Below are 142,317 nucleotides of genomic sequence, written 5' to 3'. Positions count from 1 at the left end.
AAATGTGCATTTATATCAAGAAAAATATCTGAGGAAGTAAAATCAATGAAACATAGTGCTGAGACTTGCCAATACTGTAAAGTACTTAATGTTGTAAGGCCCTAAACTTTTCTTTCAGATGGATTAGATAATAAACTAGATCTTGGTTTGCTATGGTCAGAAAAAGATAAATCATTGATGGCTGAAGCAGCAGCCAAATGAGAGTAAGAGCTGCCATGATGCAAGTACTTGTATCTCCCTTTCCTGGGGTTAGTTTAGTTGGTACAGTCTTAATGTTTCCTGTGGTGCCCTGTGGACCTGGCCGTGAAATGCAGCTATTTCCCATTGATTCCCTTATTTCTGCCCCAGGGGGTGGTACCCCCCAGCACAGCCAGCAGGCACAGACTGTTTCCTGAACATCCTGTTGTCACGTTTAGCATCTCAGTGCTCAACTTTAATTGCCTTGACAACTGAACACGCTCAAACTCAGGGCACTGCTGGATGTCACACTTTACCTGCCTGCCCAGCACTTGCTGGAGCTGAAATGGCTCAGGGCAACAGCAGAACTGAAGCTGATCAACTTTGCAGCTGCCCTGAAGGGATGTGCAGTTAAGGCAACTCTTCTGTGGGGGATGCTGAGGTGGTAAATGCACCATCTGAACTGGTGCAGTTCAGATTCCCCCGGAGGTCCACATTCTGCCCAGCAAGAGACAAATTGGATCCCAGCAGATTTCTTCATTTTATACTTTAGCTAAAGAAAAACAGCTTTTTATGTGGCACAGCATTAGCAGCTTTTCTGAGTGCTGTGGGCGTGGGAGGGAGAGGGGTAGGAGCAGCAAATAAAAGCACATGATAAATGTGGGCTCCTGGCTTATTTTGCAAAGCAAATTGGTATTTGTCCTTATAGATACCAAGTCAGATAAGCAGGACGGTGGGAAGGTAGCATAACTGGGAGAAGCAAACAGAATTATGGAAAAAGTGACTATAGGAATGACAGAAGGTTTTCCAAGTGAAGACAGGTAAGACTTGTATGGCTTGGAGTTATCACCCAATATGGAATCTTAGGTTGGTAGAATAATTGGCTGAAAACCCAAAGACAAGGCGTGAAAACAGCAACAGGGCACATTAGAAATAGTGAAATCCTATTAGGAGTGAGCAATGTCAGTAGAGTTTGTGAAGGTTTCAAACATCTGTGGTCTGAAAAGTCAGACTGGAACATTCAGGGAAACAAATTTTCAGACAAATGTAATAACTTGATTTTTTTTTCCTTTGGAAATACTGTAATCAGCCTCTCACTGCAAACAGTTTTCTGCTTGTGGGAAAAAGAAGGGACTCCAGAAGGGCAGCATACTGAGTGTGAAAGGACTGGAGCTTCACCACTTAAAAGGTAAGGCACCTTGAGGTGGTAAGAACAAAGTCTATTGAGAGATGACACTGAGGACTATGATTACATGGAGAGAGAAAAAAGGAAAGGAGGAAAAATATTGCTAAATATTGCTAAATACTGCTCCAGAGGAAACATTTCAGATGGTGGATGCCTATGTTGTTCTTTTGCAAGCATCAACTGACTTCTGTTATGATTAGTGTTAGCTGAATCAATCCCTAAACAGATTAAAACTGCAGCTATCCCAAGTTCAAGTGTGCGCATAAGAATTTCAGAGTGCTGTCCTGCACAAGGGCATGCCTTTTGAAATTATAATTAAAATAGATGGTCTTCCTTTCAAAATGAGCCAGAAATCCAAAAACTATTGTAGCAGCTTGTTGGCTCCTCAGCAGATGCTGAAGCCTCTTCACATGGGCAGGCAGTGTGGCTCTGCCAGCACAGAGCTCAATGCAGGTAAATCTGTTTGGCCATATTATTGCAGCAGTCAATCTGCTTCTGGTTACCAGGCTGAAGGCAGCTCAGAGACCTTTATACCTGGACACAGACTGCAATAGTGCTGTTGGTTTCCAAGAACTCTTTATGAACCCATTATAGTTAGTGGAGCTGTGACGCTGGCCTGGGAGCTATTTCCTCAGATACGCCATCAGCCGAATTCTGCACTTTGTTGTTTTGTAAGTCTGTGTGAAAGTTCAGAAGGAAGGAAAAAAATCAAGTGTTTTCATTCTTTAGCTTCACTTTTACAGTCTCTTGGAAAAAATATCATGTCATTAAACCAGAGCATCTAAAGTGAAGGTGCTTGGATCAAGTTGTTTGAGAATCAAACTGCATTTGTGGTGTGAGATGTGGCATGTCACTTGAAAATTTCATTCTAATGATAAGTGGGTCAACTGATCCAAAAAAGACATTGTAGGGTGTTTGACTGTGAGGAGCAACGATTTGTATTGAGCTTTGCTTGAGTTTCTTTCAAGATGTTGGAGACTCAGAGCGGTACAAAGGACCCTTTGGTGTTGAGACAGCAGGAAGAATGAGTTCAGTGGTGGCACATGGCTGGCAATGGGGTCAGACTGGCTACTGCTTCCAGCATGTGCTTGGGTTTGTCACTGTTTCCCTAATTAAGGGAGCCTCTGCAGCTCTGGTCCCAGCCCCAGGAAAGCAAATGCCATTTTGCTGGGGACTTGCCAAGTCTGCTGTGTCTCCAGATGGAGGGAAACCAAAATCTGTATGATTAATAAATGTGGGCTATGCAAATGAGAGATGCCTGAATGAAACTCTAAGTGATCAGTGCTCTGTATGCCCAAAGGAGCAAGAGAAATCCCTCCAATGTAATCCAGCCCGGAAAATATAAAAAGCAGCCATAAAGCTGAGCTGCAACTTCTGGGGGTTCCTGACTTGTCAGCCATCAAAAACGTTGGCTTCTCTATTGACTCAAAGTTTTTTACCCTGGAGTTGTGCAGTCTTGTTTCTTATCATGACATATGGTTTAGGGGGATAAATATGTGGCAGGACAAGTTATTAGGAGAGAAGTCACAGCAGGCAAATGTGCTGGCAGCTATGAAAAAGTGGATCCTGTTTTAGACCTTTTAGTTGTTATTAGCAGTCTGTCAATGACTGCACAGCTCATTGAATGAAATGAAAGTAAGCCAGGATTACAGAACTGGTTTTCCAAACAATTTGCTTTGTTTTTGCTTGTTTTGGCTCTATCCCAAGGAAGTTTGCCTGTTGCAGTGGCTGTGAAAGTTGATTTGTGGACAGCAGAGAAAAAAATATATTTTGTTACTTTGTTAAACGAATATCAGGTATTTAGTAGCCAAAACCTATTTGTGTATTTTAATGATTTGAAACAGCTTCTGAATATTTGGAGACTTGTCTTGATATGAAGTAAAGGCATTTGAATAACAGTTAGCTTTATTTGTAAGATTGTATTTGGTTTGTGAAAAGGTGCCAATACAAGGTGAGATTTTACTAAATGTTCCTTTCAAGCAGAAACTGCCTGTGACTGGCTGATCCCTGTGACTCAGCCTCTACAGCATTCACTGACATTGACTCAATTGTACAGACCAGCAGCCAAATCGTATTAAGAGGAAAAAAAATATCCAAGGCATGGTGGTTTAATTTAGTTGCTTTTCTTCACCTGTTTGCACTTCAATTTTAGGGGCAAAAGGTCTTCTGAACTGAAGCTGTTAGTCTATGAGAGAAAAGGAAGGAAAGCCAGCAGTACATAGCAAGCTGGAGGTTTTAATTCCTTTCCTTCATCTCTACTGGGTTTTTCTGGGTATAAAGTTAGTACACAAATTTTTACAGTCGGGGGGTCTTCTTCCTGGTTACACCATGTCCCAGTCAGCCCAAAATCTGTGCTTCACAGTCATTTCCTCCACCTGTTCTGGGCATTTTCAGGGATCTTTCTCCTTGTGTCTCATGTGACTGGCACTGCACTACTCTGTAAGTTTGAGTGGGATCTAGGTAAATAAAAGGCCTCTGACCTCCAGGGTTTTTTTCCAGTCTCCATATATTTACAGATATCTATTTATCTGTATCTCTCTTACTTTAAATGACCATATCTCTCCCCTTTGAGAAAAAAGATATTGCTGCTGTGTTTAATGTTAGCTCTCTTTTATTGTGTTTAAGATGACCATTACAAACCCCTTCATTGGGTGACAGCCCCCTTAGTAGCCTTTGCAAAGTTCACTTTGATGTTGAGAGCTTTGTTTAACACAGAGTATAGCCAGCATTAGGATACAGTTCTCAGGGCACCTAACAGACTTGAGACTCTAAATGTGACTCATCTTTATTTGGGCTTCACAGTTTCTCAGACATCTTGCAGTGAGATCAGAGCTTTGGTACTTGGCTTTCAGATCTTTTCTCTCCTTAATGTTAGAGCTTGTTAAGGTATGTTGGGCATCTGTCATGGACATATTTTATGAAAAATCCTTTTGCTAGGATTTTTCTCCTGAGAGGCTGAGAGGCCTCAGAAAAGAAATGCAAATGACAATTATCTGCTGCTGTGGAATGCAACAAGTGCACCTTTGATGGGTCTCATGTGGTTGTTTTTAATTAATGGCCAATCACAGTCCAGCTGTCTCAGACTCTCTGGTCAGTCAAAAGATTTTATTATCATTCCTTTCCTTGCTAGCCTTCTGATGAAATCCTTTCTTCTATTCTTTTAGCATAGTTTTAATATATAATTTTCTTTTAATATAATATATATCATAAAATTATAAATCAGCCTTCTGAAACATGGAGTCAAGACTCTCATCTCTTCCTTCATCCTGGGACCCCTGTGAACATCACCACAGGCATCTGTGATAGAAATGTGATTTTTCCCACTGTGATTTTTCCATGCATCCCAACTTTTTCTCTCCCAATGGAATCTCTTTAACTATACAGACTTGCTTTGGTTTTCCTCCTGAGAAGCTTGTGCAGTGGGCTCCCTTCTTGCACAGCTGACAGCTGGGCCCATGCCTCACTTGGCCCTTCACTAGGGCTGCCTGGGGTGTCTCTCCAGCAGCAGCTCGTTGGCCTGATTTGTGATTCCCTGTTCAGCCACAAAGGGCTGGCAGCAGCCTTCTGTCTGGTTGGCTGATGTGTGTGCTAGAGCTGCCTTCTTGTTCCCAGTCAGATGGGAAATTGTGCTGCCTGTCCACTGCTGGACAGTGCTGCCAAATGGTGCTTTAGACAGCTGCTGCTCCTCACCACAGAAGCAGAGGGGCGAGGGATAAAATGTGGATGTATCTGATCTGATTTGGAACTTGCTGGTAGGGCTTTTATCATTGCCTTGGTGATACCAATGCCCTAGAAGGTTGGAAGTGGTGCTCTGAGACCCCACCTTTTGTGGGTGGGCTTCCCAGGTGGTGTGGGGCTCACACAGCCATGTCAGCCCTTTTCCCCAGGGCCACTGGCAGGAGAGCAGCCAGGCTGTCACATCCAGGAAATGCTCTCCTCTGTCTCAAGCTCCTGAGAGAAGCCTGCTGTTCCTTCACTTAATTTGCAGGATTCTCAAGGCTGGATAAAACTCAGTCCTTCTGAGTACTGCGAGGCTTAAATTATTCTGGGCCATGCCTGCCCCTGCTTCTGGCTGTGCACAGAGATTATGACAGCTAACTGCTGCTTAAAAATCACCTCAAGGAGCAAAAGGTTTCTCTACTTTGTTCCTGTTACTTTCAATTAATTTCTGAACATCTGTGATATAACCTTGAGGGAGTCTTAGAGGAATATAAAGATTCTTGACAAACAGTGCTTAGGTGAAATAAAAAAGTAAGTTTGCTTGGAGATGAGAAGCATTTTCATGAGATGTTTTTCTTACTCTTAAACAATGGCCTTCACTGTCAGTGAGAAACTAGTTTCTCAAAATAAATGTGTTTATCTTTCAACAATTATTACTGTAGCTGCCTTGTATCAGTGATGCATTTTTTAAAGTAGGGAATTACACAATAAGTAGCTCAGTAAATGAAATAAAAAAGAGTACAAAAGCTGAAACTATAAAATGTTAGAGAAATGTTGTTTTGGTTTTGGAGGAGGTAAAATCTCACTACTGTTGAGTAATAATGTACATGCCAAATTGCCTCTCTGATTATGCATGGGGGGGTTGAATCTGTATGTTCCTGGTATCACACATCTGACTTTTATTAAGGATTGGGACAAGGAACTGGAGATTGAATTGTTCAAATCCTCTGAGCACACTATGTGGAGTAGGTGCCACAAGCATGTGGGAGAATAAAGAGCTCAGCGTATGTTTGGAATGGTCTTTTCAAACATGTGGTGTAGTCTGAAAAGAAGAAAAATTCATCAACAGGTACAAATTCCCAGCACAGTTCTTAGGAATAGCAATGGCATGGGGAAAGCTGGCTGTGGAGTGTTTGTATAGAAATGGAGGGCAGTTTCCAGGGAGTACTGTAAAAAGAAAAATGCTGTTGAGGGATGTGCATGAGATTTTTAGCCTGGGTGGGAGATGAGTGAGTTGTTCTGCTCAATTAGGGCTTGTGCTAGGAGATCATGTACCAAATCCTAGAGCATTTGGTTACCAAAATCCAAGCAAGCTGTGCAACAATTGAAGACTGTGTAGATAGAGGAAAAGAGCATTGTTGACGGTGTGAAAACATGACCTGTGACAAAGATGAATCAAATGGATGTTCTTCAGCTTGAAGAAGAGAGGATTTAGAGGATCCATCCTTTGCATCTAATTGCAGACTGTTGCAGTGTGGAAGGGACTGGCTTGTTCTGCCTAGCTGCTCTTGGTAAAGCAAGGATGAACAGGCTTAAATTGAGGGGAGTTAGAGGGGACTTCCTCGGACTCTTCAAAGGTAAAGATACGGAAATGTTAGCAAGGAAGATCACATTTGAAAGACTGAAGGACATTTGAAAGACTGAAATCCATCAGGGTCTGAAGCATTTAAGAACAGGGTGCAGAAATACATGTCAGGAATAATATGTACAGCTGATCATAGCCCTGGGCACAGAAAATGAATCCTTCCCAAGCTCACAGTTTGGCCATGAATTCTGGGGATCTTACTGCCTATGCAGCTTCCATGTGTTGGGCAACAGTGGTGAACAGGAACGTGAGCAGCAGACTGGCTGATGCTGCATGCATGTGGTAGAATTTATCAGCTCTTGAGAGACAATAACTTGGCTGCAGTCACTTATACACAACCTTGGCCCCCTCCCCAAAATCTGCTGCTTTCTCTACCTCCTTGCATTTGGCAGTTTTATGTCCTTACAAATGCAGAATCTACGATTGCTGAGTTGCTTGTGATGGCAACAACCACGCAACTCAAATGGCCTTTCTCATTCATCTCATAGACCGAAAGGAGATGGAGGTAGTGAGTTATTGAAAACTTATTTGTGAAGTAAAACCTAACCAGGCTGTGGTGGATTTTGCATCCCGTCTGCTCTGTGCTAGCGTGAGATTGCAAGTCTGCTTCAGGCATGAAGGCTGTGTGCTCCGAGAGAGCTGAAGCTTAAATCAAGTGTAGAGGCTACTGCTGGTTTTCAATTTTTATGCCTTCCAAAAATGCTAATTCCTTAATACCTACCTACCTATTAGGTAAGCTGGATTTGCTCTTTTGTGGGGTGAGTACCTTTTGAAAGGTTCTTTCAGGCAGTAAGATAAACTCAACGGGAGTATTTCCTGGAATAAATAAATGTTAGGCTGTTTTTTCCATTTAATGGATAAGGTGTCCAGTTCTTCAGGCTTTTAGTATTAAGAGATTTTCTGTTGTTATCTTTTTATGTGAACTGAATGGTACTTCTAATTTTTCAGTGAAGACTGAGCTTTTTAAGGTCTCTTTAAGGTAAGATTGACTTGTCAATCAGATTTTATACTGAAAACTTATTATGAAATGATTAGGTGCCTAAGAAATGCATAAAATCATGGTTGGATGAGCTATTCACTGAAATACTTGAGTGAGTTGATAATGTTTCACTCTTTTGATCTATTTTATGTGGTAAAGAAGACAATATTTTTCATATTTTAATAACTGCATTCTAAATTCATAAAAGGACAAAGAAACAGGATTTTGAAAGCAGAGACACAGCAATGTGGGCTTCAAGGCTCAGTGGGAGGGATATGGGAAATTCAGGCTGCAGCTGGCCCAAAGATAAGGAGTAGTTCTGTAATTGCTAGTGTGGAGTACACTACTTCACATTAACTTGTTTTTTCATGCTATGTTAGTTTGGAGCAGGAATCCTCTATAGTTAAATAAAAATGGTTTGGAGTAGGTGACGAGGTCAGCTACACAGGGATAGGAGTAAGCTGAAGATGAAGATTGACTTTGTCTTTCCTCTGCAGGTCAGTGATAAAATTGCTCCAAGTTCTTGACTTGCCCAAACCACCCTCAATTGCCCTGAAATAAAGCCTTAATCTTTAAATACCTGATGAAATGGCAGCAGAAGGTGAGTTGAATCTCCATGTGTGAGGACACCTTCCTTGTTCGCTCTGATGCTTTGCCTTACCTTGTCTATCTGCGTTTCCTCAGATTTGTGTGAAGTTCATTCTCCTGGCAATGCCATGGCTCTAAGTAGTGCACAGGATGTCCTTCTGTCCCTGTGCTCTGCAGAATGCCTTCATGTTTTCTTTCATGGTTCCACATAGAGAATGACTAACATCCCCTTTTTTGTACTCATTTAAAATCTGTTTCATCATAGAAAGATGTTGCTTTTACAAAGGAAATTGTTTCAGGCTATTTTTCAGGAATAGTTCAGGAAGAGTGTGAGACTCTAGCTTGAGAAACAAACTAGCTGACTTTAAAAATTAGTCTTTCCAGGCACAACTTAAAGTTTTTTACTAATTTTTAGAATGAAATTCAGTTGAAATTTCTTCCGAAGTTCTAAAACCTGCAGGAAATTGCTTTCTCTGTCTCTCCATCTGCTGTTATCAGAGCTGGACAAAGAGTATGGAATGCAGTATCATGAAAGACTCTTGGTCCAGATACTCTTGGATCAGAAGTGAAATGCTCTGAAATCCTGAATATGAAGCTGTCAAGAAGCCTCTAATCAAACATTACAAACTGAGGCAAGTGAGGGATTTCAAATAAGCACCTGTGCTTGTCAGCAGTCATTTTTCTGCATACTTTTTTTTTTCTGAGATGGGACATTGAACTGATTTCTGATGTTCCCCAGAAGATTTCGAGCAGGTTTTGTTATATCTTTTTAAAAATGTTAGGGTTTTAAACATTCAAAAAATTCAAATGACCTTTTACCTCTTGCCCTGGTTGGAGTTACAAATTTCTTGACTTGGCACATTTTTTTCTGGAAAATATTTTGATCTTCTCAGTGGGTTTTTACTGCCACTTATGCTTTCAGGCTGATCACTGTGTCTTCTCCAACAATTTTCCATTTGATGTTGAAATTCAGTATTATGCAAGCAAATCTGAGGAAGAAAGAAGTACTAGTAAGATGATTTTCTATGCTGAAACACAGTTTTCTGTGTTGTTGAACTATAGGTTTAGCCCATGCACATTTTTCTAGCCACAGTAATAATATAGAAATACCTATGGCTCAATAGCAGTACAAATGTACTGACAGTGCTGAACAAATTAGGATAAATATAGCAATTTTTGAACTGTGCTGGAATGTCCTATTTCATAATCAACAAGAGCTAAAATAAGGCATTTCTGTAGCTTCCATCATCATGGTGAACACACTGACTCTTCTAATTGTTATTTTAATCTGTACTCTTATTCCTTACTCATTGTTTTGTTGATTCGTTATTTAAAAAAACAGCCAAACCAATTGCAGCCATCCCATAAAATAGACTGCTGAAGCACCAGTGGTATTTACAGGATGTACTCAGTGTCTTGTTTCTCCATTTCTCTCTTTGCCAAATGGATCTTTTGGTTTTTTTTTTTTCATTCTGAGTGTATTGAGAATCACGACTAAGTTGTGACGTAGTATGGATAAAGTTCCCCACCCCTGATTTTTTTGTAAACCTTAGATTTTGGTTGAATGAGTGTGATTGAATCAGTCAAAAACTAGAGGAAGATGAGTGGTCAGTGGGCAAATAGTTGGAGATTTGCCTTTCTTCCCTGCTAGACTGAAAAAGTGTCTAAACCTGTTATGGGCATTTCTTCACATGACCTTGGAGAAGGCAGCAACAGGAGGCTCTTTGGAGGGTTTTTCTTGTTCCTCTTGGCAAAGCAGTCAGCGATGGGCTAGAAGGGGAGTATCACTGGCTGGTTTAAAATACATAAAAGCCATTCAGGACTCTGAAGAAGCTAAAGTTTAAGCAAAAACATCTTTAAAGTCAGCAAAAGGAACTGTTACATGTTTTTATTCCTCTCTTGTCTGCTACATTCATATTCCCCTGAACTAGCAAAAGCTTGGAAATCTAACCAAATAACTCCCTGAGCATAACTTTGTGATCAGGTAATATGATTGGCAAAGCTGGAGATGCACAGCTGTTAATAAATGAGCTAATTGTTCATTTAAGACTCCTTCAACCTACACAGAGGAGGTGAAGCACAGGATGAATAACAGTGAGTGTTTACACCTTCATAGTATTTTTTTTAGTGGTCACAGCTGTGCTTTGCATCACAATTTTGGAGTCAAGCTCTGAAAACTCCAGCACTTGTTTTGTTTGTTTCAAGACTACTGGTGGGGTTACTGAGAAACACTACCCCGTGTTTAGAAGGGCAATTCCTGTTGTGTGTATTCATGTGTTTACTGAAAGAAAAAGGTGTCCCTTGTAGAGTAGCAAACCCATTTTAAATTGCTTTTTGAAGCATTTTGGCTTCCTTTCAGTTCCTTGTCAGGCTTTTTGAATGGAATTATTTATTATTCTTGACAGTTGTATCTCTGGGACTACATAGATGTTACTGAGAACATGGCTGAGGAAAATGAATGAAGCTGTCCTGTTGAGATAAAGCTTGACAAATCAATTAGGTTTTCCTTGTCAGTAGTGCTGGAGAGGGAAAGCCCCATTTGAGCACTTGGCAACTCTGAGAGCTGTTACCTGGAAATGATGTGATGATGATTGCTGATTTGCACAGTGGTACTGCCTGAAGAACTAAATAGCAAGGGGCTGGAGGGAAGAGGGGGCTGAAGGCTGTGCCTTGTCTCCTTGAAAGCATTCATGTCACAAATTGTTATGAACAGGTCCCTGCTAGTGTGTTTTTTATTTAGATTTAGTATTAAGCAAAACACCTGTGCAGAAGCCCCTGGAGCTCCTTTGGCCACAATTAGATTTGCAATTGCTGCCCAGCAGCGCCAAGACAAATGTACTAATATATAAATTCTGCCAGCCAGCACCAGTGAAAACACTAATTTAGCCCAGCAGATGAAAATAGGAGAATTTCACCCAAGCCTTTAATTTCCCCAGCTGCCCAGAAACAGGCATTGAGCCTTTCTGGAGGACTCTGGCCAGAGGATGGTGTGATGTGCATTGCTGTCCCCTTTGCTGAAGCCAAGCAGCCCATGGGCATCATGGGTTGTTATGGTCCTTATCCATCAACCTGTGGAAAGGGATGCTGCTTTCAGGGCCTGGGAGCTGATTGTTCTCTACCAACAGGATGTTCTTTTACACAGAGTGGAGGCCGAGTTTCGTTATGTAGGTTCCAAAGGCAAAGAAGTTTCAGAAATTGTAGATGTGTGAGTATTTGCTTTCTTGCTATAAAGATTTTTAGCAGCAAAAAAACATCATTTATGTTCTTAAAATTAATGGTATGAGGAAATTCATCCCAGCGAAAATCAGAAATACTCACTTTCAAGTTAAATATAATTTAATTTTGTACTGTTTTTTTTTCCTGTTAGTTTCTCTGAGAATTCAGTGGAATCCCTAGTTTATATGCAAGTGGGATATGCATGGGTTGTTGGCATGAGCTGGAGTATGGATGGAGGTTTGTTTTAAAGTTTGGGAAGCTTAAAAATTTATAAACCAGTTTTTAGAATGCAAGACATAATTGAGGTATTTTCTTAGAACTAGAGGCCTTGTACTCAGGATGTAAATTGAGGGAGCAGAGGGGGTGTGTTACTCACGGCATTTGTTCATGGCTAAAGCTGAGGTAACCAAATTAGCTCCCAGTAGAGGAAGAGGAGATGATATGGGTGACCTTGTTGCAGCTGAAGGCTGGGAGTGAGTGTACACCAAGTCTGTGCTCATTTAGAAGCAAGAGCAAGGAAGGAAATGTGAAGAAGAGGTTGCCAGGAAATCGTGTAAGCAGCCTCCTGTACAGAGCAAGCCTGTGCTGGCCCAGGAAAAGGCAGTGGTTCTGTGTGTGACAAAGAAAATAGAAAATGATACTCTGAGGGACTTGTGTGTGCTTGTGATGCTCCTGAGGAACTCTGCAGCAATCATAATCTAGTGCTGGTTAAATTTATAAATATCATATTCTATGTTACTATGATTTCAATAGGAATTGGCATGTAACCTACACTTTGGAAACAAAGTATCGTCTGATCAGGCAGTAAATGAGTAGTGAGTTCCACAGCCGCTATTTTAACATGTGTACATTGAAAGCTGTCCTTCTGTTTTGAGAACAGCAGCACTGGTTTCAATAGAGTGTCTATGCTCCTGTTTTACTTGCAAATTCTAATGGTTTCTGAGAAAATTGGAAAAAACAAATTGCTAAAAAATGCAGAGGCAAACTGAAACTGGAATTCATTATTTGACTCAAGCTCTAATGTTCAGCAATTTAAAATTGCAATTACATGAGGTAATTGGAGATGCTTCCCCTGCTTTCCCTTTAGTCACTGTGGGACTGTTTTAAGACAAGTCCTTATGGTGGCTCTCCTGTCATGGCCAGGAACACTTTATTCCTCAGCTGTGAGTAGTACAGAATCTGCTTTCCTGCTTTCCTCTGGCACACTGGGGCTGAACTTAGCTGGAGATGAGGCACAAGACTCCAATGGGACAGAGACACAAAGGATTCTTTGAGATGTCACAAAGAATTCTTTTTCTGGTCTTTGCCCGACATTTGTGCTTCCACGTGTATGCTCAGCTTTGAGCATCTTGTTTGAGATGAGCTGGAAATCAATTTGCCCCACAGGGATCTGTCAGATTTCCACCATTCTCTGAAGCCTGGGGAGCGGATCTTTGACTGGAAGCATTAGGGCTTATGTCACTCAATCACTTCTCTGCTACTACTGCCACCTGAGGAATAATTGTCTTGTCTCTGTCTGGGAAACAGGAACCTCCTGATAGCTGCAGCAGTTTAGGTGAAGTTCTCTGGGCTTTGTGTAGGTGAGTTGGAGGGAAACTAGAGGGGAGGTGATTTTCTTCCATTGGTTTTTCTGAGAGGATACAATGAAATGGACACACCATCATTTTCCAAAGGTGACGTGCGCCCTCATTCTGAACAAAGGCAACCTATGCCATTACCTTTCTCCAGGGACACTTTTTCATGGTCTGGAGCCCACCTAGGGAGCCTCCATCCCCCTGTGGTCTCTGCAGAGGGTGGTTGGTGCTGCTGAACTGCCTGGGAGCTGTCCCCACCCCAGTGTGGTGGCTGAGCACTGAATGCCAATTGCCTTGCCTAATAAGCCCTGTGAAGGGAGTAATCCACACCTCAGCTGGAGCTGCCTCAGCTTTGGCGCTCTGCTCATTCAGTGGCACCCCATGAGGTGATAGAAATGCCACTGGCTAATGAATGCGAGCTGTACAATGCAGGCAGCCGTGAATGGAGGAAAGCAATGAAGAATCAGTAAGATTTTTCTGAAGCTGCATTTGATGTTGGATCTAATTATTTCTAGCAGATGATAATTCATTTGTACAGGTCGATAATTCTGTACCTCTCCTTTACGGTAATATTGAATAGCTGCAGTTGAGTTTTGAGAACAAACAAGGCAGTACGTGGGCTGTATTGAGCACCCATCAGTAAAATGTAATTCCTAGCTGTGAGTAATGGCCTCCAAGAGCAGAGCTAACATTCCCTCTTAAAAAACTTTTAAATTAAGTTAAATTCTTATCTTTCAATTTAAGGAACAAATGATTTTTCCTCCTTTAATTTAATGGGCACTTGGATTTTTTGTGTGACAGAGATGAATGACTCAGAGTAACTATTTCTTTCCCCTTTCCTTTTCTTTTGGTTCTTTGCTCCTCATCCAATGGAGAGCTGGAGATGGTGATGACTGAAGAGCAGTTGAGGAAACTGGGGGTGTTTAACCTGGAGTAGAAGAGGCTTGGGGGAGACCTTATTGCTCTCCACAATTGCCTAAAAGGAACCTGTTGCCAGGTGGAGGTCAGCCCCTTCTTCCAGGTAACGAGTGACACAGGACAAGGGGAAGTGGCCTCAGGTTGTGTCAGGGGAAGTTGAGGTTGGATATTAGAAAAGACTTCTTCACCCAAAGGGCTGTCCAGGGGAGAGGTGAAGTCACCATCCCTGGAGGTGTTTAAAAGATGTGTAGATGCAGCATGTAGGGACATGGTTTAGTGCTGACCCTGGCAGTGCTGGCTTAGTGGTTGGACTCAATTTTAAGGGTCTTTTCTGGGAATGAAAATGCCATTCGTGACCTTGAAACTAACTGAAAAGCACTATCTGAGCAGCAGGCAATCTCCAACTGTCTCCAGTATTTTTTCTCTGTGGTTGCTGTCAAGAGACAAAGCAGGGGCATTGTTATGATCTGCAGCATGTGTGGAAGCAGTGTCCTTCTGTGTTTTTTGGGAACTTGTATTTGGAACTAAAAGTATCGGTGCACCCCTGCCTTACTAATGAGACAAGATGGTCTCTAAGTCAAATCTGTTAAACACCCCTGTGGTGCTTAATGAAAAACATCCAAGAAAAGGTAAAATGTGGGTATTGCAGGTTCTCTGAGCTGGAAAGGGAGTGTTCTCCCCAGCTATCTGTACCCTGGTGCTGCTGTCAAGTCCCTAAACCAAGGAAGTGCTCAGTTGTACCAAACAGGGTGCAGCAAAAGTGTTGATGCATTTCCAAAACCTGAAAGAGTAGAATGCTTTCACAGGTTATTGCCATTCAGCTTTTCTCAGTCCTTCCTGGAAGAAAATAACACCTGCCGTTGCAGATGAAGTTGTTGAAGGCCAAGATAATATCCTAGTGTGCCTGTTGGGAAGGGCTCACTCCTTTTTATAGGTTGGTTTTAGTTGTGGCTAACAGCACTAAGTTATCATCAAAGCTGTTGCTGCCACAGGGTTGTTGCCATACAGACTTTTGTAGAAGTGCTCGGTAACAAGAAAATTTGCAAAAAACAAATTAGTGTTTCCAGCAATTTAAAGTATTTCCTAATGCTTTATTGATTATCAACTTCAACTATGCAGAGGTGGCTATAAATGTAAAGCACAATAACCTTATTACTGTTGGGTTTTTTGGTTTGGGTTGGGTTTTTGGGATTTTTCTGGGTTTTTTTGGTTGCTTTTTTTTTATTTTAAGAAAAAGAGATGCTAGGTTGTGATGGGAATATATGCTTTTAACAAACCAGAAATGATTATGCCTTTCTGTGACTGAAATTTCAAGAAGTATCTGATGAAGAGGTTGTCAGCAGCTACAAATCGCAGGCAGAAATAAAAGCAGTGATTCTTCAACTCAGCAGTGGGGAGGATGGCGCTTAGTTTAAAATTAATGGAGCCCAGTGTTAAAATAAAAGCATCTTTCAGGGAAAAGGAGTCTTTGCTGAAAGCAGTGAGCTTATGAAAGGAAGTGAGCATCGATGCAGGAGTCAGCAGCTCCCCAGTTTGTCACAGGTCTGTGACAGCAAACAGTGTTTGCTCTGCCGTCCTTCACTGGGCCGTGTTTACTGGGCCAGAGCATTTGAACAGGAGCAGCGCCCTCTTCATGGACAGGACTGGGATCAGAAATAAATCTTGTCACAAGTGTAGATGGTCACATTTCCATCTGGGAACAGTTCTCACTCCCTGGTGTGCTGGAGGGCAGGTGTCTGAGCTCAGCAACATTTCTCTACCATCACAGCCTCGGGTGACTTGGATCACTGTGATCTCACCAACAGCTTTAAGAGGGCTTTGTAACCTGCCACTGCGCAGACTTTAAGGAGGAAAGGAAATCACTTTGTAGCCATTCAAGAGAAACACTTCTGAGAAGTGGGCCTGGTTTTAAAGTCCTGTGACATATTAGGTCTAGGAAAAACTCTGTTTGTCAATGCAAGTGTTAGTGCATTACAAGAGAGGTGTTTCTCTGGGGGATAAGTATGAAAGATCAACAGTTTAAGTCCAGCCTAATAGTTCAGAACTTGTTTTACTCATTAAACTAGGAGAAAACTGGCAACTCTGATTATAGTTATGCAAACATAATGCTGTAAGGGTTATTCTTGCTTCTCTACGACTGATTGTGTTGCCAGGTGAAAACATGTGGAGTTAATGCTTTCAAAATGGATGGTAATGGTAGGCATGGTACTGTTCTCTTTCCCTGCTGTGTTCTCAGACTTCATCTCTCTTGGTGGTGCTAACTTCTTTCACTTTCTCAAAAACTTTGAGGATATCTTATTTCTCATGTTCTTTTCTGTCTGCCTGACAATCTGTGTTTATACTATTTCTTTTTGTGCAGACTTCTCAGGTGCCACTTAGATGGTAGCATGGGAGGACACTGCTCTCAGAGGGAATGAGGCAGAGTTAGTTAAGTAGCCCAAAACCAGCCCTTGACTGGGCTGAGAGTTGAAAGATTTAATCATGGTCAGTCATTTCTTCCTGTATCTTTTCTGTTGCCAAATATATCCAATTTTAAGGGGAACAAGTTTAGATAAGGTACACCTGTAAAAATGTAAGGGCACTGTGGAAAAGAAATCTTCCAGTGAAGAGCAGGGTAGTAATTAGAAGTGGTTCCAGCAGCCAGTTGCCATTCAAACCATACAAGTGCTCTCTTCTGGGGTAATAATTTCAGCTGAAAACAGACCTAGGAATGCCTGCAGAAATCGCTGTTATTGATTTTGTTGTTGTTAGCCGGTTTTGAAAGTTTGAAAAGTTAGAGAAGGAAGGAATATTGCCTCAAGGAGTTGATTCTTACTGTGGCTCTTGGGATTGGTGACATCTCCTGGGCCAGGCCTATATCAAGCCTTTAAGGCATTGCCAAACACCTGCTTTTTTCATTAAGTTGCTGCTGCTGGCAAAGTGAGAGTGATTATCTCTTGAAATGAATCCTCTGTAGATATCTTCTCTGTAATTTATTCTGAGCTGCCATTTCTTAGAAAAAATAATAATTTGAAGTTTGGAAGGAAAGTAATCATAGGAATAAAAACATTTCAGGACCAAAACCAAGTTTTACCAAATTCCTGGCAGAAGTGGCATTTGTATGTATACAAATATGGAGGTGAGAAGAAGTTGTCAAATTCTTGGGCTTTTTTCTCATTTCCAAGTGTGCCGAAGCATTGCTGATTGTAATTGGAAGAATCCTGGAATTCCTCTTGAATTTATTGCTAGCCACAGGTGATCAAAAAGCCTGATCCTTCTGCTTTGTTGAAGTCCTCATTGTTTGGACCTAGCAGTGGTCATCCATATACTGGTTGCCTCCAGTTGTGTTATTGGATGCCTTCAGGAAAATGGCACCTGTGGTCCATAGGAAGCAAATAGAATGGTCTGACTCTTTGAAAACTCATTTTCCAAGAATATATTGCTGCTATGTTCATAGTCCTGCAGGATGTCCTGGCCAACTTGCCAGGATCAAGTTTAGGATCCTGGTCCTAAACTTAAAAAAATTATTTCATAATTTGACAAGGTAATGGCATCAACCATGAAGGTATATTCCTGTAATAATTTAAATCCTAATTGAATTCTCTGTGCTTTGGCTTGCTGTCTCAGTGGTAGGGTTGAAATCCATGAATCCACAACACAAGTGTGCAGAAGGGCACGGGAGACAAAATCAAGAGCTTTTTAGGCCAGCTTTGCCACCAAAGCAAATGATTCTTGAATTGCATCTGAAATTTGAAAAGACAGTTGCTTCGAATTGCATGTCAAAACACTTGTTGCCAAATCTTTCTGAGACAAAATGAAAATGCTCTGAGTTTTTTTTAAACTTGAGTGCCTGTGAAGCCTCATCTCTCCAAATGCCCAATTAAAGGATAGTAGCTTAGAGTTTTGAGAAGCATTGGAAACTTGAGTATCCATTTGTTCCTGGTGTTTTTTGCTGGAAAAGGTCTTGAAAGAAAAGACAATAGTTACATGGCACTTGAAAGTAGGGTGCTTGGAGCACACTCTCTTGAGTTATATCTTACATTTGCACTGCAAATTCTATTCCATTCAAGTGGTGGGTTTTGGTTTTTTTTTTTTAATTAAAAAAACTCACCATAAAACTCTAAAAGAAATTGGATGACATTTCCAGCTCTGGTTGGGAAGTATTGTTGAAATTCATTAGTCCTATCACTATGTGTTACCTAGAACTGTGTGTAAGAACCTGAAGAGAGAATGCAATCAGTCCTGTATTAGAAATTAGTGATGAACTGTAAGAGGAAGAGAGCATGTACTGAAGCTTTCAGTCTTGGGAAGGATATTTCTTGTTAGCTGCAGCTGTCAAACTATTTACTTAAAATATACCAGCCATAAGTACAGGTGTGTGTACAGTAGGCAATGGTACCAGATCCTAATCATTATTCTGGTATAACAAACACAATGACTGAAATACTTCACTAATTTAGTGCAGAACTGCTACCACACATCCTTGAAACAAACCATATTTTTGAGCTGCAGTTTTTGACACCTAGAAATCAGTGAAAAGACCCAGTTATGTAATCTAGGTTGACCAAATGAAATCCCATTTTGGCCCACAGTTACATGGGTTTGCTAAAAGGAAACTAGAGAATTATTTTCCAAGGGCAGGCGTTGCGTATATGGTTAACATGCACACACAAAAAAGCTGATTTGGTTCTCCTCCCATTTTCTTTTTTTAAATCAGAGTAATGCATAAACTTGAGTCAAAATTAGTAAATATACATTTGATTGGTATAATGAAAATTCTATTGCCCCAGAACTCAGTTTCCTTAGTAAATGGTGGCATTTGTGTTTACCACATGATGGATTTTGAAACATAAAGATATTTACTGTAGTCCTGATGTCCCAATCGAAGTAGTTTAATAAGGGCTAGCAGATGAATGGTGGGAAGGAATTTCCTTTACCTAGCTATACAACATCGGCCTATTTTCAAAGATATACTACCTTGTTTCACAACAGAGAGAAGGATCCAGTGGCTCTGAGTACAACTTTGAATTTAGGCTCAGACAAAAGAAGCATTCATTGAATGCTTTTTGCGTTGAATGCATTGAATGTTTTAAATGTAATTTTTTTTAAGGCTTTAATAAGCTCAACACTTGGAAAAGGTATGTGTGAAATGGATCTACCTAAAGGGAAAGCGTAAAGTAATTCCCACATGCCACGTTTTTGGCACTTCTACACTCAGCATTTGACAGCATGAGGGAACCTTTGTTCAGAGGTGTTTGCCTTGTCTATCATCACAATATTATAGTTTTAATTAGCCTACAGTGTTTTTCAGGAGCTCATTCACATTTCAGGTATCCTTTCTTGTGTGCCACTGTGCCAACCATCACTTGGGGCAGCCCCTGTGGCAGAGAAGGCTCAGCCTGGCTGCTGTGGGCTACCTGTGAGAGGTCTGAGGAGAATGGAATAAGACTAACAGCTACTTATTTGTGCCAGATCCCAGAGGACTGTGGTTCTGGAAAATGGTTGGGGCTTTCTCATTCCCAGAAGATTAAGAGCTGCACTGTGGTCAGAAGAAAGCAAAACTTTGGGGATTTAAGTGACAGGAACAGAGGACAAAAAGGGATACCAGGCCAACCTAGCACTTGTTGTCTGACATGCTGTTTATTTATGCTGTATACCTCAGCTCAATGAGTCATGCCTTTAAATAAGAACAAAACAGAACTGACAAATGACACATGTGAGGTTCCCTCCAGAGTTCTTTTTTCCAGTAAATAGCCAACAGAACAGTGTCTGAGGGAGAAGCTGACAGCTCTTTCTGAGCACACTAAGAACACTTGAGAGGATGAGCAGCTACTTGAAGCTGGGAAAAACTAATGTGGCTCAGGAGCTGGTGAAAGAGGGACCACTTTCTCCTGAAACATTTCTTAGGTATCTGTTTGCCTGTGGTGTTTCAGGCTTTCAGCTTGTGTCTGTAAGAATATTTTCAGTGAAACATATTAAAATGGAAAAGAATTCCAGTCTAGGGCTCTGTGAGACCTTGAGAGATGGCAAGAAAAAAACGTGTTATAAATTTTCTGCAGTGCTCTTCTGTAGAAGCTTCAAGTGATGAGGCAGGGTAATCTCTGGAGTTAGCAGAGTTTTATAAAGCTAGGAAAATAGGGATATGCCCTTCTCAAATGACATCTTGATATCTAGCAGATGGTTCTCTGAAGGTTCCTATTTTTATTAAATATTAAATGCCAAGTGCCTGATTGCCATGGACTTATTTTGCCTCTGAATTTAAAAAAAATCCATAATAACATCTTTGGTAAAACACCTCTTTGTTTTCACATGGAAATTATAAGAAAAGAACCTCAGTGATAGTTTTCTGCAAAGGCAAATAATAAGAATAAATAATGAGGACTGATATAAAGCAATGTGATTTAAAGCAACAGGAGGCAATCATGTTTTCATACCCAAATCTCCTTTCCTTTAGAGTTCTTACTTAATTGGTTTGGAAAAAGCAGCTGAGCTGCACTGAATGATAACTTTTGTGGTGAGCTGATTTGCAGGGAAGCCAAGTCTTCGGTACTGATTCATAACAGTTCACTTGGACAGCCATCAAAAAACTCCATTTCCAATTCCTCAGGCAGTGATTTTCCTCATCCAGTGGTTTTCATTGTTTATAATGTTGGTGCTTAATAACCAATTCTATAAAATTTTAGGTCATGTTTAAAGAATGTAATTATTTCAAATTATTTTAGGTAGACAATGTATTTAGGCAAAACTCTTTAAGCTGCGGACTTCTTATTCAAAAGAAATAACTTCAAAAGTCTTTGGTGCACTGCGATAGCTTGACTGTCATAAACTTGAGGATGTGGAAGACAGAGAAATTAGAAAAAACCAGTTTTTTCCTGAACACGGGTAGAGGTTAACTGTGTCATTTAAAATCAGTAGGAAGTGAAAATGCCATTTCCATGTCCAGTAACCACTTCCTGCTCCCTCTCTGCCATGTTTCTTCATCTGTGTCCCACCAGCACAAGGTCAAGGAGGGTCCTGACACTTGTCAATGTAACTCATTAACTGGCCCTTGGGCAGAGGACTTGGGTTTCCAGACAGGAAGTCAGCTGGAGCCTGCACTAGGGAAAAGATTCCTGCAGCCATCCTGCTTTTCCTGCAGTCTTCCTCAGGCCTCAGTCCATCTGGTTACTGTGTCTTCCTGATCTGTTTTTCCTGAGCAGATCAGAAAGATCTGATTCACTGCACTGGCCCCAGCTCAGCTGTCACCCATCACGCAGCTCTGGCTCCATTTCTCATGCCAGGGCTCAGGCTGAAGCAGCAGTTGATGTCAGGTAGGCTGGGCAGTGACACAGAACAGCTGGACTTAACCGTGTCTTAAAAGTTTTTCTTTTTCACATTTAATGACTCTTGTAGGTTTGGGAAGATTTTTACTTTTCTCCGGATAAAAGGCAAGGAAGGCAAATTTCCAAAGCTTGTCAAGTGTCATCAACCTAGAACCTGAAGTCAGCAATGGATAAAAACCCAAGTCATGGAGATTTGGCACTTGCTGGAGCTGGCAATGACAAGGTATGATATTTATTAATGACCATATCTAGATTTTGGTCTGGGTCAAATAATTATTTTTTTCTTTCACGGCATTTAATTTTTCAACATAACGGACTTAACAAGGAGCTGGAAAACTAAACACTTTTTGGCTTCTCAGAATTGTAGGTTTAATGTTTTATGCTTATAGTCCACTTGAGAAGAGAAAACAACCAGGGAAATTAATTTAGTTTTGGGTTTTTTTGTTTGTTTGTATTAAGAAATATACATGCTTGCATCACCAGCTTCTGCCACTCAGTGTTATTCTGAGGCTCCTATTCCTTCCCCCCTTTAGTCGTGCATTTCCAAGCTGAAGAGTTCTGGACACAGGAAAACTTGGTCCCATTAACCATCATTCTCCACGCTTTTTCCAGCTTGGCTTGATGGTCTTTAAACTGAGAGAAATCAGAACTGCATTTCACATTCAACATATTGGTATTTCAAAGGCTGATGCATTGCTAAGGTTTTGCAAAAGAATTTGCGAAAATGTTGACTTTTCCTGACTCCTAAATGAAAATGATTGCACACATGCTTCTCCCAGATGAGCTTTCCAGCTTCCCAGGATGGGATATGGGGCGTGATGTTAGGAAAAGGAGCTCTTTAGATGAGAAGCCTCTTCCCCCATGCCAAGGTGGACAGGCTAGTGGCACACACTTTACCTTAGGCAAGAGTTGACAGAAAGAAGAGCAAACCTATGCAATGAATTTCTCATGGTGGGGGAGTTGTTGTCTAGTTAGAAAAGCATTGGTCTAATGCCCAGGTGCCAAGCCTGGTTTTGTTTATGGAATAACCTTTAGGAAATTATCTCTCTTGGTACCTCAGTTTCCCCTTAAGAGCATTTACTGCTCTCGAGTGTCAAGCATTTGAATGCCAATCGATGACAGAGTTTGTGGGCCTGCCAGGTTGCATTCCAGAGGCATCGCAAGCACTTGCCAGGAACTCTTGTCATCATTCTGTCCTTTCTAACTGTAAGGAAGAGTTCCTTGCTAAAACCTGTCTTTGTTCACCAGTGTTACACCTGGGACTGCAACTGAGAGTTTGTTCTGGATATGAAAAAGGAAAGCTCACAGCTTAGGAAAACTTTTCTAGGAGCTGACTGAAGGGGAGTTTTGCACTTAGCTCATCTGTGGCCCTCTCAAACACAAAAGCTTGTCCAAGGCTTATTTGTCCAAACCAATCTGCTGTTTTGGAAAACTCCCTGCACTACTAGGGAAACATAGATGAGGTTCTTAATACACAAATGTATTAAGAAATCTATTAAGAAATGTATCCACTTTTGAGGATTTGGGAAACCTCTTACTTGTGTGCTGGCGTAAGACTTTCTGATTTACTGGATTTTTTTGCTAAATGTCTTTGCCTATTTCAACTAAGTAATTCATTTACCCAGTAGATGACTGGAACCATTTGTGAAATCATGGTCAAAATATTTCTTGAAAAAATGCAGAGTTTCTGCCATTGATTCCTTAATACGCAGAATATTTTCTGAACTTCTTTCCATATAAAATGATCTAGAAGTTCATGCTGAGCAGTGTACAATATAACAATAGCTATGAAATATTAAATGGCAAAGATTTGATTCACAGCTCTATTTTTCTTGTCTCTGTTACATTCAGGAGAAAACTCCTCAGATTTATTTCCTGGTGTTCACTTAGTAAACCACTCACATTTGTACAAAACAGAGACCACAGTGGCCCCGAATACATTTCTGTAATGTGAAAAGTAATCTGTGCTAAAAATGCTTATTGATACTGATACCATTAAAGATTAGATTGTTCCATTGCACTGCAGTTAATTTAAGATTCTTTGGATTTTTTACACAATTTAATCCTTAATGCTTTTTCTTACTTTCTTGACTTTTTTTATCCTTGGAATACTCTGAACAGGTTGCTTCCTTTGCAAATAACTCTTTTATGGGCAGTTTAGGTACCTATAAAAGCTCCCTGTTGTTTAATACCACCCCAGTGCATTAAATTGTCCAAAATTCTGATCCTTGGTGGTTGCATTTACCTCAGAGAGCTTTTGGTTGTTTGAGCCTTAGACGGAAATTCTGTGGCAAACAATGGAAATCTTACATGTCTTTTTGTAGTTGATGATGACATCTGCTTATTCAATACTTGAATGTTTTTCATTCTTCTGTAACTAGATTCGCTTCTAACCTGTTATTGAAAAGCAAGGTGTAACCCAGTGCTGCTTGAAGGGGGAAATAAACCCTTGCTTTGCCCACAGGGACTGTGGCAGTGAGATCCCATCTCTTCCCACTCCTGTTCTTTCCCCTCAGTCTCCTGCTTGCCAGTGCCTTTGCCAGCCCCAGTGGCTACCTCATTAATCTGCTCTGACTTTATGACAAATTGTACCTTTTCCTACTGTTAACCTTTTGTTGTGTTACATGACAATTTGATTCATGGAGATGTGTTAACTGAAAATAAATTACCCAGCCTGTCCCCAAAGTCATCACCATCATCTTTAGCCAAGTGGAAAATAACCCCCAAACCCTTACAAGCCCAAAAGTCAATTGCTTCTGTATGCTGTTAATACTGGCATTTGTAATATGCTTTCAGTTAAATGTCCTAAAACAATTTATTTATAATTACACCCTGGAATCTGCCTGTGCTTTGAAATCTGTGTGTTTGCACATACATCCTCTTCTTTAAATTTTATTTTTGGGGACAGCAGGTGGTAACAGCAATACAAGCAGCAGGAATGTGCTAGCACAAGCCTCTTGCTGTGTAGCACATGACAGCACCCTGTCTAGCTAACGTTATGCAAAACACTGGAAAGGAAGAAGAATGATTTCATATTCTAATTGAAAGAAAGAAATTGCTTATTCAGAGCAAGATGATCTAATTTAGAATAATAAGGGTTATATGAAATTAATCACATCTAACTAAATCACGGTGCAATAGCATTGTAGCAGGGTCACCAGTCACACCAGTATTAAAGAATGCTTAAATGATACCCAGCTTACAGGCAAAGAGCCTCGTTAGCTCTCACACGAGCCCCACATTGCTGGCTCTGGGATTTATGCCATGTGAATTGTTTGAAATAGAGCGGTGCACAGGGTATTTCATGAACTGGTTTTGTTTTAATCCTTTCTGAAATATTGTGGTTTATCTTTTCATTAGGAATGTGCTGCCAATCCGACCAAACGTGTGGGTGATAGAATGTTCGTGGATGTTATAAAATCCCCTGGAGTTTAGAGGGACAAATTCAGCTGCTGCTCAAATCATGGCCAAGCAGCCAACCACCACATCAGAAAAGGTAGGAGTAGCCATTTCCTGAGAGCTTCCTAAGTGGTGGTGCCTTTCACTGAGACTAGTACTTGTTAAGCCATCAGATGGTTTTTGAAAAGCTTGTATAGAAGTGAGATTGTTTTAATTACCTTCTCAGAGAAAGTGCAGATGAATCACAGTAGGAAGACTCTTAGATGAAAACAAGTCTGAGAGTGTAATTCTGATTTCATCAGAAAGGATAAGAGATATTTTTATCTCCCTGTGGGCCACTTTGTATTTACTCTGAAAGCCCTTTTGTGGAAGGGAAGTATGAGGCCAAACAATATTACCAAATTTTGCTAATTCTTTTATGTTGATCTTTGCTAGTTATTTCTGTTGTGGTCTGTATTTCCAAGGTTTCTTTTTCTATTCATCAGCTTTTTCCCCAAGTAATTTCCCACCAATGCTCTCTTGCACTCGGAGTAGTTATTTTTCCTTTATAAATGCTTTGTAACTTGTAAAAGGATTTGGTAAAGATTGTAAATACTAATCTAACATGGAAGAGAAATCATTACATGGAAGTGAATCTGGCATCTTGTTTACCTGCCACTGATGGCATTTGGCCCAACAGGAGTTGTGATTTTCAAGTGTTTATGTAAGACAAGGGCAAACAGGGAGTCAGTCAATTGCTTTGCTCCAGAGCATGGAATGTGCAGCCTTAAAGCTTGTACAACATACATTAACTACTTACCAGTATCTGTTCAGAAAGCAAAAGCCATTCTTGGAGATGGAGCAGCTAAAAAGCATGAAATCCACTATCCCAAAGCAAAATATGGATTATTGCCATGAAATTATCGATGCAAGGAGCCCCTAGCCAGGGAATTATGTGCTCTGACTCTATGATTCAGAAGGCTGAACAATTGCTTTATAAGGTATGTTATATTACACTAATACTATATTAAAACTACACTAAAGAGGTACTAAAGAAAAAGCTGTGACTGTCTGGAGACAGTCAATTGGCCAATCAATCCAAACAACCATCACCAGACTCCAATTAACAAATCACTCTTGGTAAAAAATCTCCATAACACATTCCACATGTGCCAAACTACAGGAGCAGCAAGTAGAGATAAGATTTGTTTCCCAGGAAAAATCCTGGGAGAAAGAATTATGTCTCTCTCTGTTCAGAGAATGTGAATGCCACACAAAATTGCCAGCAGTGAACTTTCCTGAGCTCTCCTGCAGATCTCAAGCTCTTCTGGTGAACTTTTCAAAAGATTATTGGTCAATCAATGTTTTCACTTGGCCAGAAGGTAAGATTCTGCTGTCTTGCTTACAGAAGTTCAATGAGCTCATTTCACCTTTTAAAGTATATTTGCTAACAGGGATGTCTCTTTCAGAAATAATTTAGGGTCATTTATGTCACTGAACACCTGACATATAGAACTGCAGCATTATATTCTTTAGAAAAGAACCTACCCCAAGGTGTATTTGATATGTGAAAATGAGAGACTGAAATTCTGGCACACACTCATTAGAGGTGAAAATAGCTGAACTCTCTACTTGACAACGTGAAATTCATGATTAGAAATAGAAACATTTAAAATTGAGAGCATTGCAGTATGATAATGTTCATATCACAGTATTTTAATCATAATACTCCAAATCACAATGGTAACCTAAATTTAAAATGCTAATAACAGTTCTTGTAAGTGCAGCTTCTCTTTTTCAATCCCTCTAACACCATATTTTGCATGTCCCTGAGGAGGCTTAGAGCCAAAGACTCCCTCAATTTTAAGTTGACATCTAGAACTGAATCAGTTTGTTTATGCTAAGTAGGTCTCTGCTTGAGATGCAAAAGATCCAGGTCACTGCAGTACAGATACTTAGCACCATATTTTGCAAATGACAAAGCTTGGTATTAGCATCAAATAGAAAGGAAGAAAATGAGAATTGGACTAGCAGAAAATGAAATTACTGTTATATTTTATTTCTTGAATGAAAATTTGGAGATGACTGACTCTGCTGTTAGATGGAGAATTAATTCCAGTGCAAGATAAATAGAATGGCAACAGCTAAAAGCTGTGCCAGGTAATTGGCTTTTTACAATTAGGTAAGGCTTTGTGTGACAGTCAACCCAAGTCTTAAATTTGCTACAAAAATGGTTACCTAAAGTGACAGAACAAGCCAGAGGTATTCACACTTGCTAATATATTTGGAGCTGAAAGATTTTAGATGAAAAGAGTTGCTCTTGCAAACCTTTTGCTGTAAGTGCAAATGAGATTTATAGGAGGTTTAGAGCTGATTTTTGGGTTCAAGTCATCTGGAAATCATTGAAAGAAAGGAAAATGACACAAGGGCTGCAAGGAGTGAGGATATTTGCAGCATGGTGCTGTTGCCATTGTCTCCTGATGCTCTGAGAACAGAAATAGATTTGTGGCTGGCCAGGGAGAACACTGCTTCCTGTGGGACTTGTGATTATTCCTAACAAAAGGGACTGGGCCAGATGTAGACTTTGGTATTAAATCAAAAGATGAGGAAATTTAATTTCATATCTAGGCAAACTGTGGCAGTTGATAACTGGTGGCAAAAAATAGCTGGTTTTCTCTGTGTGTGGATAAAAGAGAATACCTATTGGAATTGTCTATGGAAATGAAAAAAAGGAGTGAATTGAGGATGGAGGAACTGCTGCTCAGCACAAGGAAGGAACTTAAAAATCCAATCAATTTACAACTTAGTATTTTGCCATGTATATCAAATGCTACTTGCACATCATGACTAGCTAATTTTTTTAAATTAAACTCACTCTTCAAAAAAACCCCAAATCCTCACAAGTTAAATATTTTATATAACATATGTCATTTTTTTCTTATTTTGCTTCATTTGCATGAGGAAAGGGAGTAGGGGAGAAAAGGAAGGAAAATCCAAAAAGCTAGTACATGAAATTACTTGCTTTGAGCCTTGTGCTTGCTGCAGCTTATTTTTGATTCCACAAGTTCACTAAACATTGTTGAGATGACAAATAGCAGGAATCAAAGTGTCTAAAAGAATAAATCCTAGTCTAGCACAGACTCTGTTTAAAAAAGTATTCTTTGCAGTTTGAAGAAACCCAAGGAACAAGCCCTAGAGAAGGCTGTCAGAAGGTGTGGTGGAGGTAAGTGTCACATGCACCAGGAGCTATGAGAAATGGGCTCCTTTTGAGGGAAAGGAAGGAACAGTTTCTCAAGGTGATTTAAAAAGTCTCTTGCTCAATGAACCAATGTCCATGCCAACTATACAATTTGGGATAGAAACTGTAAATCAAATAATGTCAGAACAGCCTGAGCAGCCAAGTCTGGGGTGAGTAAGAGTCTGCACTGGACTGAGTGGCTACTTTGTCTCTAAGACATCGAGTGAGTCTGTGTTAGTTCTTCACAGGTGTCACAGTGGCAGGCTCCCACAGGGAATTGTTGGAGTACCTGCAGCCTGCTGAGGCTGGGCTTCCCAGGCTTAAACAAGGACCAGCTCATGCATGCAGTTCTTTGGTGTTTAATTGCTGTATCAAGTATGACCAGCAAGCTCTATGGGGCTGGAAGGTTTGTGTCCTCCACCCTGCCATGCACGTACTGTGCATTAATATCACTGATGGAAGGGGCTGGGTGATAAAGCTCGGTGGGGATCCCTAAATTTAGAGGTGCAGAGACACGAGGCTTCACAAGGAGAAAGATGAGCAGCCAGCAGTGTTTATCAGCACAGCCACGCAGTGGGAGACAAAACATTAGGAGTTACGCCGATGTGCTCAAGTCAACAAAATTTATTTTCTGTTCAGCCACTCCAACATACTTTGCAACTGTGTGCTACTCTGCTCTAGGGATTGGTGCTTCTCTTCATAAATACTGATTTGTGGAAGCTGCCTGTCTCCACAAGTGATGGAAAGTAAACTATGCATGAAGATGAGATAATAGCCAAAATTAAGTATATGCTGGTAAGGGCAACTTTGAGCTTGATCCTTAGATACCAAGTAAGATTCTAGCCCAATTAGTGTTGAGTTTTCTCTTTTCCAAGTTAATTTACAGTTTGGGTAACTGTATAAAAGCATATAAATCTCAAGCTGAAGTTTTGGCCTCAGTGCTGTCTCCAAACATGTGTGCTCAACAACAGTAAATGCTTTATCTAAATTTGTGTTTCAGAGGCTGCTTTGACAATTTTAAGAGCCACTGTATTTCTGACTTAATCCACAATTACCTAATGATGATGGTAAGCTGTTCCTTTCCTTTAGAGAGTCATCCTAGAAGCTGTGGTACTGATCTGGGTTAGAGGGGAGTTCATCCCCAAGGTATCTACCAAAGGATCCAAGGCCAGGAAGGGTTACTAATCATTAGTTACAGTGGCTGATTAGAAGTTGGTACCATGGATCTGAATTGTCTCTTCAAAAGTGTTTTGATGTGTCAAGAGAGGGAAAGAGGAGGAGAAAAGGGGTTCTTTTTTAGTTCTACCATCTCTTTTGCCTGAACTAGAGAGCATGAGTAGAGATTTGGAAGGGGAGAAAATATGTTTTAAAATTTCTGGTTTAGGATTATGCAGTAAGTATGTGCTTTGTCAGAGTTCCAAATGTCTGCTGTTCACAGTTTGTACAAACTTCATGCTCAGTTGTCAAAACTGATGCAAAACTGTGAAGGCACATTTGTTGTTGTCACCCTTTTTTCACAGCTGCCAGACATGGATCTCTGTGCATGCTGTTGGAAGGGAAACAGAGTGCAAGTACAGCTTCTTTCCTCTCTGTAAGAGACAAGGTGCCTCACTGACTAACAGGATTTTTCAGTCTGCAGAAAATCCAGTGTCTTCTGAATGAGAAGGAAGTGTCATGCAGATAAATTACATAGGCAAAAAAACAAATTAGCACATGGTGGCACGAAGCAATGAGTGGTGTCGCAGACATCTTTTTATGAAAATCCTTTTCTCAGGATTTTTCCTTCTGAGAAGCTGAGAGGCCTCAGAAACAAAATGTAAACAATGGTTATCTGGTGCTGTGGAATCAACAGGTGGATCCATGATTGGTCTCATGTGGATGTTTGGAATCAGTGACCAGTCACGGCAGAGCTGGCTCTCTCTCTCTCTCTCTGAGCTACAGACCTTTGTTTTCATTCCTTTCTCTTCTTAGCTTAGCTAGCCTTCTGAGATGGAACTTTTCTTCTATTCTTTTACTATAGTTTTAATGCCATATATATCATAAAATAGTAAATCAAGCCTTCTGAACATAGAGTCAACCTTCTTGTCTCTTCCCTCACCTGAAAACCCCTGTGTGTGAGCACCGTCACAGAGTGGTTCTGACAGAAGTGCAACCTGGTACAACACACATTTCACGCCTTTCTGTGCTTACCAGCCTGTCAGTTTGTGACCAAAGAATATACTTTGAATCCTTCTGAAGCCAAAGGAGAATTATCCAAGATTTGAGCTCTGTTCAAATTGCAAGTTGTTTCCACTGGGATTCTAGACACAGAAGTAAAATATTTCTAGTCAGTTAATTAGTAGGAGGCTTATTTTTTTTTCAGTTAAGAATAATGAGAAATGCATTGTTTCCTTCTAATCAATTATTTACTAGAAGATTTTGGGCTTTTTCCAACCCTGTTTTATATTTATAAATGCATCAGTTTAATAAATAATTGTCAAAGGAACAGAACAGTGCTTGTAATTTATTATTATCATGTACAGGCTAATGAAAATTTAGAGCAGAGATGAATTTGTTATTGCAGATTATGTAAGGGTATGACCCGTGTCCCGTTGTTACAAATACCAGCACTCCACAGACTTCAGTGGTACCAGAAGTGCATTTGGAGGTTGCTGATAAGAATTTGGAAATATCATCATTAAAATGTGAAAGCAGTCATGCAGGACAAATCAAGGTGTGTGTGTATATACGTATTTTGCTGAGCAAGGAAGCAGGGAAGTTGCTCAGATCTTTGATTTAGGAGCTTCACCTAGGGAAAAAGAACCCCTTTTGTTTGACAAAGCAGTTTTATCCCTTTTTGGTTAAGAAGACTTACACAGCCTCTCTTTGCAGTTCTGGACAAAACATTTTTACATGGCTGGTGATTTCAGCGTGTGGGGAGAGTCAGGGCAGTCCCACACAGCTCTGCTTTGTGGCTGCAACAAACAGCCACCCCCTGCCAATTACTTGTAGCCCAGGGAAGCAGAGAAGTCATTTCAGTAATTTCAACAGGTTTGAGATGAGGTCACCTCTTGTAACTCAACCCTTTTAACTCCAAATAAAATTAAATTCAAGTCAAGAAGCGGGGAAATACAGTTACCAGTGATTTGCCCTACAACCGGTGTGATGTCTCTGCTCTTATTGTTTCAGCTAAGAGGATGGATAATGCTGAAAGAAAATGAAAGTTTCTGTAAATCCTACTTCTATCTTCTCCATGTAGGTAAGTACTAACAAGAAAAGTTAGCTGTAAAACGATCTGCGTTGTGCCTTTCTTTGGCTGCAGAAAATCCTAAACCTGCACTAGATGCAATGGCACCCTTCCATTGCCTACAGCTTCAAAATTTGTTTATGTTCTGTGGCATAACCATTCAGATCTTGTTCATTTTTAATGCTGTTTGATTACTTGTAATGAGCAATCATAGTAATAAAACAAGGCTATATGAAAAAACTAATGTCCACGCTAAGCATAAACTCAGGCTGTCTGCAGTATTTATGTGAGAGCTTATTCCCATTTATTTGTTCCTGACACACTTGGGTGCTTTTTACAATGAACAGCACAACACTGCAGTCCAGGATGACAGACTGGCCTCCAGGTTTGGCCCTGTTCTCTGACAGGAATGAAATCTGGCTTGTGCTAATAGAAAAGCTCCTAAATGAGGGTTCTGTTACCAGCACAAAGTGGAGAGGGAAAGGAAAGAGAGGTACAGGGAAGGATGTGTGAACAGAGGACATGAAAGTGGCTTCAGGCTGTACCTGGTGTAGTTAATGGATAGTTCAAGGGAAGGTGCTGGGAAAATTGATTTCAAGGCAAGACTCTCTGTGTGATACAGAGCATAAGCCCAGCAGGATCATGATGGGAATAAAAGACCAAGTTTTCCAGCCAAGAAGGCAAGCCTAAGGAAATGTGCAAGAGGCTGTCAGTATCTAAGTCAGTCTAATGAGCATTTCTTTCCAGAACAAGGCTTAGAAAGCCTGTCAGAGAGGGACCCTGATGGCACTGGTCTCAAGAGGAAAACGCACAGCAATGCTGCACCCAAGCAAAGTGACATCTCCTCTCACCATGGGATAATAATGACAGTCTCTGCCATGGACCTACACCTTAAGAGAGAGAGGGTTGTCAGCATGTGGAGGACTGAAGCAGCACAGGTTAGTGCAGGCATTGGAACTTCTCTCCATTGAGTTCCACTTAACAGAATTTCTTTTTTTTTTTTCCAAGATGACACAGAATACCTTTGGTATTGTTGAGCATATTTATTTTGCTGAAAATGAATTGGTGGTGAAATCTTGCTTCTCCAATTTTCCTTGGCAACCCCGAAACTGTAAAAAACCAGTTTTTGCTAGGCTTTTCTTCATTCTTTTCTAGAGGTTCACTTGTACAGGTAAAATTATGTACCCAGGCCATGGAGCATCCTTTTTATACAAAAGGTAATTTTGCAGCATTCTCCTTGGTGATGTGGTTTCCCTATGAAACATCTATTTCTGTGAGGGTGGTAAGTGTTGCCAGACAGGCTCTCATATTGTTATTGCCTTCTCTGGGTACTTTTTGATAATTTTTTATGTGACTGATTAAAGCAAATTGTTGCTATTCAATGTACTATCTTACAAAGGGGATATTACCTGTGATAGTGAGAAAGCTGTACTAGACAATTTAAATTAAGCTGGAAGAGAAATCAATGCATATTTTCAACTTGGTCCCTCTGTTAGACGTGAACTATTATTATTCATAACTATTATCATTATTCATATTTAAACTGCAGGAGCTTTTATTTTTTTTTTTTTTGCAGTCACTTAGCTGAGTGCACCTTACTAGCCTTCATGGCCTTACCTACATATCCTTGCCAGCCAAGTTGTGTGGGATGGAATCTGGTCACATCTCCCCTGCCAAGAGTGCTTGTCGTGCTGGGAAAGGGGTCTTCAGGAGCCTCTTGTCCTCTCAGTGAAGTGTAGAAAACGACTCTTCTGTTTGAGCTTTGGGGGAGCTGTTTGAGTTTTTTGGGAGTGGCGTTGGCACAAAGGAGGCTGGCAGGGCAGGTCAAATCCCTGTGCTGTTTTGTTTGGGATGGGAACGAATCAGCACCAGCCTGACCTGCTGTGGGTGCCATGAGCCTCCCCTCACGCAGGAGGCCATGTTCCCCACAGCATCCTCTCTTTCGTTTCCCCCTCAGTCTGATCCGAAAGCGAGGAGAGGCTGATTTGGGAGTTTCAGCACTCACCTTGAGCATTGTGAGCCTGGGCTGGGGAGACACCAGTGAGTGGGATGCAATGCTGTGAGGGGGTCCCAGCGCCGTGAGGCGGGCAGCGATGTGAGGGGCAGCTCTGAGGGGGTCCCAGTGCAGTGGGAGTTGGGGGGCCCAGCGCGGTGAGGGGCAGGAGTGTGAGGGGCTGTGAGGGCGGCAGCTCTGAGAGGTGTCCCAGCGCCGTGAGGGGAGGTTGTGAAGGAGTCCCAGCGCTTTGAGGGGCGGCTCCCAGCGCCGTGAGGGGTTGTGAGCGAGCGGCGCTGCTGTGAGGGGGGTGTCCCAGCGCTGTGAGGGGTTTGTGGGCGAGCGGCGCTGCTGTGAGGGGGGGGTCCCAGTGCCGTAAGGGGTTGTGGGCGAGCGGCGCTGCTGTGAGGGGGGGTCCCCGTGCCGTGAGGGGTTTGTGAGCGAGCGGCGCTGCTGTGAGGGGCGGCGATCTGAGGGCCTCCCCGCGCGCTCCCCCCTCATAGCAGCCGCCTCGCGCCCGTCCAGCTCCACAGCGCTAGGGCCGGGGCGGGCGCGCACCCCGCGCTGATTGGCTGCCGCCCCCGCCCGCCGCGGGCGGCGCCGCCGCTCCAAGTTTGTGTCCGGGCGGAGCCGCCGCTGCCCGCGGGCTGCTCCCGGTTCGCTCCCGGCTCGCTCCCGCCCGTTCACGCTCTCTTCGCCGCCACCGCACCGCGGGGTCCGGCCCCGCTGAGCGCCCGAGGGGCAGTGGTCTGGCCATGGCGGAGCGCGGGCGGCGGCGCTGACGCGGCGGAGGGTGGCTTGTGGGTCCCAGAGCGGGCGCCATGCGGTCCCTGAACATCACCCCGGAGCAGTTCGCGCAGCTCCTGCGGGACAACAACGTGACGCGGGAGCAGTTCATTGCTCTCTACGGGCTGCAGCCGCTGGTGTACATCCCGGAGCTGCCGGGGCGCACCAAGATAGCCTTCGTCCTCATCTGCGTTCTCATCTTCGCCCTGGCGCTCTTCGGCAACTGCCTGGTGCTCTACGTGGTGACCCGCAGCAAAGCCATGAGGACCGTCACCAACATCTTCATCTGCTCCCTGGCGCTCAGCGACCTTTTCATCGCCTTCTTCTGCGTGCCCTTCACCATGCTGCAGAACATCTCCTCCAACTGGCTCGGCGGTGGGTGCCGGGGCCGGGCCGGGCGGTCCTGGGCCGGGCTGCGGGGCGGGGGCAGCGCCGCCGCCGAGACCGGCGTTCCCCCGTCTCTGAGGGGCCCTGGCTGTACCTCCGTGAGGGACCCTTCCTGCCCTCAGTGAGGAGGGAGAGACCCTTCCCCTTCCCGCTCCCTGTGAGGGGTGCCCTCTCCATCCCTCCCTCAGGTTATGTTCGAATAACCCAGTGCGCTGTCCTCCTTGTATTCCTTCAAAGTTGCGGTGTGCGTGTGGGAAGCGGTTCGTTGTGTGGAGCCTTGCCGTACTACTTTCTCTCTCTCTCTTTCTTTTTTTTTTTTTTTTTTTTTTCCCTTTTCTCGCTAAGTAATGAAATCTGTCTGGCAAGTGAGGTATCAATCTTTATACAGCTTAAGTTCCTCTGACAGCTGTCAGCTCGGAGACAGTCCTCCTTAACATTGTACGAGGAAAAGCAATGTCCTTGAAGGAACAGGTGACTGGGAGAACGTGTAGAATTTATGCAGAAATAATGCATCCTTTAAAAATTTTTAAATTCTTTTTCTTCTTGGGAGCTATGTTGTATTCCTGCTGATGTGAAGAACCTTTTGGCAAAGCTTCCCTTTTGCCAGAAAAGAAGGAGGTTTTTTGCCTTTTCTCTGCATCCTAGTTCCAAAGCAGTACAGAGCAAGCAGAGAAAGGTGCAGTAGAATTGTATATGATATTTATTTTGCTGGATTTCTTTTCTTTAAACAGTGTTTGACAATTATAAGTGAAAAAAATAAAGAGGGCAGTTTTGCAGCAAGTAGCCGACAGTATCTTGTACAACCACAAATTGCAATATTTTCCACAATATTTCAGAATGATCACTCAAGATGTTGATCAAGTGACACATTGATGTTTCAATTTCTAAGGCTTACTGTGTTTCTCTTGTTTGGAGACAACAGTGAAGGTTGTCAGAACATGGAGATTTAATTCCAGAACTTCCCACAGGCTAGAATGCTGGGTGGGAATTGACAGGTCAGAGAAGACTTGGGGCACATGTGAGAAATGGGCTTTATTACAGCAACTTCAATGAGAAGTGATGAATCCAAAGCTCCTGGGACTACTAGGATAGTGCTATTTTCTTAGGAGCTGTTTTGGGGAAGATAAGCTTTGTGATTCTTCTCTCTCTTAAGGAAGGCTCTGATCTGTCAGCTTGACCAAGTATCTGATCAGAATCAACTGAAGCCTCTGTGTGGGGTGAATTGCAGGAGATAGAGCATGGGCAGGTGGAACAGTATGGGGAAAATATGTATGTCTTTATTTACACTCTGTTGCTGAGGGTGCCTGACAAAGATCTACAAGTAGTGAATGTAAAAGCTCTAGCATAGTTACAACAAATCTCTTCAGATATTCAGTATTTGGGCAGCTAAAGTACACTGTTCTCTGGGGATTACTGTATTTTTTGCCTGTCCTCTTTGTTGTGCTAGAGCATTTTCAGTACAAGTGAATCCATAGGTCTTTGATTTAGTGAAATCATTACCTTGAACTGATACAGTGTTGGTAGGACATAATAAGTGATAGCATGGATGGGTGTTAACCCTTTACTCTGGGGGATGGGGGTGTGAAGTAAAATTGAGGAAAACAAATACATGAACTGATGGTATCCCAAGGGTATCTGGTTCCTGATGCTTACATGGTGAGGCATGAGTGATGATTACAGCTGTACTGCAAATCAGAGCTTGCCAGTCCTGGAGGAGTCTTTTCCTTGCTGGCTTAACTGGTTTAATATGCCTTTTGCCTTTCATTTTGGAGTCTGAAAACATCTTGTTCTCATCCACTGTAATGCACCATCACTGAGTAGTGCAAGATCCAGGTCTGTTATAAAAAAGGTGATTTGACTTGTGATGTATCCTTGGTGTACAAAACAGTGCATCCTGAGACCAGGATGGTGGAGATTGATCCAGGATTCTGAACCTTTAGTCACTTTCTATCTTGATTTACTTGCATCCCTAAAACAAGTGTCTGTACTAGGTGATGTGAACCGAGATGTGTGTGTTTTGTACTTGTGTTCAGTTTAGAACTGGTTCTTTATTTCCATGCTTGTGTATGTGTGTTTGTGTTTCTTCCCCTTCTGAAACCCACAGAAGAATGGGAGAGGGGAGTAGAGGACTGCAAACACTGTAATGCAAACAAAAGATCAGCCACAGTTTCAGAGTAGCTGAAGCTGTGACTTTTTCCATAGTGTGCTTCACTTACACACTCTTAACTTCACCTGCAGTTAAAAATCTCAGTTAGAGTGTGCCTCACTTTGCCTGATGATCAAACAGCATTAGCACAGACCCTTTAACTCTTTATGGGTAACAAGTGGAAGCAGCACCATATTGATTAAAAATGGATATGAACTGGTTCTGCTTTTAATTCTCTAATGTCTCTACAAATCTGTGTAGTTGTGTGAATGTAACAGTGACAGTATATGATTTAATTTCCCAATTTAAACTTTGCAGCTGAAGTAGCTGTAATTTCATGGGGAGCTTTGAATGAAAATCCAACGTACTCATCTCTCTGTAATTCAGAAGAAAAGGAAGATTGTGGCTTTGTCATAAACGATCTCTGGGATTGTATTTATTGATAAGAAGGATGAAGTGGGAGCTCAGGTGGGAGTAAATGGATGCATGCAGCAGTAGTGTGTCTTGGTGCAAGCTGAAGCAATTGAGGACTTGCTCTCATATTGTCATAGGTGGGAGGCAGCAGTAATGGTCCTGTCATACTGATGACAGCACTATTAAAGATAAATTTGGCCTTTTATCTCTGGGTCAAATATTACAAGAGTTGCTTCGTTTGCTGACACTGCTTGATTGGCTGAGTGTTGTCTTTACAGAGCTGCCTGGGCCGACGGGAGAATTAATTTAATGTTGTCTAACATAACATGTCCTGGCTGAAGATAAGGGCCCAACTTGAGCTTACAATACAGCCAGCACCATCCTACATTCTTGTGAATTTTGCATTTTATCAGTTGGGATGTGTATTCTCAGGACAGGGGTCAGAGGGTGGCTTTGCCTGTCACTTGGAGAGTAGTGAGTCATCTGAGACACTCCTGAGTGCTGAGGTGCCCTCGTGTATCTCATCTGTCTCCAGCTGCCCCTCAGGAGAGGGGTGGGTGCCTCTGCATGTGACAGCTTCCTCTTCTCTAAAGGCCTGGTGAAAAACTGACACCTTCTACTCAGCTGAGTCTTTAAGGTGCTTTCTCTTACTTACCAGTTGTCATGTCTCCACCAGTGTGTTACCTTAGGACTTCCCTTATGTGTGAGAGCACATCAACATTCCTTGCTGAGGGATGAGAACTAAATCTTGCATCTGCACCAAGAAATGATGTAAAACAATGCATTGCCCAGGTATGCAACCCTTAGGGGTGTGATGTGTGTGATGGTGACTGCCCCAAGTTACAAAATGTAAGAAAAATCAACTTGCTTACTTCAAGTGAGGTGGAGAGAGCTCATTACAAGCTGTGACAGAAATTCTGGTGCAAGGGCAAGATCAGCAGCATTTTACCAGAGGAAGAAGCAATTTAACATTTGTCAGAGAATGCTTTCAGGCTTTTATTTTTGTAACCCTGATAAAAGAAGTGATGTTTGAAATGACTGAATCACAGTTCCAGGCACAGTGTCCGATAATGAAGGCATAAAATACTTAGGGGAGAGTAATTTGTATTTGCAGTCTCTGAATGTGTTATTGTTGGAAAAACTATTCACTGCTTGAGTAATCAATGCAGTTTTTAGCAAGCAGTGCATAAGGAATACTTTTAGCCTCTTGAAAAAGAGAAGCAATTAGTTATTTTCATTCCCAATGTTCTGCTGCAAATGATTTTCTTTCCCAGTTGAAGGTGGTCAGTATTAGATGCTGCAGTGCTGGTCTTGACTAGCAGTCCCTTGGAAGTGTTCTCTGAAAGCCTAACAGTGTGGAAATCTAAAGACTTTGATACATACTTAAGGTATTAATTAAAGTGTTATCATTATTTAAGTTATTCAGAAGAGTCAACACTTTTCTGTACTGCCACCAGTGCAGAAATTAATGCAGTTCCAGTGATTTGGCGGTGATCCCAGCACTTTAGTCTTTAACCCAGCACTGGGAAAACTTATGGAGTGAGATTTCAGTAACCTTGACTGAACCTCACTGAAGTGGACTTGCATTCTTTGTGTTTGTCAGTTAGTTATATAATCTCCAAACCATGTTCCAAACAGCCCCATTTTTACCAGCTGGATTTTAACCAAGATTTAAGCTAGTAAAATCTTCTCTTACTCTGTGTTAAGTCTGAACACAAACGTGAAAATTTGCTTGAAATTGTTGTAATTTATGTGTTTGACACAGCTGGGTTTTTGCCTATCACAGTCTTATTTTAATTTATTTCACTGTGTTTATTATGATGTAGTAGCGCAATTAATTTTTTTTTTCTCAAAACTTAGCCATGTCTTCCTTATAATAAAATTTGGCACTTTTTTCTCAGTTTTTTTCCGTTGTAGGCTTTGAACTAACAGACACTTGAGAATGGGACTGTGTCAATTTCTTTTTGCTGCAGGTGAAGCCTGTTGTACACAAATGGATTAAATATTAGGTGAAATGTGCATGCATTGTTCTGAAATAATTACACAGTTATTTCACAGTAAATTTCATTTTCCACCTGTAAAGGCCTGTTAAGGTTTGTAATTTGAAAACATAAGTTACACACACTATTGAAAGATCTGGAGAAAGTCTCTAGTAATTATCTAAGCAGTTGGGAATGGCTGCTATTGATTTATAAATAAAACTGTGGCTTTGAACACTAAGAAGAGGCTTGATGTGAAGAATAGTCACTATTTTGCCAAGTCCAAGGACTCAGGATTAAATCCCATTCAAACACAGTAAGGATGGTGGATGGATCTCAGGTGTGTTGATGTCAGAATTCCATTGAATTCTGACAGGTGGCCCTGACATCCTAAACAGTTTATTTCTTTCTCTTTTTCCCCTAAGCAAATCCGTGTTAAATACTTCTGTGGAGGAGGGATGACTTCCTTGCTCAACAGTCTTTTAACCTTGATGGAGGTTTGAATTTCAAGGCACTTGAAGGTCTCATGATTTCAGAAAATGGGAAGCATTTGTGTAGTGAGTTACAATTCAGGGCAAGCACCAGAGCCCTGAAGAGGTATTTTATTGTTAATAACAGTGACACCCAGAGACCCTGTGCATGGTGGCATCAGAAGCTTCAGGGAAGCTGAAGTTCTGTTCTATTTTTACTTTTCATATATAGATGGTTTTTGAGTAGCTTTTACCTATTATTCATTTGAAAATATCATGGTGTTTCTCATTTATAAAAAAAACTTTGTGGCTCTTTTGTTGTGGCCTCCAAGTCCCCAAAGTGTGTGCTGTGTGCCTCAGAGCAGGTGTTTCTATTCCAGCCAGCTGTGTCTAATGGAAAATATCCTTTTGCTTCCCATTTCTGCAAGTGCTAATGTCATTTGTCCAGCTCAGTAGGCTCAACCTGCAGGCATTATGTAGACTTTGGCTTTTAGCTACTTTGGTATAGTTTAAGTGCTTACTTTTTTTGTGTGTTTGTCTTCAAAAAGATGAGTTAGGGGTTTTTTGCAGCCTTTTCTCCTGGGAGTTCAGCTCAAGGCATAGTGAGTGGTAGTCTGTGCTCTTTGACAGTGTGGTTGCTGGGAATAAAATGAGAGGACATCTGCAAAAAAAACAATGGGCATCTGGGAATTTGAGAGGTCTCTCCCAATAGCTGGGCACCAGCTGGAAATTCTGCCAGACTGATGGTGAAAGTTAGTCTCACTTTGTTACTTGAGTAATAGTGATACTGCTTGGGTTCCTAAGAATACCCTGGGATGCTGGGACTTCAGTGGAGGAGTGGTGCATTACAGGGAAATCCCTGTAAGGCAGGTATAGTTCAAGTGGATTTGAGTCTGGCCTTTTTCAAACTGTAACAAGTAGCCTATGGTGCAAGTTGGAGTTGTTTTTTTAGCTTTGTTTTGTGTTTGTTTGCTTTTTTTCAGTTTCCCTCCAGCTTCAGCACTCAGACCTGAACTTATTTCCTTAGTGGAACAGGAACTTAAACATTTCGTTAACAAGTTTGGCTCTTCTGTTTGTTATGTGTAGCAGGAGTCCCTTCTAACTTAGTGACACAAAAATGTAAAACCAACTCTTTGGTCACATTCACTGTTTGCCATGTGCGGAGTAGGTGGCATTTGAGCTTGCTTTTGGTTTTATTTCACAACAGAAGGTGAAGCCCAGTGGGTGAAGGACGTGAATTTCACAGAGTGGGTCTGGTGCTGCATGTGCAGCACCTTCTGTACCGGGTGTAGTGAGAAACTGATGAGATGCTGAGTTAGTGAAATATTGGCTCTGTTTCATGAGGCATCTCCTTAGGCATTACTGATGCCAAGGAAGGAGAAGGGGGAATTTTATTGTGTTTTATAAATCACAGTTTGTACAAGATGTGAGGATGTCTTGTCTTGCTCTTCCTGATGCCCTGGAAAAATACATATTGGGTGAAAACCAGATATGCAGCCCAATGCATCCTCAGCCATGCAGTTCCTACTGGCCATGCTAAGATTTCATTCAAAGAACTTGAAAATGGGCTGCATGTGTTTTTATTCTGATATAAGCCAGATCTTTGGTGCACATCCATCATGCTGGTGTTGAATATGTACTTGAAGGGTGCTTGATTTCTATCCACTACTGTTTGTCCTCTCCTTCCCTTGGTGGAGCCACAGAAAAAGGGATTTTTGGGCAAGTAGAATTGGCAAGACCAGTAGCAAACCAGTTCCTTCTTGTAAGCTGGAGTGGCTTTTAGCCTGGCCCAGCAAGTAGAAGTTGGCTTGTTCCTTGTTCCCTTCATGGAAGGTAGGATTAAGTTTTCAGAGTTTTCTGTTTGTTTTCTGTTTTTGTGCTGCTTCAGCTGTCTGTAGCATCTTAAAGCTTGACAGAAAATTGGATCAGGTAGTTCTTAGGCTGTTTTGGGTTTATGCATTATACCTGAGTAAGGTATAAATAATGGTCTGGTAAGGACAATAACCCTGACTGTTGCTGAAAAGAATAGTTAATACTGAACTGTAAGAGTGTAAGGGAACTCTGGAAATACAGACAGAGAAAATTATCTCAGGGGCAAAAAATGGGTAAAAGAGAAGTAGATTAGGAAGAACATTAAGGTAAGATTTTTTACAGAATTATTTATGTGACTTTCTAAGATGGCTAGGACTTGAGAATGGGTAATGGAGAATGACTAATACGTTAAAAATCGAATATGGACTTTGAAAAGCTGTGTCAGCAATAAAAGTTGAAGTTGCATAAACACAAGAGGAACCTGTACAACTTAGAAAATGCAGGCAGGAAGTTGCATTTGTTTTGGCAAGTGGCACTAACATAAATTAGTAATCAGCAGAGAGAGAGACTTGGAGAACAGAAGGATGATGAAGAGGTTAAATTTTTCCTCTTATGCCTCCTCCTCTATATGTCTCACTTGACAGGATGATGCATGAAATGCTGAAGTGTACAGATAGAATGATACGTAAACAAGCTTAAGGAATGTTTTTGCAACAGCAGAAAAGGTAAACTTTTAAACAGGTTACAGTCAGACCTTCATAAACTGGAGAGTAATCTGTCAAAATGAAAAAATAATAAATGGCTCTGTAACTTGACGTGTTTGAAAACAGATGATGGAAGACTTGGTCAAAAGTGAAACAGGAGTGTCAGACTGGTAACAGAGCAAGTGAATATGTCCTTAGAGATCTTGGCTTTGCAGATGTACAATAAAGAATGGCTATGGAGAGCTGCATTTGACAAATGGCTTAAATAGGTGACTCAGCAGTTCAGATGTTACAATAAATCTAACAATCTTGGTCTGTTGTTTTTAGTACTGGAGTCTAGTGTTAATAGCTGTTACATGCCTTACTTTTCTGATTATTGCAGGTGCCTTCGCTTGCAAGATGGTTCCATTTGTTCAGTCCACTGCTATTGTCACTGAGATTCTTACCATGACCTGCATTGCTGTGGAAAGACACCAGGGAATTGTGCATCCACTAAAAATGAAGTGGCAGTACACCAATAAAAGAGCTTTCACCATGCTTGGTAAGATTTTAAGCATCTCCAGTGTGTGTGAGAAATGATCTTCAGTGTGGATCCACAGAAGGCAGTGATGTGACCAGAGATTCAGAGGCAGAGTTAATTGACCTTTATAAAATAGCTCAAGGATAGTGCCTACAAGTAAATTATTCACTAGCCAAAACTCTCACAAGGCACTCGGCATCTGAAGTCAAAAATGTACTTAACAAAGATGAATCTTTAGCAGCCATTTCTTTTTTTTTTTTTTCAGGAAAAGCTCAAAATGTGCAAGCACTGCTTAAGAAGCGTCACAGGGAAATGACCTTTCCATTGTTACACAAAGAGGTTTATTTAATGCTCCTTATGCAGATTAGGTGCTTTTCCCTGTGGAATATCAATAAATGGAGGTAGTTGGAGACACAGAAAGCTGATGTCAAAAAAGAATGCTGTTACTGATCTGAGTCTTGACTGATGAGTGCCTCATAGAAAACTTTATTATTTGCTACAGTTTTCTACCTTGCCTGACTTTTCAAAGCTGTTGAACTGTGCATAGCAAATCCTGCTCGTTGGACCAAGTATGAAAAAATGTCTTTGTTTGCAGGCATAGTCTGGGTGCTGGCTCTCATTGTTGGGTCGCCCATGTGGTACGTGCAGCGGCTGGAGGTAGGTTAGGTCAAATGGGGGTTTGCTTATTCAACTCAGTTCCTGCTGCATCTTCCTGTACCTTTTGGTGAAATTGAATCAACTCCTGTGAAACCAGAGGGGGGATAAGGGAGGGAGGTGGAACTTTGGTTCTGCATGCCAGCCTGGGAAAAGGATAAGGATTAGAGCTTGCATGCACTGTGGAGGAGGGAATACAAGCAGGGACTAGTCATGCCTACTGTCCCTAATGACGTCCAAGAAGAGTTAATTACATCTGTGACTTCCTTCCACTGTGGATTTCTTTTGCACTGGCACACAGGAATAGAGGGCCTAGATTGTTGTTTCAGGATGACACAATGCTCCCCAACATCTGGAAGGTGCTTAGTTTAGGATTAATTAGCTGCTCATTATAGTTAATGAGTTACCACACATGTTTGGAGGTTAGGCAGAAGACTTGGCAGAATCTGCTGCTTGTGAATCTGAATGTTGATAGTTTTCTTGTTTTTCAAGTGGCTAACGTGAGGTTTCTATACATCCATCTTTACTTGGAAAATGTGTAGGCAAGATCTCCTTTGAAGTGCAAATCAGAGCATCTCCCTGCCTTTGTGTCAATTTGGATTGAACCCAATATTTGATGGAAAAGGGCTTGAAAGACTTTTGTCACTCTGAAAAACCTGTTGAATTTTGGTTGTTCCCTTAAGAGCAAGGAGTATCTGAATGTGCTTGGGTTGTACACTTGGGATAAACACCTGGGTGACTCATCTTTTTTGCATTTGTTACAGGTTAAATATGACTTTCTATATGAGAAAGTGCATGTTTGTTGCTTGGAAGAATGGGCCAGTCCCATTTATCAGAAGATCTATACGACCTTTATTCTTGTTATACTCTTCCTTCTTCCACTGATGCTGATGCTCTTTTTGTACACTAAAATTGGCTATGAACTCTGGATTAAGAAACGAGTGGGAGATGCTTCAGTTCTTCAAACCATTCATGGCAGTGAAATGTCTAAAATATCAAGGTTTGTAAGCAAAATGCACTTGGAACTTTGACTTCTAGAAAGCTTTTTTCCTGACTGTTTTGTTCCTCTTGAATAGAGTTGAAAATGCCTTGCAAGACGTGCTACTGTCATGCTGCAAAGTGCTTTGCTGCCCCAAAAAAGAGAAATAAAGTGCTAGGTTTATATGATGATACATTTTTTTCTTTCCAAGGGGATTGTGTACTTCTGAGCTTTCCTTGAGGGTTTTATTTGAATCTGCAGCCATCAGAACACAGTCACAGATGTAACTTGAAGAGAGATATGTAACTGCCAGCCAGTTCCAAGTGACTCAGTGTGGAATTCTTGGTGCAATTTCAGGAAGAAGAAGCGAGCAATTGTTATGATGGTGACAGTGGTGTTTCTCTTTGCAGTCTGTTGGGCCCCTTTCCATGTGATTCACATGATGATGGAGTACAGTGAGTACCTGCCATATCTCACAGAATAGTCTGAGGTTTTGGGTTTTTTCAGTTTTTTTTTAGTAATGGGACTTGCAATTGTGAAAAGCTAATGATGCTGAAGCATTCAGCTCTAAAATACCTTCTGATAGCAAAGGCTGGTGTTCTGCTTTAAGGAAAAACAGGAGTATTAGAGGGGTGAGCATCTCTGTGTAGTTTCTTTTTCTTATCATGTCTGTTATGCTGCCCTCATTTGCTGAAAGGTCAAAAGGCCTTGGCTGGAAGGTATAAGTTATTTCTGAGCATAAAGCATCTTGAAGTTTTTAATTATATTAAATTTAACTTAACTGTTTTGAGTTACACTTGCAATGAAATATTTATCCCTTTTATTGTGGTAGGCATATTGGAAATATAAATACTGGACATCACAGTGGTGATATCCAATGAATACAGCTGGAGTTTTTCAGTGCTCTTTGCAGGAAATGCCCTCAATGCTTCTGTGTTGGCTTTTTTGCTATTTGCCTTATTCTCTGGGGTCTTGCACTGTTCACCTCCCACCTCCTCCATGGATGCTGGAGCAGGAACAAGTGGAAATTTTCAGTAGTTGTACTCTACTTGCTAAAGGCAAGTAGAGTTCCTTTGTCTCCTATCACAAAAAAGATTGTAGCAGATAAATCAATAGTTCAGCCAGGCAGCTTTTTTGGCTCAAAAATTTACTTTCTTTTGATTCTGTTACTACCTACATACAAAGCAGGACTGTGTGATAGATCTTGATTTTATCTTGTTGAGGAAACTCAATTGCTAATGTTAAGAGCTTCCAGCCTGGGTTTTTGTTGATTTTAAACAAAAACATCTAATGCCAAACTGGATATCAACAGGCTAAGTAGTAAGCATTTATGACATTCTGTACTTAGAACATATTTCTCTTCTCCTCTCCAGGTAATTTTGAGAAGGAGTATGATGATGTGACAATCAAAATGATTTTTGCAATTGTCCAGATCATAGGATTCTTCAATTCTATTTGCAACCCTATTGTGTATGCTTTCATGAATGAGAACTTCAAGAAAAATTTTCTGTCTGCCCTCTGCTTCTGCATTATGAAAGACAACACATCCCCAGGCAAGCAGCTTGGGAACTCAGGAATTACCATGAGGAGGAAAAAGCCAAGTGCATCTCAGACAGATCCCATGGATTCGGACGAAGGCAGGAGGGAGGCATTCAGTGACGGCAACATCGAGGTCAAGTTCTGTGATCAGCCAGCTTCCAAAAGGAATTTGAAAAGGCACCTGGTCCTGTTCAGCTCTGAGCTTACTGTGCACTCTGCAGTAGGAAATGGATAGTAGCATCACAAGGGGTTTGGGAATGGAGAAGTCATTCTCTTCATCATCATTACAATAAGCCATTTAAAAGAGTTTGCTGCTTTGCATGCTGAAATGAGGGAGGGAAAATGATGTGTGGACTCTGAGAATGTTGGGATAGTGACTGAGAAAATGTAGTATTTATTTTATAATGATGAGGAGTAAGACTTTGGAAAAGAACATTACTGTGTGATTTCCAGGAGAAAAAAATTTCTTCCTGACCTAATTTAGGGCTTGTCTGCCCTCTGCTTTAGATAAACCAAACAACTGCTGCTTGGTCCATTTATTCTGTGTCTGGACTGTGCACAGCTGAATACCAGAAGACAGGAACTATGGAGAGAATGTGCATCTTTTTGGGACAACTGACATGGGGATGACATTGAAGGATCTGCTTTCTGCAGCTTTGAGTACAGAGCAGCTTCAGATCTGAGTTCAGGAAAGATGGAGACTGAGATGCAATTGCATTTTAGAAAAAAGAAAGGAAATATAAAAGAGTTATCCAGAACATGACTCTGAAGAGATGTAAGATTTAAACATCACATGCATGTTCAGATTTGTTAACAGGAAGCATATTAGTAATTAACAATGCATGCATAATTACCGTGCTGTTGTTTACAGGTTCATTCTTGGGTACAAATTTAAATGCCATTGTGCTGCCCTGAAAACTGCATTATTCTGGTGGAAAATGGAGAAGCTGGAAAAGTGCTGTACAGGAGAGTGCAGATGCAGGAGGTGTGGTCTGTAGAGTAAACACAGAATTGAACTTCCAGTCATGCTTGGGCATGTGACTCTCAGGTTGAAAGGATGGTGTTGCCGTTTTCTGGAGGGTTATAGGGGCCTGATCCAGAGCATGTTGGGACTTCACAAAAGACTTTCAATGGAATATCATGGTCTGTTGGCCAGACACTTCTCTGAGGACATGCTTATATTGTTGTCTGTCCATCATCTCCAAAGGGGATTAATTGCTGTCTGACAACTTGGCCAGTGCTTCGTTATTTTAGGCTTCACAGTAAATTCTGGGGTTGATACCCAAATAAATTCTAAATGTTTTTGCTCTCAGTGGGCCAAACCGCAAAATTGCAAAGGTATGTTTGCAAATGTGGGACTGGGGGGGGAGAAGTGTGATCTGAACTGGTACACTGGGATCTGGTACACTGAGATTCCATAAATGAGGCCTTGAAATTCAGAATTTGCCACTCCAGCTGAGGTTAGGTTGGATCCTTTACCAGCCTGTAAAGTGTCAGTGCTCTCTTCTGTCACCCCTTGCTTCACCTATGGCACCTTGATGCTGCCTTGGCAGTCAATTTAAGATTCTTTTACATTGCTACTTTACACTTCATTGTAAATGAAAACTTAGGGTAAAATATCCTTGTATAATTTTGGATGTAATCTCATCCTTCTGTAGTGTCTACAGATTGCAATGGGTTTGTGACACTCTTTGTTTACATGTGTATTTTTTATATTCTATATGATACAGACTCTTGTGCAATGACAGAAAGCTCCTGACTTGTCCTGAGGGCCAGGAATTAAGAGCTTAATGGGTTATTGTCATAGTTTTCCTCAGCAGATGTAAAGTTTAACTGTCTGATGGTGAGAGCTATGTGTTTGGATAGAATGTGTGACTGAAAACTAATTTATTTTAAGCTATTTATTTATTTGCACTGCTAATTTCAGTGGCAGATTTTAACAAGCATTTAACCAGAACTTCTTAGTGTCTTAGGTTTTTGTTTTTTCTTCCCTGCTTCTGTTGTCTCATAAAACTGTTGTGTCAATGAATAGCTGCTGTAGTATTAAGTTTATGTTCATTAAAGTTCCTTTATGGCTTTGTTGGTGCTGTTTTGCGCTAGGGGATATCTGCTGTAAACTTCACTTGGAGTCTTTTTTTGTTTGAAGATGGATTTGAGCTTATCTGTGCCTCTTTAGTGATGAAATTCCAGTCCTATTACAGGTGCCAGCTGCTCTTGTGATCCTGAGAGCTGTGATTTAAAGGACTTGACAAAATAAGGTGAGAAAGAGCAAGAATCGTCCAATGTCTTGGTAGAACTGATAAATATTTCAGCATAGATGTATGGAGCTATGGTTAGATTAAATATAAGCTTATAATTTCTTTCTTTCATAAAATTTAAGAGAAAATTCTTTTATTCTCAGCTGCAAGGGGCTAAGTCTTTAGGTTGCAGTGAGAAGATGCCAGGGACTGACAGGCTGATGAAGACAGGAGCCTCAAAGGACACATTCAACTGAACAGGGACTCTGGAAATTGAATGGATGAGGAAAAAGTGTCAGATGTGTCAGCTTGTTCAACTGGTACCAGATTATTAACAAGGGAAACAGTGAGTAGAAGGGATTCAACCCTCTCAGTAATTGTAGTGTAGCAATTAAAAAATAATCCAGTATCAGCCTGTTCCAAGGAATAACCAATTGCCAATGACTGCCAAAGCAGCAGAGATGCGTGATGTGCCTGCACCCAGGGAGTAAGTACAGAAATTCTCAGCCTGGACATGTGTTAGCCCTGCCTGTGTGCTGATGACAGGATTGGCTCATTTGCAGTGGTTGCATGTGCTGCTGGCAGAAGCCATTGAAACAAGTGATCCAGCAGAGTGAAAAGGACACCTGAGAAATCAGAGAAATATATTGCAGAGGAGACCTAGATTATTATTGCTAAGGAAAAAAAAAAAAGAAGGAATAAGTAGAGGAAAGGATTTAGTAGATCTGTTGACTTGGAGAGATGGGAGAGGAAGATAATCATGGCAAGCTGTATTTTTATATCAATTAGAGTTGATTGAGTGTTAGAAAGTTGGGAGAGTTTAGGCACTGTATTCAGAGAGCAGTTCTGTGAACAGAAGAGCATCTCATTGCACAGGGCAAAAGCCTGGGAAGAGTGGAAGCTGGCCCTCTTGGTGCCTCTCCAGGTGGGAGCAGTGGAAGGGACCAGGAGCTTCGCCAGCCTGAGGAGGAGACAGGTAAATGTGGATTTAATGGACACTGAAGAGGTTAGATTGTGTATATCCCTTCAGAAACACTGACATAACAACCTCTGTGTTTCTGTCTGTGCTCCAAGTCCTGCTTTGCCTCTCAAAACTGGCTCCCAGGAGTACTGCTGCATGTTCAAGCCATCATGAGCATCCTCTGCTGAAGCTCCTGTGAAGCTGATGGATTATGAAGTTATTTTAAATGCTCTGGTGTGGTTTGAGATGAAGGCTCACATGCTGGTTTATTATCAGGGCTAAATCTCTGCCCAACTCCTCATCCACATCAGTGCAACAAAACCTGCTCAGTCAAAAGCAGCAGCACCTGGTTCCTTTCATTCCAAAAAACACAGACTCACAGCCTTACAAGTTAGGCTCACACAATGTTTGTTTTGCTACAAAACTGCTGGCCTATAAGCCAGGGTTGTTTTTGAGAAGGTTTAAGGGTGTTTGTATGTACTTGATGCATTCATAAAAGAAGAAATCTAGTAGAGATACAAACAAACTTCTACAAATTGCATCTCTGCCCTGTAGGGTGCTTAAAACACCAACCAAGACTTGAAAAGATGTCTTCCTGCCTGAAAAAGGTTGAATTTTGTTTCTCAGCCTCCTGTGGAGTAATACAAAGCTTTCTATGAGAAGTTCTTATTTCCTTGCGTTTTCCTTTTTTTTCCCCACAAAGCAGAGACCTCGGCTTATTTCTTATTCTTTGGTGAAAAAATCATAAAACATTTTCCCCAAACATATTGTGGAATACATTCAGTTTTTGATAGGGACTGTCCTAAAATGACATGTGCTTGTATTGAAAAGCTTTTTTCCATTAGCACTTGTTAGATGAAAATGTCTTTATTTTTTTAACCTTCAGTTGAAATCTCTTGACAGCATTCTAGCTTTTATTTGCTCTTTCCAATGCCATCACTAATTTTTTCTAAGTTAATTTCACCAGGGTTTCTCAGGACTCACTCTCCTCAGGTGAATTTACTGTTCCCTTCAGCATGTTCCTTTTTTTCCTCTATCTCTAATCTTTTCCATGCTTTATTAAATTGTATGGTCTTACACCATCTTTCCCCATGCTCCTGAGCAAAGCCTTAATTAATTGATTTAAAATTTATGGCACAGTCTCCATAAATCTCTTGTTACATCTTGGAAATTCATAATAAAGCTTTCAGATCCCAGAGCTTTTTCAGTGCTCTGGGATCTGATTTGTAAATCCATTTCATTTTCCCATCTGAAATAGGCATCTTTGCTATTTGCATTTATGCCACTTTTATAAATATTCTAATGTATGGACATGGAACTGCTGTAGGATCAGGGATAGTTCTCCTCTGCACGGGAGCAGGTGCAATCTTAATTTCATTTTCTGCCTCAACAGTTTGCTCAAGCAAAAATTAGTCAGGGTTGAACTGTGTTTTCCAGTGTTGACAAATAAATTCTTCACTGACTTAATAAAGCACAAGTGCACTTACTTAGAGATTCATCACACTGGAAAGGAAAAAGAATTCAAATCTTCTAGAAAAAAAATCCTAAATAATCTTTCTACTTGTGAAATAAAAAGGTCAGCATGATTGGCATTTTTAAAAATCCTTCCTGATTACTTTTTAAGGTGTCTTTCCCTATTGTCCAGACTCTGCTGTGTAGGATGAAAAATCTGCTGACTGGAGTGTGTGGGAAGAGGCTGAATTATGGTTCTCAGTTGGTATCTGGGCTGCTCTGCTCTGCTTGTTGGCATCCCTGGCAACCCTCTACTTTCACCGTGTCACTGAACTCTGCAGCTGTCTCTGCTTAAGGTCCCTCTTTTCCCAACAACTAAACTTGGTGTAGTAGAAAGTTGAGCTTTGATTTCTGCCATTTGCCTTGCTCCTTTTTTACATATTTTTGATTCGTTTTACTTTTTCACTCTTTCCTTTTTTTTTCCCCTTTTGCTTTCCCTGAAGCAACTCCTTGTGACCTTATCTCTTTTATACAGATTAGAATAACCAGGTAATGAATTTTGAGAGCAAAGTGAAGCAGTCCTGAGGTTCAGAACTTTTATTCCATCAAGCCTGATTATCAGATTACAAACTGCATTTCCAGTCCTTATTTCAGGCACCCTTGGAAAGGCCTTGCCCACTCTACTGGTTACATTAGGCTTGCATGTGTATATTTTTTATATTTTTCTGAATTGGCTTTATACGTTGACATGTTATTTCTCAGGCTGTTTATTGGCATATTTCCATTTTAATACTTCTTTCTTTGACTTTCCAAGTTTCTGATTCCTAGGAAGTGGAGCTTCTCAGTAATGTTCCAGCTGCACTGGGAGAGTTGGGGTTTTTTTGCTTTAAATAACAAGCATAGATGTCAGTCTTTATTGTACAAATGACAGCTAAACTATGGCTTATAAAAAGGTCCAGTAACTTTCTTCTGGTAGTCTGACAACTCTGTGCAGTGTCTTTTGCGTGTGTTTGACAACAGAAATATCATGTTCTTCTGCTTCTTGCCTCTAACATAGGGTTTCCATAGAAACATCAGCTAAACACCCAATAATTTAGCTATTAGTGTGTTCAGTCCATAACTGAAGAACCTTAAAAACCATGCAGCCTGAGAATAAACAGCTAGGAAATATTTAATGTCTCCACGGGTAAAGTATAAAATATATCCTACTAGAGATGATATTTAAGTTTCATCCTCAGGCAGAGCTGAGTTGTGGAGGAGCAGATGTGTGGCAAAAACCTGTCTGCAGCTCGGTGGCCTCGCTCGGGCTGTAGATGGCACTGTCGCTGCGCAGGAAAAGCTGAGCTCTTCCAGCCCCTCCCTAGGAAATTGTTATCCCAGAAGCGTTTGGAATCATGTATTCCATGGTAGGACTTGCTAAGGGGTTGGTAGAGTTCCTCTTTCCCGAGGATTAGAGAGAAACATGGAGAGAGGTGTTGGATTTTTTTTTTCCTTTGTGAAACAGTGCTTTGAAAAGCAGGTGGAGCTCATGAATGAATGAGGACCTATGATATAAAACCAGTCAAAATTGGTGTTATTGTATCTCAGATGTTTAAATTTTCATCCAGAAGTCATCCCTTTGGCAAACTTGTTTGCCAAAACAGACAAATACCACTCTTAGGTCTCTATTGTTTTTGAAGCTGAGCATTTGAAATACAAATTGGTGAGTGATAGAGATCAAGGCTCTCTGAAATCCTTCAGACAAGTCATTTCCAGGTTCCCCTGAGTGTACTCAAAGCCTGTAGCTGTAGGCATCCCCCTTCCCAAATCTGGGGATATAGTGGAGGGAAGCCAAAGAGGAAATGGCAAGGGGAGAGAAAAAAGTGTTATTTATTAGCAATCAGGAGAAATCTCAGTTCCCAAATAGTGAACTTAAAAATATAAAGGGTCTCAAAAAGTGATTTGTTTTTGTTACAGTCTTCACAGATACTTGTTTAAACATTTTATGCCTGCTGAAAAAAAGTCTAAACTCTCAAAGGGAGTAGAAGAACTTTGCTGTTAAAGTTGAAAAAATGCAAAAAATACCCTTGTGCAGGGAAACAAATTTAGCAGCCTGTCAAGATCAGCTGTAAAATACAAGTCTGGCCATAGCGATTTAAAGCTCCACAAATTCTAGGACAAATGAAGATATTATTTGCACATAAGAGTATAAATGGAGAATAGGGCTTCTGGCTATCCAAGGTAACACAAGCCATGAAAAAAAGTGGAAAGTCTTTTCATAATTTGCTCATAGAATGATAATATTTTTCAGTGAGGTATTGATGTGTGTTCATAAAGTCTGAAGTAGAATAAACCCACCTTACTGATGGGGGGGAGGAGCAGAGAAGGACATAGGCACAAAAGTGATTTGTTTGCAAAGTAACCTGAACAGGCAAAGGGACTTTCTAAATTTACAGTAATCAGCTCTTTGGAATGGAAATATTTGATAACATTCTGAAAAACAAGGCAAACACTGGCTTGCCTTTTTTTTTTTTTTGGAAACCTATTAATTTTAGTTTGCTTAGCATGTGATATTTTCCTCTCCAATGTAAACTTGCAGGGTAGCCATGTTATTCCTTCCTGTTTTTAAAAAATATCTTTTGGAGATCCCAAGTGCTCCTGGAACTTTGTTCCTGGAAGATGTGCTGCAGCTGTGTGTCTGCCAGGCAATAGGCAAGGTAAGTCCTTACACCTGGTGTACTTGGGGCAGCCTCTGTTCACCTGTGAGTAATTATCTCATCTTCTAAGGCCCCAAATCCTACTGGTTTTTTAGAGATTATGAAAAATTAGATACTAAATTATGATTTCTGCCTGAGAGCTGCATCAGAAATAGTTTTCAAATGTTAAGCAACCCTTCTCTCAAGTGAGATCTGAGGGGTTTTTTTCAAGAAAGGGAAATACAGGGGGGTGGTAGAAGGGGGAATATAATGGGTATATTCTTTTGAAATCCAGCACAGTAGTTTGGAATTGGTGCTGTGTTCACACAGTGTTCAGTAGAAAGGGCCTTAATGATAACTGTAAATGAGGAGCAAGCACATAATGATATCTGATAGCAAATTTTTGCAAGGCATCTGTGCAGTTTTCATGGTTAGGTGTGAAAGATGGGCATGGAACTGTGAATGATCAAAACAAAATGAGGCAAACCATCTTTTCTAGCATTAGCATGGAACTGAGGCACAGCTGACAATTGATTTTAGTTTTTTTTTTTCTGTATTAGGGTGCGTTTTTTGAGGTAGTTCATTAAAAGCTGATGCCTGAAGTTGTTTGCATTTCCCATTGATCTGTATGTACTCGGTTCATTTCATGTTCAAATCATCGCCTTGCTGCTTTCAGCTGAAAGGCCCCGCTGCACCAGGACCCTCCTGCTCAGGCATTAACTCCTTCTGATCCCGTTCCAAAGCTGCCTAACGTGTTTCCAAGGCAGGGGGAGCAAGGATGGGTAAGGGCGCTCGAGGAGTATTTTGGGTGATGCATCTCTGGTGACACCTTGTGGGATGTTTCACAGAATCGCCTACGGCTTTTTTGGGGAAGGAAGAAACTGCAAGGTTTGTTGTGCAAAAAGCTGCCCAAATAGTGGGATACACTTAAACCTCTGCACTCACCTATAATTAAAAATAAACTATGCAGATAAACTTTCTCATGTTGAAGTTGTCCTTCCTTAGTCCATTGAGGTGTTAAACCATTATGGATATACATGGAGATAGATCTGTATATATATAATCTATATCTAGATAATATTATCTAGAAATAAATTTGAACTTGTGGAAATAAACATATTCAGATTCTCTTTAGAGTGAAGCAATGAGAATGGGAATGTTGCAGATGAGCTGCAGCTGGCATGATTTAGGTGTACTCAGTACACAGCTTGTTGTCCTGCCTGGTAAAGGTTTGATGTTCTGAGGAAAAACTGGCCAGGAAAAATATCCCAAACAATTAAAATTCTGTTCAAAAATGCAAATTTAGAGAACTTTAATCGATATTTTATTATCCAATAATTCATTTTTAGAACCTCCTGGTGATTTTCATCTACTGGTAAGATCTTTTTCTCCTATTGAGTGACATTGGGTAACTGTTTTGGCTAGATGTGCTGCAAGATTTGTTTTCTGTTGCTTGCTCTTGTTTTGTGGAGATAGACAAGTCTGAGGGTGACCAAAGTCTCCTGTAGAGAATGTAAAAAAACTGGATCTCTTTTATGTTCTTAAAGTTCTGTGCTGGTCAGAAGATGAATCCCAGCAAACCATGGGGGAACAGAGCAGGGTTTGTTGTTTTTTTTTTTGACACAGACCATTTCTTTAGAAAAATTTGAACCAAATTGAAATAATTGGAACCAAATAAAAATTTGAATTTTTATTGATAGTGCTGTGGGTTTGGAGATCATAGCAGGGGAGACGGGAGATGTAGCAAGATAAATTACTACATGAGGAGAATTTGGGAAAGAGGGCTGAAAAGAGATTTGAAAAAGATTTACTGTTTCTTACTTGCTCAGAAGAATTTTTTCTGCCTGTTCATAAGTATAATGAATGAAAATGTAGCTTGATCCTTTACTGACTGAGAAGGAGGAATTGGATACTTCTAGAAAATGCTGTGGGTTGTCTTCCAGCACAGCCCAGCCTGGACTGGGGTTTGTTTGTTTGTTTTGTCTAAACACTCAGCCTTTCCTTCCCTTGCATGCCTGGTGCCTCTGGCTTTCTCCCCCTCCCTTAGCCATTGCAGGCTTCTGTGGAGTTCTGTGTGTGATTAGTCCTTTAATTGATGCCCTTGATTCCATTGGGAGTGTTCTTTGTTTCCATGTCTTTTCCCCAGATGGAAGCACTGGGCCAGCTGAGCCTGACAAAGGCAAAAAGGGAGTCTCTAACACCTGAATCCATGAGTTCAGTCCAGAGGCCCTCTTCTATGCAGAGACCTTCCACAAAACTCTGTTGTGAAAGAATAACAGCTTTACAAAGGGGTGAGTTTGATCTCTAGTTTATATAGTAATTAATAATACACAAACAAGGTGGGGGAGGCTTTGGCCAGGTCTTCTTCTGCAGCTCCTGTGGGGAGATGAAGCTGTTTTACACACCTTATATTGCTTTCCTTTTAATTCATGTATATTGATACTTCCTGCTTGCTTCTTGCTTTCCATGCCTGGCATTTGAAAATGAGGTATTTGAGTTGTTGCTCAGTTGTGTGGTGTTTTGTTTTGCATGCAGATAGCAGGTAACAGGTAGAGGGCAGAGGCAGAAGACAGATTGGCCTGTTGGTGTTACCTCCAGTTTCCATCTCTCGGTAGTAAAGAATTAGAACTTTTGTAGCCAAACTTAGTACAAAGCTGATACCTAAAGCAGTTCTTGTTGGGGGCTGAGTGCAGGAGGACCATGAAGCTGGGCAGGTTTCATTCTCTCCTGGACTGAGGCAGACAGAAGCTGTGACTTGGTGAGGTAGCACTGTGGTCCAGTGGCAGAGCAGCCCTGGGTTCAGGCTCTGCCTGCTCATCTTGCCCCAAAAACCTGATGCCACTGCCAACTTCCTGGTGTGCCAGTGCCCTGAAAGCTTCACCCACTGGGCAAACACTGTTACTAAAAATCCTGATTGCTGGCATCAGTATTCAAGGCAGGAAGCAGCTCCTTCCTATGAACAGCCTACATAGGGAACAGCCCACGTAGTTGGCAGCCACTCTCCTGCCTTCACTGCACAGGGGAGTTTATCTTTACTAGAAACAGTAACTTGCAAGTGACCTTCATACTTACTGAAAGCAGCAGAGCTTGCCTGTGACTCATGGAAGGAGCCCAGGTATTGGGGAATGTCAGCATTTCCCTCTACTGCCTGGTCCAGCAGTCAAAGCAAGCCTAGTTCTGTGTCAGGTTCCATAGTGAAGGTGATGTGTATGATGGCTCTGTACCTGCCAGAATCCAGAAGGAATCAAAAGCTCCAAAACCACTGCTGGCTGCTCAAAACAGCTCTCTGCTGGCTCGGCTGGGTTTCAGAGTGAAGCCTCATACTCTGGTGTGTGTCTCATTTCAGTTTTAGAAGAACAAATCCAGTTTGGATTGTGAGCCTCCAGCTGAAATAAAAGCCATTTTTTTTCTGTAGCTGTATTGCCTCCCTGAGGAATTCTTGCTCTCCCTCTTTACTGTGATCTTAGATGATTTTTGCCTCCTGTGATGTTCATTGGTGCTTTACTTCAGCAGGAAATCCCCTTTTAAAAAAAAATCATGCCTTGTGATGAGTCACTGCTGCTGTTTGCTTCAAACTGAAGGGGGTTCCAACTCTGAAATTGTATTATTGCTAAAATAGAATCCCGTTCCATTGCGTAGGTTGCAGTTGAAAGCAGAGAAAGGCCTGGGGGAGTTGTAGGGTGAGCAAGCAGTGTTGCTGCTAATTTGTTTACTAGGGGTCTAATGGCAATTCCAGTAACAAGTAAGCAGCCTAGGAGTCTAGTAGAGCAAAACCCATCTCTAGCTGAGAAGTAGTTCTGTATCTCTCAAGCTGAGCATAAAGAAGCAAAAAAACAGCCCCCAAACCATAATCGTTTGTGAGTTTCTAGCAAAGGTTATTAAGATCCATTCAGTAAGAAGCATAGTTTGGTTTGGGCTTTTTTTATGTGTCTGTGTATGTTCATTAGGGATTCAAAATTGAATTGCTTTAAGAATGGTTGTTTTAGACGTGGAAGATTGCTTTCAATTTTGTTCCTTCATTAGAAATCTGGCTATCCTCATCTCTGTGTTACTGTTGCTGTAGCCCTGCTGCTTGAAGCTGCAGTGTTCTGAAACCATAGTCTATCACTTTTTTTCATCTGAAGTAACTGCTGCAGAACTCTGTCATGCTGGAGTTTTGACCAATTTCCAAATCCCTGTGTGGGCGTACAGGAGATGGAGATTGTAATTTGAGGTAGGCTTTGGTCCTGTCAGGGATGCAGGTAATCCAGGTCTATCCTCTGAATGCTGACTTTGCACCCTCTTTCAGCTCTGGATTTCCTTCCTTATTTTCAGAGTTCACCTGAGAGCTTCTGCAAGATACAGCAAAACAACCCCCCAAATTACAAAAGGCACCATTTGAAGGCATTTTGTGTCAATGTGTTCAGTATTAAGATTTTGAAGGCTGTAGCTAGTGAGCATTGAAAAGGACCATGAAGCTGCTGATAGCACCACAGTAACACTTGAGTTTAAAGGGAGTCTCACTACTGGTTTTACAGCATATTGCTGGAAAGGAAATAAGTTAATAAAAGCCACAAAGATGTACAATTTCCCATAGCCTTTGACTAATGCTGTAAGACAGAGAGCAGTTAAAAAAACACTCTGAGCTGAAGGTTGGGGGATTTCCTTGGGAAGAATACTTGGAAAGGGCCTTGCTCTGAACCAGACTGGGAGGGAGACAGTTCCTAACTTCCTGACAGGAGTGCCTGTGCTGAATGGGAGGACAGCTCCATCCCTCAACCCCCAAAATGCTTTTGGGTTAGCATCTCTTCAAACGTATTTCATGCTGAGGACTCAGAATCCCATAGAAATGCTCTATGATGTCTGATTTGCTTGGCTGCAGTCCTCTCAGGTAACAGGACCAAAGGCTGAATATGCTTTTTTAGGAGTTTAGGTTGAACTAACCTTGAATGCTTGCCAACATTTAGAAGACTCTCAAGTACTAATCTATCAGACTCACAGGCACTCTGCTGTGGCTTAAGGCTTCCTTCAAAATAGGATGCATAGAGAACTGCAGAAGCTTAGAGTAAGGTCATGATTAATAGGTGGATAAATATCCCTACATTATAAAACAATCCTCAGTGTTTAATGTTTTTCCTAGGTTATAATTGCTGGGGAAGTACATAAGGGAAGTAGAACTTTGTTTGCTATAACATTTCAGTGCTCCAAGAACTTTTTTCTTTTTTTTTTCTTCTTAAAGGAAAATAGAAAAGAAAAAGAACCCCACCTTATCTCCACTCCAGCAAATGGCTTTTCCTTACATCATTTATAAAAATTAATCATTTTAACAACTTTTTTCTTTGCTGTTCAAAGAAGTTTTAGATTTTTCTTGATTGTTCCCCAATGCCTATACACTGCCTCTGTCTATGTTTTATGAGTAAAATCTAAATAACACAAGGGTACAGTTTCCATAAAATTAAGGTCATGTGAGGTGGAAATAGCAGCCTAAGATCAGGAGTTCCTTCATTTTTATAGTCCTTTTGGTTGCTAACAGGAAACAGCTCTAAGGCAGTTTTTGCTTGTAGGATATATAGGAGTGTTTGCCTTTATAGATTTGTGTGTGTGTGTCTACAGGCTTATGTGATGGAGAGCTGCCTTAGGAATATTTGGATCTGGCTTCTAACAGCCAGAAAGCTCTCTCTTGTGTGGTTATTAACTTTACCACACACTTGGAGAACAATATTGCAGAGTTGTAAGCAGATATTACTCTTGATTTCACAAAAAGGGAAAATTAGATTCATATGCTTCATGGGGAAGGTGGGGCAGACAACTTCTGCTTCAGTGCTCTGGGGACTGCTGGTGCTTGTAGAAAGGTCACCAGATCCTCCAGAGAGGCTAGGAAAGAGTACAATTCTCATCTGAAATGTAGATGTGTCACATCTCCCCACCTTCCTCTCCTCCCAAGTTGCCTTTGCTCCTGTCCACCAACAGCCAGGATATGGCCTCTGAGATAGCCTCACTTCTCTTTGCCCTTGGTCAGCTGCAAACCCGGGTGGAGGCATCTTTCTCTGTTCAGCCACCTGTACTGAGGGCAAACAACACCATCTCTCGCTGGGTACATCAGAGTTTTTTCCTTTCTTCCTTTTCTTCCTTTGCTTCTTTTTTTTCCTTTGATTTTTAGCCCTGACTCATGTTGTTGTCTATCACCTTATTTCATTCTCAGCCCAGTGGAGGTATCTGGGTGAACTTAGTATCTCATTGCACTCCTTGCTGCTGAGATAAAAATCAGAGACCAGAAAAACTTAGTTTTGTGGTAGATCAAGTTGTTGAGAAAATTGAGTCCTCTGGGATCTGTGTCTGATTTGATTTTTGCAGCTCAGCCAAGAAATAGCAAAAGGCAGGAAAGTGTCTGCAACTTGCAGGTTTTTGCAGTCCCTGAATCTGGGTGAAAATGCTTTGCTTCCTGCAAAAATACCATGTCTCCGTGTAGTAAAGGTCACTTTTCTGTCAAACCACTAAAAGTTGCTTGAAGATGTCATTGACGTAGAGAGTAGTAAATTTAGAATAGCTCCAGGGCTGACTTTGCTCTCTTGGTAATTGGCAAGCAGGTGGAAGTGTGTATGGATAGGGAAGAAATCTCTCAGGAGTTGGTGCAGAAAGAGAAAATGCTTTCTTGGAGGATTTAGACACTGCTTAAAATAAGGTTTAATTCCAGTTTGGACCAGAATTTAAACTCTGCAGTACTTGAGTAAAAAATGCAGTAGTGGAGACCAGTGGGTGGGAAACCAACTCAAGGTGGCCTTATTGCCAAGAAAAAAGTTCTGCAGTCAAACCTTCCTGTGACACTAAGCTGCATGCTTGAAGTTTGTGGGATTGACAAATATGATGGAAGGGATGTTCCCACAAACACGAAATGGGATAGTCCCATGATCCCACAAACTTTGTTCCTGCTGGAGCCTGCTGCTGTCCTGATGTAAAGCCTGTTTTTGTGCTTGATGTTGTATCAACTTCATGAGCATCTTCAGGAAAATCCAGTGAAATAACTTAATATATTGGAGTAAAACCAAGGAATTCATAGAATCACCATCTAAGACCTCATGAAGGAGCTGTGGCATTTCCAATTTTTCCATAAGGAAGTGAGATTTTGTTGTGGGTGGTCTTCTGTTCACAGCTAAGCAGTAAAACCACACAGTGAGCAGGAACAAAATGGGTGGGAAGCGCCTTGACTTTTAATACATCTCAGGCAAAAGCTCTTTTATTCCAAACTAAAATCAAAACAGTTCACTAAAATTTAGGGTAGAGCTGGGCAGCAACATCTCCCTCCCTCAGAAAGCAACTCCTGTGAGCACAAAAATATATTTTAATCGTGTTTGAAGAGTGGATAAGAGAGAACCTCACCTTTAAGTGTTTAGTTCACCTCACAAACCTGACAGCTGGGACTGGCTGTCTCACTGCTACTTCTTGATCCGGGGCATGTGAACCTGTTCGAGACATAAGTAACTAAAAAAGAGCAGCCAACCTACTTGTGAGTGCAGCAGAAGAGAGAATTTTAGCTTGAGAGAGCCCTGAGTGCGTGGGAGCAGTTCTGATTTGTGCACCAGAGAGAGGAGGACAGCTGCAGCCAGCCTGGGAGTAAGGAAGGATTCTGTGGAGGACAGCAGAACAATCTGCTAATGCCCTGAGCGTGGTATCAAAGTGTCAGCTTCGTGCTCAATCTCAGAACATTTCTGGGCAGCAGAGCTGTCTTAAGTTGCCTCTCCAGAATACTGGAGTCCCAAAGTGTTTTGAGCACTATTGAAATTGCTTTCCCCCCCCTCCCAGTCTTCTTTCTTCTTTGTAGTGCTCTTTTCTCTCCTGAATAATACTTGCATGTCAATTAAGCCTTTTACAAGTCACCAAGGATCTGGTGTTTTAAGCTGTTGTCTTTGCATTATATTAAATTTTCTCGAACTCATTTCCTTATTTTTCCCCTATGGGAAGCCCCTAAACAAGCAGTTCTTCAGTGGACAATAAAATAATTTGAATGGCAGCCATCCAACCTGGCCTTTTTCTAGATAAGTGGTTGGGGTATGCCTAAGAACCAATGAAATTTTTCTTGTTCAGTTTTGTGTGGTATAGCCAAAGGGGTTTTCTTCTTCTGAATGGGGGCAGTGGGAAAGTCAGGTAAAAGGGTGATTTCTGCTGTACCCCCACAGTTTTCCACTGGAGGTTAAAAGAAAGGGTTCCCCCTTCAAATTTTCCATTGACTGTTTTTCTCTGCCTCCACCAAACACTTTGTTGTGCCTGCCTTGCTGTGCTGAAAATGTCAATACTTTCATATCACCAATGTTTACTGGAGGTAAAAAAGCAAATCCTCTAATTGTTTGAGTCAGGAGGGCTGTGAAGCTGCTGTTGACAGGAAAGGAAGGGCCCACATGTTCATCTCCTCTTCTCTGGAAGCAGGAAGGATGCTGTGCCCTGTTCCCCTCTGCTGCAGAGATGGAGCATCACATCCCTGCCTGTGCCTGCTTTGGGCGTGGCTGGTTTGCTTCCAGCAGAACAGGAAACGTCAAGGCTCAGAAGGACTCCAGTTCAAATATTGGTGGTTTGCATTTTATTCAGGGCATGTTTCCCAGAATCAGTTCTCATCTTTGGTCACTTCTCTTAGTTCATGGGATGCCATAAGAAGGCACCTGACCTTAAAGCCTTAAGAGTCCTGGCTTTGCCTTGTCATGCATGAGGAGGAGAGTGGCTGTTCCTGGCGTCCCTGGCAGAAACCACAGTGGTTCTGTTGAACAGGTGATGGATAATAAACCCAGGAGCTGCACACAGGCCAAGTTTTAGTTTAGCCCCATCACTGTTGAGCTGACAGGTGCTGACAAAATGACAGCCATGCCCTGAACTATTTCCAGTCCCATTGCAATTGAGCATGTTGGTCGGTGCAGAGGTGAAAGCTGTGTTGGAGTGCAGTGAAAGCCAAAACCACAGAAGGCTAAATTCACTGTATTCTGTGTGAATGCATTGCTGAGTAATAGTTAATGCTTTTCCCTTCTTTTTCAGTCATCCAGTGGGAAAAGCATTTTTCTTCAGAGTATTACTTCTTGGCTTTGATTTTTTTTGCTGCTTGGATTTGAGTATGTGTCACTCGCCTCCCAGCACTTTGCTACTGAGCCTTTGCTGGGTTTCAAACGTCCCCTGTTGAGGCTGTTCAGCTTTTTAGACTTTTACTTATGTAAAATTAAACAAGAGGTCAGAGTAAGAACAAGTGACTGATGTGGAGCTGAGTGTATAGGATATTGTTCTGAGACATGGAAGATGTTGATGCTGTTGCATTTTTAAAAAAATTATTTTAAGCAGGCAGCCAGTAAATCTGAGCTCTTGTTGGTAAATATGTGAACCATCAAACGGAAGTCATGAGTATTTTGTCTGAGAAAGTGACAGTAAATGCTTCATATGGAGTGGAACACTATTATTCCAAAAGACTGGAGAAATCACCCTGCATCTCCAGTACTTAAACAGGAGGTATAAACACAGTTAAACTCCCTTCAGGAAAAGGCAGGGGAAAGAATTGGACCTTGGTTTCCCACATCCTGATCCTGACCCTGGCCTGTTGTTTCCTCTGTTATAATTGCAAATGCCTGCAGAATAGTTTTGTTTGAACAAACCTGCAGTGAATTGAACATGAATTTGCAAATGACTGCTCTCTGTGTGCATGTGAGGAGCTGAGTAAGTGCTTTGACAGAAAAGCTCCACCCTGCTCTCCTGAGCAGCTGAGATATTTCTGCTGGGAGGACAGGAATGCTCTCAAGGCAGTTGGATCACAAGTATTTACAGCAGCAATCTCCTAAAAATCTCAGCAAGGTTTTTAGTCTTCAGTGTAGAACTGCACAGGTTTTGTTGTCATCAAAACCGAAACTGATACACCAATCAGACATAGAGATGAGTATTTTTCTGAGCTTACCTATCGTGAATCTCTCACTTCTAAGTGACAGCACGATAATTTTTATCGTCTGTGAAACTTGATTAATCAGCTCCTGTGCGCAGTGGGCTATAGCCTGGAATGAATAGTAGATTCTTGAAAATGCTGCATCACTTCTTTTCTGGTGAAGGGGAGACATTTCTGCAGCCTTGACCTCTACAAGCACTCTTCCTCAGAATGAAAACCAGATACGATAGGGAGGTGTTTCTGGTCGGGGCAGAGCTGAATGTCACTGCTCATGAGGAGACTGTAGCTGGTCACACTGAGCAGTGATTGTGTAAGAAAAACCTTTAGAATAAACTCTAAATAAAAATACATTCCTAGAAATGGCTCCTTGACCTATTTTCCCCTTACAGTAAATTATTCTGCTTCTAGATTGATAGCTGTGTTCTGTTCACTTGGCGTTGATGCAGCTTTTCCACCATGGCAGACCACCCCTGTTCCCACAGAACAGCTCTCGCTGGTGTGTGGGCGCAGCGTTGTGTCACCGTTCCGTGCTTATCTGGAGAATGAGAGGGAATCCTCTGTGGTCTCTTACTAGCAGTGCTTTCAAGTAGATCTGTGTGGGCTGTGTTTGAGAGAGATGAATGTGCACTCACTGCTAGAATGACTTTAGGAAAGGGGTTTCCCTTAAGCCTGGGGTGTAGGTTAAACCTTGAGCGATATATATACACAGATAGACTTGTGCCTCCAAACCACTTGGTTCTCATTTGATTCAGGGAGCCTTTATTTGCTACTGGGATGTCCTAACCTGGCAGTGCAGAGACAGACACCTTCCCTAAATATGGTGAGTAACATCTGCACATTCATTGGAAATCTGTACTTGGTTAGGTCTCTTCCTAGCCTCAGATTGAAGTCATGTGCCTCTTTTCCCTTCTCATCTACCAAAAAGACCTCAAATCCAGAACCTGGTATTTTAAAGGTGTATTTTGTTCCTAAGTGGCTTTGTAATTTCTTCCTACTCTTTATATAGAATGACTACAGAAATGTTCTTTTATTTACTTTTCCTGAATAAAGTTGGACAATGAAGAGTACAGCAATACTAAAGGATGTATTGCCATATATATTACTGCCTATATTTAACAGTTATTATTTACCCCAATTATTTTGGGGTGAATTTAGTGGTACAAAGATTCAGTGCGCTTATACTGGGTTTGACCAAATCCCTCTTTTTGGATAAGGTTTCTTCTGAGAACTTGGCAAGTTTCATCTGTTTTGTGGAGTTCGGGATGTTCCCTGAGCTCCTGACTGCTTGGAGCAGGCACAGGATTCCCTTAGGCAGTTCTATCATTAGGACATGTACTACAAATTATTTTCTATAATCCACATAGCATTGGGGAATGGGCTAGGTGATGTTTTGCTTGCCTTGTGGCTGTAAATTGGTATTGAATCTGCACCTCAGAAGTTTGTATGCATCCTAACCTGCATTAAGGAGTACTTGGAGATGCAGTATTGAAACCTCCTTTTTCCAGGCCCGTGCTGTTTGCTGCCAGAGGGCACATTGCTGTTTGTGCTGTGGCAACTGTAGGAGATCTAGACTGTTCTACCTCCCTCCCAAAATGAACCAAAAGTTCTCATCTTGCCTTGGCTCGATTCTGGATCCTCAGGACATGGTGATATGCTGCTGGCACAGTCCAAAATTCTGCCAGCAGCAGTACCACATCTCCAGAAGTGTGGGAGTGCTGGAATGTATGGAAAGCCACATATGATTCTGAGTTGTTTAGGACTGGCCAAGAAATGCCAATGATTTTTTGGTGCTGGCTGCTTGGCTTGTTCCTACCTTTCTGTGAGCTCTTTTCGTTCTCCTTTTTTTTTTTTTTTTTGTTTGTTTGTTTTGGCAGAGCTGCATTCCTCTTCTAAATCAACTCTTCTTGTCTTCTTGCTGTTAAACTTCCCTTCATTTTGGTGCATTGCTTTTTGTAGCTAGGAGTGCGTCTGCCTTTTTTACGGACACGTGGCTCCTGTACTTGGAGCGATCTCCTTTCTGTTACTTTTTTATATTCTACCTCCTTATACTGCAGAGATTTGATTCCAAAGTCATGGATTTGATACTTCCTAACTTTTATCTCTTCCTTTGTATTGTACAAGAAAGTTTTGTCCTTTCCTGTCAGGACATCAGTTTCACTGCAGTGACATCTCCATTAAAAATTCTTCAGCAAAAGCCCCACAGTTTGGGTGCTGTCAATGAGTATCATAGTTATTAATCTTACCTTTATCATGCAGCATTTTTCCTTTTCACTTCTGTATTTTATCTTTCTGAAAGCTTCCTATCCATGCTTTGGTCGTGAATAATAATAAACCCATTTTTTACTGCATTATTTACAGTTGACATTTAACAAATAAGTAAATACTTCCTTCCCATCTTGCCCACCTCCAAATAATTTGTTGAGCAAATTAAAGTTGGACACAGAGAATGAGAGAACAGCATTGAAAAGATATTAATTGTTGAGGGGTTTATTTTTTCAATATGTTATATAGTTTTTAAAAATTAATTTTTATTCCATTAACAATTTGCTTCCATAGAAATTGTGTACAGGAAGTGTGCTCAGAGTATCATGGACTTTGTACATAGACCTCTGTACACTACTTGGCTTTAGCTGAACTGAACACTTGCCATGAAGTCAAAATTTCTTATAAATGTATTAAAAATGAGCAGTCTCATTTTTAACAGGAGAAGGACTGAGGGTGTTTTGAGGTAGGTCATGTGTGACTTTGATGGCTTGGTGAGATGATATTTGCAACTTCCTCTGGTCACTTCTTATGTGACTCTTTTGCATGTTGGGAGTGTGGTCATGATATTTTTGGCACTGAGCTCATGTTTTGTGGCCTTTCAAATGAGTCTGTGCTTTAAACTCACTTGAGCAGGTACCTGTGTGGAGTGGCTGACATGGTAAGCCGAATGCAAATGTGTAAAATGTAAAATGGGTGTCACCCGAGGCTGAGCACAACTGTGGTGGCTTTTTGGTGGCGTTTGTGCAACTGATTTAACTTGAAGAAGGGGTTTATACTCATTGGGGAATCATCTTCTGACTTTTAGATCTTCTCAAGATCTTCAGTCCAAAGATGTTTAGAAATTTCCTGATTGGCAAAGGAGAAAACATGCCTGCAAATTGGTTTTGTCTCAGTTCCAGTTCAAGAAACAAGTGTTGTATTGATTTTGAATTAGGTCCTGTTGTTTAAAGCAGCGTTTTGCACTCACCACTGACGTGAATTTGTGTGTCAAGATGAGCATTTTCACAAAGCCAGTATGGGGGAGCACAGCCCACACTCTTTATGGAAGGTGTGGATATCACAGCTCCATGGGAGGGCATCTGGGAGTTCTTTGCAGGGATTGCTGCTCAAAATCTGCTGTTAACTTAATAAAGGAGAATTGTACTTAATAGGGAGATCAGCTTCAGGTATTCAGCCTTAAATCTTCCTGCATCACACCACGGGGGCAGTTACCACTTTCATTCTGTCCAATTAAATTAGGCAAGACAAAACTATCTACTGTCTATCTACTCTAGGAAATTATCTACTCTTTATTTTTGGCTAAAATCAAGCTTTGGATTTAAATTTTTCGTTAGAAACTGTCTTACACTGAAGTTTCAGCACTTTATCAGGAAATAACAGGGGGAGGAGACGATTGGCAGATCTTGCTGTGTTTGTGGCTTTTTCAAGGCAGCATTTGTGTGTGTGAAGCTGCATTTTCAGCAAAGGGCAGACAGACATGCAGGGTAATGGCTGGATCAGGTGCTGCTCTGCGAACAAAACCTGAGAATATCTAGGTAGGGGGAGATGGCAGACATGTTCTGTGTTTGATTTCTTCATCAAAAAAGTCTTGAAGGCTTTATTCCTGTTTTAGATTAGTTTCAGTGAGTGTTGCTTAGGCTCTCTTTCATCAAATGCTCTTTTATTTCTCTGGTTGTTCTTCCATTTTGATCATATTTACTGTAATAATGCATTTCTGCCTCCCACTCCCCTCCTACATGACAGCCACACACAAATAATGTGGAACCTGCTGGCTTGTTTATCAATAGCACTGGTGATGGTGTTTGTTCCACTTTGTTTTGGAGCTATTTTGCAATCTGGGTAATGCTTAAATGAGGTACATTTACTGAGCCTGGCTGTGACAGACCCTGCAGCTTTCATAACAGAAAAATGTGTATTACTGGAAAGGTAACTTATGAGTGGGTTTATTCCTTGTGTGAATTTTGTCAGCATGTACTTCAATTTATTTGGCCTATTGTTTCTTTTCTGCTCTCTCTACTAGGACAATGTCTGACGATACTGATCTGTAAAATTGAACCGTGGAGTTGATCTAGGCAGGAAAACCAAACCAAACATCTCCTTTCCCCTTTTCTGTGCTTTTAGTCTGGCTCATCTCTGGCATTCATTTTACATTGCATTCCTACAAAATATTGCTTTGATACAAATTAAATAAAAGTGAATTACTGAGCAAGTTTGGTTAAATGAGCAAGGGTTTGGAAACATCAGATGCTCTTAAGCTAGAACTAGACTTGGGGAAAGAAAAAGAGAATGGAGCAAGAGCAGTGAAGGATTTAACATTTACAATACGGATGTTTGTGAAAAGCACTTTGGAAAATATTTTGAAACACCAGTGTGATGAGTGCCTCTCTGGTTGTAATCAATCAGTTAAGATTTCATTAGAATTAGTGAGTCTCATTGTCTTTCCTGAACAATGTAATTTTTTTCAGCCCCAAATGTGTTTTCTCTATGTGGGAAACATGTTTTTAATGCAAATTAATAATCCAGCCAAACAAGTGCCTTTTTGACCTATTCTGGGTATGTCTACAAAATACTTAGGGCTTGGAGCCGTGATAAATTTGGTGGATGAGCACCAAGGAAATTCTGCACACTTTTTAACAAACATTTCCAATTATTGCAAAACCCCATAAATCTGTGAGCAGGACTGATTCTGTTTTACTTCAGGGTGTTCCTGTTCTTAAAAGCCTTGACAGAAAGCAGAAAATTTATGTAATTCTGGGCAATCCTTTACATGACCATTACAAACCTCTCTTTTACAGGGCCTTAATTCTTTGAAGTAGCTGAATTTTATCCATCTAGGCTTCAGTCTGCCAGATCTAATAAAAACCTACAGCGTTACACTGCATATTATGGTTGTAAAAACTTCTGGTTGTCCTAATAACAAACACTTGCACGGGGCACAGGGACTGGGTCGCATCTCTTCAGTTCAGGTTCTCAAGTGGAGATTCGGATTTTAGCTGCAAAATCTGCATATGACTAAGAGTCAGGAGACCTGCACAACCTCCCCCACCCCAGCAGTGTGAGCAGCAGGGCTTCTGCAGAAATGCATGTTGATGTTGCCTGGGTGTGCAGCTGGGCCACGCAGGGATGTGGGACTTGTCAGCTCTCAGCGGCTTTTTCTGTGTTTCCCTGGCTCAGTGGAGCAGGGACACAGGAAACCCAGGGTGCCCTCACTGCAGCCCCAGAGAGCTCCCCAGCAGGGCCCCCAAATCTGGCTCACACTGCATAACCAGGAAAGAACAAGATAACTGAATCAATATATTTTTGTTCATTCACCACTGCTTTTCTCCTTTCCAGTTTTTCAGTGTGTTGCTTGCTTCTTACATGACTTACCAGCATGGATGTCATATTTTCAGTAACATTTCACCTGCATCCTTTTAATGTGGGCTGCAATACTGTGCCCAGCTTGGCAAATACATCTGAAACTGCTGAAATGTCGAAGCTCAGTGGGACAAATTAGGGCTGGAGTAGCAGTCTGAATTCTGTGGTGTTCTGGGTCAGTTTGGGGGCTTTTTTTCATTCTGCTTCCTTTTCCTCATTTTGCTGCCTTTTTTTTTTTTCCTTGTTGTTGTTGTTTCAGTGGAGTGTTCATTCCAGGTCAATGTTTTTAAAATTTCGTATTTTTTTAGTCAGACACATGCAGGCCAAGTTCAGGCACTCCAAAATAAGACTTAATCCTCACAAGTCCCCCGTGCCTGCTGCTCCCATTGAAATCAATCAAATGCAGCTTTCCATACTTCAACGTGATGGTGTTATGATTAAACAGACACTCATAAAATTCAGACAAGCTGGAATCAAGTTTCACATGAAACTGAATTGACATTTTTTTCCTTAATAGGATCCTTGTAATTAGTGATTACCAGATGCATTTAGAACGTGTGAAATGCCTGCAGGAATTGGAATTTAGAAAGGGGGGGGATGCCAAACACCTCAGATCTTCTGCTGGCAACCTTTCATTTTAAATTTCTGCCCTGCACATAGATGAAGCAGCATGGTTTCTATAAAGTGTTCAGCTGTGGTTTCACATTAAGCTGATGTTACCAATAAGGAGAGTGACTTGTAATTGAAAACTGATTTTCTTATAAATAGCAGGTTTACCTCTGGATGGCTCCCCTCTTCATTTTAGTGGTCACCTTGCTGTCCTTAAGATAGGTCTTATGAAACCTGTCAATTTTCAGCTCTAGCAATTACCATAATGATGTTGTTTGATCTAAAGAGAAGAATAAGGCTTCTGGGCTCCTTTTCTCATCAGCAAGAGGTGTCTGAGGAAACATCCCCCGGGCTGTCACCAGCCTGCAGCACAGGATCAGAACAATTGCTCTGGATGAGGGGATGTTGGCTCACTCTTTGTACAATGTCTTCTTCCACTTGAGATGGAGAGGTGGTGCTTGCTTTCTTCATGTTTGGAGTTCTAATTCAAAATCTCCAGTTTCAAGAGACTATCTTAATGTTGACTGCTTACTGTAGCAGCCCTTTTCTCTGGGAGCTTGGTCTGAGATTTTTTATTTGTCTCCCTTCTCTTTGGAAATGCAGTGCTGGAGAGTAACTTGCCTGACCAGAGGGAAGGTTGTTAGGAGCTTGTAGAGTGCTTGGACAACACACTCATGCTCAATAACTTACATGTGGCTCCTTTTCTCTCCAAGTGATTTAGATCAGAGTCATTACTCAAATTCTCTTAATTCAAGAGTATGAAAAATAATTGATTCTTTTAGGATGATTAATAAAAGCCTTTCTTGCAACCCTTCCAATTTTCCTGCAACTGCTGGCTGCTTTGTTCCTTGGGTAGATTTTTTGTCACAGCAGCCAGAGATTGTTGCTGCTCCTGCCCTTGTAGAACTGTCCCTGACACAGTGTCAGACTTAAGAGAGGATGGTGCTGGGAAGGAGGAAGTAGATTCATGGCTTGCTTGTCAACCATTTGTAGTTTATGAAGAACAAAATAGAAATACATGACACTGTTATCTGTTCTCACTATAATTGGTTACTTAACTTTTTCTTCTTAGCTTGTTGATTTTTTTTCTACTTCCCCTTAAAAACTCTTGTTTTTTTCTTCCCTGCTCATAATAGATTCATTGTGAGGAGCTCAAAATGAAGAAGAAAAACGCAGAGGATTGCATGGAGCTGTGCCCTCATCAGTGTGTTGACATGGAAAGGTACTGTGTTCATGTTACATGGAAAAACTTCTTTGTTAAAAATTTTTGGGGCACTTGCCATGTTTCACAAGGTGCTATTAGTCCTACTGATGACACTGAGAGTATTAAGTGTGATGCAGTGAGTCCTCTGCCTTTCAGCTGGGGCTGCCTGGCAGCCACCACAGGCAAGGAGCTGACCTGACTTCAAGAGCTGGTTGTCCCCTGTCTGCTACTGTATGTTACATTTCCTGGCTGCATTTCCAAATGGTTTTCATCTGTCTGTCCTGCTCATGCTGTTAGTAGATCACTGCAAATCCCTCAGCTCTGTGTGGTAGACGCAGATGCCAATGAATCATGGGCTTGTTTTCCTCCAAAGGCTCAGCCCAGCTGTGAGCCCAGCTCAGCAGGGCGTTGGTGAAGCATCCCCATCCTGGCCCAGGCTGAAGTAGGAGGCACAATGGGCTGCTTGTGGTGGTGCCTGATTTGAAAAGAGAGCAGTGGTGTCAAGTACCAGTTAAAAATGTCAGCTCTGTGCTGTTGCACTGCATCAGGGTCACAGCTTTCCAGAGGAACGAGCACATGGAAGACGTGAACAGACTCGTGGGGCTCTAGCTGAATGTGCAGGGCAAACAGCCAGTGCACAAGGGGCCATGGGAGGGGACACCACTCCAAAAAGGCATGTTCTGAGGCCAGCAAAGTGCCCTGACAGGGCACAAACCGTTCTAGGCATTGATCTCCACAGAAAAAGAGTAAATAGAAATAGAAAAACATCTCTATTTGCCTCCCGTTGTGTCCATTTAGCTTTCAGTTCTTTCAACACGTTCCTGCCACCTCCCCACAGCTTTCTGCATGTGTGCCTTTCAGTGGGGGAGTTCATCTGCTCAGGCAGCACGTGCTGCTTGGTGGCTCTGCTTGGCCAAGCTTGCCAGTTGATTGATTTTCATGGCAAAAATCAATTCCCTTTCCACTGGTGAGCCACACGCTGCTACGTGAGGCCTTGGGGATGAGTCTGGGTGACAGTGCCCCACTTGCTGCCTCTCCAGGGAGACAGTTGTCTGCAACTCACTCAGAGCTCATTTGAAGCCTGAGAAAGTTGGTGGAAATAATTGAATTGGCTTTCCTGAGGTTTGAATACAGCCCAAATGCTGTCCATTAGGAAGACAGGCCATGTCTTGGTAGTATAATGAAGTGGAAGATCCAAGTGGAAGGGCAATGATGCTCTTTTCCTGATGTACAAGCTGTATAGAGTACAGGAGTGAGGCAGCAGCATGGGAACTTCCCAAGGGACAGGAATATCCAGATACAGAGGGAACAGCACCATGTGATAAGTAACATCATTTAATGCAAACCAACAGCCGTGGTCTTCTTGCATGTTGCAAATTTCCTGAGGGGAGTAGTCAAACACTGAGAGCCTGTATGTCAGTAGCTTTCCTTCTCCTCAGTGAGCTATGATGGATTATAGGTGCTGCTTCACTTAATCACTGGACCCCCCCTTTTGGTTTTTTTTCTTTTTTTTTTTTTTGACTTGTTTTCAGAGGAAACCAGATGTGTTTCCATTAAGAACATGCCCCCCTTTTGTTGTCATTTGTGTAATTCTTAAAATTAAGCAAAAGTATTAAGGAATAATTGTTTCTGCTCACATTAACAGCACACAGCTTCTCCAGATGTGGCATTTGACAGCCCAACAGCTGCTGGCTATTAAATGTGCCTTAAAAGGCCCATTCCTTTGTCATAAAGGGAACAGAAGTGTAGGGACGTTTATGGGGTGAGAGGCAGATGTTTTGGCTGCATCAGATTTGAGGGAAAGTTTTAAGTGGTTTCTCTGCTATGGTCACAGTGCTTGTTTTAACCCCTATCATACACCTTCTGGAGCTCTCTTCTTGGCACTGGGGTGAGATTATTCCTCATCCCACACTGACCTGTGGGACATCTCACTCTGAAGACAAAGCAGTTCTGCCAGGTAGATCTCAGTTGATGCTTGGCTGGCTTTCCAGCTATGCTCTTGAAACACTGGATAAATTTTTGGGAGTGAAACTCAGGTTAAAATATTAAGCTAAAACCAATTTCAAATAATGTGTTGCTTCATTTTTTCCCCCCTAAACTCTCTTTTTAAGTATCTACTCATAATCATCAAAGGCAGGTGTTCTATTTGTGTTTGTCCCAGCACAGTATGTTTTATGCCCAATAAACTATTTTTTATGGTGGTACATGTGAGGTGGAACATGGAATGAGTGGAGCTCAATTTCAAAAGTTCTGGCTCAAATTCCCAAGCCTAGACTTTGAGTGGAGTGTTGAGTACTGGAATAGCACCACTGGTCCTTAGGGAGCTGCACCACTTTTTAACTATTCCCTATCAGCTCAGAGCCTGCTAAACTTCTAAGAGCTTACAGGGCTGCAATATTTTTTTCAGTAACAAAAGTATTTTTGTCTTCTTGGCAAAATTTTCTTCTTCCTATTGCTTATTGGACTGGAAATTCTTTGCTATTTTTCAGTCTTAACTGGAGAAGATTTCAATATAAAATTCCCAATGTATTTGCATAAAAAAAATCGAAGAGTTCCACAAAACTGAATTAAAAGAGAGCAAAAGTTCTGCAAAATTACATGGAACATAAGGGAATAGCCTTGTTCTAGAGATAAACTGTCGTTTTAAAAAATTATATCCCTATTTTTATTCCTATTTAAGTCTATTTCTAGAGCAAGTTAGATTAAATATTCTGTAATTCCATCTGATTCTCCCCCTTATTCTACAGGCCTTTTTCTGACATGAAGTCTATTATCATAAATAAGGGAAATATTAGCTGAAACAATTTGGCACGTTTTAAATTTATCTGACTAGTTCTTTCTCCATAATTCAAATGCAGAAATTTCTTTTTTTCCATGAAATTACTTTCTAGGCTTAGCCAAACAAGAATCCTATATTCCAAATGCCCACCCAAGGGGATGAAGCACATGTTTTACCATTATGCTCTGGAATTCATTTCCCATCAAAATATGGCTCCATGGTGTTGGCATCTGGCTGTAAATCCTGGCTTAAAGCCTTTTTTCACAATTGTTTATGGTGTGTATTTGTGCTTTCACCACCACAAGAGAATGACCCCAGCACACCAGCCTTGAAATGAATATTTAAAATAGAATTATATGGCTTTGGTATTAGTACTGTGCAATAAATGCCTTGGGACATCTTGTAGGTATGTCCATTGTTGCCATGTAGCTGCTATGAGTAAGGAATAATGCCAGTTTCCAGTAAAAAACAGCGAAAGTCAAGAGATGCAAAACTGGGACTCTTATGGAACTCCTACCTTCTTATTTGAGCAACTTGTGTTTTTCAGCCTTCAATCTATGCTGCTCAAGCCCAAAGCATGGGCTGATTGATGTTCTGGCTCTCCACTTAAAACTGGAATTGCTGTAAAAAGTACGCAACCATTTATAAACAAACAATCATTATTTCTTAGAGCATTACACTATTATAAATAATACCAATAATGATAAATAGACAGGCCAGTGGAGCCTAAAAACTGAAGTGGTGCAAAGATGTACCATGGGGCAAGAAGTGGAAACCAAAGGCAGCAAGCTGAACACATGGGAGAAATGAAAATAGCTTTAGTGGAGTGCACAGTGAAGTTCTGCATGGATATGACAACCTGAAAACCAAAGGGATCATGCCTAATTTTTTGTTCTTGGAGGACTTGTCAGATCTGACATGGAAATTGTGAGGAAGGTTGGGCTCTTTTCTGGGAAGAAGAGAGCTAGGAGGCCAGCTTCCTTCATTACATCTGTACCTTCTGCTTCCATGTAAAAAAATCTTAATTTTTCAAAAAAGGAAATTTTGCAACTAACTCAAAGAACTAAGAATGTTAACTAAGAATGTTAACTAAGAAGAGTTAACATTCTAATCTTTTATTGCCTCCTGCAGTAATCACAGCTTGCTATGTGTAGTTTTTATATCTTTGTGTACTTTAGAAAGCTTAAGCACATAGAAGGATTATACTTTGTCTTGTATGACCACAGAAAAATGCTTTTAATATTTTCTGAAATGTTTTAATGGTGCAGAGGTGTACCTGTGAACTCCAGGAAACCAAAAGCAGTTTTGAAAACTGTTCTGTGCAGAATCTGAATGCTTGTGCCCTCTAGAGCTCTCTGGGGGAAGCTCTGGTAGTCAGGTCTGGGGTAACTCCTAATCATGAGTCCCTTGATGTATTCAAGCACTCAGAGCATCTCTGTGCTCTGAAAGATGTACACAGCAGATCTGAATAATGTTCTAGCTCACCATCAAGGTATCCTTCTGATTATCCAAGTGGCTGATAATAGAATGCAGATAAATGCAGTTATAGTTTCTCAGTCTAAAAATCAAGTAATTTTCTGACTTTTGTGATAGTCTTCAAACAGAGAGCAGAAATTGGTTTGTGGAGATCTGAGGCTTTTGTAGTTGTTTCTTTTACCCAGGCACAGCTGGGTCCTGCTTTTGCCCAGCTAAGTCCAGAAAGAGGAGTGTAGGGACAGACAAGGCTAGGAGCAGCCAGAGGTGATTATCATTTACAGCTACAACATCAAACTGTGGTGAGCAGAGGAATGAACACTTCCTGACTGAAAAAAAAAAAATATATCAAAAGCCAACCCCCCATGTTTATGGGTTATTCTCAGCTTGGTTCATGCTCTGACATCAGGAGGTTGTGGTCACACATCTCCCCTTGCAGTGGCTGAACCAGCAGCAGAGCTGACTGCAGCCTGCTTAAGAATTTGCTGCTGCACTCCTGCCAGATTGCTGCTCATCTTTTCCTGTCCCCAGGCCTGCACCCAGGCATTGCTCCTTTATTTTGAGTATCTTTTTTCCTTATGCTTTGCTGATTCATTTGGCTTAAAAGAGTTTGGAATCCCTGGCTACTCTGCCCGAGCTGAGGGAATAGGCTGTGCTGGCGGCTGGGGGTGGTGAATTGCAGCAGTGAGCGGCTGCTTCCGTGCTGTGGCTTTTCAGTTCTTGTGAGCAGCCTCGGAAGCAGCGAGGGCTCTGCCCAGGGCATGTGCACCTCTGCTGCACAAAGCTGCCTCAGACAGCATCAGGAGCTGGAATCCCACTGGGTTGAAGGTGCTGTTCTCCAGGGAAGTGCACTTGAGAGAGCAGAGTGCCTGCTCTGCCTGCTGCCTGAGGTGTGGGAACTTCAGAATGGCTTAGAAAAAGTGCCCCTTGCCCTGGCTTATCCAGGATTTTGCAACATTTAGCCAGTCAGAGGAGGGCTGGATGTCTGCCTTGAGGTTCGTTGTTTCCTCCCGCAGTTTTCTCCATGCTGCTGCTGGGGCTCACCTGCCACCCACGCACGGCTGAGCCTTTGGAACCCTCCAGCAGCCCTCAGAGCAGCTAAAGCCTCCTGCACCACCGTGGAGCTCATGAAAATGTGCCTTGGCAAGGTCTTGCTTTTAGTTCTCATGGCTATGAAAGTACAGCTTATCTAAGTACCAGCAGCAAGTCAAAAAAACCAAAACCCAAACAACCCAGCTCTAGACTTTTACTAGCCCTTATTTGCTACTCTCGGTATTTTATTTCCTCTTGGAAATGATTTTGTATCCATGCTTAGTGAAGTAACATTAGTGCTTAGTGAAGTGACTGTAACATTTCTGCTACAGTGCCTGTGTTTTAAATATGGAGCATTAAATGAATCATTCTATGCTATCAATCAGCATGAAATTCATCACACTTATTTACTCGTTGATTAAGATAAATGGGTTTGTTTATTGGGCAATTTGGCAATTTTATCAATTTCGCTTGAAGAGTTTCCTCAGAACTTGCGGTTCACTCCCTGAGGATTGCCTGTCTAAACTTCAGGAAGTATAATTGACAAACTCCTACAGCTTTCAGTTTTTCTGGTGATTCAAATAAAAAAATGGTGTATTTTCTGTTGAAATCAAGAAGTAATCTTGCTATAACAGGTTGGTGATTTTTTTTTTTTTTTGAGCCTTGCAGTTTGCTTTCTGGTCATGCATTAATTATATTTAAAATTGGTTTAAGTTGATTAGGCAATGAAGTCTAAGCTTGCAAAAGAGATGAATCTTGCTTGATAACTTGGGTTGATCTAGGAGATTTAGGGGCTTGTGCTAATTGTATCTCAGTTAATTATCTGGAAGTCACATTCCACCATGACAGTGTATCAAGCGAATCAGCCCTGGTTGCAAGTTTGTTCTGTGAATTTGGAACAAGCCCTTTTGTGCACCTAAGTCCTGTATGTCCTTAGCAGTGAGACTGAAAGAAAAGAATTTTCCCACAAAAAAAAAAAAAATTAAGTGTTCTCAACAGATCAATTTTTTTTACAAGATGTGAATGTTTTTAAAAGGAATTTTTAAGGGAAAAAAAATTTGAAAATGCATGTCAGGTGTCTGCTACAAAGTGTTAGAGAAAACAAAGTGTGCCATTAAAAGACTTTGTGAACTTTGAGATTTTTGAACTCAAAAGACTTTGAGCACCCATTTTTGCAGTTCTAAACCTATGCAACTATTCTGATAGCATTTTTGCTGAAGCTGAATTTAAAACTCTTGAAACTCTGACTGAGGTTTAGGGCATGTGGCAGTCTTAATATAATCCCCAAAAGGGTCCATTTGGATTTTGCAGGTGAAAAGTGGTAAAATCATAAAGGCTTCTTGTGTACGTACTTTAAATCAATTTCTGCCACAAGGCACATGAAGATTGTGTGTCACTGCCCTGGTGCTCCCTGCTTGTGTTACCAGGAAGGAAGGAAGCTGGAGCCTGGTGCAGGACCAGCTCCATTCTCGCATTCAGAAGAAAGTCTCAAATTCTTGTGTAAATTTTAACCTTGCTTTTTCTTCCTAAGCAGGTGTGAGAGTAAAGAGCTGGATGTTGAAATAAGGAACCTGATACGGAAGAGCAACACTTTGGAGTCATCTGAGGACCCCAAACCTCTTGCCCAAGAGAGGCTGAGCCCTCAGAGAACTTCATGTTCCCTTAAGGTAATCACAGTGTGCTTTTGCAATGTTTATCTGCCAGGAAAGAACGTTCAGGGGGTGTTCTCTGTGGGACTTGACTATGCATGAAACTTTAGGATTTCTGAAATGATGCAATGAACTTGTCTACACATTTTTTTTCCCTGATATAGCTACTTTCTAGCATGAGGAAGAGTGACTGAGAAGGTGCTTTAAAAGGTCAGCTAAACCCACTGGTTATTATCCTAAGTGTCAAACCCTATAACCAGATGTGCCTTTTGAATAACACAGATCCTTGGAACTGTGTAACCCCCAAAACACTGTCATTTTTGATGCATTTGCAAGTTCTGATTTAGCTGGGAATGAGCAGAGGTGTGGGACACAAAAACCTGTGCAAGTGTCAGAAAGGCTTTCAGATGAATAGGAAGAGAGGAGAAGGAAAATGATGATGATTCAAACCCACACTTCTGTGGTATTGCAAACAGAAAATCGTAAGCCACCTGCTAAGGCAATTGTCTTCGCTTGCATTGAAGCCGTGCTTAACAAGCCTGACAGAAACTTGTTCTGGGTTTCCCTCTCAGTTTCACTGCTCTCCCCTGAAATAGCGAGAATAGAAGGAATTTCCCCGTTTTCCACAAGCTAGGAACAGGAGGAGGGAGGCGTGCAGAGGAGAGCAGTGATTAAACCGTGAATGATCCACCTGCAAGGGGTGGCGCTCTTACCTGTGCCACTCCAGCACGGGATGCGGAAAGGAAAACTCTGAAGGCTGCACGCCGGGGCACGGTGCAGGAAACTGGTGAGGAGGTAAAAGGGAGATGACTCTCTTCTACGAAATCCGAAATTACACACAGCTCCTTTCACATGCAAACCGCCATCTCCAGAATGACTCATGACCTCGGGGCACGGAGCTGAGCCCAGCCTAAGGAGACACCGCAGGGTCAGAACGGTGGGATTAGAAACCAGTGGGGGAGAGGGAAGCCACAGGGAGGGATGGGGATTCCCGGAGGCGGGGGAGAAACGAGAGTGGTGAAGCACAAGTCAGTGCAGAACTAAACTGTGAAATTACAAGCCACAAATGATCCATGGAAATCCGCAGGTTAGCCTCTCTCCAGCAGAAGGATTTGGGGGATATGGGCAGTGTGAGGAGCAAAGAGAAAGGATGTGCTCACCTGGACCCTTTCTGAGGGGTGCTGCAGTGCTTCACACAGAAGACCGAGGCAGTATTTAATCTGTGGTGCTTTTATGCTCTTTGCATTTATGGCACTTCTTACCTTTAAAATGTGTGTGTGTGGTTTTCAGAGCTTAAAGAGGGATGCTTCATGATATTTCTGCACTAGATACATGCTGGCTGGTTTTTATTTATATTTTTAAGTCAAGCAGCTTTTCACTTGGCTGGTTATTGAGCTGGGCTTCAAGTGAGTGACAGCTTGACAGTCCTGTTGAGCTTCAACAACCTCAGTGTAAGGTGCTAGGAGTACCTGTCTTGGGTTGTGGTTTGGGAAAGGAGGGCAAATTTTTAGCACCTAGTAGAATTTGTGAAGATTATGAAATAATACTGAAAAAAACCCCTCATCAGAAAATAGCGGTTTGGGAAATTTGGCTGATTAGGACTTAAAATGAGGGGCAATTGAAATGTTCAAGAGTTGAGAAAAAGTTAATAATGAAACAAAAGGGTACCCTTCCATAAGTGTCAGTCATTCATCAGGAAGTTGTGTCAGAGACAGCAGGTCATTTTCATTCTGTAACTTTTTTCTGGAGTGAGGAGTACAAATTGCACTCTGCAGAATGGCATTTCCATCCAACCTTAAATCACTTTCAAGACAAATCCATAAGTGTCTGTAAACAAATTCCCCTTTTTGCCAGGATTTTTTTTTCCATAAGACTTTATGAACTTCTCAGCACATTCTTCAGTCTGATTCCTTCCGTTGCAGCTTGTTCTGATGATGCCTTCTCCATTCCAGGAAAGGGAATAGATTTGCATTTTTTAGATTTACAAATTGTCATCCAATTCTTTTCACATGGAACTTGGATTTTCATCAGCAGGCCTGAGTTTGCAAATGCTTGGGTACTTGGGAGGCCTTGCCCTTATGGTTAGTAGATAAAGGAAATCCTGAAGCAGGAGCATGTGCTCAAATATTTTGATTTACTCTGAAACAATGTCTTGCTCTAATTTTATCTGGTTCCCACATATTAAGACACAAATTTGCATCTGCACCTATTTTTCTGTCAGAGGGAACATGTAACTGAGCAGCACAAAAGGCTGAGGCTGACAGACTTACTGAAGGGAAAATCCCTTTTTAGCACACCTCTTTGGTGAGCCACAGGGGCCAGGTTGGGGCAGGAAGAGGCAGATTCTTCTTCTGGTTCAAGAGCCAATTTTATTCTTGAGCTGAAATCTCTCTTTTTTTACCATTTTGCCACATGCCTCAGAATGGGAAAATGGATATTGTGGTAAACACTGCTGGCATAACACCTTCAGCAATAAAGCCATAAACAAAGCTCAGCTGAAACATGAGCAAAGTGAAGGCTCCCCAGAAGCCCCAAATTTTAACCCAAGTCATCTCAGAGTTAATCTAGCTTCTACAAGTCTGCATCTGAACAATAAATTTTAAAAAAATTACAATAAAAGAAAATCCCCAACAAACCTCACAGCAGATGCATGACCAGCCAGCAAAAAAAAAAAAATACTTTGTCATTTTGTATGATTTTATCATCATCAAGGAAAGCCTCACATTTGATTGCATCAGGCCTTTTAGTGAGTCTTGGTTTCACTGCAGTTACTGAACAGACAGAATTTTCAGAAGTGAGAAATGGTTTTCATTATGTCAATTTGAGTGATATTTTGTAATACTGTGACACAAGCTGTTCCCAGAATTAAGATCCAGCACTCTGAAAATGAGAACTTTTATCATCTTGTGGTGCTGAGGCTTGTGAGAGGGTTCGGTGCTGGCCACAGCTCCAAGGCTCTGATCTTTCTCCCACTGCAAACTTCCCAAAGATGCCTAAAAGGCCTTGATGCTCAGGAAGCTCAGGTCATCTTATTATGATAGGAGCATCCCCATCCTATACAAACTAAAATATTTTTAATTTTTCAACAGGATGTGAAAAGAAAACAAAACAACAATCTCAAAGCTGCTACTAATAGAAATTACAGATTATCATGGAAATAAAATAGAAATTAATAAGAGGCTTCTAAGTTGTTTTAAGATGCCACTTGGCAGTTAACTTAGGAAGTGTGAGGGGCAGCAAATTCTCCCATTTACTTCCTGAGCAGCTTTTTCCATACCTGACAGATTTTTAGATTTGTGACTGCATTTACAGTCTGATTGTCAACTGGAATTTTCCAAGCAATTTAAAACTGACTATTTTGTTCAGTAGCTTTAAACCAAGTATAAGTGACTTAAAAGATTTGTGGGGCTTTTTGAATTCTGAAACCTGATAGGTCTCAACATGTCCTTCTTTCAAGGATTTCTGCATATCTCAGGTTTCTGCAGAGCTGTTGTACAACTAAGTTTTTCTTGATAGTAGTAAGCATAAAGAAATTTTGTGTCTTTATCCCTGCAATATCAATGAAAATGAATTTTGTCATCTTTTCTTTCTTTTTGGTGTTATTAAGTGTTTTCACAGAGGCAATGATTTTGCTTCAGCCTCCCAGTTTTTGCTGGAATAATACCACCACCTCTGAAGAGCTTGACTTTTTGTTCCCTACTCATTGGCCTTTCTTCTATTCATATCTCACATCTCTTCTGTTCATAGCTTTCTTCATTCAGATCTCAGACATACTCTTCTCTCTCCAATCTGTTTTTACATGGCGACCAGTTATCCCTATGAATGCTAAGCTGGATGAGACAGGCACTGAAAACTACTTCAGTCTTAGTTCTATTCTGTCCAATTTAATGTAAAATCATTCACTTTAAGTGATCATTATTGCAGTCATGAAGAAATCACTAACAGAGAACTTGGTGTTCTAATGTCCAGGTAGCTTTCCAGGAAACTACTCAGCTCTCCAGGAAACTGTTGTGACCTAAATTACAGAATCAACCAAGGTCTCAGCCTCATCCTCTCTTCAAAGTAATTTGAGCATTAATATCTTTCAAGTGGGAACTGTGATTCATGAGTGGGGCTGAGCCTGGGGTTTGCTCCTCTGTCCCCACTGTGGGGATGCTCAGCGCCTCACTCACCACATCCCAGCGTGCTCTCGTGAGGAAACCAGAAACTGGGGCTGCTTCACCTTGCAGGCCAGACCATAAAATGCATCTGTTCAACCTGAGCTTTCTCCAAAAGTGAACTTGCTGCTGGAATGGGGATGAGACTGGTGAGAGTGGGAGCTCGGGGAAGGGACAGCATCATCGCCCTCAAGAGCAGATGTGCAGTGTGGAAAGTTTGTGATTGTATTTTTATTAAGCAGGTGCCCAGTGTTGGTGCTGTTCTGCACCAGTTAATAGTCTTCAGTGCTGTACCTGATATGCTCTATGTCTAGTTTTGATATAGGTACAGATGAAATTCTTCCAATTTTTTCATTAAAATAACCTTTGTTTTTGAATTTCTCTCTTGATACACCACAAGTTTTCCAGCTGCTCCATAAACCAGGGGGAAAATGGAAAGAACCTCAGGGTAGCAGGACATATTTCATATACAAATGAATTAGGAAATAGTAGCTTTCTTCCAAATTGGGGTTTGTATCTTGCAAAAGAGGAGTTGCTTAGTCACACATTGTGAACCAGAGATCTGGAATGTGGCTGCAAAATTTTAGCATTTCACAGGATTGCTTTACTTTCTCTAAAATTGTTTTTGGAAATGGAAAGAGGGGTTTCTATTATTTTATGTCAAATTTCACAGGCTAACTTTCATTTCACTCCTTCAAAAGGAAATAAGCAACCTCTGCTGCCACTGCAGAGGCCATAGACCCAGACATGTTTACACAATAGGGAGCAGAATTTTTCATTTATGCTTCCCTCTGAAATCCATTATTATTCAGAATTCCAAGACTGAAGATGAGAGCATTGTGCTCTTTTCTGTTTCATTCTGTCTTTGTATAGGAAGTCTGTGGAAGCCTTTTCTTTGTTAATCTTTTCTGTGAGTTTAACTTGTTAAGGCTAACATCTTGCTCCAAATGGGAACCTGAGGCACAGGTTTGGGGTATTGGCTACTTTTGAGTACCCAAGTCCTGAGTGTCTTGGAGCTGGATCTGTGCTCAGGTAAGGCAAGTGGCAGAAGTGCAAATAAAACATCTGTCATTCTTCATCTGTGTGCAGCTTTTCTTTGGGGAAACAAACCAATTTTCCAGTGTTGGTTTTCCCCTGAACATCTTGGGGTTTTTGTATGGGGATGCTTTTCCTTGTTAGCTGTTAACAGACTTTGCTATTGCTCCTTTAGAAGCGTGACTCACTCCTTTTTCTGTTCTGATAGTTCACTCTTAGTGTCAATAATTGTTGTAATTACTCAAGTCCTTTTTTATAACTGGAAGCAGGGATAGAAAAGCCTGTCCTCCTATTTACTGAAAAAGCAAATACCCTTCCTTCCCTTAGATGCAACTTCCTCTCTGGGGGGAACTGGCCAGGCAGTTGTGATTTCCATGCACACAAAGCTGAGAGCTGCCTTGCCTGGCACATTAGTCATAGGCATTGTGCTTCATCCATTCTGGGAAGCCCCAGCCAGGAAGGAGGAAAAGGTTAAAATCAGAATTCCACCATTACTTTCTGGACCGTGGCTGCTCCCACGGGCAGCACTCTTGGATCTTCTGGGTCTGAAAGAAATTCTCTTGCTCTTTTAGCCAACATAAAATCTGTTTCATTGTTCTTCTTCCTCCAAAGAGCCACAGTGAAGGAAGCACTCCAGGCCAGCTTGGATGCACCTGGGCAGGTGGGAGTGACATGGAAGTTCCAGCAGAAACATTGCAGGTAAGTGGCTGTGTTGGCTGTTCTCTGAAGTGTTTTCTGATGAACAGGAGCTGGTGCAGGTCACTTTGTACATTGACAATTATGGGCTGATATTCGTGCTCTACTAGGTTTTTCTGAGTTATTTAAACTGTGTAAGAGTGGATGGAAATGTTAGAATTATTTTTGCAGATAGCATTCTTCGAAAGAAGCCCTTTCCTAATGGGGTTTTTTGCCCTCCAGAAGTTGCACAAAGGGTGCAAAGTGGTTCATTTGAGTGACCCCATAACTTCTGTGAGCAGTATTTGGGCTAGTTAGTGCCTAGTGCATGTGTAGTTGTTAGATTTGTGAGTTGTCCTATTCACTTTATTACTATTTTAAGCATGCTTGTCAATATATGCCTAAGGCCCAGATGCTGAAAGCAATTCAGCATGGGAATAACTCCATTAGCTGCCAGGTATTTCTTCAGATACTCTAAATTAAACATGTCAGTGAGCTACAAGAAGAGGGATTAAGTGTTTTCTGGCTTGGAAGTCAGGGCTCCACATGAGAGTTCAGCAGGACTGTCCATGGGGCAAATATGTGGTTGGGATTTTTGCCTTTGAAAAGACACAGCAAAACTGTCCTTTGATCTTCATTGGTATTCAGCATTAAATTCTGTATCTACAGAAAATTTATTCCAGACCTCAGAAGTGCTCACACCATTATTCTTGTTTTTCATACAGTGGTTGAGAATTTAGGGAGGGAAACAAAAATCCCTGAGCATGTATCTGACCAAAGCATGTTCTGTTTTTATGAGGTTGTCTCTTTTTTTCCAGTACAGCTCTCTGTCTCTTGCTAATAGATCACATGTTTGTTTTCATGATAATCCACAGAAACTTCTTGGAAATTATGATATAGAACACTGCTATTATAAAAATGAGGGTCTAGCTGCTGCTGTCCTGCATGGGTGAAACTCCACACTTTAAAAAATGGAACAATTGCAGACTGATGTTCTAAGTTTCTCCAAATGGCCCATTTGTTTTCTGTGTTGCTTGCAAGCACTTACCAGGGCAATCCTACTAATTGCTCTAAGTTCTTGTAAATGAGGGGAATTACTTACACCCTCTCCAAGTCATGCTCAACTTCTGTGGCTTGTACTACTTGTTTGTATTGCCATCTGCAAGATAATTAAAATCCTCTTCTGTGTTCTGTGTCTCAGATGGTACAAATAGATACCATTTCAGTTATTTCGGTGGCTATTTGCATAATGCTTCAATTAAAACACAGCCTGAGTGGGTTTAAAGCAGATGTATGCTCCAGAATCAGCTGCCAGCAGGTGTGAAGGTATTTAGATACAAATTTGGTGTAAGAAAATGTTTGTATCAGTTTCTTTATGTGCACCTGTCAGGGGTGGATGGGAACTTTACTTGAGAATCTTGAAGAGAACAGGCCAGAAGCATTAATTTTTGAACATTGCTTTTCTCCAGTCAAGGCACACATTACTGAGCAAAACGAAGCCTTTATCATCCAATTCTCTGGAGCAACAGATCCTCACACTGGAAAGACAGAGACGAGAGGTAATCCTAAATATTCCTGTAAGCACACGGTGACTGGTTGTACCATGCCTATGGATCTGGAAGAGCAGAGGTTTATTTAGTAGAAAGGGCAAATTTTATTAATGAGCACTATTGCTAAAGGCCAAGGAACAACAAGCAGGGTTTGCACTCAGTAGTATCCCAGTCAGTGGGAGTCTTCCATTCATTTGTTTGAAGTCAAAGACCTTTTAATTGGAAATATGTTCATGGAACTTGGAGAAAACTAGTAGGAAAGCCCTTGGCCATGTAGGATTTGAAGCCTGGGATTTGTGCAGTGTTGCACATGATCCACCTGTAGCTTGTTGTGTATTTGCATGTTTCCTGAGTGCTGCTTCCTGAATGTTCATGTGCTTTAACCGAAATACCAAAGCACTGGCAGATGGGCTGCAAGGCTTGCCAAACCTTCAACTTGCTTCTTCTGAAATTAATGAACTGGCCAGATGATGAGGAGGTTGGGAACACTCACTGACAGAGGATTAGAATGCCAGTCTGTTTTTGATTTACTGAAAATGTTGAAATAAGTGTTATTTACTGTGCCTTCCTGGTAATTACAGCTTTTGGAGGTGAACAAGCAATGGGATCATCAGTTTAGAAGTATGAAACAACTTTATGAAAAGCAGGTAACAAACCTGACAACTTCTGTTGCAATATGTGTGCCACCTGCTGACAGTTAAGTCTGTGTTTAAATACCAGCCAGCCATAGCCATGGTAAATATCTTACTTGAGCTCATAAATTGAAAAAGCTTCCTCATATAAAAGTGAAGCCAATGTGTCTCAGTCTTCAGTAGAACAAACTAACCAGAGAAGCAAAATGTCCCTAAAATTGTAGGGTCAGTGTGCACATGACAGCAGAGATCTTCATGCCCTCCACACTGTAGTGAAAATTGCACATAACTGAGAGCACAATTAACTGAAAATCAGCCTGGTGTGCCCAGCCCCTGATCCACATCATCCCACTTAAGCTGGTTCTCGTCCCATCTCTTGTGAAATCTGGATAAATTCTTCATGAAAGTTGCCCTCTGTAAGCAGAGACTCTCAAAAGGAATACTAAAGAAATATTTTCATGTCTGTTTTTTTCCATCCAAGATCCAATTGACATAGCTGTTATTCCTTACTTTTGGCCGTGTGGTGTCATTGCTGCAGACATTATCATCAGCTGCCCTGTGAAGTTCAGTGCTTACAATTTTATCTGGTATTCCAGAACCCAAGTTGGTTCATTGACTGACACCTCTCATCTACTGTTTCCTGCTATGAACAGGAAGTTTATAGAATGAATTCACGTGCTTATCAGGAAAAAATTCTCTCTAATATTTTCCAGAAAGCTTTGCTGACATCTGAATCATTCCTTTCCTTTTTCCCCCAAAGAGTAAGAGCAATCCAAATGGCTGTTCATCATTTATTTTGGAATAAATAACTGTTTTATGCCTCTGGTTCAACACCCTGAAGGTGCTGTGCCTTTCAGAGTGCCCAGTGAGCCCAGCATGGTGTGTCACTTGCCTTCCAGCTGGCAGAGATGAAGGCAAGGCTGGACGTGTCAGAGAGGAGAGTGAGTGAGCTGGAGCAGGAGAGGCACTGGCAGAATCCAGAGGAGGAGAGGTGGCAAGTGCTGGGCAGAGAGAGGCTGCTGCAGGAAAAGGTAGGAGGGTGCCCTGTGGCACCCCTTGTGTGCTCTGTGCTGAGCTCTCTCTTGCCTTTCATCTTTCTCCCCTTGCGTGGGTTGCGCACAGCCCAGAGGTGAGACTGTGGCTCCTCATTATCCTTCCCCAGGCTGCTGAGCTGCCTCATCACAGAACTGTGTGTAGAGAAAGAGTAATTTCCGTATGAGTGGCAGACAGCACAACATTAGTGTGTGTGGTGGGGGGGAGTAAAGAGTAGGTTGATTTCTAGTGCACAGATTTCCCTCCTCACAGTTCAGTTCAGGGTGAATTTCTGTGTGAACGAAAATGCTGCAGTTATTTCAGATGGAAGAGGAACAGCAGTGCAGATGCTACACAAAGCACTTGGAAGAAATACTCAAGGTGTGAATACAGCTCCAGCCCCCCAGGTTTTGGTATTGACAGTACAGCCTCTCGTACACATGCAGCTATTTGAGCTCCCTGCAAATATCTCTGATACTGTCAGTAATCAGGGCTGGAAGTGTCTGGGCTGATCAGCTGCTCCAGAATGGTGTTCACCTCACCCTCAGCATGCTTGGGCTGCTCTCTCAGGACTCCTTGTGGGCTTTTGCATCTCAGTTTAGATCCCTGAGCTGGATTCCCACCTCAGTAAAACCACCAGCCTGAATGATGAGCACCTACATAAAACTTGGTGCTCCATTTTAGAAACCCCACAGAGTGGTGCTTCCTGTTCTCATTCTGCTTCATGGTGTCATGTACTTCATGACCTCTGGTGAGAGGTGCTGGATGGTGATGATGGCTGAAGTTGGCCTTCTCTATTCACATGGTAACCTGAAACAAGCAGCAGTTGCATCACTTCCAGGCTCAGATGAGATGTGAGTTAGCTGCTGCAGGAAAAGAAATGCAGCCTCCTTAGCTTCTGTCTGCAAAAGCAGAACATCCATCTTACTTGCTTATCAATGAGTCGTCCCAGCTAAGCACATAATTGATTCCAAATCCACAGAGCAATTTACATGTTTTAAGACAAACTATGTTATGTACTTGCTGAATCACTGCCTGTATTTGCTCTGAGTGTTGATTCAGAGTGAGATAGTCCATATTTTTTTTCATGTTACTGCCTGACTTTTAATGAAAAAGAACTACCATTTCATAAAAAATAAGGACCAGTAGTACACTCTCTGAGATTTCTTTACTGCATACATGAATAATGAACTAAATGACAATATAGTCCAATTTTTTTTGGGGGGACAGGTTAACCAGTATTGAACTTTGGTCTTAAATCTGCAATTTCTTGAAAGTTTCACATTCAGCCAGTAAGTGCTTGTCAGCTTGAGCTAGCTGCTGGATGAGTTCCTGTACTTATTGCAGAGATACCCTGCCAATCTTGCCTGGTTTTTGGAGAAAATGAAATGTCCCATCTAACTTAGAACACAGTAGAGTCAAGCTTCCTCATGTGTAAGCAAGTTACTCAGGGGTGTTTTTCACTGGCTCAATTAGCACACAGTGATGAATTTCTGATGAGCCCAAACTGTGACTGGCTGCACAGAGATGAGCCTTTTGCACAGAAAAAAACCCCATTCCTGTGGTGTGCTGTGCCTGTGATTGTTGGATCTCACTTTTTTATTCACATAAAGCAGCTGTGGAAAATATTTGAAATTTTTTTTTTTTTTACTGTTTTCATCTTCAAATTTGTATGGCACTGGGAATGGCTGGGCCCCCACTAGCATTTAGCCCTGGTCTTATTCTTTGAGCACATAAGAGAAATGCTGGTCTGGGGTATCTGTGGATGTGATTTTGATCTGCTTGGCCTGCCAGCCTTCCCGTGCCTTCGTGCAACTGCAGGGAGCAGGGATTTAGTCTGGTATGTTGTCTCTGTCTCATCATATGGTAAGTGGTCAAAACAATTTCTACAGACTTTATCATATCAGGGTGTACTAATGATCTGCCTTCCAGCTGCCTCCCTTCCCAACTGTGTTTGGGACAACAAAAATGCAGCACATCTGTCAGACAGAAGATTATTTGGAAAATTGTTCTTGAAAAATGCTTCCATCTGCATTTCTGCATCATCTCTCTGTATTTTTGCATCCCAGAAAGATACAGAGGTCCTTAGTGAAGCTCTGCATGAAGTGAAGGAAGAGAACAGGCTCCTGAAGCAGAAGAATGCCTCAATGACCAGGAGGAAGGAATACTATGAGAGTGAAATAAGTCGTCTCAACAAGGTAGGAGCAGGAGTGAGCCACTGATTCCTCTAATTCTGGGATCTCTGTTGTCCCTCACCTACCAGATAGCAGCTTTTCAGTTCTGAACAACCTGGTGGCAAACACATGATCACCATTTGGGAGCTGGGCAAATGAGCAAGAACTCACTTCAGCTCAGCCGTGTGCATGCAGGGTCTCATTCTTTGGCTACTAGCAGGGTTGCATTGCAGGGAGAAAAATTCAGAGAGTATTTGGCTTCTCCTATGAAACCTCTCTATATGTCATGTCTAAGCCCTTCCTACATGCTCCCTTCTCAGAGCAAAGAGGAAATGGCACAAATATGCTTCTGTATGCACCTAGTGAAAGACTGTGGTTGAAAAGAAAGGTCACACAGCTTAAAAACTCATTTTACATCTATTCTGTGTTGGAGAATGATGGCTTCTCTTCAGAAGACATAGTCCTGTCCTAGTGCTTAAATCCATATATACACATATTCATACCTATAATATTATGTGTATATATGTCTCACTGAGGAAATTGTCTTTAAATAGCTACATGGAATTTTTTTTTTAACTGAGGTAAAGTAATAAATGTAATTTTGTTTAATCAAAAGATCACATAAAGCAGTGGGTGTTTTCTAACAATTTTGTATTTAATGGTGAACCACAAACACTTCCTGAGGAAATGCATTGCAGTAACCATTGCTGTGTAACTTGAATAAGTGTTTTAATAAGCTAAAGGGCCATGATGTGCAAGAGTCAAGCCAAAAACATAATGCTGCCATAAGAAAAAATCTGACAGAACCCATGATCTCTAGCTCTTTTTGAAATGCATTGACAGGACTCGCTCAAAGCTCCAGTCTAACTTGAATTCAATGCCTTGTTTGTTAAACAGCTTATATAAATGTTTTATTTTGCTGTCTTATGATGTGGCTATAATAAGACAGATGGGGTATATACACCATTGTTTTAAATGAAGCATCAATTTCATATACACTTTTCCAACAGTAATTTACTGATTTTCAGTGCATTTGCATCCTTAAAATCTCATGTCATGAATGCACATGAGACAGGAAGGGACCCTCTGTGCCCTTTTAACTTTATTTACCTGCTATCTCAGGTTCAGCCACTTGAAATTCTTACAAATTCTCTGAAATCAACTTTTTCTTCTTGTTGTGTGAATGGATAAAGCAGGGTCTCACAGTATTGTGTTCCAAATGCAGTTTAGGAATAATCTTCACCTTACCATTAACTTTTTGAAGATTGATTTTCTTTTTTCCCCCTCCATAATTCTGAGTTGTAGAACCTCCTCAAAAAGATATTAAAGGGGGATTCAAAGGGGCAGAAGAAGGGTGTCTGTATTTTCACCCTCCCAGTTTTGGGTTCAACCTTCTGAATGTATTGGCATGGAACACCAACTTTGTCACTACTATAACCAGCTTCACTTCTGCACAATTCTTAGGGACAGCACCTCATCAGATAAAAAGCTTTCCTTTTCTATGCTTCCATGGAAGGTGCTTGGTTGTTGTTGGGCCTTGGATAATTGATACCAATCTTGGATTACTTTGGATAGTGTTTCTCCTGCTTGGCCAATTCTTCCCTGTTTGCCTCTTCCCCCTCCACATATCTTCCATCCTTCCTGCTTGAGGCTGGGCAGCAAGGGAGGGCTGAGGATCATCAGCATGAATTCAACTTCTAAAAGGGTAAACTTCTAAAAGGGATAAAGTCAGGGATTTGTATTTTATGTGAGAGAATGAAAAGAACTGAATAATATTTGTGCTAGAGTAGAGAAAAGAATATATAATTATAATGTGTGGTTATAGACAGAGAGATGTAGGAGTGATTTAATTATTCCAGTTCAAGGGAGAGCTGTGTAGTACTGTAAAAATAAAATCTGAGAAGAACCGTGGCAGAATTTCAGTGTAGAACAGGTAAGAGTGGTACCAGTGTTGTGTGTATTCGTAACTCCCTCTAGTGACAAACTATGGAGACGACACAACTTCCTCTCAAACTGGAGGTTTTACTTTGTTCCACGTGAAGGAATCCCTACTTTTAGTGGAAAAAAAAAAAAAAACGTTTCAGTCAGACTTTACTGTAGTAAAGTGGGTTTATATCCAGTGTGTATAATCGAAGCAACTACAAGTGAAAGGGAGACTTCTTCCTAATAATTTTAAAGGATATTTTTTTCTTTTTCATGTAGTGAATCTCTGTTCAGTAATTTTACTGTTTGATGTTGCAGGCCCTTCTGGACACGTTTAAAAAGCAGCACCCACCCGTTGTTGGGACTCCCCTAGGGAAGGGTGACAGGAACAGCATTGAGGAGATGAGAACCCAACTGGAAGTTCTTAAACATCAGGTAAGAACAGCTCAAGTGAGCCTGGATGGATTTCACACAGCATAATTTTGCCTTCTCTCCCAGGGACTGTGCTTGGTAGACGTGCTGTGTGGAGCTCCTGAAAGGAAGAGCCAGTTTAGCCACAGCCCTTTGGGATGATGTTTCCCCAGGTGCTGTCATCACAGCAGAGTCCACAAAGTGGAACTGAATCCTGGCAGAGGACCAGAGCAAGGGCTTGTGGAGGACCCCAAGCAGCAGAATGGCTCTCCTGACTCCTGGAGGTGTCCTGCCAGCTCTCTGTTAGGGGCTGAATGTCATCTAGGGGGAATGCTGAATTGCATTAATTACTGCTTGTGTTTTCTGATCCTTTTATCTTAGAAGTTGCCACTGTAGAGAATTATCCAAAGATCCTAGTCTTGGAAAACTAGAGCATTGGCACTGCAATTTTTTTAAGTGTGAGGCAAAGCATTTTTCTAAGTTTTTCTAAGTGTGAGGCAAAGCATTTGCGTTCATAAGCTGCATCCCAAGGACTATAGATCTGTATCTATTTTTTAATCTTTGTTCTGAGCCACTCAAATACTTTGTGCACCGTTTTTCTTTCCATATGAAAGAATCAACAATATAGTTTTCAGAGAATTTTAACACTTCAGGTCTGTTGTCCTGGATAGTGTCAGGGTTAAGATTATTGACACACAAATGGATGTGATCAGAATGGGAATTTTATTCAATGGGAATAAAATACTTGTTTCTGTCACGTTTGACAGCAGAGCCAGATTTTGCTCTCTAATGTAATGCTTGCCACATGCTGGAGAGCAAAGTCCTGCACTTGATTGTACAGTAATGAGTTATTTCATTCTACACAATAAAATAGAGTAAACCAGTTTTTTTTTCCAAATTTCTCATGAGGTATCTATTTTATGAATGTGTTTTTCTAGTTGTATAAATCAGTACAGAGAGTCCAGACTTCCTCCTACATGAAGTGGAGCAGAAAGCTCCAACTGGATGGAGGAGGGACTCCTGGGACAAAGAGTGACATGACAGGGTCCCACAGGAGCTTGGCTGTCATCAGCCCATCCCTGGTCACAGCAGTGGAGATGAAGGCATTCGTTCCTTGGGAGGTGTCCCCTCTTTCTCAGGGACAGGACATTTATCTCAGCATAAATGACAAAACTGTGCCAAACAGGTTCCCTTGCAGCTCTAGCAGATTGTGCAGCTGGGGAGTGGGAGGGAGGTGGGACAGCAGGGAAGGAATTGAGGGAGAAAAAATGAGGAAACATTGAGAAGTGTGTAGATGGACAAGGGATGCAAGGATTTCTGCAAGTGACAGTTTTGTCTCTGCTTCAGAGGGTCAGGAAAAGATTTTTTTCTTCACATAAAGCCCTGTGCTGACCTTTTTCTTCCCCTGAGGTATGAACATTTTTCTAGTCCTTCTGTGAAGTCATAGCACTGCTTCCAGCAAAAAGAAAACTGGATCTGTCCAATGGGCAGGGCATGAGGCACAGCAAGCATGTTTTTTGGGAAGAGACTGTCAGCAGGCTTTAGTGAGTAACCAAGAGGACATGAAAGGGATTCTGAAAGTTCTGGTGGTGGTTCCCACCCAAACATGCCTTTGCTGTTGTTTGTCAGTAGAAGTGCCACCAGCCTCCAGCTTCTCACCAGGTGGATGCCTGCCTGTTAGCTGAAGAATTAAGTCAGTCATCTTAACACCAAATAATTTATGGATTTGTGTTTTGTTTCCAAATCTGTGTGCTCACTGCCTGTGCCTGGGGTGGTCAGATATTTTTTTAATGGGATGAAGCTCTGTGATTCCTGACCACATAAAAAAGAGCTAAGCCACTGCATCCCTCAGCATTTGCAAGGCAGCTTATTTTCTAGGAACAGGGTCAAACATCTGTATTTCCACTGGGAAATGTGTACATTCCATTCCATTTGGAATTGTGTACATTATGCTCCCCTCTGCCTCTACATTGGGCTGGGGAGGTTCTTCTCTAACTCCTTGCACCTGAGGTATACAGGAGGGAGTTAAAAGTGCCCATAACTGAAGTGAAAACTGGAAAAATGTTGGGTAAAATGTTTGTCCTCCTACTGCTAATCCCTTAAAAAGATGGATACTAGTATTTGCTATCTCATTTATAATATTTGAAACTGATATTTGCCAGTCAGCTTTTTGATGTGCAAGGTTGTACAACCCTGGCACTGGGGACTGTTTCAGTTTTGATTTCTATTGATGAGTGCCACTAGAGCATGTCCATTGCTTGTCACTTTGCATCAGTCACAAAAAAAGACCAGGGAAACTTTTGTTTGGAGGATTGTAGGGAGCAGGGATCCCCTTGGAATTCACCCTTCTGCTTGGGCAGTGTTTAGAAAGCGACCAAACCACAAAGTGCCCCTGCTGAAGCTCACACACTGTTCATGATGATTGCAGGTCCAAATATACGAGGAGGACTTCAGGAAGGAGAGATCTGACCGAGAGAGGCTTAATGAGGAGAAAGAAGCATTGCAGAAAACTAATGAGAGATTGCAATCTCAACTGAGTAAACTCAGCTCTCAGGTATGAGTCAAAAGAAAGCTCCCATTGCCAGCACATGTGTATTTTATTTTTTTTTCTCACTTTCCACACAACTCAAGGCTTTCTGGCTTCCATTAATTGACATTGGATTTTATATGAGGTCAGCACCTGGGATGAAATCATTCTGAAGTAATGCAGTAAGAAGATGAGAAACGATTAGAGAAGACTTCCAAAATAAGTAGATGAAGGGAGTACTTATTGCAAAAACTTTTCAAACATATCTGAAAATGGAGGAGGGGGAGGGTAGACACAACCAAAAACAAGTCCAGAGGACTTGGATTGTTTCACTGGCACTTGATATAAGAGCTGTAAGATCAAACCAACTTTTGAAATAAAGAGCTTCTGTAGTTAATCCTGACCTCTGCAATTGAATTACAGAGTGATGTTAATATCACTGAGGAAAAAAATGCTCTCCATACAAATTAGCTGAGCAGCCTCTGCAATAATTTTTTTCTTGCAACATCCTTTTTATCTCTTCAAAGTAGTGTCAGTAGGAAGCCATAGTAAAATCATGGCATGCAAAACTCTGAGCTTTCTCAATCCCCGTTTAAGAATGACGAAATTCCGAGGTTTCCTGTCTTGACAAAATTGTGCAATGCTTTAAAAGAAGGGCTGATTACCAAAATGCTCTGTGGTGATTTATTGTCCTCCCCAACATTGTTGTGACACAGAAACTTCAGGATTGCCTTATTCTCAACCAAGCCATGCATCAGAGGTGGTAGGGTCTTGCTGAAGAGTCAGAGGCCAGGTGCTGCCCACTGCACTAAGAGTTCATGCTGGAGATCTTCCTGTTTGTCTCTTCCTGCCTCGGGGTTTGATTAAAGAGAGCTTGTGGAGGGTTTTAAGGATGAGAGCAAGCATATAAAATATTTCTTAGTTTGTTTTCTTAAGTCAAATTATTTAGTTGTGACTCACAGAGTCGCAGAATATAATAATCTTTTACACCTCCTTACTGCGTCCTTAGGCAAATTGCTGTTGACTCTACTGGAATGCAGAGGGCCTAAGAAAAGGCAGACCCAAATCTGAGGCACACAACTTTGGACCTAAACCAAAATTATTTACTTATCTTATCGTGCAAGTGACTGTCCATGTAGTTCTGCTTCAAACTATTGAAAGCAACTGTGTGTAATGAAAATACAGAATTGTTTTTGAATATAAAAGACACAGTAATGTGCTTCTCATATCTTGGGGTCATTATTTTCCTCACATAAAAGGTGTCAAGACTCTGATGTGGCACAAGTCAGCTGTCTTAAATAATTTCTTGAATGATAAGTAGTATGAAGGGTCTAAACAAGCAGTGTTGCAACTCACTTGTACATGAATGATCTGATTGTATTGGTTGGATTCCACTGCTAATGCATTTATTCTTGTTTTTCTTTTTTTGACAGACAAAAGACCTCCCAGCACAGCCTGAGAGGCCCCGTTGCCCAGCTCCACTCTTCCTCTCCCCGTGTGTCAGATATGGGGGCTGTGGAATGGTTCTCCACTGTCCGGATCCTCGGGCACATCCAGTTCCTCGCAGGGCACAGCAGCAGCAGTGCTTGGTAAGGCTCCCACCATCCCCTCCCTGTGTGACAGGGACACTGATTTCCTCACAGCATGGGGACCACAGGTGCCATCACCCTGCCATCCTCAGCAGCAAGTCGATCTCTGCTTTCCTAGGGTGTTGTTTAGTGCAGATCAAGATGGAATTCCCTTTGAAAATACTCTTTATCTGTAACAGCACTAAGAAGAAAAACAGGGTTCCTTTACATTTGTTTGTTAATATAAAAAATAAGGTTGTTTGATTGGAGTCTTGCTGATTTCTTAGATTAATTTATTCCCACAACAGACATTCGGAGCTCTTTCTAGCTGTATAATTACCCCACTTCAGAAGTGGGGATCTGCTCTGAGCCTTCAACATAAGACAATAAAAACCAAATCAGCAGAAGTGCAAGTTCTGTCTGAGCGTGGCTAACATAATGGGAAATGAACTTTTTTTCCTGGAACACAACAGGGTCCTGTCTTCCTCAGCATGCAAAAGAATAGAAGAATAGAACCACTGGAGCAGGTTCTGTGGGTGGGAGTTATTTATTCCAAGGAAAATACTGCTTCAAAGAATATTTTTGACCTGCTTTGGGTTATCTAAGTGGGCTGGCTTGTTCCAATCTACTGAGAATACATTTAAACATGGTGAATGTCATTTTAAGTACACAATGTCTGATTCTGGCTGTAAAGCTGTCACATATGGAAAGATGCTCATTATTTGAGAAATTATAGCTGAATTTTTGCAAAATGCATGTAAGGCTTTCAGGCTGTAGAAATCCAATGGAAAAGCTGTGGTCAGACAAGTAATTTCTGTGCTTCAGGAGTGTGCTTATCTGCCTATTTATCAAAGTTGGAAGTATTGCAGAATGTTCTTCCCTGCAATTTGGATACTGGCCCAGATTATTTTGGCTCTTCTCCCTGAACTTTCATCATCTGGGTTTCTAATTCTGTGAGGGATCACTGGGTTTACAACTTTGTCATTCCTGCTGGAGCACCGGTGTCAGTCTGACTGGTTGCTTTGTAACTCCCAGTTTCATTCTGACCCTTTTTTTTCAATTCTTTGCCTGTGTGAGTTGCTGCTCTGAGCTTTGGGTACCTCCCTGAGCAATTTGTTAGCAATGAAGAAAGGTGTTAGAATTTAATGGGTGTCCTGATACATAATCCTGCATGTTTAGGCTGTGCTTTTGCTTTTTCCTTCTTTTCTGTTCTTTCACTTTTTCTTTCACTTTTTACACTCTAGTGAAAACATTTTGGTTAGTCTGATGTGAAATACACATCTTGTTCTTGAAATTAATTCAAGTTTGCAGGGTACAGGTACATAAAAAGAGAATTGATCAGAGAAGGTAAAATTCACCAGAAACTGAAAAAAGCAGTGCAAATGAGTGTAATTTGAGCCATTGTTGAAAAACTACCTGTGCTTAAAGCTTTATATCAAGGTCTACTTTGTTTGCACACAAGCACAGAATTAGTTAATAATTCCTGTGACTGGTACAATTTAAGTTGAAATACAATAGCTCCTTTTTTTTCCTGACAGTGTATGAGAGTGATTACTGCTGTATAAGCGTGAGTGACAGCAAAACATAAAAGTTAAATGTGTTTTCTCTATCTACAGCTTCATCCTGCCATCTTAATTCAGGCAAAACTTCTGTAGGAGTATATGAAATTTGTTCCCTGCAAATTGAAATCTGCAAGATTCCCCTTGGGGCTACTCAGTGATTTTGTCAGAGTAATTTCTGCAAAACAAGAATCATTTTTCCAGTGTAACTAATTTGAAGCAGCAATTACCTAGACTTTGACAAGCTTCCATGGACTACTTATTCCAGACAGACAGCCTAACACAGCTTCAGCTGAAATGGCTGGTCCCAAAGTTGTTTTCTCTAGTGGTAATTTGCTACTCATTTGCCACAGTGGGTGGTATAAACTATAATGCACTATTTCTTCCAAGATTTCCCTGGACAAAGCTGTGTCTGCATGGACATAACCTTCCCAGTACTTCCTCTTAGGAGAAAGATGGGAATGTTCCCTGTCCCATGGTGTTTGCAGGAAGTTATTTGATAATAGCTAATGCTATAGAAACAGCAGTGCTCACCTGTGAGCAAAGGGAGGAGGGGAGAGAACTTGATTCCATGGTTCATTCCTGTCACACTGGAGCATTTTACAGCTGTTTTAGTTGCATTCAAACTGGAGCAGCTTCACCTGTTAAGTGGGCCAAGTTCCTCTGGAGTTCTTTGGTAGAGGGAGATGCTTGCTGGTATCTTCTGCTGCACTTTATTCCTTAGCCCTTGTAAAGGCTTGTTTGGTTCTCTTCATGTGTCCTTGTGATTTATGGGATCTAGAAAGGTTTACACCAATTTTTCTGATGCCACAGGGAAGGAAGCAAGCTGGAAGACTGGGATCGGTGGAAACAAACCTAAATATAAGATTTTGTTTTAAACTGCTTTTGTATGGCTGATGAGAGGCTTCACAGCAAAATTATGTTTTTATCATGTCACTGCTCTTGTGTTTGAAGTGCCTGGGAAGTCCATATTGCTGCAATAATGTTTTATTGTTCTGTGCAGCCAGACTATCAGTGGTATGTTCCAGACCAGCTTCCGCCAGATGTGCAGCACAAGGCAAATGGTAAGACAACAGCTGTACAGAGCATGTATTAAATGGCCTTTTTTTTTCAAATGGAGGCCTTTGAGGGATGTAGAGTAAACTTTCCTGTCTATCTGTTGAGTGCTTGTGTGACAGCTTTGCCTTGGAGAGTCAAGGTTGGTGTGTGTGCACCACAGGTGAGGTTTCTGATGTAACACCCTCTACGTTATAGCTTTGTTGCAATTCATAAAATGTCTCTATTACACATTATAGGATCACACATTTGCCTCATTAAACACCTAGTAATAGTCCTAAAGAAAAGATACCCTCAGAATTCTCCTTAGAGCTTCTGTTGCTCCAGCGAAGACCACATTTAATCAAGTGCCAAAACAGGGCCAGCAGGGGCACGTTGAGGAGTCCTTGGTAACAAAGTGCAGGCTTTAGGACATTGTTTCACCTTAAAGACAAAATACCCATTGCTGTTCCTGGTCTGTTCTGGTGGTTCAGGTGCCAGGTCTGAAAACTGAGCCTTGGAAGTGGGCAGAGTTAAATACTTGCCAAAGGGTCAGTACAAAGTATTTTTTGGAAACAGGGAGGAGTGATTAATATTTGTAGCTGGATTTGAAATCATTCCTGGGTGTTTTGAAGTACTTGTTTCAGACCACTCAAAAGATGGACACCACAAGCAATCTCTTCTGGGTGGGAATCTGGTGCCAGTGGGTACCACATGGGGTGGCAGGGACTGCTGAGTCCAGAAGCTGTTGTGTTACATCTGGAAGAGGAAGATGGCTACGGAGGAACTGTTCCATTATTTGCTGTCATCCATGTTTGCCCAGAAGAGAGGGTAGAGTGGGAACGTGGCTCACCAAAATGGCTGATGGGCATCCCATAATTACACAGCAGCTCTTTGGAGAGTTCAGATGTGGTCACAGGGAAAGTAGCGCTGTGCCTGCACAACAGAACAGGAGATGAGTTTTGCCATTCCTCCCACTCAAACTCCAAGTGATTTATTGCACCAGAGGATACAGGGGGGATGATTCTAACAGGGAATGAAACCAGTCCTGCCACCAACTGCAGCTGTGGTCCAGGGCACTGCACTTGGGGGATCTGGAGAAGGAGAGCTCTTCTTCCACCCTGTGGGACTACATGACTTGACTCCCTGAGAAAAACTTCTTGAAAAGCTGTGCTCTGTCTTTCTATTTCTGTTCCTTGCCCAGAACATCCAAACAACTCCTTCTCAACAGGACAGGGATTAGGATACTTGGAGACTTTTCCCTTCCCTTTTTGCTCCAACCCCTTTAAAGAGGATTTCTTAATAGTGCAGTGTAGGATGTCTGCTTTAACACCTTCTGGGCTCTTATTCTCTTTATCCTGGCTGCTGAAACAGATGATTTTGATCATTTATCCATTGATCACACAGAGGTCAAACTTACACTCTTGAGTCACTAGCCTGGCTTTATGTATTATATATAGTCGTCTATATTAAATCTGCCTGTAAGTATTTTGGGAAAGGTTTCCAGGATAGAAGCTCCAAGAATATGTGATGAGCAAGAGTTCTTGATGTGCCCATTTCTTTGCTCCATTTTGTACAAGTGCTAATTACACTGGTGGGTCTAATGAGCCAGCATGTGCAGCAGCATTCCTGGTTCTCAGTTCTCATCCTTCATTTTCTCAGTAGATTATAAATGGACAGATGAATCTCCTCTCTGCTGAGCTAGGTCTTCATTATAGGAAACAAATCAGCAGTGAAGGAAGCAACTTTTAGGCATGAAACAGTTTCCTTTAGGAATGCTATTTCAGTAGATTGATGTTTCTAGGGAAAACCTTTAAATTTCCCTTAACAAATTTTCCTTTGATGCTGGGCATTTTTTCTTAAGTAATAATTATGAAGCACAGGTCACAGGTTGTAACTTCAGAGCTGAACACAGTGAAATGAGTTGGGAAACCAATACTTTTGATAATATTTCATTTAAAAAGCCTGGTTTAGAGGGATCTGACATCTGTGAGAGTCTCATAATGTAATTGGGACTTTAATGGTGTATGTCACTAAGCAGGACTTAGTAATTTTTTCTGTAGTTTTGTATAGAGGCACCTTCATTGTGTTTTCCTCCCTCTCCTGTGAGGGAGGAAGGTGTTTGCACTCAGGTACTTTGGCATTTGACTTGGGTTCTGCAGGGGTCCTTCTGTAACCCGCTGCAATCTCATGTTTTCTGCTTCTCCTGTTACCATATCTGTATTTTTGACTGGCTCCACTCTCTTTAGCTGCTCCCATGGTAAGAAGAGGCTGTCTCAAAGGACTGCTGCCCTCGTTAAGCCCAGTTTGTCTTTCTCTTTTGTCTAAAAACCATTTTTTGCCATCATCTATAGATATAGGATTATCTCTGGAGAATTTTTTAAATTAAAGAAAAACCCCAACCCTTTCCTACAGAAATTTGATGAAACTATTTGATGCTATTTTCTAAAGTTTGCTCTCCAGACTGTTATTTTCCCCAGAGATGTGTTCTGGTAGTTGGCAGAGGATCACTTATGCAATGGTGTGTCCAGCACTGAGCTCTTGTGGTTGTGTGATGGTTTGGATCTGGCACTTTTAGATTTGAGCCCTTTCTAATAAACTGGGAATAAATTCATCAGAAAACAGGAAGGGATGAGGGGAATAGGGTGGGCAAAATGAGAGGAAATAAAAACCCCCAACCCTCAAAAAGCTGCTTAGAACCTCAGATAACTCATAGCCAAGTTCAGCTTGTCCTCCAAAAAAGCAAAGGTGTTTTCTTTAAGATCCCTATGTATTTCCAAGAATAACTCTTCTTTCCCACCTCTGGACTGATCCCTCCCCAGGTACCTTGCTGTGCAGGAAATCTTAGTCCTAAAATATGCTTAAGTTCTCCCAGCCTTGTCTTGTTGGACCAGCAGTGCTGCCTTAGGAGGAAATTTAGCTCCCAGGTCTCTCTGTGCTCTGTGACACTCCTGATGTCAGATTCTGACCTTTTTGTTCTTGGTTATATTGTTCTGTTTGGTTTTTGTTGTTGATTTGAAGGTTTGTTGTTGTTTTTTTTTAATTTTTAAGGAGCAAGGCAAAAAGATTTCCAGCAAATGTACTTAATGTCATTTTACTTGGCAAGCAGTATTGACTTCCTTCCTTATTCAGCTGTGCAAAATTGAAAAGACAGTTGTAAAAAAGAGCTTGATCTTGGAGATTTTCCCTGGACCCAGACATTTAATGCAAAATTCTCTGGAAAAAAGGTTTATTGCTCAAAAGCCTACTCGGGGCAAGAACCCTTTTGCATGCTGCAACTGCTGGCATGTCTTGGCTTTTTCATTTGCACAATTAATCCTACTGCATTTTTTCCCTTGGAAAAAACATTCCCAGTAGATGCATTTAAGGACCCCAGTTAGCCCTTCAGAGCATCAGATACAACCCAAGGGTTTCTCCAGTCTGAGCTGGATGTTTTTATCTTGGATCCAGTGATGCCAGGCACGGGGAGAAGCCCAAATGGAGCCTTTTGCTTGCCTCTCCAGGGGTAGCTCTGGAGGCTTGTGGCAGCAGCTGGTCACCTCCTCATCTTGGCAGGCTCAGGGAAAGCAGAGCTCAACCTGCACAGCCCTCAGGGTGCCCAGATGAGCACATGGATGTGCCTGCTTACTTCCATTAGAATCTCATCTCCTCTTCCTTTCCACAGTCTGCTGCTTCCCAGATTTTTGCCCTGGAGGCACCTAATTTGCTGCTAATGTTGTTATAATTACAGCTAATTGGAAGAAGAGGAGGGAGAAGTGTGGGGTTTGCCACTGAAAATAATGACATCTGTAGGGAGAGGGGGGGAAATATGAAAAACTGAAAAAAATGGATTTGTGGAGGTCTTCAGTAAAAACCAGACAGAAAAAAAAAAGTCAATTAATTGACATCTTAATTTTCCTGGAAAAAATCCCAGACCCCTAACATTTTGGTATTAGCATCTCCTCAGTGCATGCATTACATGAGAAATTATCAGTGCTTCCAAGTAGTCAAGACAGATTTAATTAGCAGCTTGCCATCCCCATTGGGAATGAAAATGTGATTATTTCCAGTATTTTTACTGATCCAGCTTGATTTCTGCTACTGCAAAAAGGCCATTAGCACAGTTCTGATTCCTAACTCCAGAGCATGTGAAGTTAAAGTGCTTTTAAAAGTCAGCTTGAGCTGAAGATCACAGAATGTGTTGTAGTCCTTCAGAGTACCAGGCAGAAAAGTCTCTTGGGAAGAGGAACAGGATATGTGATTTAAACAGCTGCAGGATTTGATCATTTTATTTCTATGAGCCAACAGATCAGGATTCATCATTCCTGATGTTTTCTCTTTAAGTTAAATAGTGACTGCATTTGCTTGTCCTACTAGAGATGTATCAGAGCATTTTTCCAAAACCTTTTGAAGCTTCAGGAAGCATGTGTTGCACCAGCAATAGCATCTTTCCTTTCTTCAATTTTGTTTTATTTTCCTAGCTTGAGTGACTTACTATCAAACACATTTTTGGACCACAGACACCTGCTTTGCCATGGATACTAATTATTCCCTCTGTCAGATTTAGCTGCTCTCTTGGGTGCACCTAATTCCAACGTATACCTCTGGGCACTGCTGAATGTCAGCTGATCTTTTAAAAAGTCTGCAGAGATTTTTACATGGGGGCTTTAAGCCATGAGACCCTACTGTTTGCTCTGTGTCAACCACCAGGATTAGAGGAAGGTTGACAAGGAGACTCCTGGAGCACTCTGCTATCCCCACTCTCTTTGGCTTCTTCACTCCTACTGCCACTTGTACTGGTTTGATTACAGCCTTGTAATGAAGTACAATGTTGGCTTTGGGGGTGTGTGTGTGAAAGGGTTACAAAATGGAGGAAAATGACTCCTGAGTGAGCTGTATTTCTCAATGTCACAGTAATTCCCATTGATTTTGCTTTTGCAGATTCCCCCCTGGAGAAGGGAGCCCATCGCTGACAGCCCCCGGCCTGGAGAAGCCTAAACCAAAGGCTGCAAGGGACTCTTGCTACTTCATTATTCTGTTTTCTTCTGGGTTTTTTTTTTTTTTTTTGCTCCTAGCTCCTTATCTCTTCAGTGCATGTGATTTATGTCTGGTAAAATCCCTGTGAGGACAATAGCAAAGCAGCTCATACAGGCTGGTGATCCTCAGGATCCAGTTAAACTCTGCTGGGAAGCGTTACTGCCCTTTGTTCTGAAGATGCTGTTTGTGCTGCCTTGTGAGACTCTCTTTAAGAGCCTGATGAGAAGAGATGCAGTTCTTGCTGGGGATTCAGACTGTCACATCTGGTTTGAATTCAAGAGCTTACAAGCCCAATAGTGGTGTGATTTTTTGGTGGTTGTTGTTGTTTGGGAATGATGAGGGTTTTTACTTGATTCCAGGGAATGGTTTGTTGATTGATCACCTTGAATTCCGTCCTCTCCTTCTTGGTTGGTAAAAGGGAATTTTTACTTCTGGGAAAATCTGGGGAAATCTGCTTCACTGTTGAAACCCCTTTGTGTAATTATGATCAGAGTACCACCCATGCCAGGCCAGCTAGAAGGTGCCCATTTCCCCTTTTGAGTCCAGGTAGATCTCCTTTTGTTTTGGCTCTCAAATTACATGTAAAACATCATCACATGGGTTTTTTCTGTGTGTACTTATTGGTATTGCAGGAATTTGAGTGGAAATCTTGAATGGCTTCAACTTCTAAGTGAATATGACTTTGTATTTCCAAATTATTCTTGTAATGAATCTGAACATTGTCATGTAACCTCTAACCAAGAATAAAACCTGTTTTTTAAGTGAAATTGTATTTAGACAATAATTCTTTTCAGAAAATTTTGATGGATGAGTGTCCAGCAAACATTACTTAATAATCTGCATGCAAGATTGTCTCTTCCCTTCAGGGTTTTACAAAGATCCTGTTGAGGAACAGGTATCCAAACCTGCCGGGACCCTACCTGAAAGAAGAAACAGATTTTGGCAGGACAGGAGATGTCATGGTAGCTCAGGAGTGTTTCATGTGGATTTCAATTCTGACACAAACAGTTTTTTGAGCTGTGCAAAGACAGAGGCATCAGCTACAGGACAGCCTGCATGTATAATTTCTGCTTCTGGAACAGGTATTTCCATTCCTTTCAATATTCAAAGGCCTGTGCATAGAAATAATAACTTTACAGCATTAAACATGTCCAGCATTTGATTCTGGGCTCAATGGGCAACAGCCCATGGGAAAGGATTCTTCTGCCTTTACATTGTAGAGCAATGCTGCTTCTGCCAACAGGGATGAAAGAAGTGACATTCCTGACTTACAGGACAGACTCAGGAAGAGCCAGAAGGAAAGAACTGAGCAAGGCAGCCTCTGGAGAGAGGTTGTTTTTGGTGAACTATTGAAAATTAGAGTTTGACTGCACCCTTAGCTCCACAATGGACTCCCGAGTCTCTGCTAGAGAGAGGGGAGTTTTTATCTCTGCATGAATTTGGGGCTGGCTCGCAGACACTGCAGCAGCAGATAATGTAACAGAGCACAATATAACCCGCTCCTCCTGATCAGCGATTTGGCTAATAAGGGTGAGATCATGGAAAATGCTAATGCACTGCCTTCGGAAAATCCAATTAGAATGTAACCTCCTTCAATGGGAGCTCCCAGCAGGTGCCCAGCGCTGCGGGCAGAGCACCCCGCGCTCCGAGGCGCCGGGAATGCGGGAACAGACGCGCTCTGTGTGCTCGGTGCGGGGGCGGCCACCCCGCTCCATTCACCGCCGCTCTGCTCCCCAGCTTTGCGCCGGCCATTTGTGCGCTCCGCTCATTATCTGACAGAGTTAGCTGGCCCGAAAGGACCATTGAACGCGAGCTATTCACAGGGGAAAAACGCTGCTTGCAGGGCTACCTTTATAGTCGTGGGCCTTTAATGTTTGTCAGGCTTGGGCGCAGGACTCTAAACTTTGGCTCACGCAAGTCCTAATATTCCTGGTGTTGTATCTTTTAAATATTCCTGTTTGTATCTTTTAAAATGCACATGAAATGCCTGGAAGTTGCTTTTCCGCTGGATTTTCTTGGAATGATGTATGTTCCCCCAATGCAGGTGCTGTCATCTGTCTGAATCAGCATTGCCAGGCTCAAACACCCCCAGAGGAAATGCTTTCTGCAGTGACCCAGACAACTCTGAGGGGGTGAGTTATTTTAGTTAAAATCAACTAGAGTGTTCTTAACAGGGATTTTTCCTTTCTTCAGCTGTGCCAAAACTGGATATCAACACTCCCAGTTCTCCCTTAAAAACCTGAGGTCTTTGGGGAATTTTTGTCCCTTTTCTTTTTCCTGTGGAGAAAAATGTTTTGTTTTTATACGTAGTCTCATGAATTATAGCAAGAACACACCATCCATGAAAATACTTTCTTCTCAGATGAAATGAGTTGTTTCAAGAGCAAAACTAGAAATGCATGGTGAACACTTTGGGTGAAATAATGATCTTTTAGCCTTTGGCTCTGAGTCCCCACGCACACAAAGACTTTGACTTCATTATCTTCACATCATCCTTCTGCCAGTCATTGCTTGGTCATGACAGCAGTTCCTGGGTACTGAGGATTATGGGGTGCCCAACATTTCTGGTCTTCATCCCCTCTCTCTCTTTCAGTAGTCTAGAATGGAATGAGAAAAAGCAGGTGGTGTGTGACCATGCAATTTGGTCAAGCAGTCTCAGCTTCCCACTATCATGGATGGGGAATATACCCTGGAAATTCTACCTAGCCCATAGCACCCTGTGCTGAGCTGAGGGGGTAATTCTAATGAGAATCAAGTTCTCTCTTTTTTTAAAAAAAGTAATCCTGAAGTCTAAAAACGGTTTCTGTATTTTAACTGTTGTGAGAATGACAGAAGAATTTCTCTGATTTGTGCAGATGCAAGTTTAAAGGTCTGCAAGACACCACAGGGTGGAAAGCATTTTTCTGATTAATAAAACACTTTCTTTCCCCCCAGGAGCCAGGATGCTGGGTAATGCTGTGTTTTCACTTAGAGCAGCAACAGCCCTGCTTCCACCTGCCCTATAAAAGGGCAGCACCCAGGTGCTTCCTGTCCAAGGGCTGCTTTGCTGAGAGCCCAAGGCCCAGGCTGGCCATGGGCTGGCAGTGCTGAGAGCAGGGCTGGGGCAGCCAGGGAAGGGACCTGGTGGCTTCCTCGTGGTCTTTGATTAGTGCAGGAGTTAAGAGCTCACAACAGTGAGGCTGGAGATTGCAGTTTTGGTGTAATGGGAGATATCAGCCCAAGGAAGGGTCTGAGGCTCTTCCCAGGGCCAAGGGAAAGAATTTGGAGAAGGGAAGTCCTGTGGAGCAAAGCAGGATGTGTAGTGCTAGTGTTTGTAGCACATGACCTGACTGAGTGAGAAGTGACAGCTCTGGCAAATGGCAAACCTCCTTCGTTGGCCTTTTTGTCACCTGGGTAGTTCCTTTCATTTTTTTGTTTGGTTTAGCTGGGAGAAGAGAGGGAGATGTTTTAATTTTCTTGGAGGAAGCTTTCCTGTTGTGCCTTGCTGTGTTCAGGCATCCCGTGTGTCAGCTGTTGGTCATGTTAATCCCATGTTAATCCATTTAAACAAGGACATTACCCTGCAGGGCTGGCACATGCAGAGACTCTTTGCAAATCATTCACCAAACCAGCTCTAGCTATGATTATTTATAGCAGTCACTTAAAACTCTCACTTAAGGTTAGGCACAAAACACCAGCCACAATATTTCCCTTTGCTAAAAGTTAGGGAAAACTGCGCTTTTCTGGAGGTTAAAATGAGAACTGGTCTTTTTGCAATTCCTTTTCTTTTTTCCTCTTTCTCCTCAGTGCCAGATTTGCAGCCTGTCCTTTATAGTCATGCCCCAGCATGGAATCTGTAGAAATAATGTCAGGAGAAACAATCCTAATTATGGAATGGAGGGGATTAGCAACGATAGCAGAAAAACACAGTCATCAACACCAGGATATTTCAAAGAAAATTCTTTCTGTGTAAGTGACCTGTTCAGACACTAACACAGCTTTGGAGGGGCAGTCAATCTCCCCATATTTCCAGCTTTCTTTTAGGAAAGAATAGCTTAACAGGAGAAAAGCTGATCTCTCCTGAACTGGAATAACAGTTCTCTCTTATGCTGGCAGTAGCAAGAGAGGGATTAGTTAATTCCCTGTTAAAATTCCCCTGTGGTCAAGAATTAAGTGAGGGTGGGGATGCCAAGAGGGGACTTGGAGCCTCCAGTGATGTACTTGCTCCAGAAGAGAGGGGAACTCGCTAAAATCAGGTTTGAGGCATGAATATTGCATTACAGTTAACTAAAAGCAGGCTTGACTCTGGCTTAGTAATGCCAGCTAAATTGGTTGCTCACAGGGTTCCTAATCCTTAATAGTGATAATTAAAATTCAAAGAGTGTGTGTGATGTTGTTATCTCACTGCCCATGGCATCTGAAGAGACATCTGACTTCCCTGAGGATTTGGGTGTGGTTGGGTCAGAGCACTGGAGCTGCTTTTCTATTCCTGGGTGATAAATTAATAACACAGGACTTGGAAACACAGCTCAGAAAGAGCTGCAACACCAGAAAACCTCCCTACCAAATCAAACCCACTGCATTACAAGATACCTGTTGGGCAACTGAAAAAAAAAATTAAAATCCTCAGAAAAGAAAAAAGGCAATTAATCTCAATGTGCTGTTAATTTAATAGTATTCCCATGTGGAGTCTTAGTGCTACTGTCACAAGCTGGCCATAACTTCCTGCTGTTCCACAGATGCTTGTGACAGGTTCTGCTTTTCATGCTCATTTCTTTGCAGCCCTTCACTCTGGAGTCACAGCAGACCATCTATTTCTAATTTGTTTTGGGGTTTTTTTTGAGTCAAATGCGATTTGCAGAAAGTAAAGTTCCCATTGGAAAAGAACTTAGAAAGGTGCTGCTGTGCTGCCAGGAACTTTTTTCTAAATAATTGAATTCTTATTAATAGGCATTTTCACTTTGATGAATGCAAACAGTCAAGCTATGGCATGCTGTGTGGCTTTCTGTATCTGAAAGCACAGATAAGAGATGTGGGAAATGCAAACAAAAAAAACCTGAGTAGTACCAGGAAGGGGGAGGATATTAATAAGGAATATCCCCTATGAGTTCCTTGTTTGGTTTGTTCCTATTCACTCAGCCTGTTCTGCCCAAATTTGTTTAGTTTCTGTATGTAAACACCACTACTGTTTATGAGCAGTGTTTCATTTTGGTTTGGAACAGCTTCAGCTTATGACAAGTGTCAGCCTTCCTCCTTCTGAGAAGAAAAGGATGCAGGCATTGCCCCTTGGTTTGTGTGTGCTGGCAGGGTGTGACACTGGCTGGGTGTTTCATGGCTCCTGAGCAGATGCCATTCATCTCCCTCAACTGCTCTCAAAAATACTACATTGCAGTTGCAGGCATCTAAATCCCCATTAAATTTTTCAGGCTACTTCAAGCTTTGACATATTAGCCCCTGAAATTGTGCAGACATTCTGCCTCTGAAGTCCCCAGAGGGAGGGCTCTGCAGAGCCCAGAGCAAGTCTGGCTATGCTGAACTGCATGGATTTTCCTTGCTCTGTAGGAAAAACCTGTGTGGAAAACTCAGGCTCTTCCAGGTGGTCCAGGGCCTGATCTTTGTGCACAGCCTGTGCTCCTGTGTGCACTTGCATGTTTCTAGTTCTATTATAGAAAACTAAGTGTTCACTCCTGAAGGTTTGAGTGTAAGAGTTAAATATATCCCTACATGTGCTCTTCCCTCCAGGAGAGGAATGTCCTAGAGGTTTAGCAAGGTTGCTAAAACTTTTAACCTGGCCACATAACAAGAGCCAGTGTCCCCAGGGTAGAGTGTTGTAGTGAGAGAAAATGAGGGTTTCTCTTCGGCCTGGAGTTGAGACTTCACCAGGGTCTGATTTTTTCAAGTCTTCCCAGGCTGAGCAGCTTTGCCTGTGGAAGTTGGTGGATGTGCTGCACTCAGGGCTGGCAGAGCCCACTCCCTGCCACCCTGCTTGCTTTCTCCTCCTTTTTTATGTTTATCCTCTGCTAAGGGAGAAATTGTGTTTCCACCGGGGTTTGTTTACTCTTTTATAAGACTACACCCAGTTTACTGCTAGCATTTAACTGGGCTCCAAAGCAGTCTCTCCTGCTCACAAAACCGTGCTGTTGCTCTGCTCTTGGTTTTCCTTTGGTGATGAGAGGCTTCTGGAGCTAAACCACTGTCTCCTCCCTGCCTGCAGGCTGTGGAAAGGCTCCTGGTGCATCTCTGGAATGGGCATGGACACCTTTCCTCTCCTCAGCCTCCTCCACCCAGCACTGTGTGGGGTTTCACCAGGATGGGGAAGGTCAGTGCTCACAGCTGAGAGTAAGCATTTGTCCAAAATGACATGATTTTAGACCAGTCTGAAAACCCATTCCTGGCAATTTAAACACTTCTCTTTTGCAGAAAGAAAGTACAGCGCAAAAACTGCCTTCCCCAAAGGTTCCCCAGGCCATTTCCTCACCTCACTGGGCTGGTTTCCTTCTGCAGGGCACAAATTCTTCATGATAGGGAACAGAAAGCTTGCAGGAGCTCTGGGGAAGGGACCCAGGCAGGGCAGGTCTGTGCTTTTTGCCTGGTTTCCTACAGAGCAGTATTTCTGGAGCTGGGCTGGCTCTCTGCTGGCCACAGGGCTGCCCAGTGACTTTGCATCATCTCTGAAATGTCAAATGTGATCCAAAGCCAGCAGGTTCCAAGGGTGTTGGCTTCCTAGAGGTGGGCAGGTGGAAGACAGGGGAACCTTTTAGCTCAAGGCCATCTCAGCGTGTTCTCTGGGCTTGGTGGACATCAGAGAATGCAGACAGGACTTGAGCCAGGTGGGACCTGTACCCAAGAGTCCCAGCTTCAGTGAGCCAGGGCCACCTGTTTGATCTCCATCCCTGGGATGTGGGATATGTGTTACACGCTGACAGTGTCAGTGATACCACGTGCACCTTTGTGTGTGCATCAGTAAAAATCTGGGTGTGTTCAGAAGATGGAGTCCAACCTGGCCATTTTCATCAGTGGGAACTTTGTCTGAATAAGGGTGTCAGAACAGAGTCACTGCTGTACAGACTCACCTCTGCCTTAGGGGCCTTCAAGTTCTTCAAACAACTGCATGTGTGACTTTGCACTGGGCAGGATCTTCTCTGGCTCTAGAGGGAGCAAGTACCTAAATTGTGGGACATTTGTAATCCAGATCCAGACCAATCCAGAGGAAACCTGCCAAGCTGTCAATAAAGCAGGAGAACATTAGGAATTAGTGCATGATAAATGAGCTGTTGGGCTGGCAGCTGATCCCATCAATACATTGAAATGTCATTGCTGGTGCCAGGCTGAAGTGCTTTGATGCTGGTCTTCCCTTCATTTAGCAACAGGGTTTTGGTGGACATGGCCATCATCATCTTGATGGACAGAGGAAGCACTCTAGCTTCTCTGGAGAAGTGGGATGTATTAAGGAAGCACCTGGTGCTAAAACCATCTCTCTCTTTAGTGCTCTATCTTTCTTCTTTAAGAGGAGTGAACTGCCATTTCAAAACAAATGTGCTGCATCTAACCCTGCTTTCAAACATTGTGATGGGGAAAATTAGTGGCTTCTAAGAGGTGTGTTTCCTGTTTGGCTTTTGCCTGGTTTTAAAATGCTATTTCCTTTCCTTTTCTCCTCACTGAGCCAGCCCTGGCAAATCTTAGAAAGGAGCCCTCGAAGACAAGTTTTCTCTCAGTAACACTGGGGATGTTGCCAGGTAGGGGATGGCCTTTTTTTCTGGGACTTGTCCTTGGGGTAGGTGTAACAGCTTGTTGGGGTGTTTACAGGCAATAAATGCCAGCTCTGTGTGGAGAAGTGGGAGAAGAAACTGGGGCTGGAAAATATTTCATTGGCTTGTACAAAAAAACCTTAAGGCTGGTACTGAGAAAAATAATTATCTTCAAGCAAACAATTCCATTTGGAATAGTAACACCCCAAAAGCATTTCCAGCCTTAGTTCGGGGGTGCTTTTTCCATGCTCTCTGATTCAGTTGATTCCCTGTGTTCCTCCAGCTGGAGTTGTAAAAATGACAGGAAAGATTAATGAAATGTATCCCATCAATTCCTCCTTGGCCCTTTGGCAGTCTGCTCTTCTGTACAGATTTCTTGATGTCTTGAGGCAAGCTGTCCCATGGGCTTTCTTGGGGACCACACACAGACACTCAGCTTCTTCTGGCATTTTTTCCTGCTAATTGCCCACCTTCTAACAAGCAGCTTCTCCAGAGTGGCAAACAACTTCCTTTGAATAGCTCGGATGTGCTCGGCTACTGGGGAATGGCAAATCAATGGAACTGTCTCTGTTGTGCCTTTTGCTCCTCACAACATGTGAATGCTGTGGAAAAACAGACACACCAGTGGGGCTGGTGGCCTCCCCATGCACGTCTGAGGTTGTATCCATATGGATCCTGCTCCCCTGCCCAGTCTGGGGAGGCTCAGACAGGAGCGAGCGCTTCCGAAGGCAAACCGGTTACGTGCGTTCCCACACGCCGTGTTCTTGAGGCAGACACAAATCCCTGCAGTTACATAAGATGTTGGGCTTGAAGCTTTGCATAATTGTGTTCTCTATCATTTCAATCTCGTGTGTTTTTAAATTTTCCTTTCCTGGCCAATGCAATTTATTACAATAAACTTGTAATCTGCTGCGTTGGGCTTTATCATCTCCTCACTTGAGACGGGAAGCAATTATAGATCTCTGGAGGAGATGTCCTACTTAGGCACAGCAAAATGTCTTTCACAGGACACCATGTTTTATAAGAGAGGATTTAAAACTGTGATAACATCTTGGAGTGCAGACTTGGGAACTTTGTCCTTCCTGAGCTGTGCTGTCTCCCATTGATGAAGCTCTGTGCAGAAGCTGGGGCAAGTGCTGAGGGGCTGGGGCTGCTGTCCCTGCTTGCCTTGTGTCACACCTGGCTCACTTTGCCATCTAAAAACAGTCACCCAGTGCCATCTGAGATGCTACTGGGTAGCCAAAACATCTGCAGACATGTGTTTGGCAAAGGGAGGCTTTGCCCTTCAGTACAGGGAGCTGTGGCTGAACAGGACCCCCAGAGAAGTCTCGAAGAGTGTTGGGTGCTTTTCTCAGGAGATTGAAGCAGTTTTAATTTAATTTCCAAAGCAAGACCAGCTCTGTGGCAAAGGGCTGATGCTGGATGGTCGGTCCTCTGAGTTCCTTGGAACTGTTTGCACCTCTGGGTTTGACCTCCAGGACAAAATCAATCCCCTGAAACAAGTAATGGCTGGAATTCCCATCATGGGACACGTGTATTTGGCCCCGGGGAGGGCTGGATGGATGCTCCGACTTTTTGGGAAAGTCCACCAGATGGAGCTCGTGTTTGAGGGATCAAGCTCCAGAGAAGCGCTTGGAAAATAGGACATAGACCTGTTTTTTATTGGATTGTTTCAGTAACAGGGGTGAGTTGAGCAAGCCTGGCTTCCTAAGCTCTTGCTTGTAACAGGAAATGTTCAGTGCTAACGATGTGGAAAAAGGAAATGTTTTTGCAGCTAGAAGTGCTTGGAGCTTTCACTGATGTTTTAATTTTCTTGTCACTGTCTTATTTTGCAGAACTGTTTTAGCACTCATTCCCTCAAATATATCTGTCCCTTAGTGTGCTTCTCATATTTAATTATAATAACTACACCCCTTAGCTACTAAATCCATGTGAAATCAAAGCAGTGGAAAACTTCCTTAGTGGTCTAAAAGGAAAAAGACCCAAACATTGAGGAGTGGAAAGGAAAAGTATTCAGCCTTAAACTTAGTTACCTAAAAGACAGCTAATAAAACTTCGGAGTGTGGCAAAGAAAGCAGAATGAAGCATGTCTTAGTCTGCAAAGGTGTAACCCACAAATCCAGAGGTCCAGCTACACATCATTGCTCTGCTACTTTTGGTGTGCATGTCACCTCTCAGCCTCGTGCTTCAAAAGCTTTTAAAACCACCTTTTTAGAAGCCTCTTTGTTATTTGTGTAATCCAAGTGCTCCAGCAATAGATCAGGGAGCGGTGTAAGCACCGTGGCCATGAGGACGTGGTGCTCATCTTCAGCATGGGCAGTGCAGGCACTGGGGCTTCGGCCCCTGCCCCGCGCACAGCCCGACCTCGAGTCACGTTCTGCATGGAAACCACAGGGAATGGCTGCCACTGATCTCACCTCCTGATGAGACACACAAGCCCTTGCAGCACACTTCTGCTCCCTGCCACCCATCCTGCTGGGACATCCTGGGGGTTAAGGTGAAGCTGGGTTAGATTTGCTTGCTATCAGATTTATTTTAAGCTCTGCCACTAGTCAAAAAATGTGTTCATACTGAACAGGCTTTAATTTCAGCCAGCACCAAGTAGGGCCTCCTGCCTCATGCCATGGCATTTCTCGCTTTGTGAGACAAAAACCAGTCAGATGAGCTTTTATTCTAAATCATATAGGATGAGCTTGCCTTCAGTAATGCCTTTAGAAGAACCATTCTGTAGCTGGCCATCCCACTCTGTCACTGCCTGGAGCTCTCCTCTGCCGTGTGCCTGTGAGTGCCAGCACACAAAAAAACATCCCTGCTAATTGCTGAGTGCTGCTGCATGCACTTGGGTAGGAAAAAAGCAGCATGTGTGCTTTAACAGAGCTGGATGTGTGCTCTGAGTGCTGGCTGGAGTTCTGCAGTAGCCAGATGTGGCACCATGCTTAATTTAACCTCTCTTTGTGTTGTTACAGCCTGTAGTGCAGACCTTGAAAATGGACAAAGTTGGAACCTGGGGCTTCCCAGAGGAGAAAGGTTTGTTCTCTCATTGCTCCCCGTCAGAAATGACAGAGAATCAAATCTTAGCTCTGCTGTGTTTCAGCTTCTGCCAGTAATGGTATCACTGGTCAATGAGTGATAATTTCCCCTTTCTCTTTCTGCATTTCTTGGTGTTTTCTGTCTATTCAGTAAATTGCATATTCCAATTTCCTGGGAATCCTGGGTGCCACTGGTTAACCAGAAGGGGAGAAGCTGAGGATGTCAAAGGCTGGTCTTCACTCGGAGGGAGGAAGGAGAAGTAGAGGAGGTTGATGCTGTGGATTTCTCAGTAGCCTGGAAGGAATTAGGACATCACAGACTTCCCTGTCTGTCCTGAGTAAAGGTAAATCCTTCTCGATCAGTTGCCACCACACAAACCCAAAATCAGCTCTTCAAACCCATTCCAGTCTTCTAGGTTTTGCTGTCTTTTGCATTTCACAGGAAACCACTTATGGAGTCTTCAAATTGGCCCTAAAAACTGCAATTACTGCTCTTGCACCAAGGATTTATGAGCAGCAGAATATCCAATTTGCCTACACATGTGCAGAGCTGAAGGTAAGAGTGTGAAGCATTAAATACACAGAAAAATATAAAAATATAGCATTTAGTTTCAAGTGCCATATTTTGGGCAGTTGATGCTTTTTGCTCCATTCTGTGAGTGTGTAAATTGGGGTGGGAAAATAGTGATTTAAACCAACACTTTGCAGTGACATGTCTGAAACAATTCTTCTTTGAAGACAGGAATATAACAAGAGCTTGGGTCTGGGCTGTGTCTGTGGGAACACCTCCACACAAGAATTAAAGGCTGCATGTTCTAGATCAAAGTAGCCTGTACTTCATAATAGCTCTAATTACCATACCAGTCATCTTTATTAAATTCATTTGTTTTAATTAAAAGAATAGATATTTGGCATCAGAGTTTACGGGGTCTGTTGGGCACTTGAGATTAAATCAATGGTTTGTTAATAATTTTATCTGGAAAGGAGATGAGATTATTTAAATTATGCAAAGTAGCATCGTTTTTCTTTCTCAGTAGAATGAAGTTATGATTAAGAAATAATGCTTGGAGCATGAAAGCTCTGCTTGTCATTATTCTTCACATTCATATTTGGGATTTTAGAGTGAAGTTGTTCATCTTCAAACTGATTTATAATAATATATTGGATTTGGCAAAATAAAACAAGTACTGCAGTAGTGTTTAACAGCAGGTGTTTTCCAATGATGATATGGAAAATCCAATGCTGTATTCTTGATTCAATTGGACCATATTTTGGATTTGTATTGTATTTTTGTGCTGTTGGAGCAGTAAGTCTTGTTAATCAGTTCATAAAACAGTAGGATTTTAAAAAATGCACTGAAGGTGTAAAACAGTCAACGCCAGGAGAGTCTGCAGAGTAGCTTAATAAATAAAACATAATTGGATAAAATGGGCAAGTAATGAGTTGAAGGCAGCCCAAATGTGTAATTTCTTTGGGTCAGCGGCAATGCTTTAGCTTGCCCTGCAGCTGGGTGAAGCCTGGAGGTGTTGTGGTGCTGTATGACAGGGCTGTGCTGTTGGGTGCCTCGTTCCATCCCGCAGCACAAACGCTGGGTTCAGTCGCGAGTGGCACGCCAACCACTGCACGTGCTTTTGATTTCCCTCAGGAGAGAGGGAGCAAAATGCCTCTTATTAGGAAAAGAAATCAGGGCTGGGGCTAGCAGGGAGCCAGCCATGAGTGCTGGGTTCTGTGTCTGGCTGTGCTCATGGAGCAGCAGCGCTCAGGGGAAGGTGTTGGCTCCGGTTCCTGCTCTGCCCAGCATCACAAGGCTGTCACCTCTGTCACAGGTCATGGCTTCAGGCAGCACCCACCTGCTCCCTTAAGGGCAGAAAAAAACCCCTCTTCCTCAGATGAAACCTGTAGGCAACACCAGTATTCCTACCGGAAGTAGGAGCATGATCTCCATGCTCACAGCATTCGGTTTTAGCCCTTCCTGGGCGCTGTCGCTGCTCAGGTTCCACCCGGCCGCTCGTGTGTGGCTCCTCTGGGGAAGGCAGTGGCAGCTCCCAAGCCAGAGGCTTCCAAGATGCCTCTGGAGGCCCCTGCTGTCCCGCCCATCCCTCTTCTGGGAGAGTGAGCTCTGTGTGATGCTGCATAACTAAAACGCATCACAGTCTGGGTTATCGGGCAGCATCGATCCGTAAGGCTGGGTTAGCACCTCAGTTTATGATGTTAAAAAATAACAGTACCCTCTTCCAAGTAATAAATGCTAATCAATGGGCTACTGATAACAGATCTTCAGATCTGCACCTCAATGAGAACCATATAATTCACCAAAAAAATTGTGTATACACAAAATTAAGCACACACGCAAGCAATCCCGGTGTCATCTGTCTTCCATACCAAATGCACGGCAGCGCCGGCTGCTAAAACTTGCAATGAATTATTTATATGATGAATTATCCTTCTTTCTCTCCTCCTAGAATATCCAATTGCCCGTTTCCATTTTTGTTTGGGAGAGATTTATTATTCAGGATTTTTTTCACTGGATAGCTTATTAAACATTTCCTGCTCTTTTTCTCATCGTACATAACACGCATCTTGTTTCCTGGTAGTACCTATCCATCCACTCTAACGGGGCCTCCCAGCATGGGGAAACTGTGAGGAGTGCAGTTTTTACCCAGACAGTTTACAGCCCTCCTTGGGATCCAATTAGAGATGTTCAAAATTTGGGATATTTATTTGCTCCCTGGAATCAAAGCTGTTTCAGCCCCCGAGGAAGCAATGCACGGCTGCAGACAGAGGTTGGGACTGCGTGTGGATGAATAATTTGGTTACTCAGTTCCCTGGAAGCCTCTGAGAGGGTGGGAGGAGAAGGTGTGTGCCCAGAGAGAAATCATTTAGAGATTTGCTGCTCTTTCTGCCTCTTTAGTTTGTCAGTTTTGCCCTAAAGACATAAGGAGGAGCATTTCACACTTGAGGACTTCTTGGGTGTTGTAGGCGACCATGCCTATTCCTGTAAGTGATTGTGAATCATCTCTGGTTCCAGGGGGGAGTATTTCAATGCCAGTTTTCTGGGAGCTGGGATAGCAGCTGGGACTATCCCAGCTACTATTTAATGGATTTCAAAGCAATCACCTACACGAGAGAATTTTCTGTGTTTGGTTTTCATGGCTTGGTTTCCGTTTAGGAGGCTGCTCCAGCACCTTCCAGACTTCCCGTAGTTTCCAGCATCTAAATTCCAAATCTGCTTCCTGTATCTGCATTGAATGTTTTTGTACCTTATAAATTTTGGGAGAGCTGAATCTTGTTGTGGAAGTGCTTTGCCTGTGCCTCTGGCTGGGAGCCTCGCTCTGTGCTGGGCTTTAAATCACCACAGAGATTTACAACAGCGATAGAGGTGGAACTGCAGGCATCCAAACCAAGAGTTATCTGTGCAGAGGAGCTGGTGTGCACATACCCCTGCAAATAACATCCCAGGGATGTCACATTGCTTCCCCTGGAATCACAGACAGTGATACCCCCTAAGAACAATAGCACTAAAACTGTCCTTGGCTTCAAAATAATCGGTTTGCCTGTGTGTGAGGCGCACGGTCTCCAGAGCTCTTTGGCTGGGTAGCAATATTTTACCTCTAATGACCTCAAACCCGAGCCAGCCATCTTTGCAGGCTCTACAAAATCCTGTTGTGCCATGAATTGCACCCGGCGGTAGCTGCTGCCTTCACCTGAGCACATCGCTCTCTGCTGGCTCCCGCGCGCTCTGAAGGCTTGGGGGGAGGCTCCTCACAATGTACCAGGTTTTCCTCACTAATTTCAGCTTTCTCATTTAGTCAGCTTCTCCCATTTTTGGATGCTCGAATCTCTGCACCTTCTGCATCAGAAGAGGAGCACATGTAGTTTGCTGAGATTTTCTTACCGAGGTGCTGCAGTTGGAAGCAGACGATCCTCTAGGAAGGGAAGAAGTCGGGATGCTGTGTACTACCAGGTATTTTTTAGTTCTCCTTAAACATGCATAAATTTATCCTAAACTTTGTCTTTCTCCCTTCCCTAAACTCCTACCCTTAAAGCCTATTGGAAAACAATGAATAAAGTTATTAAATATGTAAAAATAGGGAAGAGAAAACAGAAGGATAACTGGATAGGGGCTCCCACAGGGCTCTTTTTCCTAATCCTGGGTTTTGTTCAGTGAACTTATATTTCTGAGCAGACCCTTGGGCAGAATGCTGGCTGGCTGGACCCTGCTGTTCTGTGAGTTGACAGTGTGGGAGGTAAGTGGCACTAACTAATGGCAATTAGCAGAGGTTTGGACAGCTGTGTGTCCCTGAAGGCATGAGCTCTTCTGGGGGTTGTGTCTTCACCGAGTGGAGCTGTTTGTCACCCTACACGTCACCCTACAGAATATGACAATTTGCATCCTTCCACTGAGGCTTTGCTGTCAGATTTGCTCAGCTGTCTTGCAAGGGAAAAAAAAAGAGGGTTTACTTAATTTTTGCTCCCCAAATCTGCTGAAATAATAGGGCAGGAATGATTAGCTGCTGGCAATTACCCATCAGCTGCTATCAGTAATAACTTGTTTAATGCTTATGTAGCACTTGACGTTTTTATGTCTGATGTGCCAGAAAGGAAACAAAAAGAGATGGGTTTGTTTTTAAATGGCAAAGGATCGTTTTTGTCTTTTCATTGCAGCTCTCAGGTAATAGTAAGAAAATTGTCCCTCGGCCCCCAAACCTGAAAGCTGCCTCTGACCAAAACGTGATGAGGGACAAGGTGAGAGGTTGAACGTGTAGCTTCGAGACCCGTTTGCTCAGTTGCAGGAAGGTTTAGTAAATCCCATATCTCACGCATCCTTGACGGTCTCTCCCGCCTCCATCGCTGCTGGGATGTTCCGCAGCGTTCCCGCAGCCCCCGACCGATTCAAGCAGCGGCCGCGTGAAAGAGGAGCCGGGAGCGCCGCGTCCTCCGGGCCCCCGCATTCCCCCGTCCCGGCTTTGCTTTCGGGCAGGATCCAACCCTCCAAGATGGATGTTGAGTAGGCTCTGCCAGCGCAGCCGAGCGCGGCACAAAGCCGGGCGGCGCTGCCCCTGCGCGGCTCTGCCGGGGCCGGCGGGCCGGGCCGGGCTCCCCGCGGTGCCGCGGGCTCCCCCCGGGCCCGCCCCTGCGGTGGCGGAGCGGTGGCGGGGCGGGGCGGCCGCGCCCGCGGGGCACCCCCTGCCCGCCCCGGCGGCAGCAGCAGCGAGACGCGCCGGGCGCCGCCGCTCCGCGCCCCCTCCGCCAAACTTTTGCCGGCGCTCGGCTGCCCCGCGGCTCCTCCCGGGAGGCGAAGCCGGAGCCGTGCCCTCGCCCCGGGCAGCGGCGGGTGCCCGAGGGGCTCCCGGCTTCTTTCCCCAGCTTTTTATTGTTTTTCCTCTTTTTTTTTTTTTTTTCTTCCCCGCGGGGAGGGGTGGGGAAGGGAAGGGGCTATAAAGCGCGAAGGGACGTGCGTGACACAGTCCCCGCTGCAGCCCGTCTGCACCGGAGCGGGGGGCTAGGTCAACAGCCGCCCCCCTAAAAATCAACCCAAGGCTCCCCCGCCGCGGGAGGGACGGGACGGGACCGGACGCCGCAAGGTAAGGCACGGGGAGCGGGGCGGGGAGCGGGGCCGCCCGCGCAGCCCGCTCCGCTTGCCCCGGGGCGGGCGGGGGGCGCGGTGCCCCGAGGCGGCTGCGGGACCCTCGGCCGGAGCGGGGCCGGGGCCGCGGCCACCCCGGCGCCGTCCCTGCAGCCGCGGCTGCGGCGCTGAGCCCGCGTCCCGGCACCTCTCCTCCGCCGCGGCTCTTGCGGGATGCTGCCGGGAGAAACCCCGGCGTTCTCTCGGATCCCTCCCTCGCCTTCGAGGTTTGTTTTTTCCTCCCCGGTGTTGCCCTCTCGCAGCCCGCGGCGGCCGTGTGCCCCACAGCCCGTGCGGCTGCCGGGAAGCCTGGCTCGTCCTCCGGCGCTGCCGCGGAGCCGGTGTGTGCCAGGCAGGCAGCGGCTCCGGCTCCGCCAGCATCATTCGTGCTTCTCGGGGAAAAAAAAAAGTGGCTACCAAAAAAGAAGCGGACAGAAAACTCTACGGTGGGATGTAAGTGCCGAGGTTTGCTACGTGCAGCCTTGGTTCTGTTTTTATTTCGACAGCGCAGAGACAATGGCTACAAAGCGCTGTTTAATCACTTGCAGATAGAACTTTTATGTATTTAAACCTTCGCAGTTAAAGGCTAGCGCTGGTTTTTGAAAAGCTGTGATTGTCTGAGCGTGTTTGGTCTGGATGAATTTAACACTTGAGCGGTAGCAATGCCCTGGTTCCCCGGACGGGTTAGCGTGGTGCCAGGGATGACCGTGATCCTGTCTGTGCCATGCCGCCCGGGGCTGCTCTGGAAATCATCCCGGTCGACCGACGTGGACTAGGCAGCCTCTGGAAGGCTGGTTTCAGACAGCGGGTCCTGAGGCTTGTAGCTTCCCTTGGATTTCCCCTCCCCACCAAAGGAGCTGGTTAGCATCTAGTTACAATGTTAATTAGCACAATTAAACAGTATCGCTGTTCTTGTGGCTAGACTGAGCTGCAGGAGGCGAGCTCAGATGGGAGGCAAGATCCCTGCCGTAAATTCCCGGCGCTCCGTGTCCTAGCTGGCTGTTTGTGAGCAGCCGTAGATGGCAGGAGATGTTCAGTGGCACAAGTGTGGCACTGTCTCCACTGGAGCATCCCCTAGTCAGGCTGCTCTGGCAGCCCACCCAGCACTGAGGCTGGGCTCCCACCCTTTTCACGCTTGGTTGAGACAGTGGAGTTGTGCCTGTAAAAGTGGAAGGGGCGAGAGCGATGTGAGGCTGAATTCCTCCCTGGGCGGTTGGCAGCGAGTGATTTATGGCATCGGTGACCCTGGCCAGGCGCTGCAGGCTTGGCCATAGCCTGGTTTCCATAAAAACAGCCTTTGGATGCTGGACACCATCAGCACCCTTGGCTGTGCCGTGAGGGAGAAGGGGGAAGAACTTTGTGTTTCTGCTCAGCCTACTTTGAAAATTGCTGATTCTGAACTATTTTAGGAATGGTACTTGGGATTGCTTCTTGTCAGGAATGCCTCATCCTCCCAGCCACGCTCTCCTGCCTCATAGCGAAACACGTACCTGCAGGAGAGCTGCCCAGGTCAGCTTTCTTGTGCCACTGCAACTCTCTCAAGTGCTCAGAGCAATGCCTAGAATTTAAAACTTGCTGATATTTGAAGCAGAAGAGGACTTTTTAAAACACTGGGAGGTTTTTACCTTCTAGTTTGACCATTAAGAACGTGGTGAGATAGGCAGTAGTGCATCACGTGTGGGTGTATCCAGGGTCCTGTGGCTGTGTTTGACCCTGTTGTGAGCACAGTGATGTTTGTTCCTCGTGAGCTTTCTGTGTCAGCAGATAACAAGCCCTTCTTAATTTTCTGAGAGCTTTATAATATGTCTGTAAATTCCTTGTCATGTTTCCATGATGAGGACTGTGGGTGCATCCCACTCTCCTTGTCTCCGTGCGGCCCTGGACAGAAATCCTGTTGATTTCTGTGCTGTGGAAGGTGGGCACGGCAGCATATCATTGCGGCCCTGCCAGTGAAGTGACGAAATGTGCATGTCCCACTCCTGAGTGGGGACACGCTGGGCTCTGCCAGCAGCTCCCTGGTACCAGCACACCTGGCAGGCGGTGGCACACGGGCATGACGTGCTGCTGGCGTCACGGGCCAGCAGGTCACCTCATGTTCCAGCCACCCTGGAGAAGGTCAGGATTTGGTGGGGAGACGAGAGGGAATTTGAGCACTGTGTGGGATGTAAATCCCACCGAGATGACTCTGGGCCCCTTTACTTAGTTGTGAGAAGTTTGTCAGCGAGGCGAGGCAGAGCTGCGTAGGATCGCCCCGCGCGCCTGTGTTGTTGTGGGTGAGCACTTCGGAAACGCGGAGGAAAAGCTCTGAGGTTTCCCCAATGTTTATAAATACAATCTGGTGCAAACTGTCAAGCAAGCTGTTCAAAATCACGTCACGCCTGCGCTGCCTTCCCCGCTCGGCTTAAATGCCTTCGCCGCAGAGCCGGTGCTCGTGTGTCGCTCGGCGCTCCCGGCACGCAGCTCCGGCCCATCTGCAGGGCTTTCCCAGCGTCCCTGTCCTCCTCCTGTGAGCCAGGCTGGGATGTGGCGCTGGGGGCAGGCTCGGTGCTGTGGCTCCGTGTGCAGCTCATTGGAACCTGAGCATCCTTCAGTGCTCCGAGAGCCCAGGCTGCCCCAAAGCAACCTGGCTCACAGACCAGAACTGCGTGCGGGGCAGTAAGGGTGTCTTCAAGTCCCCTCTGTCCTTCTTAAAAGGTTTGACTGCCTTTGATGTGCCCTAAAAATGAAGGGATAAACCCTTTCCTGAAAGCTCCATCCGTGCAGTGGCCTTGTGCTCCATGCCATGCCCTCAGCAGGGTTGGATGGAGGCTGTTTGCTGGATGTTTCAGTCTGAAGTGTGCCAAGGTCTTCTGCCTTAATATATATAAAAAGATGAGATGTTTATTAAACTCAGACCCTGCTTTTTCTTCTACGATTTATGTCTCGAGAGGGTGGCGATAAACAGTTTATTAAAAAGAAATCCTGATTTATTTCTGCAAATGGTTACATTTCAAGCTGGTACCAAATGGTTTTGTAGGAGACCACCTTTTATGCTTCCCATGGCAGTTGAAAGGATTGCTAGAAAAACAATCCAGAATCTGAGTAGGTTTGGATAAAGGCAAGCCAGGGCTGTACGTCAGGGTATGTGGTGCTTTTAAGCAGCGAGGCGGTGGATTTTACCACGGAACATCTGGGCACTGGCTTCAGTTACAGCACAGATTTTAGTGGGATAACAAGTCCTGCTTGGCTTCGCGTTCATTTTGAAGTCACTAAACTTTATACGAATAATAAAACTGTAAGCCCATTACTTCACTGTTTGCAAGGGGCTGTTTCAGTCCCCCTTCGGGGTCTCGCATCTTTCTGGGGCTGGTTTTGTTTTGCTGTGCTAAGTGGGTATTTATCTTCTCAGTGCCTGGCTGGCTTTGGCTGGAGGCAGCTTTGCTAATTTGTAGCGATGGCCACTCCGGGGAGGGCGGGCGAGTTTCCATTCGCCCCCGCCGAACGCGCACGTTTTCTGCATTAGGGGCAGCCTTAGAAAGCTCCGCGTTTCTCCTCCGCGTTTCTCCTTCCCGGCACTCGAACGGGTGAGGCTGGTAACCCGGAGGGCGATAGGGCTGCTCGGGGCTACCAGCTCGGCCACTCGTGAGAGGTAAAGTAGAGGGCGAGGGCTCGCTTTCTTTTGGTTTGTTTTCTTTTCTGTTTGGTTATAAAATGCAGAGAAGAGCGGACTGGACTGAAGGAGGGAAGGGCCGACTCTTTTATACAAGAAAACAAGTTTGCAAACCCTTACAGATCGGTACACATGCTGCTGGGAATGCCCCAGCATCAGGGAGGATAACCCCAGCTAGTTTATAGGATCAAGGAATGCATGTTTGGAATATAAGCTCCATGTGAGAGAGTATAGACAGGCTATGAGACCGATGGTTACTTGATCATGGGGCACCTGGTGTGACACTGAGCGCTGGTGAGCTCTGCGTTTTGGTGTCACTGACCGTGTGGGCATTAAACCAGGTGAAATCAGTATTACACCCAAGGAAGGAGAATATCCCAGGTAAGACCAGTGAGAAGGGACTTAAGAACTGCTTGAGCTCTGCTAACTCATGAGTAGAGCAGTGAGTGAGCGAGGGTTGCTTTGGGGAAAAGGCAGAGTGCAGAAACTGTTCTGTTTCACATCACAAGATGTACTCCTGTGGCAAAAATGCTCATTAGATCAAACAGGGATAGTTTCTGCCTGAGAAGACAACTCAAATAAGCTTGTGGATGGATGGAAGGAGCTTTGAAGGCTGAGGAGATGTTGTTTGAAAACTTTAACAAGATGTCATTAGAGAGGAAGTATTTGCCCTTAGATTGGGAAACAGGTCAGGATAATAAATCATAGGCTTTATTATCTCACACTCCAGGAGAGTGTGCTTCAAGCTGGAAATACATTCAGATGGGAGAGAAAGAGAGCAAATATTAGAAAGAAGTTTGTTCTCTCAGAATTCATTTTCTCATTTGCTGCATGCAAGGACGCCCACTGAACAGGAGAAGGATAAATGTTAACACAGAGCTGTAACAGGAACCAGCTGAAAATCTCATGACTGCGTGGATGGCTTTGATTGCTCCACAGGGAGCACGTCAGTCATGTGGGACACGTCAGGAACAGGCAGTGTGTCATGTCACCTCATGTGTGAGCTAGCTGATAGTCCAGCTTCACCAAGAACCTGATGGGGGGCGTTTTACAGGATGGGTTTGGAATGTCACTGGAGTAAACAGCGGCAGGAGTGGCCTGAGAAGCCAGTCCCACTGCAGGACAGCTTCACTGAGCACAAACGTGCCCGAGTTACCAGAGGGGAGCAGCAGATCCTGCACAGAGCATCTCGCCCTGGGCTCTGCCCTCGCACCCAGGCAGGTACTGTCAGCATTTCTCACCAATTTCTCTCAGGACTGTTCAGCTTTGGCCTGAAGTGGGACTGCTCTGGCTTCAGGGTAATTAAACTCAGGGCTTAGAGACATGTTTGTTGCTTGTGTGACAGCTGAGATAGGAAGCAGTGGGTACTTGCTGCTAGCACCTGGAAAACTGAAAAGCACGAGGCAATAATTTATCTCTCCTACCTCATTCCCTGCTCCACGGGTCCGGATATGAGTGCCCCTCCAGTGTGACCCTCGCACGCTCCCAAGGTGACACAGCACCGAGGCCAACACCTCCCCTGTGATTTACAGGGGAAAAGCATTGTTTGCCTAATTGAGTCTATTTTTTTTTCCCCCCTGTATTATTTGAGGAAACACAACTTTGTTGAAACTTTATTAGGGGGTGAGAAAAATGATGCTTTTCATCTTTCTCACCTTTAACTCACTCAGTACCAAGACAGAGCAGCCCCAGACCAGCGGAGGCACGGTGGGATCGGGGATTCCTCACACACATTTGCAGGGATGGTTGGACAGGGAAGATGTTGGTACAAAGCAGCCAGAACATTGTGAAGAAGCGAGTCTCCCTCTCTTTATCTCTCTCTGCTTTGTTTAGGTGCAGCAGATTTACTGCTAATTTGTTTTAGTCAAACAGTCTAAATGTGCCTCAGCATTCTGAAATCCAGAAACCTGATGGAAATTTAGCAGTTCACAGATTGGGATTGTGATGGTGTGGGAAAGCCAAGTGTCTTGGAGCTGCCAGCTGGTCTCTGGATGTGAAGGAAAACATCAATGTGCAGCATTAACAGTTTCTAGTCCCTGTTCCTTCCCTTCCTTTGGCTACTAAATCTGTGTTTAATTCCCTGGGGGTTTTCTCTCCTGGGTAAGAATTACTTCCTTGAGTATGATTTGTACGACTAATAGGATCTTATCCTTATTTGGGGAAGACCCTAGGGGCTCTTTCAAACTGATTTTTCAGTAATGAGAAATAATGAATAAAAGTCTAATAGTCCTAGGGGGTATTAAAGTTACAATTTTGCAGGGAAGATTTAATATCAGTCGATTAAAACTTTTATAATCCTGTTAGAGTACAATAGTCAGAAAAAAAAAAAGAGAGAAAATAAGTAGGTTTTAAGACCCTCTCACATCATGTGAACAAGTCTAAATTTAATGTTTGAATTAAGCAGGTATTTTAAAGCAAGAGTCTAAGACATCTCTTGCAAGTGTGTGATAGCAGGGTGGCAGGCTCAGGGAAAGAAATGTGCTGTTAATTTATGGAGCACATTCTAATTCCCTCTCATGTAAGAAAAAGCAGTTGCAAGGTGTTTATGAGAAAATCCAGGCAATTAGGACTTGAACTAGAAAATGCAAAATTCATAGACCTCAGCACAGTGTGTTTCCAGTAGCCCAAAGCATGCTCTGGCTCAGCCTGTTGCTCACAGGGTACATGAGCATCTCCTCTGGGCACTGTGGGCTCACTGAGGGTCTGTTCACCCTGGGGCTGGGCAGACCCCAGCTCGGGGCCCTTGGTGGAAGGTGTGGGAGCAAAGTGGGACCCGGGGGCATTGTCCCCGTGGGCAGAGCTCCCACATGGCCAAGCCTCTGCTGAGATGCTTTGAGGGGCCAAAGCACCAAGGAGCAGATACTGTTGTATGAATTTACAGCTTTTGGGGGTTAGCAATGATCAGCAGTGATGCTGGAATGACGTTTTATCCTTTAGCAGTAGCTTTCATCCAAGAATGTTGCAGCCATTTCCAGTCGCTGGTGGAGGGACACCCCCAGAAAGCAGCGCTGGATCCCACACCAGAGCTCTCACCACTTCTTCCCCCTTTCTGAATGCAGGAACTCCTCCCTTCTTGTCCCTGCTTTGCTGCTCTGTCAGCCTGGGATGTATGGTTGCCATAAGAGGGCCGGAGGTTTTGGGGCTGTTTGGATGTTCGCTCACCCATGACAGCCCGGCCTCTCCGCCCACATGGGCTCCCTCTGCTTTTGTTGGCAGCCAGCACATAAAGGGATAACCTTTCCCCTGCCAGCCTGCACAAATAAACACTGGCCCAGCAGCAAAGTGGAGCTGAAACCAACCCTTGCAATCATCTGATTTTTCAGACCCCCTACCACAGCTCTGCAGGTGACACTGGCAGGTTTGAACCTCTGGCGCCACATCCCTTTGGAGCACCCATCCCTTCTGCACTTGGGAAGGACTTCCCAGCTTGGAAATGCACAAGTTGGCTGATTAAAAAACAGAAAAGTGCTGGAAGGAAGCCTGAAGACTGGCAGCTCCCAAATGTGCTCCTGTCCTGCTTTGGTGTGCTGGGCTGGAGGCTGGTGAGCTGTGGCTGGACTCGTGGGCTCTTCCAGCCTCTCCAGAGAGGTGAGCGTGTGTCAGCTCTGACCAAGGCCACCTCCAGGGCTCTGCCTCACTGTCTCCCCATCATTTTGCCCTTTGGAGTCAAATCCTTGCTCTGTCACATGGCTCCTTAGCACTGGAGGGGCTTGAGTGATGCTGGGTGAGCAGCTGGGGGAAGTTGGGATTTTCTCTGGAAGCAGTGGGAAATGTCAGGCACCATGGTGGGGACAGCAGGTAGCTACGTCGAGAAATTAGGAGCAGCTCATGCCCTCCAGTAACAACTTTGACTAATTTATTGAGCTAATTTCACTAATTTATCTGTGGGAATCTGTGTCTTTTTTTAAGCAGGATGCTGGGGGAGTAAATACAAGATTTAGGAAGTGTGAGCATTCCTGCTCATTCTCATAGTCCTGTCTAAAAGGGAGCATGCAAAGGAGGGAATTTGCTGAGTGACACCCAGGAGCAGTGCTGGGGCTGGATGTGCTTCATCCAGGATGAGCCATCCTGTCTCTCAGCCACTGCAGCCCCTCAGGAACCAGTGCTAAGAAATGGTGTGTGCTGCTTCCTGGGGATGGTGGGGATCCATGTGGGAGACAAGATCCATGCTGGATCTTGGAGTCTTTGTTGCTGTGGCTGAGATCTGCCAGGTCTAACACTAAGAGTTGCTAATAGAAATAGGTAAATATCAACAGTTTCAGCACTACATTTGATACTTTGCATTTTCAAACATTTGACAAATGTTTACATATTTTCAGCAGCCCTTTTTCAGCCAGGGAAAACGAGATGCAGCATCTGTGAAGTTACTCTGATATGCAACAAATCATTATGAGAGAGCACCTTGAGGGTTCATTAAGGACTTGCAGGGCCTAAGGTTTCCTTTGCATACTTTTAAAGCTGAAGGTGAAAATAACAAAACTGAATCCAGTTTTGGATAGTAAGTGCAATCAGAAAGATTTGTGTTCAGATGATAATTCAGAGATTTGAAATTTTGAGGGATCAGCTATAAATATAACATATATTACTGTGGTTACCAGTAATATGTAGTGGTCTCTTCTCCCAAATAGGAGAAGTGGAAATGGCCTCAAGCTGTGCCAGAGGAGGTTTGGATTGGATATTACAAAAAACTTCTTCATGAAAAGGCTTGTCAAACATTGGAACAGGCTTTCCAGGGCAGTGGTGGAGTCACCATCCCTGGAAGTATCTAAAATATGTGTACTTGTGGCACCTGGGGACATGGGTTACCCCCTGGCCTAGGCAGTGCTGGGTTAGCGACTGCACTCAATGGTCTCAGAGGACTTTTCCAGCCTAAGCAATTCTCAAATGGGCCAAACTCTGAATTGAGCAGGAAAACTCATCTTTCCTTTCCTGCAGCACCACTGCAGGATACCGTTCTGGTGGCAGCACAGGGATGCACTCTCTTCCCCAGGTATTGCAGACAAGCACCATGCATTGTTTTTGCTGCTGTTTTGCTCTGCTCTTCCAGCTTTCTGGAAAGCTGCTGCTCTTCCTCTGTGCCATGGCGGGTGAGAAACCCTTGGTGGCAATAAGGGTGGTGAGGTGACATGGCAAAGGAGAATTCCTGAGTCACTGTTGTGGGAGTACTGTGTGTGTAGAGGTAGGGAAGTGAGTGGGAATAGCAATGCCCGTGGGCTGGCTGTGGTTTGTAACCCTGTGTACGTGTGCGGTGGTATTCCTGACACCCAGGGAAATTGCATGTCTGATGGAAGCTGTGGCAATCAGCCCCTCTGCACTTGGCAGGTTCTCCAAGAAATATTCCCTTTATAAATCACCAACCAAAAACTAGAAGGGGAGAAGTGCATAAGGAATTCCAGTGTGCTCGTGGCACAGCTTTCCACTCCAGAATGTGAGTGCTCAGGTTGTTGCTGGAGGTGCCGGAGCTCAGCTTCCTCTGCTCTTGCTCTGGGAGTCACTCTGGTGACCTGCCTGTCCCTGCCTCTCCCACAGCTCCCTGCCCTGTGCCAGCCCCTTGTGTTCTTCCCTTTAGCAAACACCTTGTTGGCCAGGAGCAGCTGCCATGCCAGTGGTATTCCCTAGGAATGGCTCAAGCAACCTTGATTCCTTTGGTAGTTAATGAAGTTAATGACTCTGGGTTTGTGTTGTAGCACCTTCCCAAGCCTTCCTGCCCCGGCAGTTTGAGGATGCAGATCCTGGTTCTGTTCCTGCTCTGTATCATGCCCTGACATTTCATCCCCGTCCCTGGAGGATTTTGGCGAGGGCGCTCACTCATAATGTCAGACTGAAGTATTCCAGAGGAACAGTGGGAAACTCTGTAGCAAATACCAACAGGCTGGTGTTGGTTGTAATTTGTAATTGTTCGTGTGTTCCTCCCTGCTAATCCCCTTGCTGAAATTCATTACAGAGAGAGAGCAACCTACACCCAGAGAGCTGTGCTGAAGGCAGAATGACTTGGCCAAGGAAAGTAGCTATTGTTTTATGATTAAAGGAAAGGATTATATTGGGATTTCCTTGAACAAGGAAAGTCTCTGCCCTACTTTTATTGCTCATAACAAGGGGATAATAATTACTTTCCATTATAAAACACCCCCAGCGCTTGCGCTGAAAGATTTGTGGTAGAGCTGCGTGGCATTCGGGGCTGGTTATCTGAAATGGCCTGGAGTTGTGCAAACCGAGATTTCTCTGCCTTATTTCTTCTACTGGGGCTCAACCCCTGCTGAGACTATGGAAAAAATTCCTCTACTCCGAGTTGGGTCAGACTCTCCGAGTGTGACATATTTTCCTCTGCAGGAGCTGGTACCAGTCACCTATCCCATGACGCCTGCCCTTTCCAGGAGCGACATCCAGCCACCTGGAGCTTTTGTACGGGCTTGGGAGGATGAGCAGGGCCAGCAGCAGGGATCCAGCCGGTGCTGGAGCGGCCAGGGGAGGTAACATCTGTCCTGGGGGGAGGGCTGCCAGCTGGCTGCCTCCCTGTGCTCCAGCACATCCCTGCTTCCCGTGCCGCTGCCACCCCCTCGCAAGGAGAGGCGCGGAACAAACTGAGCATTGTAGCAGGGGCCGCCGGGGACGCGCTGTTTGTTTGGGTTTGACACTCGGCGCTGAGTCCCGTGGGCAGAGGTGGCTGTGAAAGAGAGAAGCGCTGGTATGTGGTCTCTGATTGAAACAAGGAGAACTATGAGGCATTTCCTTGAGCGTCCCCAATGGCATCCCCTGGCTCAGCTGGTTTTTGAGGCGGCCAGCTGCCACCAGCTCCAGGGTGACGATTTTGATGTGATCAGGGTTGAATCTGTTTCCACTAAAAGTGGAAAAATAAATAAGTCTCAGCGTAGAAACAAAATAGTCCATGTAAAATTTGATTTTTTTGATACCCTATCTCCCCGAGTATGTTTGCTTTTCGACATGTCTAATTTGAGACAGCTCTGCATTTTCTAATGATGCCCCTTTGGAGTTAACCTCTCCCCCAGGCTGTAGCTCACTGCCACTGTTGTCCATTAAGATTTGGTAGAAATGTACCCTTATTTCTTCCAACCTTCCTATTTTTAAATGGTTGTATTTTTTCCCTGTAATGCCACAGCGATTTGCTTGGCTAAAACAATAATTTTCCCAGCAAAGGAAAATTGTGGGTTGAATTGGAATTGCAAGAGGCGCTTGGTTAATCCACAGGTTATTGACACGGTGGAGCCTCCATGCTTCAAAGGCACCATTATAGTCCATCGTGTCCCTGTGTACTTAGGGAGCTTTAATCCATGGATTACAGGTCCCTGAGAGCTCCTGCCCTCCCAGTTACAGCTGGTCCTGCCAATGGGAGCTGCCATGTCAAGCTGGCTGTGGCACTACACAAAGAATTGGTCTCTAAAATCCACAGAGACAGTGATGCACCTTTGCATCCCTATTGGGGCTGCAATTCTTGTCCCAAGCCCCTGGAGAGGTCCCACAGCCCTGCTTGGCCCATGCTTTTCCCCTGGCACCAGGCAGGACCAGACAACAAGTTTTCAAAAGCGATGCTTTAAAAAAACAAAAAAAGGAACCACAAAAAAGCCCAAATGAAAAACATACCAAGCGTTTTCCACATCCTTTAGGGAATACTCAGAATTAAACAGCAGGCCTTCACTTTTCCCCTCTGGTCTCCCCTTAAACAAACAAACTGAGCAGCTCCCAGTAAATGCTTAAATTGCAAAGGCATTATTTTTCTTTGTTTGCACATTAAAAGTAACTAATTGCATTACAATCCAAATTTATAAGTGCTTTTCAACTCCTCTGGTGCTCAGGTGATAACTGTGTGTGCTGAGGTGCATGTATTTGTGGCATATATCTCTGGAAATGGAGTGTATAATGGAAAAGCTCACGGGCTCTTTGCTTGCAGCATTCCTATAATGAGTCAAAGAAGTCACACAGTGCCCTTTTATTTCCAAAGCTGGACTTAAATCACGTCAATAAATCTGCAGACTTATTATGAGATGCAGCACGGGTAATGTAAACAGAAAAAAACCCCACCCCCAGCACACCAGAGTATAAAAATAGGATGTAAGGAAGAAAAAAAGTTAACCATCCATACAATAAAAAGAGAAGAAATGCAACACAAGAGCACTGTGTCAGGCAGTGCCTTGAAATTATCCTCACTAAATTATAGTTGTGCTCTTCCCACTCTCTGTAATTTACGTGAGGGTTTGGTCATTCCAGACGCATTTGCTCCAGGTAAACCCAGATGGTTTTGTTTTGATATTCTAAGTCCTTCACAGGTCTGGGTGACAGTTAAGGAGTAAAGCAAATGATTTCCATAGATCAAGGAAGATGACTGTGAACAGGTACCAGTGTTGCATGTGGTGAATCCAGTACTTTGCTCCCTTTTTCCACAGCATAGGTGTGTTTGGTGAGTACCTCTGTTAAATGCACAGTGAAGCCCAAACAGGAGGAGACAACTGCTTGGATCCCCAAGAGCCAAACAAAATGGATTCTTGGCCTGCTGGGTGGGGTTTCTGTGGTGGGATGTAGGCAGGGAGCCTCTGATCCCTTACAGAGTATTCCCCACACAGCTGCGTTTCAGTGCTGGAAAAAAAGGTCAGCCAGAAAATACCATAGCCTTAACCAGGGAGATCAAAAATGGGATCATTTCATTTGTCCCCAAGGCCACCTGCTTCTGGCTTGGGTTGAGGGTGTGCCCTGCTGAGCCTGTGGGAAAACCCCATGAGGGGCTGCCACAGCTCCAGTTCATTTGTCCCTCAACTCAGGACCTGAGCCAGCTGTAAATCCCATTATCCTCTCCACTTCTGATCCTAATTGCAGTTTACCTGGAGATTTGCAGATGGAGTTTGTTACCCAGAGGTCTCAAAGGCAGGAGAGAGGGCTGTAGAGGGCTTTTGTAGGTGGGGTTTTGGAAAAGTTGGGTAAGGAGATTATTTAAAAGAGAGGAATTAATTGTAATTGTCATAAAACCCATGACCTGACTTAATGATGATTTTCGTGTATGTGCTTTTAACTCAAGTTGAGAAAATGCCATTTATAAAATGGTTATTTCTTCTTTGTGAAAGAAGGAAAAAGCCCCAAGCCTCTGGCAAGGTGGTGAATTTTGAAATGTTTAAAATCGTGTATCTCCCTCTCCAATGTACAGCATGTATTTTTCATCTGTTGATCTTTTTAGGTAAATACAGCTGGGCTCTTTGAGCAAACATCTCCTGAGGTGTGGCTCTTGCTCCTGCAGTGTTTGTGTAGCCTGGGAGCTGCTCACCTGGGGACGGCACTGCCACATTCCAAGGAACCCCTGGCCAGCTGCCCTGGCATCCCTCAGCCTGCTCAGGTTCAGTGTCCTGGTGCCTGGCAGGCAAAACCCAGTGGCCTTGTCCCCTGGGAGCAGCCCTGCCTGGGAGGAGATGGCACCCTCTGGATGCTCCATGCCCACTCTGGCTCCCCAGCTCAGTCAGCCAGCAGGACTTTTCCCTCTGGGTCTGAGGCTCAGTTGAGACAGAGTTTGGGGAAGAAGTGAAAGGTAAAGACGGGCCATTAGAGGGCACTTTTGCAATCCTGGAGAAGGAAAACGGTGCTTATTATTTCACTTAGGACTGTTTGTTTTGGCACTCTCTTAAATTCAGTGATAAACAGCAGGAAAATCCCTCCAGTCAGCAGGAATATATCAATAAAATATTGACTCATGAGTTTAAAAGAAAAGAAAACAAGACAAACTTGTAGAAAACTGAATAAAAGACGTTTAAGGAGGCGGCACAGCCTAGAGAACAAAAAAATCACACAACGTATTTAATGCAATTTGTGTGGCTTAGCAGTGCAGTGCTTAGGCCTCAGCTTGTACCTGGATTCTAAAAACGAATCCAAGGCAAGAAAATTGTTTTGGGATTTTCTGAGGACTGGGTGGCAGAGCATGAATTCACAGGCTCCCATCTAGCAAGTGCATTTTCTGAGGGGCTCTGTCAAAGTCACTGGTGAGCTTGCCCAGAAACAAACATAGGATGAATAAATGGGCTTTTTGCTTTGCTCTTGAAGTTTTGCATGAGTAAACTACAGAGGGTTTAGTTTGAAACCCTGCCAAATTATAATGAGTGCTCTGCAAAAACTAAAATCTGTTTATTAACTGGTGTGAAAGGGTGGTGTAACACTGACAGCACAGCTTCCAAAAACTGTGAGCCAGGTTTGGATGCCTCTTTGCTGTTGTCCCGCTTTTGGAAGTGTCGTGCATGAAAATTGGGCCCATTTTAAACCTCTGAGGTTAGCTACCTAAAAATGAAAGCACTCAAAATTCTATTAATTTGTCAAAGAACAGAGATTATAAAAGTTTCCTTTTTCAGTAACAGTTGACAACTTTGCAAGCTATTTCATGTGTGGGACGGGCAGGGATATAGAACTAAATTTCATGTGTCTTTTTGGAGTTATTTTTAAGCCGAAATGCTTTTATAATTAGATAAAGAATTTGCAGACAAATCTGTACCTTGTCACTGCTCTGTAGCTGTTGAGGGGGGCAGAAACACTGTTTATGGGAGTTTTTAAAGTGCATTAGCTAGTGAAATTATTTAAGAAGTGAAGCTTAGCCTATAATCAAAATGGTTTATTTTAGTAGAGGTTCCATTGCCCTGGAACTGACTATGGGAATACACAGGATTGCAGTTTCAGGGGGTTCATGTGGAGGACGCTGTCTGCAGAAAGCGTCAGAGTTTCTTACCTAACCACATAATCTGCTGTAACTGTTGTGATTAAGTTGGAAGGAATTTCATCCCTGTTGGCCAACAATAATACTCGAAAAATCAATAAACAGCATGTTAGAGCACACGAAACTCATCGTGCTTTGTGTGAGAGGAGCTTTCTGCTGGCTTTGGTGACTCAAGCCAGCAAGTATTTTGACTTATGATCTTTGCTCCAAAAGGTCAAATGTCTTTAACTTTGCTGGTAAGTATCAACACTCCAGTCTGGATTTGAGGAACTCTATCCACTGTGATCAAAAGCTAACTCAGGACCTGTTTGGGATAAATTTTGACAAAGGCTGGGAAAGCTAAATCAGGATTTACCTGTAGGTAGCAATTGCATGTGTTGGGTAAAGCCCTGGACTCTTTTCCCTTCTGTAGGGCAGAGCACTGCAGTAACCTGTCATTAAACCATCCCGAATGATAACAGAGCACACCATTTGAGACCTAAAACTGCAACCTGTGAGGGTGCAGGTCATTCCTGGCTCATGGATCCTGCTGAGTTTGCCATGTGTTTTCCCTGTCCCATCACTGATTTCAATGGGAAAATAGAAAGATGAAGGAACTGAGCCGGACAGCAGGAGTTGGAGAAAACAGTAGAAAGGGGGGAGGGAACGAGCTGATATCAGGGGAGAGCAGAGAGGAGGGGTGAGTGGGGGGGAACCTGCATGTTGGTGGGAGGAATGAGTAAATAACAATGTCAGAGGCAGCAAAAGGAGTGTGAAAATAGCCCTCCACAGCCATGTTGGTGTCAGAAGCCCTGCTGTGCAGCTTGTGGGTGGCTGTGTTCAGCTGTGCTGAGAGCAGGACAGGCAGGAGGGGAGCTGGAGGCAGCAGGGAGAGGGATTTAGGAAGAGCAGTTTTAGTATGGCTTGGACTACAGTGTGCCACTTCTCAAGGAGCTTTATGTTTGCTTCATTTTACATAAAATATTAGGGGTGGTGGGAAATGTCTCAGTGACAAATTTGATCTCTGAGGTAAAAGGAAGAGTTTGCTATAAAATAGTAGTTGTTTCACAGTGCAGTACCCAGAGCAGTGCATGACTGCACATTCTGCCAGCAGACAAGAGAAGCTGTTCCTGGCAGCTCTGCTTTTAGCATGTTTCTCCCCAAAATCAGTGCTAACACAGCTAAGGTAATGACCTAAACATTTTTTTTTCTTTCTTCTCCTAATTAAAATTGGTTATCATTTAATCATTTAAACTTGATACATTTGTACCAGAAATGGGCTGTTTCCCCTTCCTCCCCCCCATCCCAGAGCCATTATAGATGAGATCATCTACTGTACTGAAAGGAGATTTTCAGCCTGTCCCACTGTATATGTTAGGGTAGTAATTTCTGACCTAGTTATAGACATAATAATGAAAGGCTAAGATTATGAGTTATTATGCCTAATTTGTAAAGGATTCTCTGCTTTTGTGTTTTGCAATTCCCATCAGGCTTGAGGATTAAGCCCTGCTGAATTGCATGCTAATACCAATGTGCTTTGAATATGTGTGGGTTTGTATCACATGTTTTCCTAATTCGCTATTTCTGTCAAGAACAGTTTCACTGGAAATATTTACTTTCCAGAGGATTGTTGGAAGCCCAACCAAAGTCTCCTAGGGGAAGCAAAGCCGATGTACCCTCCATCTGCTCTGTGCTTGCTGTAGCTCCCAAGGCCAGCCAGCTCCGTTTCTGCTGTGGCAAAACATCCAAGTTTAACTCACCAAAGCACGTGGAAGGCTTTTACTCTTTGGTAGCAATTCCAGTTTGAAACCAGTGCCTGGGCTTGCTTCGGTCACTGCTCAGGATGGGCAAATCTTGGTGACACCCTTTATCCAAGTGCTGTGACAGTCTGAGCTCAGTCCTTACAACGAGTTTTCCTGGTGTTTGTGTGGCAGTGAAGGTGCCTGCAAAACACAAAGTGCAGTGAAGTGTGCGCAGGTCCCAGCGCAGACGAGCTGCACGTGCCGCCCCTCCTGAGGTGCCTCCCTGTCGTTGCTGCAGGATGCTCCTGCTGCGCTGCCCGCTGCTGCCGCTCCTGCTGCTGCTGCTGCCACTGCACTCCAGGCCCCAGAAGCTGCCCACCAGGGATGAGGAGCTCTTCCAGATGCAGATCCGGGACAAGGCGTTCTTCCACGACTCCTCAGTCATCCCTGACGGGGCTGAAATCAGCAGCTACCTCTTCCGAGACACCCCCAAAAGGTATTTCTGCCTGGCCCAAGTGAGGAAGCTGAACTTGGAAGGCAGTAGCTCTGGTTGCTGGGTGCTTTGAGATCAAAATTGGGTCTCAACCAGAAAAATATAAATGCCAGTGTTCAGTTTGGTGAAGTAAACACGTGAGCCTCCAGCCCAATGTGGCCTCCCCAGCTGAGGGTCTGTCCTATTTATTTGATTCCTTGGATAAGCCCAGAGCTCCCCCAGACTGCAGAATTTCCCTGAAGTGGGACCACTAACCATGTCTGGAGGCAATGGGAGTGGGAAGGAAATAAGAAACTACAGGCTTGACCCACCCCACTTGTCCCTCTTCGTTGTTCCCTACTGTGCTTTAAAGAAGCAGCATTAGGCAGCCTGGTCTGAAATCTCCACTTCCCGAACTTCACCCTGTGGGTCAGAAAATACTGAGGGTTAGACTGGGGAAGAACCTGAGGCTCCAGAGAGTTTAGGGAAGAGCTGTATTGCCTCATGCCACATACCTCCTCCAGCCTTCATTGGCAAGGAAGGTTTTACAATAGGTGATGTGTGGTGCCTGGAGGGATGTGGGAGGGCAGCTGGGTGTGTGTGCACCTCTGTGTGCTCACCTGGATACAATGTGTGTCCTGCTTGGAAGAGCATCTCCCTAAGTTCCAGGAGAGACCCTGTTCCCCTCATTTATCTCTCTGTCATTGTTTGTGTCTAGGTAGTATAGGGGTAGAAAGTAAAGCTGCTGGAGGGGAGGGCAGGAGGCCAGAAAGCCCTCTGCTCTGCCTTGACACAGAAGCCTGAGCCCTGCTCCTTAGCTCTGGCCCACCAGCCTTTCCAAACTCCCTCTGTCTGCTGGTAACACATTTGGCTCTGTGGCCCCACCTAGACCATCCTTGATGGTGTCCAGTCAATCCCTGCCAGCTGGCTGCCATCAGGAGTTCCTTACATGTGGGTCTGTCAACCTCCCTCTAGGTATTTCTTCGTGGTTGAAGAGGACAACACTCCCTTAGCAGTGACAGTGACACCATGTGATGCCCCTCTGGAGTGGAAACTGAGCGTACAGGAGCTCCCAGAGGAAGCCAGTGGGGAAGGATCAGGTAACAAACCATCAGCAACTTCCCCTGTCCCCTTCCCTGCTTTTCTCCTGGATTTAAGGTTCCTCAAACACTGAGTCTCACAGCAGGCCTGTCTTTATGATCTCCTGCTGTTTTGGTCTTCCAGTGCAGGAGATTGACAACAGGCAGCAACAAAGAAAGGAAAAGGACTACAAAGAAGTAAAAGCTGAGGTTACAGTCACAGGGGTCTGGTTGCTGCCAGAGCAAACTGTGTTTGCCCAGAGTGACTCATTTTGATGGGGGCTTTGCTGTGAGGTGTTTACACAAGCTAAGATTGGAGAGACAGGGCTGGCATTGCAGCAGGACTGAGCCCACCCTTTGGAAGGACTCATCTCCAGACATGGAGCTGTGTAGCTGCTGCTCAGCAGAGAAAAGGGCTGCCAGAGCCTCTGACACATGTGCTGACCTGTCCCACACACCACATGGTGTGGCAGACACACCTCTGGTCCCCACTGTGTTTAGCAACAAAGTCTCAGTGTGACTCAGATGGCCAAAGCCAAGGGTCCACATCCAGGAACAGACAGGTGAGTGAGTTTCCCCTGGGGAAATACGCATGGCAACTCCAGGTGGGATGCCTGATACTCCAGTGGAAGGTGTTAGCTGCTGTTCATGAGATTCCATTAACACTGGTCAGGTGGAGTTGCTTTTGTGTTTGGGTTTAACCTGAGTGCCAAGCCAATTTTCCTCTCTGTTTTGACAGAAGTGTTGATCAATTACATCTTCCTCAGAAGACAAAACCTTCCTTTTCCATGTCACTTTTGTACTTTATGTAGTAAAATGTGCCTTTTAGAGTTCTGTTTTTTCACATTTGCAGAGAGTGTCTGTACAAATGTTGTCTTTTGCTTGTGTTCCAGGTGACCCAGAGCCCCTTGAGCAACAGAAACAGCAGATTACCAACGAGGAAGGCACGGAGCTCTTCTCCTACAAAGGCAATGACGTGGAGTACTTTGTGTCCTCCAGTTCCCCCTCTGGGCTCTACCAGCTGGATCTGCTGTCCACAGAGAAAGACACCCATTTTAAAGTGTATGCAACCACGACTCCAGAGTCAGACCAGCCTTATCCCGAGTTACCTTACGATCCCAGAATCGATGTCACCTCCCTGGGACGTACAACAGTGACATTGGCATGGAAACCGAGCCCCACGGCCTCCTTACTGAGACAGCCCATCCAGTACTGCATCGTCATCAACAAAGAGCACAACTTCAAAAGCCTCTGTGCTGTCGAAGCCAAGCTCAGCTCTGACGACGCCTTCATGATGGCTCCAAAGCCAGGTCTGGATTTCAGTCCCTTTGACTTTGCCCATTTTGGCTTCCCTGCAGACAACAACTCTGGCAAAGAACGTGGTTTCCTAAAATCCTCCAAGTTTGGGCGGCAAACGCCCCCAAAGCCGAGAGTTGACCTGCACAGAGTTTGTATTGGGAACAAGAACATTTTCACCGTGTCTGACCTGAAGCCAGACACGCAGTACTACTTTGACATGTTTGCAGTGAACACCAACACCAACATGAGCACCGCCTATGTCGGCACCTTTGCCAGGACCAAGGAGGAGGCGAAGCAGAAAACAGTCGAGCTGAAGGACGGCAAAGTTACAGATGTGTTCATCAAAAGAAAGGGAGCCAAATTTCTACGTTTTGCCCCTGTTTCCTCTCACCAAAAAGTCACCTTTTCCGTTCATTCCTGCCTGGATGCTGTTCAGATCCAAGTTAGGAGGGATGGAAAACTCCTCTTGTCTCAAAGCGTGGAGGGCGTGCGGCAGTTCCAGCTCCGGGGGAAAGCAAAAGCCAAGTACCTGATTAGGCTGAAGGGCAGCAAGAAAGGCGCTTCCATGCTGAAAATCCTGGCTACAAGCAGGCCTAACAAGCAGTCCTTCCCTTCCCTGCCCGAAGACACGCGGATCAAAGCCTTCGACAAGCTCCGCACGTGCTCCTCGGTCACCGTGGCCTGGCTGGGCACGCAGGAGAGGAACAAATTCTGCATCTACAAGAGGGAAGTGGATGACAATTACAACGAAGAGCAGAAGAAGAGAGAGCAGAACCAGTGCTTGGGCCCAGACACGAGGAAGAAGTCGGAAAAGGTTCTGTGTAAATACTTCCACAGCCAGAACATCCAGAAGGCAGTGACCACAGAGACAATCAGAGGCCTGCAGCCTGGCAAGTCCTACCTGCTGGATGTTTATGTCATAGGGCACGGCGGGCACTCGGTGAAATACCAGAGCAAACTGGTGAAAACCAGGAAGTTCTGTTAGTGCCCCTGGCCAGAGGAACACGGGGGACTCCGGGCTGAGCGTTATCCTGCTTCCGAGTGTACGGATTGACTACTTGCACAGCTGAGAAGTTGTGACCTGTATTTGTACTGTGTAGAAAAGATATCAGCTTGTATATTTATGTTTACATAAGTCATTGTCTGGAGGAACTGAGGCTGGTGCTGTCTGGTAGCGCCTGGCAGCAGTGTTATTATGTGTCCAGTGACCCACATGTGATGCTCAGTAGATGTCCAAGGTAGGAGAAAACCTCGGAGGAACTGGCACGCCTTTGCTTCCATATTGCATGAACTGCTTCTAAATTATTTTATACTTTAAGAGGCTGAGATACATCATTTGTTCACCTTGTTACTCACACACACAACTCTCAGACATAGGCCCTTTCTCTCAGTGTAGATGGTAGGGTTTCTGTAAATTATTTTATAGAGTCTTGTTTTAAATGTTTCTATGATTGTAAACTATTAAAATCTCCCCCAATAAAATACAGATTTAAACTAAGTATTAACTGGGCTGCATATGAAGCAGTTTCATTGCTAATGTAAATTCTTACCTAGCTGATTTTCATGTTTAAATACTGTATGTATTTCATGTACAAAGTTGCCATAACGTTATATTCCTGTACATAAAATTAAAAAATATTAGATTATATATTATTGGCTTTTTGTTGACTGCTCCAAATGAAGTGGCTTTTTTTTTTTTTGACATTCTATGTGCACAGAGAGGTGTGGGGACAGATGAGACATGCTGAAACTTGGACTGAATTCAGTTTTCCTGTTTCATCATGGCTTGCAGTCTGAGTTAGAGGCCATGCAGATTTTTTCTATGGTCATTTGTTATTTTTTTGCTAGATTGTCATTGGAAGCACTTGCTCTCTGGATGCTGCTGGGTTTGACCACAGTAAACTGAAAAGATGGTATTTTTTCCATTGACAAGAATGGTAGTGCTACCAAAACCCCAGATACTTTCATTTAATTTGCAGTTATTTCCATGGTGTAGATTTCTTTAAGGTATTATATTTCTAGATATCATATTTTCTAAATTGTCTTCTTTGTTTTTCCATGTCATCTCCATTGACTCAAAAGCCTGCAGAGAGCTGGTTAATAGAAAGCACTCCTCAGAGAAGCAGCTGGGCCAGCCCTATTTCAAGCAGTGAAGGTAGGAGGGAAAGAGACCAAAATCCATATGAAGGCTGAAACAGGTTCCTCTTAGGCTGCTGACAGGGAAAACCAGACCTGTCCATCCCTGCAGAGGTGAGCTCCAGTTTTCCTTGGCCCCGCAGTGTTGGGCTCCTGACATTTTCCTTTCTGCTGGCCCCAGCACTGGTGGGTGACAGGAGAGGTTTGTGGCTGCACAAGCTCCTGTGCCATTCCACATGCCGAGTTTGTTGTGATTCTCCCCCCCCCAAAAAAGCAGGTACCATATGAAGACTGATCAGAAGACACCTGCTGTGTTTAACGTGGTTATATAATAAATGGAGTAATGGGAATTCAGATTTCTCTGGAGATCTCTGATTCCTGAAAGGAACTTAAAAATACACACTTGCTGGATTACCATGCCGGGGTATACAGGAGCAGTAGGTCACTCCAGCTGAGAATCCTCAAGGGCAGGACAGTGGTATCAAGGTTAGATCACCAGTTGCCAGGGGGATACTTTCCCTCTATTTCACAGTCTGGAAAGCCACTGAATCCTTAAGCTAGAGACAATTTTTAAAAGCATTTCTCTCTATACTGCTGCCACTTGTATGGGGATCAGTACCCCTTCCACTGGCCTAGTATGGTGTTCACTTCAAAACACATGTTTTACCACAATTCCAGCTCTGCTTGTTCTCTTTGGCCAGATTTTTCTGTTTGGATATTCACCCAGCTCACTTGGCTTTTCTGCCTGCTAACTCCTTATGTTTGCAGCATGTCACGATGCGTGCAGCTTCTATTTCTGAACATGCCGTTTTCGAAGAAAAAATATCACAACAGTTGTCTTTATTTCCCACTGGAATTCTTCTTTTCCTGAACAGCTAGCTCTATTTATTCTTCTGGATGAAACTGAGACCATACTAGTACTGCATCTATTAATCATCATGTTATTATACAGATCTTAATAGTCTGAGAGAAGCTGTTCTTTGAAGGATAGAGTTAAAATAAGGGCACTGTTTTATACAGGGCAAATATAAGTCATCCTTTAACTGAGAGGTGACTGAAGCAGGTGTTAAAGTAGAATAGGTCTCATCTGCTGGGAAAGCTCCAGAGTGGGTTTTTGTGAAAGCAGAGAGCCCATGTCAAAAGTCATAGCATGGGCAACATCAAAACATATATGAAAAGAATTTATAAAGAATGTAATAGATGGATACCTGATGTAAAAAGTCAAAAAAGCCAGTATATCAAATATATATAGAAATATACATACAAATATACATAGGGGCTTTTTTAAGCACAAAGCTGGCAAGTTAATTAAAATAGAAACCCAAGCTGGGAAATAGAAGGTTAAATGGAGTTCAGTATTCATAGTGATGGTATGTGTCCCTTTGGGACAGAATGCCATGCTGGAATTTGCAGCTGAGGAACACACAGGGCTATAGGAAAGCAGCAGAGGCGGCTCACAGGGATGGCAGCACCTCCTTAAGGCTCATCCATTGCAGGACTGTAACAGAGAAATTCTCTACAGGTGATGTTTGTTTCAAAGCTGCTAAAGAGTCACTGAGCCACTGCAAAGCACAGCAAGATCATCTTCAACACCCTCATCAGTCAAAGGGGGCTTACTTAGTTTTACTGCTTTACTCACTGGCAAATGTGGCAGCTGCCTTACCATGGGAGCTTCAGGGAGCCCCAGAATGGTCCATGAGTTACAGAACAAAAGGTTATGAGGGTGGCAAAGCTGCAGAATAAATCCATCAGTGATACACACAAACATTTCAAGAACTCCACTTGTAGCAACAGCAGTTGGGTCTCAGAGCCATAGTTCTTTGGGTTTTAAGTAGCTATTTTAAGACTGGTAACATAACAGGGGGAAAGCAAATCCTTGTTTTGAACAGTAAACATTTACCTTGGCACTTGGCAAAAAATGCAATAGTTGTGGTTTCTCCAAGTCCTTTGACTAGTTAAGGTTAGGGTTATCATGTTTGGATACACTCAGGTAAATGGGATGTGAAAATGCATTTTATTTAATTCAGCACATAAGCCATGCTGAGGAACTCTGTACCAGGAACCCTGAACTCTTCTTCCTCTCTTTGCCTAGAAACCTATTCAGAAACGTTTGTGCTAGCAGAGATCAGCCCTCAGTTTTGTGGCAATACAAGAATCTGGTCTGACTGAGATTGTTCCAGTGCACAGCACAGCTGGTAACTCATGTTCTCAGTTCTGCAGCTATTCAGTGAAATTCCCATCTTCCCTCATGTCCTCTTCCATTTGACAATGTTTGCTATTACTTCACAGGTGCCCTGACATTCCAGTGATGTTAGGAGGCTAGAGGAATATGATTTTTTTTATTCTTGACTATTACACATCTTTTTTTTTGTCTCTTCTTGCTCCTGGTTTTCTTTCAAAGGCTTCTGTGTAGAAGGTGCAGGAGAATAAGATGCACAGTTCTGCCCAATAAACAAACTCAGAGCAATTTCTCTTCCTCTTCTGGGAGACAAGTAAAAGTGAATGTGTTAAAAACCATGGGGCTGTGGCACATCAGCAAAGGCA

At 43.1% G+C, this 142,317-nt stretch overlaps 3 protein-coding genes across 7 annotated transcripts; all 3 read left to right on the top strand.

Annotated features, from left to right (window-relative positions):
• The first annotated feature begins 33,650 nt into the window (after positions 1-33,650).
• On the top strand, positions 33,651-47,545 carry QRFPR (pyroglutamylated RFamide peptide receptor). Of its 2 annotated transcripts, none has more exons than XM_077176737.1 (6): positions 33,651-34,240; positions 42,160-42,318; positions 42,893-42,954; positions 43,716-43,951; positions 44,341-44,385; positions 45,304-45,444. In XM_077176737.1, exons 1-6 carry the CDS (start codon positions 33,901-33,903, stop codon positions 45,305-45,307), a joined length of 846 nt encoding a protein of 281 aa, XP_077032852.1. In that variant the 5' UTR covers positions 33,651-33,900; the 3' UTR covers positions 45,308-45,444. The 2 variants fall into 2 exon arrangements, with proteins under 2 accessions (XP_077032852.1, XP_054489345.2); XM_054633370.2 differs by having other exon boundaries at positions 33,700-34,240; positions 44,288-44,385; positions 45,304-47,545.
• Positions 47,546-48,140: 595 nt separating this feature from the next.
• Positions 48,141-103,098, top strand: TNIP3 (TNFAIP3 interacting protein 3). Of its 2 annotated transcripts, XM_077176735.1 has the most exons (16): positions 48,141-48,193; positions 48,583-48,682; positions 54,941-55,085; positions 63,430-63,497; positions 70,045-70,130; positions 76,931-77,063; positions 82,850-82,936; positions 84,382-84,471; positions 85,044-85,109; positions 85,994-86,125; positions 88,196-88,324; positions 90,542-90,658; positions 93,063-93,188; positions 94,595-94,750; positions 97,292-97,352; positions 102,244-103,098. In XM_077176735.1, exons 1-16 carry the CDS (start codon positions 48,147-48,149, stop codon positions 102,273-102,275), a joined length of 1,575 nt encoding a protein of 524 aa, XP_077032850.1. In that variant the 5' UTR covers positions 48,141-48,146; the 3' UTR covers positions 102,276-103,098. The 2 variants fall into 2 exon arrangements, with proteins under 2 accessions (XP_077032850.1, XP_077032851.1); XM_077176736.1 differs by lacking the exons at positions 48,141-48,193; positions 48,583-48,682; positions 63,430-63,497 and having other exon boundaries at positions 54,946-55,085.
• A 13,741-nt stretch (positions 103,099-116,839) lies between these two features.
• Positions 116,840-139,287, top strand: NDNF (neuron derived neurotrophic factor). Of its 3 annotated transcripts, none has more exons than XM_077176732.1 (4): positions 116,840-117,059; positions 135,086-135,283; positions 136,235-136,359; positions 137,232-139,287. In XM_077176732.1, the coding sequence occupies exons 1-4, from the start codon at positions 117,043-117,045 to the stop codon at positions 138,620-138,622; spliced, it is 1,731 nt and encodes a 576-aa protein (XP_077032847.1). In that variant the 5' UTR covers positions 116,840-117,042; the 3' UTR covers positions 138,623-139,287. The 3 variants fall into 3 exon arrangements, with proteins under 3 accessions (XP_077032847.1, XP_077032848.1, XP_077032849.1); XM_077176733.1 differs by lacking the exon at positions 116,840-117,059 and adding an exon at positions 118,254-118,680; XM_077176734.1 differs by lacking the exon at positions 116,840-117,059 and adding an exon at positions 123,281-123,591.
• Positions 139,288-142,317: the final 3,030 nt, after the last annotated feature.

Source organism: Agelaius phoeniceus, chromosome 4, assembly GCF_051311805.1.
Source record: "Agelaius phoeniceus isolate bAgePho1 chromosome 4, bAgePho1.hap1, whole genome shotgun sequence".
Classification (NCBI taxonomy): domain Eukaryota; kingdom Metazoa; phylum Chordata; class Aves; order Passeriformes; family Icteridae; genus Agelaius; species Agelaius phoeniceus.
This window is presented reverse-complemented; position numbering and strand designations above follow the sequence as displayed.

Excerpts from the sequence above, each read along its gene's own strand:
- NDNF (XM_077176732.1), top strand. Across the intron at positions 135,284-136,234 it reads TTCCGAGACACCCCCAAAAG|GTATTTCTTCGTGGTTGAAG; the intron begins GTATTTCTGCCT and ends ACCTCCCTCTAG. Across the intron at positions 136,360-137,231 it reads AGCCAGTGGGGAAGGATCAG|GTGACCCAGAGCCCCTTGAG; the intron begins GTAACAAACCAT and ends CTTGTGTTCCAG.
- QRFPR (XM_054633370.2), top strand. The coding sequence starts at position 33,901 with ATGCGGTCCCTGAACATCACCCCGGAGCAGTTCGCGCAGCTCCTGCGG. Across the intron at positions 34,241-42,159 it reads CTCCTCCAACTGGCTCGGCG|GTGCCTTCGCTTGCAAGATG; the intron begins GTGGGTGCCGGG and ends TGATTATTGCAG. Across the intron at positions 42,955-43,715 it reads GGTACGTGCAGCGGCTGGAG|GTTAAATATGACTTTCTATA; the intron begins GTAGGTTAGGTC and ends CATTTGTTACAG.
- TNIP3 (XM_077176735.1), top strand. The coding sequence starts at position 48,147 with ATGACTGCCAAAGCAGCAGAGATGCGTGATGTGCCTGCACCCAGGGA. Across the intron at positions 86,126-88,195 it reads AGAGGCTGCTGCAGGAAAAG|AAAGATACAGAGGTCCTTAG; the intron begins GTAGGAGGGTGC and ends TTTGCATCCCAG. Across the intron at positions 97,353-102,243 it reads TGTGCAGCACAAGGCAAATG|ATTCCCCCCTGGAGAAGGGA; the intron begins GTAAGACAACAG and ends TTGCTTTTGCAG.